This window comes from Peromyscus leucopus, chromosome 2, assembly GCF_004664715.2.
Source record: "Peromyscus leucopus breed LL Stock chromosome 2, UCI_PerLeu_2.1, whole genome shotgun sequence".
Taxonomy (NCBI): Eukaryota; Metazoa; Chordata; class Mammalia; order Rodentia; family Cricetidae; genus Peromyscus; species Peromyscus leucopus.
The window spans coordinates 142,458,995-142,593,338 of NC_051064.1; the positions used below are offsets into that span (position 1 = coordinate 142,458,995).

A 134,344-nucleotide genomic window follows, 5' to 3' on the forward strand; every position below is an offset into this window, starting at 1 on the left:
GAAACTGACCAGATTCACTCTGCCCCGCCCTGACTTGAAAGCTGGGTGTTGGCTGGGGCAGTGGTGGTGCAGGCTTTCACTTGAGAGGCACTTGAGAGGCAGAGGCAGAGGAGGGCAGATCTCTCTGAGGATGGCCTGGTCTACAAAGTGAGTTCCAGGACAGCCAGAGCTGAGTGTCTCGGATCTCAGGAAGCTGAGCTGCAAAGAAGGCTCTGAGACCAGCTAAGCTGCCTGGAAAGGGACACTCCAACCTGCTGAGCTGCCTGCAGGCTGTGCCGTGTGTTCCCCGTTCCCAGGTTTGTGGCCTGTCACCCATGCTGGGTGGGCTTTGGTAATACAGCCATTGTTCAGTTATTTCTGTTCCTCTAAGTTACACCTCACCTGTATTTCTGTAAATAATCCCAGTAAAAGTCATTGGTTCACCAGGTTAGGCTTTGGTGGTATCCGTACTTTGGTCTAGCAGGGGTCCCCTATCTGGGCTGAGTAGATATGTGTTGCAAACTAAGTTTTTGAGGTTTGTTTTTTGTTTGTTTTTTTTTTTTTTTTGGTAACAATTTATTTATTTTTACTCTATTTGCATTGATGTTTTGTCTGCATGTAGGTCTGTGTGAGGGTGTCAGATCCTCTGGAACAGGAGTTACGGATAGCTGTGAGCTGTCATGCCGGTGCTGGGAATTGAGCCCAGGTCCTCTGGAAGAGCAGCTAGTGCTCTTAACTGCTGAGCCATCTCACCAGCCCTGTGAGGTTTTTTTTTTTTTTTTTTTTTTTTTTTTTTTTCTTTTCTTTTTGAGACAGAATTTCTCTGTAACTTTGGAGCCTGTCCTGGATCTCACTCTGTAGACCAGGCTGGTCTCAAACTCATAGAGATCTGCCTGGCTCTGCCTCCCGAGTGCTGTGATTAAAGAGGCAGGAGCCACCACCACCCAGCAGACAGGAAGTTTTGGCACACAACAACACCAGAACACTGGGTCTTCAAAAAGGGCTTTCCTGGGAGCCCTGCCCATCCTCCCATTAGGGCTAGAGATGCAGAGAGGCTGTCCTTCCTGAGACTCCCCAGGTAGAGGAGGAGGACATGACCATCCCCAGAGACAGCTCCCGCCTCCTCAGTCATCTTGTTGACACACCTGAACTGCCACCTAAGCCCCCCAGGACCCTCCGGCCTGACTCACCCTGACCCAGCAAGGGCAGAAATGTCTATGAAACTCCAGGTCCCAAGAAGAGTCTGACCCAGGCCAGGGCCCCAGCAGACCCTGACTCTTTTTCTTCTCCCTGCCCACTTCCTGATGTAGAACTCCACTTAGATTCCAACCCCTGCCCCCCAGAGCCTCAGTTTAACCATCTGCACAGTGGTCCTCAGGAGAACCCTCCTCCTTAGCTTGACTCTGAGCTTGGGGGTGGGGGTGGGGTGGGCTCTCACTCTGTGGGTACAGAGTCCTGTGTTTTTTCCTTCAGTGCTGGAGATGAAATCGAGGTCCCTTGTACACACTTGGTGCCACTTGGGCTTCTAGCCACAGCCCAGCTGCCACCAGAGCATTTGTTTATTTGTTTACCTATTTATTTATTGAGCTGGGGTCTCACTATGAAGCTCTGGCTGGTCTAGAACTCTCTATGTGGAGCAGACTGGCCTTGAATTTGCAGTAATCCTGCCTCTGAAGTGCTGGGATTACAGATATATGCCAGCATACCCAGCAAGAATTGCAATTAAGAAATTTGTATTCATTTGTTTTATGTGTATGGATGTTTTGCTAGCATTGCACCATGTGTGTGCCTGCTGCCCGAGGAGGCCAGCAGACGATGTAAGATCCTCTGGGCCTGAGTGACAGATGGTTGTGAGCTGCCACATGGGGGCTAGGAACTAAACTCAGGATCGTTGCTAGAACAAGTCAGTGTTCCTAACCACTGATCCATCTCTCCAGGCCCCAGGATTTTGATTTTTAATCGTGTTCTCTTACCAGCTCTCCGCGTGTCTGTCTTGCGCTGCTCTCCTGCACTTCCAGCTTCCTTACTTCCATTGTTGGACCTTGTAAGTGCCTCCAACCTCAGACAGAGCCTCCCACCCACCTAATCCCTCCCCAAACCAGCTTCTGTCCTTCCCTGGGGTCTCAAGCTCAACTGAGGGACCTTGTAGGTCACCCCCTAGGTCACTGTCCCAGAGGACTATGCCCTTCACTAGACATAGGGAAATTTCTGGAATCTGCTTCTTTACCCTGATTCCCAGTGAATGATTACTGAGGGCCATTGTCTCACCTCCCAGGACGAGCCATTTCCTGGGGTCCCCATAAGGCCCACCCTGACCTCCAGGCTACCCACTTCCACACCTGGGCTGGGAAAACACTTTCCCAGAGTTCTGGCTCCCCTCCTTCCTTTCCCTAGCCAGGGCTGGAAAGGCAAGAGTAGGCAGGGCTGGGCAGAGCTGGGCAGGGGGGGCTCTGTTTGTTTTGGGGTTTTTCCTCATAAAACTGGTCTTCTACATAAAAGGCCTGGTGGCTGCAGGGACAGAGCCAGCTCTAGGCCTCTTTGAGTTGAGGGGACTCACCAGAGATGCTAGGGGCCATTTGGAGCCTTTGGAGATCCAGGCCATCTTGTCGAGTCTTCGAAGCCCTGTAACCCAAGGGGCTACCTCTCCATTTCACAGACAAGGAAACTGAGGCTCAGAGGGGGGTCTCTGAGAGTTGGGTGTGTGGGGGAAGAGGGCTGGTCGGGTAGGACTGGCTGGTTCCTCTCTTTCTTCAAATCCCATCTCCAACCAGCTCGGGCATCCTTTCTCGGAACCTCAGCCTCTGCCTCCGTCTACTGTGTCTTCAGCACAGTACCGTTTCAGCCGAGCACGGGGAGGGAAAGGGTACCAGTGCATGATCCCCCCAGTGCATGATCCCCCCAGTGCATGATCCTGATGCCCACTGTCTCACCCCCTGGGAAGAACCATCAACTCTCACACATGTCCCAGGGGCCCTCAATGCCCACCCTGACCTCCTTGCTCACCCCTTCCCACACCTGTGCTGGGAAAACACTTCCCTGGGGTTCTGGCTGTATCCAGGCTGGAAAGGCAAGAGTGGGTAGGGCCCACTACCAGCATTTAGACCATCAACCAGCCCATGTTGGCACAATGGGGTTTGCAGAGTCCAACCTGTTTCTAAGAGCCATCACTCAGCATTTGGTCACTCAATCCATAGGAGCTCCGGGAGGGGAGGCCATGAGGCTTTTGATGTTGTTTTTTCTTTTTCTAGACAGAGTTTTTCTGTGTAGCCCTGGCTGTACTGGAACTCATTCTGTAGACCAGGCTGGCCTTGAACTCACGGAGACCCTCCTGTCTCTGCCTCTCATTGCTGGGATCAAAGGCGTGCGCCACTGCCGCCCAGCAACACTTCTCCTTTTATGGGGAAGGACTAGACACCTTGAGAAGGAAGGAAGTTGCCCCAGGTGGTACAGCCTGATCCTGGAACCGGAAGGTGTCGCTTCCTGGTGCTCTTGGAGGCTCTGGAGCCCAGACCTCTGACTTAAGACTTCAGCCTGGACATCTCTCCTCACCTTTCCTTGCGCTCCCCAGCAGGAGAATCATTCTGCCCGTCTAGCGCCCATCCTAACCCCCACCTCACTAGGTTAAGGCTAATTTGCTTCATGTTCTTACCCTGCCCAGCACCCACCACTATACTGAAGCACCGTGGGTCCCCTACATTTCACAGCCTTGCCTCCATGCCCCCACTGCAGGCTAGGTATCCAGGCTGATCTCCCAAGCACCAATTGGATTCCAGTTCAAGACCCACCCAGCTTCCCCATAGTGCCCTCTACTGGCCAAACTAAACTTTCCTTTGGCCTCTGGGTGCGGGCCCATGCTTGCTCCCAAATCAGCAACATAATAACCCCCTTGGTTTATAGAATTCTTTTCTTCCACTGAGCTCAAAGCTCTTTCCCATCTGTGATCTTCCTGGACCAGCTGCAAGAGTGTGGGAGGGCCAGCATTCATCTCCCCATTTTACAGAGACAAACTGAGACCTGAACAGCGAAGAGGCGAGCCCTAGCGTGTGCAGCTGGCGGATCTTCCAGGTACATTTACCCAGCCCTCTTGGTTCCTGACAACCACACTGAGGCCCAGCGGGGACAGACTTGCCCGAATAAGTCTTGGGCTAGAACCCATTGTCCTAAATACCATCGGGGGCTTTCCCACGACAATCAGAGCTTTGCCTGCAGACATGGACCAAAGGCTTGGCCAGTTCATCAAACACCACAGACCTCTGTTAGTCTGTCTATAAAAGAGGTGTATGTCCTGCTCCTGGACCACTGGGGGATGTCCGTGAGTGGTTGGAAGGCACTTGAGGAGGACAGGGAGGACAGGCCCCATTTGATCTGACTTATGACCTAGGCTTCGGCTTGGGCAGCTCTCCACAATTTTCTGTAAGCTCCAGAAAACAGTCACCACCGTGTCTATCTAGCCTGCAGTCAACTCCCAATGGGCAGATGCCAACAGGACCTTCCCCTAGCCCGGCATGAACAGCAGCTGGGGGAGAAAATCCAGACCCAGCCTGACCTTCACGAGGCCAAGCCATGTGTTCTGCCCACCTTCTGCTCAGGCTGACCTGCTCTGGCACCTGGGGGTTAGGATTGAGGGGTAGGATGAGAAATGTCTCAGCCTCAGTCTCACTTCCCAGCCCCCTGTTCTGCCCCTCCTGGGGCACTTCTCATGAGCTGTCAACTTATTTGCCCGGCGATTTGTTATATATCCCCTCAGCCAGAGTCTTGACCAGATCCTGGCAAATGTTTCCATTTTCAGCTTTGAGGGTCATGCTGTGTCTAACGAACCTCCACTGTTACGTAGCGTAACAGCTAAAGAAAATAGGCGAATGAATAGGCATGGATGTGTTTAAATAAAACTTTATTTACAGAAACAGGCTGTGTGCCATAGGTTGTTAACACCAGCGTCAGTCTCCAGTCTCGGCCTGTGTGCTCTTTGCATCCTGTTGTGGGGGGTGAGTATCTTGCAGGAAGTTTGAAGAGTAAAGATGAGGGTGAGGAAGCAGGATGGACAGGACTCAAAGGGCAGGCATGTATGGTGCGGCCTGGTGCAGGGGGATGTATGGCTTGTTCAAATATCCAGAGGCAGGAATGGCGAGGGCAAGACAGGTCCCCGAGGCCCCAGGAGTTTCCAGGTTTGGAATCACCTTAGAGGTCATGACAAAGCGGGACTGGGCTGAGTGTAGCTTAGTGGTGGGTGTTTCTTTTCTTTTTTCTTTTGATTTTTCGAGACAGGGTTTCTCTGTGTAGCCCTGGCTGTCCTGGAACTTGCTCTGTAGACCAGGCTGGCCTTGCACTCACAGAGATTGGCCTGCCTCTGCCTCCCGAGTGCTGGGATTAAAGGCGTGCACTCATCGAGTGGCGGGACTGTCTAAGCTGTCCCATATGACCATGGTGTGGACTCACTGCTTGGGCTATTGAAGGGTTAAATTCATGCCAGGCAATGCACCATGCTGTTAGTAACCTGAGCACCCGAATTACCCCCAAGCCCCACCAAGGCCCCATCTGGCTCAGCAGGGCACCTCTGTGGGAAGGGCCATCCTCACGACTAGGTGTCCCTACACCTGTGAGCTTCTAGGCTGGGTAACCTCATGCCAGTGTCCACAGTGCTCAGGACAGGGTCTCAGCACAGTCAGCTGCGTCTCTTCCATCAGATGTGGGGCTCCCTGAGGGTTCTACCACCCCCTCTCCTGTCAGACTGGGAAAAGCTTTGCGCCTTTCCTGGAACTCACTTGGAAGTCCAGGCTGGCCTCGAACTCACAGAGATCCGCCTGGCTCTGCCTCCCAAGTGCTGGGATTAAAGGCGTGCGCCGCCGCCGCCGCCGCCGCCGCCGCCGCCGCCGCCGCCGCCGCCACCACCTCCCGGCAAGACTGGAAAATCTTGTTACACGTAGCCTACCTGGGTGTCTGAGGAAGATTCTAACTGACATCTGATTCTGACTAGAAGTCCCCTGCTCCAGTCTTTAGCTGAGTATGACTTTCTTAGGTCACACTTTCCCAGCCTCCTGGGACTGTCAGGCCAGGAATATCTCCAAAAGTTAGCACTTAGCTACCCTCCACCCCATGAGTACACTTAATCAGAGGGGCCCATGGCTGTGGGTTCAAGTCCCAGTTCTTCTACCTAGCCTTGGTCTTTCTACTGGCTCTCAGTCTCCACATCTGTACAGTGGGCTCAGGACCATGCAGATCTCAGACTGAGGGACTGTGTTCTATATAGAGTTGTCCTCTGAGAACAAAGCCCCCTTCTGGGTGGATGCAACCTTGTAGTCGTGTGGATGCAACCTTGTAGTCGTGTGGATGCAACCTTGTAGCTGTGGTAGTCATGTGGATGCAACCTTGTAGTTGTGTGGATGCAACATTGTAGTCGTGGCTCAGGAGAAGGGACTCATACCTGAGACAGACACAGCTCCGTGGTGAATCTCAGGGTCCAGTGGCCAGAACGGGGGGAAATGTTTTAGTCCCTCCCCGTCACCAGCCGCCAAGTTCAGGTCGCAGTGTGCACAACCTTGAGCCCTGGCTGGGTCAGAGTTGCCAGCGTGGTACTGTCTGTGTCAATTGGCCAAAGGTGGGAAAGGAACGTGAAAACTGTTTAGAATGATGCCGTCTCAGGCTGCCCCCTGGTGGTCACTTGCTGTGTGACAGGCACAACTCAACGTTACCGTCATCAAGGCCTTGTTGGTTCTGGCAGGGGGATTTCTCTGCTTGCAGAAACCATCGGAACCAGAGTTACATCACCAGCCCCCTGGACCCTGAGAAAAGGATCCTGTCATGAAACAGCCATCGTGGACCAGGCATTTGAGAGACAAACTTAATATACCGCATTACTCACTCCACAGTTCTCTTTGCTCCTGGAAGCTTCCCTGTCTCTCCCTGGTGTCCCAGGGTCCAGTACAGTCAGTGGTGGTCACTGTCTCCATCAGACTGAGCTCCCCCAGGCCTCTCTCCCCCATCAGACTGAGAGTACACACCCTCTCTCTCTTTCTCTCACTCTCTCCCCTCTCTAGTCCACCTGCTGTCTGAGGGGTCAGGGAGACGTCTGATCTGAGGATCCAGCTGGAAACCCCAGCCCCAAGTGAGAACGGACACATTCTGAGGTTGGCCCGTGGCCTTATTTCTAGATCTTTCTGGAAAGGCTTCAGTCTCTGACTGCTGGAACCCACCCAAGATTCTTTCCTTCTCTTCAGTCTCCTGGGTCCCTCCTCCCACGCCCAGACCACTGGCAAACTCCTCTCTATGCCCTTCTACGCCTCATACATGATTGGGCAGTGGGCTCCATCCTCAGGAGCTCCCAAGATGTGCCTTTCAAGCCCCAGACCAGACCAGGCCAAGTCTTTCTCCTTCTCAAAGGATCTACTACCTTGTGCTGGCAATGGTCCCCAGTGGACCCTGATCACTGCTGGAGAAACCCTGCCTCCTGCCTCCTCTGCTCATCCTGTAGCCTCCAGTGTGCAGGGGCCTCTGCACTGACGTATCCCTTGCCTGGCCCACCAGGGAATACCTGCTGGTGAAGCACAGGCTGACTGAGTCTTGGCCATGATCACTCTTCCAGATGTGGGACTTTGGGCAAGTCTCACTTTTTCACATTCAATCACCACCTGTTAACTGAGTACCTACTAAGGATCCTGCCATTCACGGGATGCCTACCCAGGTCTGCCAGGACCTCTGCTGTTCTTTCTGCTGTCAAGCTTTGCCTCCCTTGGAGAGACCCCTCACAAGGTCTCAATGACCAACCCAAGCACGATTCCACCACAGTTCACCCTAGGGAGACAATGACTTTACCCGGCTCACTTACAGAGTGTGGGTGAGGAGTTACTTGCAGGATCCTGGTGGGACCCCCCCCAAAGTAGCTGCATACAACAGCTAGTTCACCCAGCCTAGATGATGGCTTCCCCATAGCCATGTAGATGGAACCCCGTTCAATCAACTTTCCCTAGCCTAGAGATTCTAGCAACTTCTGAGGGCAGAATTACATTCGGGTAGCCGAGAGGAGTGTCTGGAATCCCGGCGAGGGTCCAGTGACCTTCCCATCCTCTCCTCTGAGATGGCATTAGCAGTCAGTAGCCAGTGGCCTCTTGCAAGTGGGCACATATAATCTGATGAAGATCGCTGCTGTTCTGCTCAATAGAGGGTCCTCTACATTCAGGGGGCACAGCCTCCCCTCTCCTACTGCTCCCCAGATGTCACATGTGCTCAGAGTGTCCCCAGGCATCCCTGTTTTCAAACCCCTGTGTACAGAGAGCCTGCCACCAGTTCTAGCTGCCAACACTCTACCCAACCTTCAAAATCGGTTTTCAGGGTCACTGTAGACTTGAAGCTGTCCCCATGTCCCCGTGTCCCCTGGCCCTTGGCGGGAGCTCTCCTTTTCACAGGCTCTTCTGGCTAGGGAAACGGCACCTCCCACCCTGACCCTGAGCTCATCTCACACATGGCTCTCTTCACAGCGTCCCTGCTGACCCTGGGACTGCCGGGCAAGCACTGGTCTGATTCATCACTGTAGTGGCTCCTGCAGATGAATCTTCCTCCCGTCCAGCGCTGCACCGTCCCTTCCCCATGCTTCAATGCCCACAGCAGGCCAGGCTTTCTCGGTTGCAGATGTCTATTTATTGACGGATAGCCATGGGAGGGGGGCTCTGCCTGGGTCCTCAAGATCATGCCAGGAGAAGAGAATGTGAGGGCTGAAGGGTGCATCCTGGCACTGTCATCCCAGGTCCTCCCCTCTCTGCCATGAGTGGGTGTGGCAGGAGGCGGGCAGTGGAAGGTCACAGGGCAGATGGGCTGTGGGGTGAGTGAGGAGAGGACAGACCGTCCCAGGGACGACAGCCACACATCTTGGAGCTGTCTGGACATCGTTTGCTTCAGCAGAATTCCAAGGACTGGGAAGGTGAATGTGGACATGCAAGGAAGAGGCACTTGGCTCCCCCAGGATGGCCCAGTCTCAGGATGGTACCAGTGCTGGAGTGTCTATCAGGAGACCTGTGTTCTGGTCTCTGTCCTGATAGTAGTAAGCTGTGTAACCTTAAGCAAACTCCTGCCTCTGTCTGAGCACCGGTGTGTACAGTGACAAGATTGAATCAGCAGGAAGACTGTAAACACATGGGGCGGGCAGAAGCATCCATTCCATCTCCATCTGGGGCTGAGTCAGCCAGACAGCGACCCTAGACGATGCTCTGCTCATCCCATCCACCTCTCTTTGCATCTCTTACCCTGTGAACTGACTGACCTCTCCCTCCTCTCTTCAGGGGTCCTCTTCCAAACCCCCACCCCAGTCCCCAGATTGTTACATTGCCAGCAGAAGCATTAGCAGCTGTGAACAGCTCCCGCCCTTACATCATGGTGAGTCAGAGCCCTGCCTCCGAGCCACACTGGTTCTGGAGAGCGATTAGAAGGGCAGACACATCTGCCTGCTCAGTGCCAGGCCACATGCACAGGACAGGACCAGAGCTCGAACATAGGCGGGTCTGTCTTTCCTTCTCCACACAGGGGCAGGAGCAACCCTAATGCTGAGTGAGCCACCTGGGTGTTCTTATAATAAGGAAGGATCCCTTCACAGCCGCCTCAGGAGGCTAGGCTCGGAGGGCAGAGTACCAGGCTCTGAGCAGCTGGGACAGAGCCCTGCACCCACTGGTCGGTGGACACTCCAGTGTCGTTCAACTTGCGTGTGGTCGGTGCTTCATATGAGTAGTGGTTTCAGTTCCCCCTATGGATGCAGGAGGCTGCAGTAATTTGTGTTGCTGTAGTCATGACAGCCAACCCTTGAGGTCCCCCAGGGATCGATCCATCACCAGGGGCTCCAGCCCCTTGGGAGAATGGTGCAGTATCGCCTCATAGCCCGTGCACAACCTTCCACACACTTCATTTTCTTATCTTTTCCTTTTTTAAGGCAGAGTCCTATGTAGCCCAGATTGACCTTGAACTCACTATGTATCCGAGGATGACCTTGAACTTCAGATCCTCCTGATTCTACCTCCCAAGTGTTGGCATAGAAGTGATGTCACCCCTGCTCCCAAGTACTGTAAATCCAATTGTCTCTGGATTATTTGTGATGCCCCGTGTCTGGTAAATGCTCAGATATGGGGTGCTGTGAGCCTGGCAAGGTTTGCCAAGGAGCTCTGGCCACTCAGGGATCCTGAATGAGCTCCTGTGAATGCACACAAGAGTGTATGTGTGAGATGTGGAGACCACACATGCAGAAGGGCATGTGAGTGCCAGCAATTAATGGGGCCACTGCTGTTCCGTGACAGAAGTCCCCAGGTGGAGCAGAAGACTTGTGCCTAAATTTCTTTGCCCTACAGGAGCCCTGGGAGGGAGTCTGCCTTCTTGCAGGAGACCTCTATCCAGCCAGGAGGCCACTAGTGGCGTCCTGGTCCTCTCTCGGAACTCTCACCCTGGGCCAGCATCTGTCTATGAGCAGGTGACTGTCAAAAAACCCTGACCTGGGGGCTGGGGAGATGGCTCAGCAGGTAAAGGCACTTTCCAGGAAGTATGATCACCGGAGATCCCTGGGACCCACATAGTGGAAGGAAATAGACTCTTCCAAGTGTCATTTCATCTCCATACTCGTGCTGTGGCACACACACACACACACACACACACACACACACACACACACACACAAATAAAGTCTTGATCCTTCTCAGTGTGCACAGTAGGATGGGACTCCTCTTTGCAGAATCCCCCCTCCAGCCCCCTCCCCTGACCTTGAGCTCCAGACAGCAGGTGCTACTCAGGTCTGAGGCTAGAAGTCTTCCTTACAGGGCAGAGTCCAGGTTACCCCGGGCAGCGACAACAGGTGCACGGGCTCGGAGGGGGCGGGGCGCACCCCAGCACCGCCCTCCGCGCTCCCCGGGTCCCCCGCCCGCCGCGGCGTCGCCCGGTCCTGGCAGCTGCGGGCGCGGCGCGAGGCGATCGGGACGCGGCAGCGGGGACGACGACCCAGGCGCTAGCGGAGGCCGAGCCGAGCAGCCCCGGCCCGCGGAGACATGAGCGCGCGGCCGCCCGCCGCACCCCGGGCGCAGTGGCCCGACCCCGCCGCCCCGTGATGGGCTCCTGCGTGTCGCGAGGTGAGGACCCGGCTGCCCAGGACGCGGCAAGGGGCAGGGGCACCAAAGCGCGGCCCGGGGAAGCCCAGGGTGGGTGTCCGCCCTTCACGGACCAGCCGCGCCCCAGGGGACACGGTGCCCCATTGGGACAGGGCTTGGGAGGAGAGCGGGCAGCGCGCAGAGCGGGCGGAGGTCTCTGCACCCCACGCCCACTCGGCACCCGGCAGGTGGCATGAAGCAAGGTCCCGGTGCCATGCTTTCTTCCCTGCAGCTACACGCCTCCTGCAGTGTGCCTGGGAGGGGAGAGTGGCTTCCGGTTCTTTCTGGTCCTCTTACGGGCCACTGAGCTCCAGGAAGACAAGCAGACCTCGCTTCTGCTCCCCAAGACGCAGGCCTTCCTAGCCCGGGGTCTCTTTCTTTCCCTGTACCTCTGTCTTCAGCCCTAGAAACCCCCTGGCAGGAAGGGGTCAGTGGGGATGAACAGGTTATCAAGGGTGGCTTTACCCCACCCCCATCCCTGCCCAGGGGACAGGAGAGGATAGAGGACAGCTGATGTTCCCAGTAACCCCTGGGCCTTTGTCTCTGACCTGGCACCTTGGTTATCTCCAAGGTGATTCCTGGAACTCTCTCTCATCTGGGCAGGGGTGGGGGTCTGTCTGTGAATGGGGGGCATAGGGTCTTTCACAGAGGCTGGGGGATGGGCATATTTGTCTTTGGAGTAATATTTTAGAAAAGAGGTTGGGAGTTGTCATGGCATGCCTGTAATCTCAACACTAAGGAGCTGAGAGATCAAGAGTTCAAGGCCAGCATCCACAGCATAGAGAGTTCATGGCCAACCTGGGCTATATGAGACCTTGTGTCAAAACAAAATACCCTCCCCCCAAAAAAACGGTTGGGTTATTGTCCCACTTGGGACTCTTACTCTCTGTGGGAGCATCGGGTGGGCTGGGAGTAAGAGTGTAAAGACAAGTCTCCCCACCCAAGTTCTTGGAAGACTTCACTGGTTACTCCAGTAATTTACTCAGGCAGAGAAGGATAAGCTGGCCTTAGAGTTGGGCTGGGTGGGCCCTGGTGGGGAACTTGGTCTGGGGAAAAGCACCCCACCCCCATCCTCTGGACTCTGAGGAAGTTCTGTCCCAAGTTCATGGAAGAGTATTCAGGGGAGTGACTCAGGGTGTCCCTGTAAGGTGTCAGCATTGGGGGAATGGGCGGGGGAGGGGAGAAGCAGAGTCAGTCTGTCTGAAGTTGGTTCAAGCTGGTTGATGGTAACATGGCTACCTCCTGAATGTCAGCCGGTGCGTTAGAAGCAGCATGGTCCTGTGAGACCGGAGGAACCCAGCATGCACCTGGCCTGTGAGGCAGAGCAGAGATTGAGGATGGGTCTTTCAGCCCCAGGCTCTCCGAGTCTGAGCTGTCCCCAGAAACCTTCAAGACTCTAGGGAGTCTCCCATGGAGGCAGTTCCAGGAGTTAAAGATCTGGACATTTCCTTAGTGACCAGATAGAGCTCTTCTCCATCCCGTGGCCAACCCAACCCATGCTCACAGCCATGGGAGCCCAGCCCGGAGTGTGCTGGCCTGTGAGCACAGGATCCACAAAAGACAGGACAGAGGCTGGACTACAGGGATGGCTGCCAAGGTCGGCACTGTGAGGCTGAGGCCTGGGTCCTCCATCTCCCATACTCCCTCCACGACCCCTCTGCCGGGGCAGTTGAGGTCACACTGGCTGAGACACTCTCTACTCTTCCTCCCGAATCCTGAGTGCCGCCCCCAGATCAGGCTGCATTTTCTAGCCTTCTCCCTATCCTGAGAGGACAGAGCCTGACGGTGGTCTCAACATGCACTCCAGCAACTTAGATGAGAGATTTGAGCCGGTGGTGGCGCACGCTTTCAATCCCAGCACTTGGGAGGCAGAGGCAGGTGGATCTCTGTGAGTTCGAGGCTAGCCTGGGCTACCAGGTCCTCAGCCTCCCAGGTCCTCAGCCTGAGCACCCTTGGCCTCTTGTGGATCATCTCAGGCTTCCCTGGGCTCCTGAGTCCCTTCCTCTGTAAACTTGGACCAGTTACAAGTTTACCTGCCCAGGGTTTGCCTGAGCCATGTGAAGAGCCTGAAGCGGAGGTCAGGGATCATGAACTTTGCACTGATGCTTCATGGAGCCTGGACCTGCAACCAACTGGGGCTGCCCAGTTTCCCCTACTCCAGGTCCAGGCTACACCTGAGAGACCCACCCTGCTCAGAAGTTAGCTTCTGCCACCGGGCTGGGGGATCAGGAGTCCCCAGCCTGCAGTCCCTGCTCCACTGTCCCCAAGTGTGTGAACTTATCGACTTGAGTGGGAATGGGGATAGTGTGGGAGTGTAGGGCTGGGTGGGAGAGGGTCTCAGTGTAAAGACCACCCCCACCATCAGTACCGCGTCAGCACTCAATAGCCATTTCTCCCACGGGGCTACTGGATCAACTTTCCTGCATACAGTTGCTCCAGGCCTTCTGGGTGGGGAAGGGGACCCCTCCTGCCTCCAAGGAAGTAGTAGGAGCCAGGCATTTGTGTTGGGCACAGAGGGATGGATACTGGCCACACACACTGTATCTAGGAACTATTTTGTATTCCTTATCTATTTCTAATTTTTCAACATTTATTTTGTTTGTCTGTTTGTTTGTTTATTGAGACAGGACCTTATTCTGTAGTCCTGGCTGGCATTGAACTCAAGGTCATCCTCCTGCTTCCATCTCCCAAATGCTAGAATTTTATGTTTGAGGACCTCGTTTGCCCTACTTATCTTTTTCCTCCTCTTGTTTAAATGAGATCTCCAGTAGCCCAGGCTAACCTTGAACTTGCTATGTAACTGGGGATGACCTTGAACTCCTGATCCTTTTTGCCTCTACCTCCCAGGTGCTAGGATTACAGGCACGTACCACCATGCCTCACGTATGTGGGGCTAAAGGATCGAACCCAGGACTTTGTGCATGCTAGGCCAACACTCCACCAGCTGAGCTACAACCAGAGTCCGGTTCATCTATTTTTAAGCTGCCACTCCTCGGATGCTTATCCTGAGCCAGGCTGAGCCAGGTCTTGGCTCTCCTGACCCAGTTAGCTGTCCTTGAACCTGGGAGGGAAGTGGGTTCCGAGTGGAGCAGAACCTCACCCGGCTCACCCACCTGGCAGTACAGAGAGGCAGACTCAGGTCCGTGGGCCCCAGTGCTGAGCAAGAGCCCCTGCCCTTTGCTTTTCCAAAGACTCCCTGCTCTCCCCCAAAGCACTTGGTACATGGCCAACAGTCCAGAACCAATTTCTGGGATAGCTCAGAGGCCTCACAGCTGGTTGGGTTTTCCTGGCGCTGTCAGTGGAGGACAGCGTGGGACACACAGGAAGTCAGTATCTACCCCCTCCATCTTGGGGTCTCTCTGTGCCCACCTATGCTTCCTGGCTCCACGGCTTCTCTATCCACCCCTGCCACCACAGTCCTCTCCCCCAGTCAGCCTCCTGGTCCCCCAGTCAGCCTCCTGGCCTATCTTGGGGGTCTCTAGTGTCCAGAGCATCGGTTCTTATGAGAGTAGACATTGGCCATCGAGGACCATCTACGAGAATAGATGGACATTTCCTGTAGTTTAATCTGAGGGGAGGGACACGGTTTTATGTTCGAAGTCTAGTGGGGGGAAGCAGTGCCCACACACACACATACACACACACACACACACACACACACACACACACACACACACACACACATAGAAAAAAATGACTGGTCCCTTTCTGGAGATCAGCACTATCTGTTTGGTAGTTGGACTTTCATCCTGCCCTCTAGGTCTGAACCTCATCCATGCCACCCACTACCTGGTGCCTTGGATAAGTCACTCAGACTCTCCGAGGCTTCATTTTCTCATCTGTCAAATGGGCATGCTGTTACCTACTTTGAAGGGTTCAAAGTGAAATCATAGGTGAGAAATCAACATGGTGTCTGACCCAGAGCACATGCTTAATAAACAAGCAGCGTATCCTCGCAGGCCAGGCTTCTCCCTCAAGGGAGTTACCTAGTCAGCTTAGGCCAACCTGGCAGGCTGCCTGGAGTTGGTGTGACTGGAGTAGGCTGGGGCCCAGGAGGGGAGAGGGAATGAGGAGGAGCTGGGGTGAGTGGAAGCCCTTGGTTGGGGATGGGAAGGGATCCCCATGAACATCGCTGAGCTCAGCCAACCAGAGAACTACAGGACCATCATGGCCCTGTGGTCTGGGAAGACGTTGGAGAATGGGTCTCTGCCAAGTTTGGGGGCCTGCTGTCCTGGCAGGGACTCACCAGGCAGAGAGGCCAATGCCTCATACTCTGGTCTCCCTCTGTAGGGTTCAGAGGGTCCCAGGGCAAACTCCATGCCAGGAACAGGACACAGGAGTCCCGCTGTCCAGAAAGACAGACTACAGGACAGAGAGAGCAGTTCCTCTGAGGGAGCCCTGGCCACAGTGGTGGCCTTCTGCTGTAGCCCTCAGCACACATGGATGGGGGGGGGGCATATGAGGAGCACATGACTGTGGTCCAGAAGACTAAGCCCAAAGCTACATCTGTACAGAGCCAAGGGTGGCTGACATATCCCAGTGGGCGGGGCCCCCTGGTGCATCCATTTGCCACAGGTGCCGAGCCTCTTTGGGGAGGCTGGCTTCCAGGGAGGCAGCGCCAGGGGCCGTGCGCCCAGGCTGCTGCTCACTTGTGTCTCGATTTCCCTGTGCTGCTGGGAGAGAGCCCCCTTCACTCCATCTGCTCTGTCTCCTCCCAAGTGGCTGCGGGCTAATTCTCTTGCTCCCGAGAAACGCTCTGGGGGCAGGTGGCAACCACGGTGACTAATGGGCTGGGACCCAGAGCCCTGATGAATAGCTGTGAGCACTGGGTAGCTCTGAAACAAGTGAGAGGAGTCTGGGGGGCTGGTCTTCAGATTCACCCAGGGACCAGGCAGATGAAGGCTGGTATGGGGGCTCTGCAGCATGAAGAGTGTGAGTTAGAGATTATGGAGAACTGTCTGGGTGGTTAAGCTGACAGTCTGGGGAGCTTTGGTAGAAAGGCAGGAAACATCCTTGATAAGCGGAGGGATGGAGGGGACCTCTAGATGACACCCGTTTCCTGGAAGAATCGGAATGGTCTTCGGGTTGCCATGGTAACAAGAGGGCTGTCACTCCTGTAGCCTGAGGGAGAGGGAGCAGGTCCAAGAGAGGGCCTCAGACATTGAGTGGAAGGAGTAGGGGTACGCTGTGAAAGAAAGGGAGTGTCCGCACACGGCTCCCTCGGGAGAGGCATCCAAAAAAGCAAGCATCGGCAGTCCCCTGGGCTGTCCCCTGCCCCACCCCACATGGCAGTGTGTTTTTCCAGTCACCAAGGCCGTGATGCAGCCAGGTCCCTGCTGGGCTAAGAGCAGCCTGTGATTTCACCCTGGGCTGGTTCATTACCTGACGTCTCCATGGCAACCAGCCCATGACATCATGGGGGAGAAGGAGACTTTGGTAGAGGTGCCTGGGTCCCAGATGGGATGGGTGTCAGGCAGGCAGGGGAGGACCTGGAGCCAGGGCCATCAGCCCCCCCCCTCGGCAAATGTCTGGTGTCACTGCTGTCCTGGCTCCCCTTCCCATCCTTCTCACTCCCTGCTCCGCAGCTGGAGAGCTCACTGCTTCCAGGGGTGCCCAGGGAGTCCAGAAGCACCCCAGCACCCATCCAGGTCCCCAGCACCACCCTGTAGCCAGTCAGATGCTGGCTTTGCGCAACATGCAGGATTCCAGAACATTCAGTGTTTCTTAAGTTTTTGTTTTTTGGTGTGTGCGTGTGTGATGGTAGTGTGTGTGTGTGTGTGTGTGTGTGTGTGTGTGTGTGTGTGTGTAGTATGTGTGTATGTGGTGTGTGTGGTGTATGTGTGGTTTGTGTGTATGGTGTGTGTATGTCTATAGTGTGTATGCATGTGTGATGTGTCTGTGTGTGTGGTGTGTCTCTGTGTGTGTCTCTCTGCATCTCTCTGTGTGTAGCGTATGTGTGGATGGTGTATGTGTGTGGTGTGTGTGTGTGTGTGGTATGTGTGTGTGTGTGGTGTGTGGAATATGTGTATGGCGTCTATAGTATGTGTGTGTGTGGTATGTCTATGTGTGTGTGTATGTATGGTGTGTGTGGTATGTCTGTGTGTGTGGTGTGTGGTATGTGTGTATGGTGTCTATAGTGTATGTGTGTGTGTGTGTGTGGTATGTCTGTGTGTGTGTGGTGTGTGGTATGTCTCTGTGTGGTGTGTGTGTGTGTGTGTATGTGTGTGTGTATGGTGTGTATGGTGTGTGTGTGTGTGGTGTGTGGTATGTGTGCATGGTGTGTATGGTGTGTGTGTGTGTGGTATGTCTCTGTGTGTGGTGTGTGTGTGTGTGGTGTGTGGTATGTGTGTATGGTGTGTATGGTGTGTGTGTATGGTGTGTGTGTATGGTGTGTGTGTGTGTGGTGTGTGTGTGTGTGGTATGTGTGTATGGTGTCTATAGTGTGTGGTGTGTGGTATGTGTGTATGGTGTGTATGGTGTGTGTGTGTGTGTGTGTGTGTGTGTGTGTGTGTGTGGTGTTGCTGTGTATTCTAGCCTGACTTGGAACACACCATGTATTCTGACTGGCTTCAGACTCCCGATCCTTCTGCCTCAGTCCCCAGTGCTGGGTCCAAGCATGAATCATGAACTCTAGTCACAGCTTTCAAACTTCAAAAAAAAAAAATTAAATAATTTGAAAAGGCTGACAGTGGTGGCGCATGCCTTTAATCCCAGTACTCAGGAGGCAGAGCCAGGAGGATCTCTGTGAGTTCGAGGCCAGCCTGGTCTACAGAGCGAGATCCAGGACAGGCACCAAAACTACACAGAGAAACCCTGTCTCAAAAAACCAAAAAAAAAAAAAAAAAAAAAGGAAGAAAAAAGAAAAAAAATTTATATGTGTGTTTTGCCTGCATGTATGCCTGTACATCATGTCTGTCTCTAGTGCCCATAGAGGCCAGGGAAGACATTAGATACCCTGGAATTGGAGTTACAGGTGGTTGTGAGCTGCCATGTAGGTGCTGGGAATCGAACCCAGGTCCTCTGGGAGAGCAGTCAGGGCTCTTAAACACTAGGCTACCTCTCCAGCTCCTAATTTTTCTTCTTTTTTATATTTACTTGTCTGTTGTGTGGGTGTGGGTGTGTGCATGTGACATTACATGCGTGATGGTCATAGACAAACTGGGAGTCAGCTCTCGCCTGTCACCTATGGCTCCCCGGGTTGGAACCCAGATCAGCGGGCTTGGCAGCAGGCACCTTTAATCCACTGAGACATCTTGCTGGTTGAGTTTTCAAACTGTTATTTTTGAACCTTGTCGTGAATGAGAATGCCCCTGTAGAATGCCCTCATATATTTGAATACTTGGTCTCTAGTTAGTGGAACTGTTTGGGAAGGATTAGGAGGTGTGGCCTTGCTGGAGGAGGCGTGTCACTGGGGACAGGCTTGGAGGTTTCAAAAGCTCATGCTGTTCCCAATTCTCTCTCTCTCTCTCTCTCTCTCTCTCTCTCTCTCTTTTTTTCTCTCTCTCTCTCTCTTGGCTTTATGCTTGTGGATCAGGATGTGAGCTCTTAGCCACCGTGGCAGTGCCATACCTGCCTGTTGCCATGCTCTCCACCATGATGGCCATAGACTCACCCTCTGAAACCATGATCTCCCACTTAACTGTTTCTTCTATAAGTTGCCTTAATCATGGTATCTTAGTACCACAGTAGAAAAGTAACTAAGACAGACCTGTAGGAACAAATATATTATGCATTTTGACCCAGTGTTGTGCACACCTAGAAAATTCTCACCTGTGTGAATTCACACACACACACACACACACACACACACACACGCACACACACACGCACACGAGCACTTGCGTGAGTATATGCCTGTGTACGTGTGACACACAGAAGCTTCATGACACAGGACAGAATGAATCTTAGGCTTCCTCTGGCTCTGATGATGAAAAACAAACCCGATGAACGGCTTGCATGACCACTGAAGGACGTGGCCCCTGCCCCGCCACTGAGTCCTTCCTTTGTAGAGTTGGGAGGTACTGGAGCCCAGACAAGAGCAACATTAACTCGGGGTCGTATAGCCAGGATTGGCATGCAGCAAGCTGTGCTGGGGATAGCAGAGGACGAGCACATGGTTCAGCCCTTACTCTCAGAACCCATGCGGTCCTCTATGTCCTGCCCTCCTCATGTCTGGGTCACTTTGGGGCAGGAGAGGACACTGACGCTCACCTTGCCCTCCTCTCCTATAGCGTCCCAGACAGCCTGGCTCCAGCCTCTCAGCCTTGGCCCATGCATTCCAGCCTTGGGGCAGGTCCCAGATCCTCTAGCCTCTTTCAGGATGTAATTGGGCTGAAAACTCTCACCTTGAATGCAAGCCTGTCCTCATCTCCCTTCCTCCAGCCAAGCTGGCTGTGCCTGAGCTGTGAGCTCTGCAGCTCTTCCTCTGTGGGGACCCCTTTCTCCCCTGACTTGTTGGGATCTGAAGTGGGGTGTGACTGGAGACAGAACCCAGCTCTTCTGACTTGTCTGGGGAACTCCAGCCACACTCCACTCCAGCTCCTCAAATACATTTTTTTTTTATTAAAAAAAATTATACCAATGTGGTGGCACACACCTTTAATCCCAGCACTTGGGAGACAGAGTCAGGTAGATCTCTGTGAGTTCAAGTCTAGCCTGGTCTACCTAGAAAGTTCCAGACTGGCCAGGGCTACATAGTGAGACCCTGTCTCAAAGAAAATTATAAAGTAAAAATAATCACAATAGTGGGCACTGGGCACAGACTTACAGTGCCAGCTGCTTAGCAGGCTGGGGCAGGAAGTTCAAAGATAGCCTGGGCTACATAGAAAACCTCTGTCTCAACGATGGAGGAAGAAGAGGAGAAAGAATCAGAAGCTTTTCATTTATTTGTTGATTTTATTTATTAATTTAGAGATAAAGTCTTCCTTTTTCAAGACAGGGTCTCTGTGTAGCACTGGCTACAAGTTCTGGAACTCACTCTGTAGACAGGCTGGTCTTGAACTCACAGAGATCCACCTGCCTCTGCCTTCCAAGTGTTGGGATTAAAGGTGTGAGTCACCACTGCCCAGCTTTTCTTTTCTGTCTTTCTTTCTTCCTTTCTTTTTTTTCTTTTTTTTTTTAAGAGATAAAGTCTTATGTAGCTGAGGCTAGCCTCAAAGTTGCTACATATCCAGGGATGACCTTGAACTTATGATCCTCCTGTCTTTACCTCCAGAGTGCTGGGATTACAAATGTGTGCTGAACATTGAACCCAGGACTTCATACGTGTTAGGCAAATACCCCACCCACTGAGCTATGTCTCCAACATCATCCTTTTCCTTCTTTTTTTCTTTTCTTTTCTTTTTTTAAAGTATACAATCAATAAGATCCTTTGTATCTGAGGCTGGTCTCCAACTCCTGGGATTCAATGATTCTCCTACTTTGCCCTCATAGCTGGGACCTTGGGTGTGAACTATAACCCACACTTGACTATACTACTTTTTTTTGTATGTTAATTTTGTATACTGCATCTTTACTGATTAGTTTTAAAGAGGCTTAACATCAGTACAGCCATGACAGGCTATAGACTAACAATATCGGGACTAGGCCTCACCATTACGATAACCAGAAAAAGCCACAAACTACCCTGCAGGGGACCAATCAGAATCGAGTCAAACAAGTACTAGATGCTCCAGAACATTAGGGATAGCTTACATCACTTGTATACAGGTTGCCAATTTCCTTGCAGCAATGCCAGTACCAATCCCTGTTTGGCCAGACTTCGGTGCCCCACTTCTGCCCAGTCAGTTCAACCCCCATCTGAATCCGGAATTCCCCTACCTCCCCCACCCCATCCCTTACTCCTTAAAAACCCTGCCATAACTGATCTCAGGGCTCTCCCTGATCCAATGCTGTGTCAGAACAGGTGGAGAGTCCAAGCTCGAGCTTGCAATAAAGGCTCTTCACTTTTGCATATGAACTCAGATTCCTGGTGATCTCTGGTGGGGGGCTCATGATTCGGGCATAACAAGTTTATCAGTTCAACTTTTTTTTTTTTTTTTGGCAGAATCTTTAGTTTTTCTTTTTTCTTTCTTTCCTCTTTGGTTTTTCGAGATAGGGTTTCTCTGTGTGACAGTTCTGTCTGTCCTGGAACTTGCTCTGTAGACCAGGCTGGCTTCAAACTCACAGAGATCCACCTGCCTCTGCCTCCCAAATGCTGGGATTAAAGGTGTGGGCCACCACTGCTCAGCTGTCTTTAGTTTTTCTACATGTAAAACAGGGATAGCTTGACTTCCTCCTTTTCAGTTCAGATGCCCCTATTTCCTCTTCCTGCCTTATTGCTATGGGTCAGTTGGGGTTTTTTGTTTTTGTTTTAATTCCTCCTGTCGTTTTATTTCCAGATCTGTTCACAAGTGCCCACAAAGACTGTCCCAGGCCTCAGGGCACAGACCTCCTGAATCGGGATCTGCCCTCCAGCCATCCACCTGCCACTGTTCCAGACCATGTTGCTGGCAAGGTAACTGGCCACTCCTCACCCTCCTCCTGCCTGCCCTGGCTCCAGCTGCTCTTTTATCTCCCTAAGGCAAGCAGAGACCATTCTCAGTCCTTTCCTCCTTGCCAACTCCAGTTTCTCCATAGGCACTAGGGGCACCCAAGGGCTTGGAGTTCAGCTGGATGAGGGTCTGCACTGGGCTGGGTATCAGGGACTGAGCCGGACTTACCTAGAAAACACAATACCATCCCAAAGGTCTTCCTGTCCACATGAACTCAGCCTTGTAGATGGCAGGTTCTGCTACCAGCCCAGAACTGCTTAGCAACTGGCAACAGCTTCTTGAGAGTAAAAGCAGGGGGCTTCTCCACATAGATCAGGAAGGTGTATGTAGCAAGGGGTTCTGGTGTAGTGAAGAGTCCTGGTGTGTCAAGGGATCCCAGTACATAATTTCCATATTTGTCCAGGGATGTGGCTTGAACCTGCCAGTTGATTTTTTAAGATGTATTTATTTTTAATTTATGTGTATGAGTGGTTTAAGTCTCTAGTCTCAAGCTTGAAAGATAGATAGTTCAGTGATTAAGAGAATGTATTGCGGGTTGGGGATTTAGCTCAGTGGTAGAGCGCTTGCCTAGCAAGCACAAGGCCCTGGGTTCGATACTCAGCTCAAAAGAGAGACAGAGAGAGAGAGAGAGAGAGAGAGAGAGAGAGAGAGAGAGAGAGAGAGAGAGAGAATATCTTACAGAGGACCTGAGTTCGGTTCCCAGCACCCACACTGGGTGGATCACAACCACCTATAACTCCATCTCCAGCTTTTCTGGCCTCTTCGGGCACCTGCACTCATGTGCACAGACACACACAGAGACACACGCAGACACACACACAGAGGCAGGCACCTACACACACACACAGACACACACTCACTCACTCACTCACTCACTCACTCACTCACTCACACGCAATTTAAAAAGTCCCTAGTCCCCAGGCAACAGGAAATAGTGAAAGCATACTCCAGCCTAGGTCAGACCTATTACCTGCACCAATCCCTCTCCTCCCAAGGCCACTGTATCCCACTTCATTTTCTGGGTGCTAGGGGACAGCCGGGCATGGGTAGACCTTGATCTTTCTCTCAGAGCACCACAAGGTGGAGCCACCCTACCCTGCAGGACTTGGCCATGATGCCCCAGCCCTGACTGCTCCCTCTCTCCTCTTGCTTCAGGACAAGCAGATGGATTTCTGTTGGGATCCGTGGCAGGTCAGTGTGCTTGCTCTCCCGCAGTCCTGCCAGCCCAACTGACGCCACTGTCCCTCCTTCCTCTGCTGTGCCCACCCCAGGCCCGCAGTCCTGCCAGCCCAGGGAAGGAAGTCTGGTGGGAATGGATAGGACCTCCCTACCTGGTCCCTGGCCACCACCTAAGGATGAGTGGGTGGTAACAATGGTCTGCGGGGGCGCACGGGGGTGGGGTGCAATGTCCTCTGGCTGGCTGTCCTTCCCAACTATCCCTTTCTTTTCTACAGAGGTGCTTCCAGACCACCAATGGCTACATATCCGACTCCAGAGCCTGTGCCAGCAACTATAGCGTGGCTGCCCTGGCCACCTCATCCCTTGTGGGTAGGTCCCCACAGCCCCCCTCCAGCCCTTAGAGGTTGTGGGCTCCTCCCCAGACATGCGCTGAGGGGAGGCAAAGGGTCACAGTCACGTTGTGTGTCACGTTTTCTAATTGCCAGACTTCAGGCTGGGTTCCTCTCTCCGGAGCTGACTTGCTGGGTTTTCAGGCCCTGGGGATGCCTCAGAGGGAGGTGTGCGTGCAGTTTCTGGGTGTCTGGCTGCGTGGTCTCCCACGTCACCTTGGGTCTTGTTCCCTAGAAGCAGAGCCTGAGGTGGGGACAGTGTCCCCCGGGGGGATTGCTCTTAGGTGGGTCCCTGGGGAGTGAAGGAAGCAGGGGAGGCTGAGTGAAGACTTGGTTACAGTTGAGTTCCCTCCCCGTCTCAACCCACCTGGAGCTCTGCAGCAGGGTAGCCTGAAGGAAGACCGTGTGTCTGGACTTCAGTGTTCAGTTGTCTATGAGGAAGACTATGCCACTTTGAGGGCATGAGGCGGCACCTGAAGCTGTGATAGTTCTCTGAAGCGGGTGTGGGAGGGAGCCGGGAGAGGCTCACCCAGGTAGCTAGAAGGGCACACAAGCGGGCAGGGGACCCACGCTGCTGCTCTTGGCCGTAGACGGCCCTCAGCCCAGCCTACCAGGCCACTGGGCCCTCCAGTGCCCTCTTACAGCTTCTCCCCACACCACCCCAGATCCTTTCAGGTTCCCATAGGACTTGGCTGCCTCCCTCCACCCCTGTCTCTGCAGCTTCCCCTGCCTGAAATACCTGCCACCCACCTCCCCCCCTCTCTGTCCTCAAGCGCCTGAGAAACACCACCTCTCCCAAAGGACTCTGCAGTCCAGGACCCCACTTGGGGGAGCAGGTCTCCCCTTCTTTCTCGTCTCCATCACTCCCAAGTCCCTGGTCCCTCGTGCCTGTGGATGTCTCACTTGCCCTCGGAACCCGCATTCCCCAGGGCCTCATGTCTGCGTGGCTTTCAGGACCCTGGGGATGCCCAGATCTGTCTCCGCCTCCATAGTGAAGCTGTTCCTGACACCTCTCCATCACCTTCCACACCCAGCCAGTCAAGTCAAATGCTCCCCCGGCCCTTCTCCTCCTGTTTAGACCTGGCCTGCCTTTTGCTGGGTCCCTTGCAATGGCCCGGAATTGTCCCGTCTCCCATCTCCACCCTTGAACTTCCATCTTCCAATTGGAATGCTGTTTCCAAGGAACAGATCTAATCTCTGTGTCTGTGTCTGGCTATCACTGTCCATTGCTGTGCGGAAGGACAACAGACTGTCACCTTGGCTCTCCAGCCCCAGTCTGGCCCCTGCAGGGCTCCCAGTCGCTTGTCGCTGTGTCACCCTTGATTGTACCGGTGTTATGCCAGCTTTGCTGTGCCTTTAATCTCATCTCACCTATGAAACAGCCTGGCTCCCATCTCTACCATCTGAAGTTGGCCTTCAGAGCCCAACTCCAGGCCACTTCCTCCGGGTAGCACTCCCTGAGTGCTCCACACCAGAGTCTCGCTCCGCAGATCTGGGGGCACAGGGCAACTCCCTTGGGACTGTCCAGTCATGAGTGGAGGGTGCAGAGTCCGAGAGGAACTGAAGATCACAGCCAGTGTGGGAAAGGAGAGACTGGGTTGGAAACCTGGTCCAGAGTCACTAAGACATTGGGGAGGAAGGCGGGGCATACAAATGGGTGAGACACGTAAGTGAAGTAGGGCCATGATCCTGGGGAGGGCACAGGGCAGGATGTGGGTTGTGGGAGGCAAAGCTCCCCCTGGCCATGGTTCCAGGAACCCGAGGGGTGCAGGCCTATAGATCAGGGGCGGTTGAGATACAGAGCATGGGGTGTCTGAGGTTTGGGGTGCCCTGAACTGGGGTGGTCACCCGACAGCCATCCATGACCTCACAGGGGTGGTACAGAGCATCAAGGACCACATCACAAAGCCCACAGCCATGGCTCGTGGCCGAGTGGCCCACCTCATCGAGTGGAAAGGCTGGAGTGCCCAGCAGTCAGGCTGGGGGCTGTCCTCAGCAGAGGATGAACACTATTGCTGTCTCCCTGACGAGCTACGAGAGGCCCGCTTTGCTGCAGGTGAGTGGGGGTGCAAGGAGGGAGGCCATAGGCGGGGTCGACAGGGGTGAAGCTGGGTCTGAGCACAAGGTGGTGGGTGGGGTGCTAGGTGGCTTTCTTCATTGCCTGGGGAGAAAGGGACAGTCCAGGGAGGCCTGTGGAGGCAGAGAGTGCCCCCTTCCCACCCACAGGCTCCATCACGGAGCCTGATCTTGCTGTGCCCTCAGGTGTCGCGGAGCAGTTTGCTATCACGGAGGCCACTCTGAGTGCCTGGTCCTCCCTGGATGACGAAGAACTGCAGCCAGAGGACAGTACCCAGGGTGCCTTCCAGCTCCAAGGTACAGCCGGGGATACCGAGGCAGGGTGGGCAGAGGAGCGCCGAGGGTGGTGCCTAGGTCTCTCCCCACCCCGCTTCTCCATGGCTTAGCTTCTTCCTCAGTAACCTGGGACTGGCAGTCCTGGCCTGCACATTTCCAGGGAGTGCCCTGAGCAAAAAGGAAAGTCTGGCTGTGGTGTGGCTTGAGCTGGCACTAGGTGCATTGTGGGTACTGCTTCCCCAAACCTGGGTCCTGGTGAAGCTTACATTGACATACCTCACTTGATTCTCCCTATTTCCGGGAGGGGAGGGGACAGAGAACCAGAAGGAGGACCCCTTGTCCCAATACTCACTTCCTTGGCTCTTGGCTACTCTGCTCCCTGGCATGGGGAGACAACTGAGCTCAGAGAGGTTTGGAGACCTGCCTGGGGTCACACAAGCTTAGCAGTGAGTGACCTACAGGGCTCCTGACCCTTGCCTGGCCTCCCATATCCAGGGAGGTAGGACACAGGATGCAGGATTCCATCTCTCCTCTGTATCCCCTTTTTGGTATTCTAGACCTGGAGAGCATCTACCTTCAGGACAGCCTCCTGAGTGGCCCTTCACAGGACGACAGTCTCCTAGCCTGCTCCCCTGGCCTCACCCTTGATGATGCCTGGCCCTCACCGGAGGAGCCCCCTAGCCCCACCCAGCGGCATCGGCAGCGGCTGCCAGGGGCTCAGGGGCCTGACAGCGGAGCCCACTTCCACGACTCCCTGCCCTCCGTGGACAGTGGCTCTCTCTCGGAAGAGGAGGATGAAGTGTTCTACAACTGAGGCAAGCTGGCCCGTCCAGGGTCTGCACACCTTGCTGGGAGGCCAACGCTAGCCCCGCACTGGGCATCTCTTGACTCCTTGGGACAAACACAGGGTGGAATGTGGCGGGGATGGTAGCCATCATTCCTGTAGACCACTCAGTGCCTCCGTGGACCTGCCCTCAACAGTGGGAGCCCCCTGCTTTGTGTGCTTGGCCTCTCCAGGGCCTCTGCCCTCGGCCTGCTCCTGGACTCTAAGCAGACACCAGGGCAACCGGCCCCAGGAGAGCTGACAGTCAGGCCCCCAGGAGGACACCATGGAAAGACTGGGAGGGTCATTTGGAGGGGCCCGGGGAGCCAGCCTTGACTTGGGCTCAGCCCCTCCCCACGTCCTCCGTGCATCTGTCCCACGGAAGGTGGGACTGATTCTTCTGGTCAAGCCATTCCTCGACTCTCTAACATCTCTGGAGGGTCTGTCTGTCGCTCCCCTCTTACCTGGCTCCTCTGTGACCCCATGGTCCCCAGCCAAGAGAACCCGTTCCCCCTCCCCCTGCCCTTCACCTCCCACAGGGTTCTCTGGTGACATTAAAGTAGTCTGCTTATCCTGGATGAAGTTGACCTGGTCTCCCGGGGAAGGCAATATTGCTGAGCCCTGGATGAGGGTCTGAGGGGTTGGGGGGGACTCATCTCCAACACAAACTCCTGAGAGACCTCGAAGAAGGAGGCCCAGGGTATCTTCTTGTCCCCCCAAAGCCACACCCAGAGACCCCACTTTACCAGTGGAACCACAGCCAGGGAAACTGAGTCTGGAAGGCAGAACCTCACCCCTAAGTTCCTGTTATACATGAGGCCAAGTGTCATAAGACCTAGTAGGGACCTTCTCTTCCCTCCACCTCCCTGCTAAGGTGTGGAGGCTGAAGAGCCCCGGACCCAGCCTGCGATGCCCTTGTGGGCACCAGATGCCCCAAGAGCTTAACCTAGGCCAACACTAGAACCCAAGGGGCCAAATGCACTCTTGAGGGAGGGATAACAGGGGTGAACAGTGGCCCTGGGCCTCAGCTTTATTTTTCTCAGGAGTTACTGCTGGGAATAGATCATCTCAGAAGGCACATCCACCAGGGTGAGATTTTTTTCTTTCCTTTGTCCCCTCAGGGTGGGCCATAATGAATGGGGAGCCCTGTTCAGGCTGGTAGAGCTGCCCGCTGCACTGAGGGCCTGAGCTGGGCTGGAGGGGCGGGGTAGGGAGGGAAGAGGGGTGGGGCTTTGTGCAGCAGCCTCAGGAAGCAGGCAGCCGGGTCCTTTTCCCAAGCCCCAGGTTGGCTCACTTGGGGGCTGGTGGGTTGATCAAGGTGGAAATGGCTTTCTTCAGCTACAGCAGAGAAAAGGGAATCGAGGGGGAGGAGGGCGGGTTAGGAAGGACGGAGACAGCTCTGGCCTCCATCACCGAGAGCACCCCCAATGTCCAGCCTGTAGATTCAGAGCTGTCCCATGACATAAGGGACACCGAATCCAGAGAGTGGCAGGTTCAGTGGCCACTGTAACCCAAGGAGCGGTGTACATCAGAGTTCTGCGTAGCTCCCAATCTTTGAAGGGGGCATGTTGGTGCCCCCCACCCCCACCTCTGCTTTGCCCACCCTCAAGACCCTAGTACCTCTACCCAGGACACAGAGCCCACAGCTCTGCCCCGTGATGTCACGAACAGCGTCTGAAGGGTCAGCAGCTCAAAGAGGCTGTGTGTCTGGAGGGGAAGTTGACAGGAAATGGTGGAGTCAGGGAACAGCCCTGTCCCCACCCTTCTCCGTTCCAGGTGAGTGGAAGAAGAGTCCAGCCTGCAATGTCTAGTCTGACCACTAGGTGGTAGCCAGACTCCATGCAAGAAGCAAGGCTTCAGGTAGAAGGAATCCTTTGGTCCGTTACTGAGCCTCTAGGGCATCATGCCCAGGCAGAAAACTTGGGGGCATAGCCAGGTCCCTAGGCTGCTTCATTCCCCACCCCCACACAAGTGCCTGCTCTGAGAAGCTAGGTAATCTACCAACTGCCACACAGGATGAAGGGGAAGGTCCTCAAATTAGGATCCCTGTGTGATGCTTAAATTAAAAAAAAAAAAAAAATGTTTTGTTGTGTTTTCAGAAAGGGTCTCTCTCTATAGTCCTGGCAGTCTCAAACCTGCTGTGTAGACCAGGCTGGCCTCAAACTCACAGAGATCCTCCTGCCTCTGCCTCCTAAGTGCTGGGATTAAAGGCATGCGCCACCATGCCCAGCTTTTTTTTTTCTTCTTCTTCTTTTTTTTAAAAATAATTTTATGTGTATGGGTATTTGCCTGCATGTATGCCTGCGTACCACGTGAGTGCAGTGCCCCTAGGGGCCAGAAGAGGGCGTTGAATCCAGTAGGATTGGAGTTATAGACAGCTGTGTGCCGCCATGTGGTTGTTGGGAATTGAACCTGTGTCCTCTGAAGAGCAGCCGGTGTTCCTAAAGCTGGGCCATCTCTCCAGCTCCATGGGATGCTTCTTACTAACACTGTTTCTACCCAGAAGCATGTGTTTCCCAAGCTCTCTCGCTTCCCTGTCTCCTCTGCATTGCCTCAGCAACCCTGGTGGTGAGAACTCACAGGCTGGGGCTGCTGTGCACGTCTGCAGGTGAGAAGTATGCACGTGTGCCTGCACGTTCGTGAGTGGTGTGTGTGTGTGTGTGTGTATGTGTGTGTGTGTGTGTGTGTGTGTGTGTGTGTGTGTGTGTAAAACACTGCACAGCGGGAGGAGGTGGAGCCCGAATTCCCCCGTCAGGCCCTCCCTCTCCACCCACATTTTCTAACTCTCCCTTACCTGATACAGGGAGGTCTCTGGGGACAATTGCAGAGTCACTGGCTGTGTGGGGCAGCCACTAGCCAAGATGTCCTGGAGAAGGCGCTGGGAATGGGAGGAAGATAATGGAGACCTGAGCCAGCCTACAGTTCCCAGGCTCCTGCTCTCTAAACTCCTATCTTCCTTCATAGCCCTGCTCACACCCCCACCCTGTCCCCGCACCTGGCAGGGGGACCCACCTGTTGGCCTGGAGCCCAGGAAGCTGGCTCAGTCTGGAGGGCTTGCACCAAGTCGGTCCTTTTTACAATGCCCACCAGGGTCTGAGACTCTAGGAAATGCAGAGGGAGGGACATGTTATGAATGCAGAATTCACATTATCTTAGCACCTACTATGTGCCAAGAATATGCTGGGTGCTTGTTTTAAAGACTTATTTTATGTGCATGAGTATATATATATATATATCTACTGTGTATACTGTGTGCCTGGTCCCCACAGAGGCCAGAAGAGGGTGCCAGTGTTCCCAGAACTAGAGTTAAGCACAAATGTAAGTTGCCACGAGAGTTCTGGGAACCAAGGTCAGGTCCTTCATGAACAGCGATGCTCTTAACCAAGGTGCTTTCTCTTCAACCTCATGCTGGGTGTTCTTATGTCTCAGAGGAAATTTACAGAATTTCCTGCCTCTTAGGACACTTATCACCCATTTACAGATGAAGCACAGGCTGAGAGGCACAGAGGGGTTTCCATCCTGTCTACAGAAATTCAATTTTAGACATGGCTATTTGGCAGCTGTGAATGGCTGCATTATCTTTGACTAGAATCCCGGGAGCCGTTCCTAGGCTGCTTTACCAGCTCCTTCTCATCTCTAAACATGACACAAACCTAGAAGGTAGCCTGGTTATTATGTCCATTTCATCCACGAATAAACCAAAGCACAAGAGAAGCTAAGTGACTTTTCCCAGGTCACACGGCAGAGCCTAGATTCAGAGGCAGATCCAATTCCCTGCTTACCCTCGCTGCCCTTAACACTCAGAGGGAATCCCCACCCATCCTCCCAGGCACCCTCCCCCATCCCAGCTGAGTACCTCTGGTCTCCACCAAGGGGTACTGAGCCACATCTGTGGAGGTCACAGCCTTGACTACCTCCTCCAGGGGCATGTCCTTGGCCAGTGTGGTGAGGCTACAGTTCATAAAGTGTTCCACAGTCACAGGGTAGGAGCTGTGGGCAGAGGAAGGCAAGCATCAGACCCTGCCTGGCAGTACTAGTCCTCAGGAAGAGGCAGGGAACCTTGCTGGGAAGGATCCAAGTGTGATAATATTTATTTTCAACCTAACAAGATCTAGAATCATGAGGCCTCAGCAAAAGAGTTTCTAGACCATGTCAGCTGAGGTAGGAAGATCTACCCTAAACGTGGGCAGAACTATCCCGTGAGCAATGGTCCTGAACTTAATACAAAGGAAAAAGTGAGCCAAGCACCAGCAACTGTCTCTCTCTGTTTCCCCGATGTGGATGACATATGACCAGCTGTCTCACATTCCTGCCGCCATGCCTTCCCCCGCCATGATGAACTGCACTCTTGAACTGTGAGCCAGAATAAAGCCTTCCCTCATGAAGTTAATTTTCTCAGGTATTTCATTGTACCAAGGAGAAAAGCAACAAATCCTTTTGGTTTCTGCATGCAAAATGTCAGGGACTGAAGGGCTCCTAGAGTGAGTGTCATGTAGGACCCTGCACTGGGAAGAAACACGGAGACCAACTTCCTGGTGGGTACATTCTGTACCCTCAGCTTCACTGGGGGCTGCATCACCCAGCAGAATTCTGCCCTAGAGAATTTCTTTTGGTTTTGTTGGCTTTTCACACCTGAGAGAATTTTAGTCTTCGAGAACACGAGAAAAGTCCCACCCACGTGACAGCCGAGGTACCGGGTTTGGAGCTAGATGGCAGCTTGCATGAGCTTAGAGCTCGACCCAGGACACAAAGGACCTTGAGCCTGCTGCTTTGGGACCCTGGCTGCAGTCTGGTGGCGGGAGGGTCTCAGACCCCATCTGCAACCCAGCTCCTGACCACCCAGCTTGGAGAGCAGAGCAAGAGAGGCAAGAGAGAAGCCTCACTTAGCAGCGTTCAAGCTCCATGTGAGCTGAAGCAAGACAGACACTTGTCTGAACCCCGGCTTCCTCTCCAAGCACATGAGGCTCTGAGGAGATTGGTGGCCAGAGAGTGGCCTGAGAACAACTGAAGTGATTTTTGGGGGGAGGTCCCTTAACTCCCAGACCATCCTGGACACCCCATAAGCCAACCCGAGGCTCACCCAATCTTGCGGCCACGAATCCACGGCAGGTATGGCAGTTTCTTGGCCATGATGGTGCCATCATAGAAAGAGGGCTGACAGTTCTGGGAGACAGCATTGGCCGCCAGCACTGCCATCAGCACGGGCAGAGCATGAACAATCTGGCCAGTCAGCTCAAAGGCCAACAGCGCCGTGGAGATGGTGTGGGTCACCGCCCCCGAGAAGGCAGCCGCACCTGCAGGATAGAACCATGGTGGGTGACTCAGGCCAGGAGCCAGGTGGTAAGGTGGGCACAGCGTGACCATGGCTAGTGTCAGCAATATCCAGAGGGCACATACTGGAAACTGCTAGAAATGCCAGGTATGGCAAGAAAAGGGGGTACAGAGGGTGTAGGGAATGGGGGGAAAGACAGAGCTAAGAGAGAGCTGGGAGGTTCAGAGAACCATGGGGCCCGGGGAGTGGGAGGCACATTGTATAGTTCACTCCATGCTGTAGACAAACATCAGCCCCTTCAGTCATATTCGAGCCCATGGGGTCTTCCTACTTGCCGAGCCCAGGTCCACTCACCTGCCAGAGCATAGCCTCCAGGCATGATGGGGTTGACCTCACCTCCAGCCACGATGCCCTCTGGGAAGGCGACAGACAGGGCCTCTCCTAAGAGGCGCCCGATGGCAGCTCCTGCCACAGACTCAGAGTGAAGGGGCAGTCAGGCTGACCAGACCCCCAAGACCCTCGAACCCTGACCCATATTCAGTACCATCCTGGGAGAAAGATGGCGTGCGGGAACCACGGTTATGCCCCATGCCCCTGAATCTCCCTGGAATTCTGGAATTCAGACTCACCAATGATGAATATGGGCATGAAGTACCCAGCAGGCATGGGTATCGTGGTGGCCAGAATCAGCATCCAGAACTGTGCCAGGGATGGGAGAAGGGACCAGAGGGCAGGAGTTACAGGCAATAGGGTCAGGAGTGAACAAGGGAGGAACTAGATGGACGTGGAAAGTTCCCAGAGGAAACGATGCCTGAAGCACTGTCTGGAGTTACAGACAACAGCGAACAGGCCAAGTCCAAGCCCTAGTAAAGTGCCCACTGTGTGCTTGGCACATGCAAAGTCATTCACTTTCTCACCCTTAGCCTGCCCTTTGGCTAAGAAAGAGTAACTACCCCATCGCTTCTTTTTTTAAAAACGTGTGTGCAAATTTGTATGTGTGTATATACGTGGAGGTCAGAGGACAAGCTCAGATGTCATGCTCAGAAAGCTGCTCATCTCCCTTGAGATAGAGTCTCTCACTGGCCGGGAGCTTATCCATCAGGCTAGGCAGATAAGCAACAAGCCCTAAGGATCCCCCAGAGCCCACCTCTCCAGTGCTGGGATTAGAGGTGTGCCACCACATCCACCTTTTCATGTGGGCGCCAAGAGTGGACCTCAGGGCCTCTCGCTTTTGAGGCCAACACTCTATTAACAGAGACATCTCCTCAGCCCTACTTCATGGCAAAGATAAAGAAACTGAGTTAAAAATAAAAGAGGAATCCGAGGCTGGGAAAGCCGATGTGACTTGTGTAGGAGCAAAACTACACTCCTTGTGTAGGAGTCAGGCTCAGATCAGGGACCTGGTTGGAAGTGGACAGAGCTCCAGGGTCCAGCTGTGGAATCAGCCCCATCCTATGCCAGATCTGCAGACAGAAGGGACCCACCTTCATGACCAGGAAGAAAGCCAGAGTCCCAAAGATGGTGAACCTTGGGTGGTACCATTCCAGCCACAGGTTCTGGGGGTCTGGCTCCACTGGCCAGGGTGGGGACGAGTTCCGGGTCATCAAAGCCCACGAGTTGTTGTCAAAGAGAGAGTGCAGATGCTCCGCCATGGACAGCTGGGACAGAGACAGTGGCAGGTCAGCATGTTCCCGTCTGTCCCCTCACCCACCTGAGCCTCAACTACTCTACCCCTTCCCAGCTGGGGACCCTGAGGACGGCTCTGCATTGCTGAGCTACAACCTCGTCCTCTGAAAAATGACCCATAGCAATCTTCCTTGGAGAGTTGTGGGGGATGAATGAGATGATGTACACAGAGGAGATGCCAAACGGGGCTCACCACCCACCCCCTAGCTCAGTGCCCCTTACCCGGGAAGCCATGAAGCGGCCCACACCAGGCGGATAGGTGACGGAGGCCAGGATCAGGGAGGCCAGAGCTGCGTACAAGGGCTTGCTGGGAGAGAAAGGGAGTTCCAGTTTGCCTCCCCTCCCCACCCCCCCAATGTGGGGGAGCATCGCAGCTCCTTATCAGAGGCAAGCCCACAATACCAGGGTTACAATGGGGAAAGAACTATGGGGGAGGACAGGGGCAGAGATACTGACAGACCCCTCCAGAAATGAGTGGAGGAGCCCCGAGAAGGAGTGTGGCAAGGGGGAGGGCAGAGTGAGGATTTGGGACAGAGGGGGACAGACTAGCCAGGCCAGGGCGGGGATTGACCTTGTGAGGTCAGGAGGGGGGGGAAAGGAACCCCAAGATGGGAGACAGGAGGTTCAGGGAGGAGAGGAGACCATGACTGATGGGAGGGTTCCATGATGGGACTGGTTTCCCAAGTGGGGTAAGAGATGTGAGACTTGGCAGGGTGGGTACTGGTGAGGATACGGGACACTGTGAGTGAGGTGTTCCGTAGGGACGTACGGGTAAGATACTAACTCTGGTGGGGTGGGGGGGCTTTCTACGGAGGGTTGGGAGTGGGCGCCCCCTGCAGGCCTTCACCCACCTGGTAGCCAGCAGTTTGGAGGTGTAGGGATTTGTCTTGATGAAGCGGAGAAAAGTCCGCTGACAGAACAGGTAAGCGCAGCTCAGGACGCCGCAGATGGCCCTGGAGGTGGCAGTGAGGGTGAATCCAGAGCTGCCCCAGTTCATGCCTGGGGGAGCCCAGCTGGGCTGTCAGGGCCTGAGACTCCACTTACCCCAGGGCCACAAAGAAGAAGATTTCAGGCAGGTCAAAGGGTACATCCACTCGGAAACGGGTCTTGTAGATGGAGGTGATGGTCTCTGGGGGAGGGTGGGAGTGGGGGGGTCTGAGGTCACACTCCTCCCCACCCAACATGTCTCCCAGAATTCCTCATATGAGGGAGGTAGCACAACGCCCCGAGATCAAATGTCTCCGGCTTTGAGAACCTGACAACCTGAGCTTACCATTCAGCCAGCCATAGCTTCCCCCGCTTAGAGCCTTTCTCCAAGCCCACACTGCCGGTCCCCTTCTGTCCAGCAAGGAGGGAGGTCTAGTAACTAAGATTCCCCAAGAAGGGCTGGGTGGTGGTGACACACGTTTTTAATCTCAGTTAGGTCTCTCTGACTTCAAGGTCAGCCTGGTCTACAGAGCAAATTCCAGGACAGGTTCCAAAGCTACACAGAGAAACTCTGTCTTGAAAAACCAGAAAGGAAGGAAGGAAGGAAGGAAGGAAGGAAGGAAGGAAGGAAGGAAGGAAGAAAAAAGAAAGAAAGAAAGAAAGAAAGAAAGAAAGAAAGAAAGAAAGAAAGAAAGAAGAAGAAGAAAGAAGAAGGAAGAAGAAGAAAAGAAAGAAAGAAAAGAAAAAATCCCCAAGAAAACTCAGCATCTGACAGGGAGACTCGGTAGTGGGAATTCTTGACACATCAGAACGATTCTCTACATATGCATGTGTCCTCAGGCCTGTCTCAGCTTCTCCCTGAGTTGTGGCCCTTCTGTAGTTTTGACCAAAAATATAAGTCAACTCATTTTTCCATTTCTGTATCTATCATGTTATTTTCTCTTGAGGTGGGGGAGTGTTTGGGCACAGAGCATACGTTATGTGTATGCCCTGGTAACAATTCGGTGACCAAGAATGGACCAGGTCCATCTAGCAGGATTCATCCACTGCGCTCAGGAGAAACAGTTTTGGGACAGGATAGCTAAAACATCAAGGTCAAAGGAGCCCCTTGTAGTGTCCCCTCAAAGACCTCGTGGAGAATCGAGAGGTCTCCGGTTCTGTCACACTTCCTTCTGCCAAGAGGAACTGTTCGGTATCTTCCAACTTTGACTGTTGTGTGTATTCTGCTCAGAGAACATCCCTTCAGTGTTACCCAAAACCACAACAAGCAAATTGATTCACAAACATATGGGTGTGCACATGCACACAAGTTTCTCTCTCTCTCTCTCTCTCTCTCTCTCTCTCTCTCTCTCTCTCTCTCTCTCTCTCCACTCTCAAGTTTTCTTAGTACAGGTAAGCATTCAAACCCAGGGCTAGACTTTATGGCCAGATGCTCCAGAAACCAAGGTGGTGGAGAAGGAGGAAAAAGGAGAAGGAAGGGTGGGTGGAGAGGGGAAGGAGAAGACGATGGGGTGTGGAGTCACAGAAGAGGAAGGGTGGAGACGAGGTCCCCATTCGGGGCTCACCCTGCTCACTGTTGAAGACCGCCAGGAGGCGGAACATGAAGGCCCCGCAGGTGGCAGCGAAGAAGCCCCTCCAGTAATTCCAGACGGAGAAGTGAGAGGACATGACCTCAATGCTGAACAGGACACCTAGGGGACACACAGCTCAGAAGGCCTCCTATCCCCTGGCTGCAGGATGTGGGGGTCACATTCTCCCTGACCCTCCCAGACCTGCTGTCTGGCTGCCTGGACAGCCAAAGGCTCTATTGCCTTTGTCCTTGGCTCAAGCCAAGAAGGCCCACATGTCCCCACCCCACCTATCTGGTGGGACTGTGAGGATTTCTATCCTCCCAGCCCTAGAACCAGGCTCAGAGTAGTGACCTCACTGGCCAGGGCCACAGGGTAGGGGCTAGGCTTCAAACCCACATGAGTTCAAAGGGGGTCTACAGACCTGGATACCCCCCACCGGGGTGGGTGTACACATGGCTGTGCACATGCCAAGATCAGGAGCCAGCTTGTAGCGGGGTTGGGGTGGGGTGGGATGGGGGGATGGGGGGGGTGGGGGGAGGGGTGTGGCACCCGGGCCCACTAGGGAGTTCAGGGCCAGAGGGAGCTACAAGGTAGAGGGGGCGCGGGAGCTCTCACCACTGAAGGGGGCTGCGAAGACTGTGGCCACGCCCACCGCGGCTGCAGCCGCCAGCATTTCAATTTCCTTGGCCTTGTTCTGGGGAACACAGAACTCTGCGTTCAGAACCAGCTCCGTCCCCCTTCTAGTCTCAAAGGGGCTCTTTCTTGCACACCTCACCTCAGAGTCCCCGATGGTCTTGGTGCGCACACGGCCCAGGTAAGCAGCAATCATCACACTCAGGTGCACGAAGGGGCCCTGCAGGGGGCGGGAGAGAAAGCATCACCAATGCCGAGGGTCCACGTCCTGGGGAAGCTGAGCCCCCCCCCCTCATTGTTCCTCTTCCTCCTTAAGGCCCCAGGGAATGGGAGCCACAAGCCTGGCGTAAAGACAAAGTGTCATCCTCATTCACACCCATGTTCTAGGTGAACCCCAAAGCCCAGGGCCATGCTGAGATGCATTTTGTCACACTTGGGGACTGAGCTGTGCTTCAGAGGCATGGAGGAAAAGATGGAAGGCAGATGGCTCTCCTTGTTCTTACCACTTTGCCTAGGAATATGGTACTGCCTGTTGCCAGGGTGCAGGAGAGGCCCACCACCTTGGCCCCAAAGTTCTTGATGTCTAGGTAATCCTCCAAGACCACACCGGACAGCATGGTCTTAAGCTCTGGGAGTCCAGACCCTGGGGCAAAGTAAAGACAAGGTTCTCTCTCTCTCTCTCTCTCTCTCTCTCTCTCTCTCTCTCTCTCTCTCTCTCTCTTTCTCTCTCTCTCCTCATCCAAGTACTAACCTATCCCAAACATACTTAGCAAGATCAGGTGCATTGGGGGTGGTATACCTGCCTCTCTCTCTCTCAACAAGGTCTCACTGTGCACCCCAGGATAGCCTGGAACTGGCAGGCATTCTCCTGCTTCTGCTTCCCATACCCAGCACAGACTAAACTTAGTGCCACAATGCACAGAGCACTCTCTGGCACTGTCCTCAGGACCTCACACACCCTGTGAGCGGGATGTGTAACTTCAGCTGTCAGGAGAGACAGTCGAGGGTCTGAGTGGGACCTTGAAGGCTACAGTAGCAGGGACGGGAGCCAGGGATTGTCCGGGCATCACCAGCGACACTTGGGGGATCCTCCTGCTCCATCAGCCCAGCCTCAACATCACGGGCTGTGTTCCTGCAGGTGACCAACCACCACCACTTTTTTCTACCCTAGAGGAGCCTACAGAGGTCAAGCCAAGCCAGTGATGTTCCTGGTCCCCTGTTGTCCCTCTCCTGAGTAACTTTGGGTAGGTGGCCTGGCTCTTCCAAGCCTGCGTCCTCAGCACTAACATGGGGTCACTGTTCCCTGTCCTCCCTCCTCAGAAGCCTCACAGGATGTGAAAACATTTGGCCCCATGGGGACTGCAGGACAAGGCAGGCTGGCCAGAGGCCAGGTGACCATGACTCACCTCCAGAGAAGGGCGTGATGCTCTGTGAGAAGCCGGAGGAGAAGGACAGGAGGGCCACAGGGTACACAGTCCAGGAGAGATAGCGGAGCAGGTGGCCGTCCCCAACTTCCCTGTACAGCCACTTGTGTGCTGGGGATGCCCAGCTGTCAGGGAGCCACCCAGAGCCTCTCCGGGCCTGGGGACAGACACTACAGTGCCCACTGACAGACCAGGGAAGGGCCCAGAAGGCCACCCAGTCAGGGGAGGGCAACCTGGTCCCTAGGTCCATATCTCATTTTTCCAGCTTCCTACTTGTGGGACTTTAGCTAAGTAACTTGACTGAGCCTCAGTTTCCCCTCTGTCCAGAATCCAGTCATTGCGCCCTCCCCAACCCTGGGTCCCTGAAAGACCAAAGGAGGCCTAGTGGGGACTTGGATAAGACAGTGTGACACCTTACCAGGGCAGCCCAGAAGTGAGTACCCCACTGAGCAGGCAGCATGGGGGGAGAGGAGAAAGATGGGGACAGCAGGCAGAAGTTAAGGCTCCTAGAAGTGTCAGGCTCTCTTCCCTATTGTGCACGTGAGGAATGGCTGAGGCCCAGAGAGGGGAAGGAACCTTGCCAGGGTCACACAGCCAGTGAGATACGAAGCCAGCACCAGCTCAAGGCCTGGCTACCCACAGCCCTGCCCTACCCCGCTGCCCCTGGCTGTCCAGCTGGCATCCCAAGCCTAATAATGCAGGATTCCTATTGCCCTGAGGGGGTGTGCATACCGGGGAGGCCTCACCTCTGACCACACGCCCGATAGCGAAGTTCATGGCATAGCTGATGAGAGCCATGAGCACCCCGAGGGCCATCAGGAAGTACCAGTCCTCACCCATGCGGAACAGGCGCTTTTTCAGCCACTCCAGGCCCCCTGGGCAGGACACTGGGGTCACAGCCCCTTCCCTGGGGGCTGCCCAGGCTCTGGGCAGGAAGGGCCAGCTAGGGGCCTGGAGTGGAGTCTGGGGTGAAGAGGAGGGCTCTGCCGCGTGGAAGGGGCTGAGCAGGATACGTAGAAAGTAAAGTGATATCGTGGGTGTCTTTGGTCTGTCCCTCCACTTCCGGGGCCTTACAGAAGGTTGGTCAAGGTGGCAGAGGAGAATAAAGGGACCTGGCACTACACCTCTTACTGATGTCCCATCAGGGTCTACGCAACCGTGAAGGGCAGGGCAGCAAGGACCTAGTGAGGCCCCCAGGGCTTGGGGGCCCACCTGCACTTCAGGTCCCCAGGCATGCCCTTGGCCACGCTGGAAGCCAGAACACTGGCCCTCTCTGGCTGTGGGCATCAGCACCTGGGCCGGAACTCTGCCACTTTCTGGGGTCCCTGATTTCTCTGCCCCTAACAATAAGGATGGTCAGGTTCTCAGCACAGTCAAAAGTGAAGAGAGTGATGTCGGATCTAGGGTCAGGGCCACCCCAAGGGGACTTCATGGGGAAGGGGACGGGGTGGGAAGAGGTGACGGAGCTCTCACCTCTGATGCCTCGGCGGATGCGTGGACATGGACCCCACAGCTCTTGCAGGGCCACCGGCTTCCCGGAGGACCCTTCGCGCAGCCCCACCAGTTCCTCCATCGGTTCTGTGGTAACAGGTGGACAACTGTTTGGTGACAGGCACCGCGTGCCTCTGTCCCACATCTAGGTTCGCCCAGTCCTCCGCCCAGTCCTCCGCCTTCTGAGCCGAAGGCAGAGCCGGTTGCTCTTGGGTGGGAGGGGGGCTGCTGGTGAGTGAGGAGTTATCAGGAGGGTTCCAGGGTGTCCATGTGCTTTCTCCACAAAGCCTCCGGTACCTGGGTGGTGCCTATATGCCGCATGTGTGGACTGGAACTTCTCAATTCCATCCATGCCCAGAAGTAGTTGGAATGGGGGTAGGATCCTAATCCCTTTCAGAAACTCTCCCTTGCTGGGGATCCCTGCTGCCACCTTCCTGGGACTCTAGGCTGCTCCGAGCAGTCATTTTGCTCAGGGGCGACCCTGTCACTTGGTCCCCATGGGCAGTTCTAATGCCCCATACCCACCCCTCAGTGCCTTGTGTTCCTCAGCTCAGCTCCACAGGAAGCAGGAAGCCCCCAGACCCAGAAAGAGACCCTTAAGGGGTGATGAGCTTCTGTCGCTGCTCCTGTCTGCACCCTCCCTGCCCGTCCCCATCCGGGCAGGTCCCACCCAAGTCCAGGTCCTGCCTTCCTCAGCACCCTCCGCTCCTCACCTCTTCGTCCACCCTGCAGAGGTCCTGCCTGGAGTTCCTCTAACACAGCCTCTTTGTTTGCCGCGCCTGGGCACCTGGACAGGTGTGCCTTCCACCAATCAACACCCTCCCTCCCCCGTCCCAGGCTCGAGTTTACCGTGACCACTAAGAATGTTCCAGACAAACCAACCAGAACTACTACCCCAGGCAACAGAGCACGAAGGACGTGGCTTCTGGGAGGTGAGGAAGGGTACAGGGGTGTCTCACGGGAGGGCTGGGCAGAGGGGCACTCATCTGTGTTGCTGGACCCTGGGGGGGGGATTCTTGGGGTCTGGGTCTGGCAGTGGAGCTGATGAACAGGCAGGGCAGTGAGGGAGAGACCCCTTGTAGCTGAGCCTCAGGGTCTGGTCTCTTAGCTGGGGATGACAAAGAGAGGCAAAGCAGAGTGGACGGGAGGCAGCAGGTGAAGTGCAGGAGCACAGGGGAGGGGAGGGGCACGGGGGAGGGGGAGGGCACAGGAGAGGGGCACAGGGAGGGAGATGGGCACAGGGGAGGGGACACAGGGGAGGGAGATGGACACAGGGAGGGAGGGGCATGGAGAGGGGGAAGGGGCACAGGAGAGGGCACAGGGAGGGGAGGGGCATGGGGGAGGGGACACAGGGGAGGGGCACAGGGGAGGGGATGGGCACAGGGAGGGGATGGCATGGGGGAGGGGGTACAGGGGAGGGACACAGGGGAGGGGGATGGGCACAGGGGAGAGAATGGGCATGCGGGAGGGGGAGGGGGAACAGGAGAGGGCACAGGGGAGGGCATGGGCACAGGGGAGGGGATGGGCATGGGGGAGGGGATGGGCATGGGGAGGGAGGGCACAGGAGAGGGGCACAGGGGAGGGGATGGGCATGGGGAGGGGAGGGAGGTCTCCATTGATGTTCCCTTCCTGGGAGCTGGGACCTTCCCAAAACAACTCGGAGTTTCTAAAACCCAGGGAGACGGCCAGTTACCCCGTTTGAAAGAAGTGGCATGCAGAACTATGGGGCCTCCTGTCCAAGTTCACAGACGCCATCTGGACGTTGACATATACCTGAAATGCCAACTACTTGGGAGGCTGAGGCAGGAGCATTTCTTTAAGGCCAGAGTTGCAGATCAATTTGAACAATATAACAAGAGGCCATCTTTAAAAAAAAAAAAGGTTGGAGTAAGGTAAGAAGTTTTGACTGATTTTATTTTTATTAAGGGGCTGGTGAGAGAACGTGAGGCCTCATGCGTCCTAGGTCAGTACTCTCTGAGACAGGGTCTCACTATGTAGCTCAGTCTGGCCTCAAACTCCAAATTCTCCTGCTTTTGCTTCCTAAGCATCAGGTTACAGGCATACTCACTAAGAGAGAGAATTTTTAAAATAAATTCCTGTGGGTGGTAGTGGTGTGGAGAAATGGTTAAGAGCGTTGGTTGCTCTTGCAGAGAACCCAGATTCGGTTCCTACAGCTGCCTGTAACTCCAGCTCCAGGGGATCTGACACCTCCTCCTCCTCCTCTCTGTCTCTGTCTCTGTCTCTCTGTCTGCCTCTGTCTCTCTCTCACTCACACACACACACACTATAAATTTTAAAAATTAATAAAAGTAATTGATTAGGTCAGCAAAATGACTCAGCAGGTAAGGAAAGAATTCTCCTGCAGGTTGGCCTCTAACATCCACGTGTGCCCTGGTACACACACACACACACACACACACACACACACACACACATACACACACACATCGATATCATTTAAAAGAAATAAATCCCTTGTAGGCTGAGTGCACCATGTGGGTGAGGCCCACCATGCTGTGCAGTCACCCCCGAGTCACTCACACTGCTATTGAGGTAAAAGGAATGAGCACCCATGCAGGCGACTCCTGAGGACAGTCCCAGGAGCTTTGCTGACCACGATGGGAGTGTGGAAGGCGCCTGTGGAAAGTGGAGGCGCAAACGGAGGCTCCATGAGGTCTAAAAGGTGCCAGGCACAACTTCTGGGGCCAATAAGCAAAAAGTGGGAGGAAGAGAGGCACCTGTCACCGAGGAGCCGCGCAGGCGCAGACCGGGCTGGATACGAACCTAGTGCGAGTGGAGGCTTTTGCCTCTCCCTCTCCCTCTCCCTCTCTTTCTTTATTGTTTCTGCTACCCAAGCTGGATTCAAACTCCTGCGCTGAAATAATCTTCTCATCTCAGCCTCCTTAGCAGCTGGGGTGTTGCTGTGATGAACCCACTCAAAAGCAGTTTGGAGAAGAAAGGGTGTGTTTATCTTACACAGCCCAACCACAGCCCATTGTGAACAGAAGCCAGGGCAGGAACCTGGAGGCAGGAACTGAAGAAGAACCCAAAGGAAGGCTGCTTACTGGCTTGCTCTTCATGGCTTGTTCAGCTCACTTTATAGAACTCTATATAGGGTCACCTGCCAGGGGGACGACAATGCCTGTGATGTGCAGGACATCCCACATCAACCATTAACCAAGAAAATGCCATAAAGACTTGCCTATTGGCCTGCATGATTGGGGTTTTCTCAATTGAATTTCCCTCTCCCCAGATAACCCCAGTTTGTATCAAGATGACTTGAACTAACCCTGCAGCTGACCGCTTGTCCATTAACACACAGCACAGCGCTACCAAACCACAAACTTCCCTCTCTTGTTTATTCCTAGGATCCCATGCTGATGTTACAAAACAAGACATGGTGTAACTAAGAATCCTATAATAGAATTAAAATGCTTGTTAGGTGGTGGTGGCGCATGCCTTTAATCCCAGCACTGGGGAGGTGGAACCAGGCGGATCTCTGTGAGTTCAAGGCTAGCCTGGTCTCCAAAGTGAGTTCCAGGACAGCCAGGACTGTTACACAGAGAAACCCTGTTTTGAAAAACAAAAATTTAAACACTTTAAAAGTTTGATCTTGCCAGGCGGTGGTGGCGCACGCCTTTAATCCCAGCACTGGGGAGGCGGAACCAGGTGGATCTCTGTGAGTTCAAGGACAGCCTGGTCTACAGAGCGAGATCCAGGACAGGCACCAAAACTACACAGAGAAACCCTGTCTCAAAAAAAAAAATAAATAAAAGTTTGATCTCTATAAAATAGTCATGGGCTCCTATAAAATCATAAATAAGTTACATACTTTTTACTACAAGAGGGAAGGACCAGAGCATAGTCAATCAAATCACTGCTCTGTGTCTGATGTCTCATAGACTCCTGATCTTCTGGACTCCAAGGGCCTCGGGCCCCTCCTCTCCAGCTCCGCCACCCTCAGCACATACAGTTTGTCCTGTAGGCTCAAGCCACCGTCCTTGACAGATGTCCCATTGTCCTGGAGTTGGCTTCTCTTCAAGGTCTCTGATCCTGCCACATGGTGCTAACCCTCAGCTTCTCTCCATGAACCTTTCAACTCTGAGGTCTCAATTGCAAGTGAAGACACCATTTATTGGCAATACCCTTCTTCAGGGTATCTTGTCATTACCTTTGTCAGAAATCACTTGGCTATGAGTACACGAATTCACTTCTGGATTCTCTATTTGGCCCACTGGTCCATACGATTGTTTTTATTCTAGAATCATGCTGCTTCGGGGTCCATAGTTTTGAATCATCATGTATTATAATCCTCTTAGCTTTTCATTTTTTTCCCCTAAGACTTTTTATTTATTATGTATACAGTGTTCTGCCTGCATGTATGTCTGCGGGCCAGAAGAGGGCACCAGATCTCACTATAGATGGTTGTGAACCACCATGTGGTTTCTGGGTATTGAACTCAGGTCCTCTGGAAGAGCAGCCAGTGCTCTTAACTGTGGTGATATTTTATTTGTGATGAAATGTGGTGATATTTTATTTGTATGTTAATAAATAAAGTTTGCCTGGAGATCAGAGGAAATAGCAAGCCATTAAGTAAACACAAAAGTCAGGCAGTGGTAGCACACACCCTTAATCCCTGATCACTTGGCAGGCAAAGTCTCTGTGTTCAAGGTCACACTGGGAACAGAGCCAAGTGTGTGACACATGCCTTTAATCTCAGTACCAACCATAGAGACCTGGAGGTCTGTACAGACAGGTAGTGACAAGGAAGTGAGGTAGCTGGGCTAAGAGCCAATGAGAGGGCAGAAAAGCAAGGCAAAAAAGGCACAGGTTAGACAGGAAGTAGCTCACTTTTTGGAAGCTGCAGAGCTGGAGAGGTAGGGTTGGTGGCTTTCCCTATTTCCCCGATCTCTAAGGTTTTCACCCCTATATTTGGCTCTGTGTTTTTTATTTAATAAGACAGTTTAGAAATTCATCTACATTTAACCTCTGAGCCATCTCCAGCTCTCAGCTTTTCATTTTCTGCTCGGATTCCTTTGACTTTAGGGGTCCATTCAAATTTGAGAGTGTTCCCCCCTTCCTTTCTGTAAAAAAAACAAAAACAAAAACAAAACCCTTATGCTAGGCAGTGTTGGTGCACGCCTTTAGTCCCAGCACTCAGCAGGCAGAGGCAGGCGAATCTTTGAGTTTGAGGCCAGCCTGGTGTACAGAGGGGAGTTCTAGGACAGCCACGACTATGCAGAGGACTCCTGTCTCAAAACAACAAAAACAAAAGTAAAACCAAGCAAACAGAATTACTTTATTTTTATCTGTGTGTATGTGTGTGTGAGTACGTACACTTGTGAGTGCAAGTTCACCTGGAGGCCAAAAGATGTCATCAGATCCCTTAGAGCTGGAGGTCCAGGCAGTGGGACACCGGATGTGGACAGTGGGAACCAAACTCAGATCCCCTTCCAGAACAGTAAGGACTCTTAACTCCTGAGCCATCTCTTCATCCCTGAGCATCCTTTTCTGTTCTATAAAGAAATGTCTATAAAGGGCTGGAGAAATGGCTTCGCAGTTAGGAGCACTGACTGCTCATCCAGAAGACCCAGGTTCATTTCCCAGCACCTACATGGCAGCTCACAAGTGTCTGTAACTCCACTTTCAGGGGACCTGACACCCTCACACAGACACACATGCAGTCAAAACACCAATGCACATAAAAATTCAATTAATTAATTTAAATGTTATTGGTATTTTGTTAGATAATTAATTTGAATTTGTATAACTTTGGTAATATGGATATTTTGACAAATTAATTCTTCCATTCCACAGACATAGGAAATATTCCACTTTGGGGGTTTCTCTTTGACATCTTTCATTGATATTTTCTAACTTTCATCATAGAAATTGTTCAGTTCTCTCTGTGTAGCCATGGCTGTCCTGGAACTTGTTCTGTAGAGTAGGCTAACCTTGAACTCAGATCTACTTGTCCCTGACTCTAGAGTGCTGGGATTAAAGGCATGTGTCAACATGTCTGCTTCATTTATTATTATTATTTTGCTAGATTTTCTCTAATTATTATTTGTAGGTTTGTGAATGTGATTGGTTTCCTTCTGAATACATTTAAGTATTTAAAAAACCTCCTTTGTTTTTCTTTTTTTGGTACAGGGGATTGAATCTAGGTTCTTTTTCTTTTTCTTTTTTTCTTTTAATGTACAGTGTTCTGCTTGCACACACCAGAAAAGGGCACCCTATCTCATTATAGATGGTTGTGAGCCACCATGTGGTTGCTGGGCATTGAACTCAGGACCTCTGGAGGAACAGCCAGCACTCTTAACCTCTGAGCCAACTCTCCAGCCCATGAATCTAGGATCTTGTTTATTTTTTGTTTGTTTGTTTGGGGTTTTATTGGTTATTTTTGTTTTGTTTTGGGTTTTTTTCGAGACAGAGTTTCTCTGTGTAGCCCTGGCTGTCCTGAAACTCACTCTGTAGACTTCGAACTCAGAGATCTGCCTGACTTTGCCTCCACTGCCTGACTGAATCCAGGTTCTTACACATGCTAGACAAGCATTCTACTACTGAACTGATACTGCAGCCTTCTTTTACTTTTCATGTCTTCATGTGTGTGCATGTACGTGTGTCAATGTGCACGTGTGTGTCAGTGTGCATGTATGTGTCAATGTGTATGTGTGTGTTGGCATGCATGTACGTGTATCAATGTGCATGCAGCATGTTCGGGAAGAGGTTGGCGTCAGGTATCTTCCTCTTAATTAATTTATTTTTATTTTATGTGTATTGGCATTTTGCCTGCATGTATATCTGTGTGAGGGTGTCAGATCTTGGCGTTACAGGAAGCTGTGAGCTGGAAGAGTATCGGGGACTATGGGGGTCCAGCCCCTCGATAGTCCCCTCCCAGGGTCCGAGAAGAATCTACAACCAGCTGATAATTAATCTTTTATATAAAGAAATGAATCTATGTACACGAAACTCCTTAGTTCATATACTTTATTATTCTGTGTCAGTTACAAGCTTATATTCTGCTCTCATATTTAGCTCATTTCTTGCCTGATTTCTCTCTACACTTATCTGTGGTCCCCTCTAGGTTCTATCTTAATTCCTTCATCTAGTTCTGCCCCTTCTAGGTTCTCATCCATCTTGTTCTTTCCCATATCATCTCCTCTCCCATCTCCTTCTCTCTCCTCATCTCGTTCTTCCTCATCTTGTTCTTCCCCATCTGGCTCTTCCTTATCTTCCATCTTGTTCCTCTAGTACTCTCTTCTAGCCCTTCAATCTAGTTCTTCCCCAGCTCAGTTTGTTCCTCTCAAGTTCTTACCCATCTAGTTCTTCCATTCTCTTTTCTCTTCTCCATCCCCCAGTGCCCTGGGAGTCCTGGTATATATACATTTAGAAGCAGTATTCCCTTAGCAGTGCAAAGCCAGGCTTCCAAGGTCAAACGGAGGGGTGATAAGAATCACATAGGGAGGCAATAACTGTTAATTATCAATTGCAATCCCAAAGGGGAGTGACCAATGGGGAAATGAATTAACTAAAGGCTAAATTCAGGTAATATCTAAGAAGAGGGATCTTATGTGCTCAACTATAGTCTTAAACGTGATTAGTAGAAAATGTTAAGAATCTATAAGTTGCTAGGTCAATGGGAGAAAATAAAACTGTCTTCTTTTTTCCTGTGGCTCCTATCTGTCCAAGCTATCTGCCATTTTTTTCTGCAGGGTGGGGGAAAGTGTGCTCAGTCGCTAGGCAACCTGTGTACAGCTAGATGCCTCTGGTGATAGTTAAAGGGAGATCTGGAACTAGAGGTAAGGTTTGGGAAAGGAGGAAGTAAGGCTTAATTGGCACATCGCCAGGCCTTCTCAAACAGGTAGCCTGGATGCTTAAGTCTGTTCTTAGAGAGTACAGAGGTATCTCTGATAAGGTACTTTCCTCCATCTGGTGATGGACCTGGCCAGATGCTGCCAATGATGATAATTACAGGGAGGCTTGAACTGGGATTCTGGCTGAGCACAGCTGTCAGCACAGAAGGTTATCTAAATATTCCTAGAAGTGGTTAGGTAAGGAGTTAAAGGTCTATAAAGTTAGTAAGGCTGTAAGAAAGGAGGTCCAAGCTAAATTGTGTAAAACTATTACTTAACGTCCACCTGACCTAGGCAGTGTCTCCTTGTGGAATTTATCTTAAATCAGGAGACTTGCATGTGGACTGTTATTACTGCTAGTTCTTAAAAGTGGCTAAGGGAGATATCTGATTCCAGAGAAAGTCTTTCCTGAGGCTGTTCTCCAAGTACCTGGAATGTGTATGTCCAGAGAGTGATCAGTCCACACTGTTAGTCCTTCTTAGGGAAAATCAATGGGAAAACTATGAAGGCACACATGATTTTCATAACAGAAGACAGCTGATATTTAACAAGCCAAGTAACACCAAAAACTCCTTGGGATTTATTTGGCTTCCTCTTGAGGAATTCCCTGATCCCTCCAGGTAGTGACTTCGCCAATACCAGCTGAGTTCTTATGATATATCCTGCAGCCCGCAGCAGAAGAGCAGTCAGTGCTCTTAACCACTGAGCCATCTCTCCAGTCCTGTTTGTGTTTTTGAGATAAGGACTCACTATGCAGCCTGGCTTACCTGGAACTCACTATGTAGACCAGGCTGCCTCAGTTTCCCAAGATTAAAGGCATGAGCCTCGGCTGCCTTTCCTTCCTTCCTCCCTCCCTCCCTCCTCCTCCCTCCCTCCCTTCCTTCCTTTCTTTTCTGTACTCTTTTTTTTTAACCCCCCTTTAGAACGGTTGATTCACAGACTGGGGGTGGGGGTGGGAACTAGGTCATGAAGGAAATGACAGATGTGGCTTTTCTGAGGACAAAATCCCCATGGACAGGAATGTCCCTTGGGAATAGGACATGGTGGAGGGGGTGAAAGTAGGTATGGAATCTAAGTGAAGTGGGGCTATAAAACTTGGGGAGCACAAAGGGTATGGTATGGGTATGGCAGGCAAGGTATCCATTGGTCATGGACTGTGTGTGGCATTTGGGGTGCAGGGCATTCAGTACTCAGGGTTGTGAATAGATATGTGGACTGGGGTACAGACCATGGAGTGGTTTGAGGTATTGGGGTATCCTGCACTTATGTTGAGGCAGTCATCTGATTGAGTGGAAGGGCTGGAGTGCCCAGTGGTCAGGCTGGAGCTGTCCCTTGAAGAGGATGAGCTGTGGGAGGCTGGCTTTGCTGTACCTGAGGTGGGGGTTGGGGGTGGGGAGGACACAGACCAAGTAGGTAGCATGAAGCTTGGTCCTCAGGGGACACCCTGTGACTGTTGTCTGGACAGACCAAATAATTGCAGGGATAGAGTACTCAAGGGAGCTCCTTGATCACCATGGTGTGGAAGGCACTAAAAGAGGCCTGTTTGAGCCCAGACACCCTCCTTCTCACCCTTAAAGGAGAAGAGGGATGGACAGTAGATCTAGACATCAGTTTTATTTTTCTCAGAAGCTCTTGTTTGGCAACAGACAACCCCAGAAGGCACAAGAGTCCCCTTGGTGACACATTGACGCCTTCATTTACTCTCAGCTCCTTCCGGACGGGGAGAAGTGAATGTGGGGCTCTCTTCTTGGCTGAGTGGAGGTGCCCTGTTGTGCCAAGAAACTGAGCTGGGCCGCAGCTGAGAGGCTGGGTGCCAGGCTGCTGGCCCGAGGCTGCCATCCCTGTACCCACCCACCACCTACCCCACCCCCACCCCTGCTGCCACCCCCTCCAGGCTGCAGACCCCAAGGCTGCCTCCTCCCTCCCGCTGGGGCTACCACTCCCCAGGCCACCCCCCACTGCCACCCCTAGGCTGCACACACACACACACTGACTCACTTTGGGGTGGGCGGATTGGTCAGGGTTGAAATTGCTTTCTTCAACTAACAGAGAAATAGAAGGTAGGGAGGAGGAATGGTTAGAGGAGGTGAAAACCTGTCCCCTCGGGGGCTTAGGCTTGGTGGCTCCCCTTAAGGAAGATTCAGAGTGGGGGGTCCTGTCCCATGCATAGATAGAATCAAAGAACCCAGAGAGTGGCAGCCAATGTTTGGGGTCCCAGACCCAGTGGCCACCCTCATCCGTTAAGTGGGTTACATCAGAGTCCTTAAGCTTTTGGCAGGAAGGAATTTGGTAATCCCACATCCTCAGCTTTGCCCGCCCTCAAGATCCTAGTACCTCCACCCAGGTCACGGAGCCCACAGCTCTGCCCTGTGACGTCACGAACAGCAACTGAAGGTTCAGCAGCTCAAAGAGGTTGTGTGTCTGGAGGGGATTGAGAGGGAGGGCTGACATCCCTCTGCCCACAGACCCTTCTCTACGCCTGGTGAGCAGACTGCGATGTGCAATCTGACCACTAAGGGGAGCCAGCGTCCACGCGAGGCGCTGGGCGAAGCCTCCGATGGAAGGAACCTGGTGGTCCACCATTAACCAGCCTTCCCCAACAGGCCTCCACCCCCACTCTCTAGTTTTACCTCATGCAGGGAGGTCTCTGGTGACAGCTTCAGTGTCACTGGTTGTGTGGGGCAGCCACTTGCCAAGATATCCTGGAGACAGGGCTGGGAACAGGGGGCCTGGGCTCAGCCACCTTCTTCTAGATCCTCATCTCCGAACGCCTCTCTCTAAAAGGTTAGCCATCTCCTCCTCTCACGGCCTGGCTCACCAGCCCCACCCTGTCCCTACACCTGGCAAGGGACCCACCTGTTGGCCTGGAGCCCAGGAAGCTGGCTCAATCTGGAGGGCTTGCACCAAGTCGGTCCTTTTTACAATGCCCACCAGCGTCTGAGACTCTAGGAAATGCAGAGGGACAGATACATTATGGACACAGAAGTCGCATTTGCTGAGTACCTACTATGTGCTGAGAACTTGCAGGGTGCTCTCATGTCTGAGGAAACTTACATAAGCATGTGTGTGGCCTTTAGAATGCTTATCACCCAATTTACGGAAGAGGAAACTGAGGCTTTGGTGGCTTAATTGTTGCCCTAAACCATTCAGCTTCCACAGGAACATGGCAGCTGAGGGCAGCTAGGCAAGGCTGCCAGCAGGCCGGCGGACATTCTGATACCCTCACCACCCATTTTAGGAGGGAGAAACTGAGGACATTAGCTCTCGGCATTTGGGTGTCACAGCTGGGCTTTCTTCTGGTTTCTGTCCAGTTAAAAATCTGAGTCACTTCAGTGGAAGAGTGAACCCTGAGGCTCACTATAATCTGAGATTCTACTGAGTTCTGGGGCTGAGCCAGCCTGACTGGCCTGGACACACGGTGGGAGTTTACAGGCATCCAGCGAGTTCTTCACTGAGGATCTGACTAGATATTTTCTCTTCTCTCCAGTAAATAGAAACCCTGGGACTAGACACAGCTGCTGTAGCTCAGTAGCAGGGAGCTTGCTTAGCATTCACCGGCCCTGGATTCAGTCTCCAGCACCACAAACGCACTTGGCAACTAGATAACACAGTAGAAATGCCTCTCCCTCATTTTATATATAAACTAGCTACTTCCTGGGTGGGCTGTGGATATCCAGAGGTCTGTTTCATTGGGAGTTCTATGACCCAAACCAATTCTAGGAGGTGAAGCCTCTAGCAGGGCTATCCTTCTTCTCCTCCTCATCTCTATTTTATTATTTATTTTTATTTATTTATTATGTATGCAGTGTTCTGTCTGCACATATGCCTGCCCACCAGAAGAGGGCACCAGATCTCATTACAGATGGTTGTGAGCCACCATGTGGTTGTTGGGAATTGAACTCAGGAAGGGCAGTCAGTGCTGTTAACCTCTGAGCCACCTCTCCAGCCCAGCTTTATTCCTCCTGGTGAGGGCATATAGATGGCAGTGGTTGTGCCTGCTGCTCACTGCTCAAGTGACCTGCGGAAGGGCAAATGGGCACCAGACTCCAACAGTGCCACCCCTGCCAAGTGTGCAGAGAGGGGACATTTTTGGATGGATAGGTGCCCTAGTGAGGTTCAGGTAGCTCCTCCCCCACCTGGGTTATCTTCTCCACTTAGGTACTGTGCTTTGTAAACTAGAGAGGGTACTTGGGTTAGATCCCTCCCTAAGACTTAACACCATTTCATCTGTCTTTAAAAGGATGAGCTTGCTGGGCAGTGGTGCGCACGCCTTTAATCCAAGCACTCAGGAGGCAGAGTCAGGCGGATCTCTGTGAGTTCGAGGCCAGCCTGGTCTACAGAGCAATATCCAGAACAGGCACCAAAACTATACAGAGAAACCCTGAAACCCTATCTTGAAACTCCCTCCCCCCCAAACAAAAAAAAGAATACGCTCATCTTGGCAATCGGAATCAGGTGGTGGTGGGGCACTTAGGGATGAAGGGAGGAAGCTTCTGGAAGACCCTAGCAGTAGCCCTGTTGTCAATATTAGCACACAAGGCTTGGTTGGTTCCCAGAATCCAAAGAACCAGTCCCAGGCTGCCTTACAAGCACCCCTTATCTTTAGTTTAAATACATCACCCCTTCTTTCTTCAGGAGAAGTAGTTTTTAGGTCTATTTTCTCCACGAAGAAATGAAACTCAGAGAAATTAAGGGACTAGCCCCAGGTCACACAGCCACCCAATTGCCCAATTGCAGAGCCTGGGTTAAGGAGCAGATCTGATGCCATGCTTACCCTTGTTGCCTTAGAGGAAAGTGAAGGGAAGCCCAATCTCTCCTCCCAGGCAGCCACATTCTCCTCACAGCTGCTACATACCTGTAGTCTCCACCAGGGGGTACTGGGGCACATCTGTGGAGATCACAACCTTGACCACCTCCTCCAGGGGCATGTCTTTGGCCAGTGTGGTGAGGGTACAGTTCATGAAGTGATTCACAGTCACCAGGTGGGAGCTGTAGGCAGAGGCAGGCACCTGTCAGGCCCTGGAATGGGGAGATACCGGCCCCCGGGACAAGGCAGGGTTATCCCAAGGCTCCCTGCTGGGAGAAGACCCATGTTTCTCAAGGATGGGTTTGGAAGAGCCCGTAAGTTCTAGACCAGTGGTTCTCAACTGTCCTAATGCTGCTACCCTCTAATACAGTTCCTCAGGGTGTGGTGACCCCATAAAACTGTTTTTGTTGCTACTTCATAACTCTAATTTTGCTACTGTTATGAATTGTAGGTCTCCCTGTTTCCCCCATGGTCTTAGGTGACCCCTGTAAAAGGGTCATTTGACCCAAAGGGGTTGTGACCCACAGGTTGAGAACCACTGCTCTGGAAGCTATGAGAACCACACATATCTTTTTTTTGTGTTTTGTTTTAGAAACAGGGTTCCTCTGTGTAACAGCTCTGGCTGCCCTGGGACTCTCTTTGTAGACCAGGCTGGCCTCAAACTCACAGAGATCTACCTGCCTCTGCCTCCCGAGTGCTGGGATTAAAGGCCACCACCGCCCAGTTAGTACCACATATATCTCCCCCCCCCACCGGAACTGAGGACTGAACCCAGGGCCTTGTGCTTGCTAGGCAAGCATTCTACCACTGATCTAAATCCCCAACCCCCAAACCACATGTATCTTAAAGGCCGGGAAATTGAGACTTGTTTAGAGCTGGACCTTGGATTCAGTGACTCTTGAAGTCTTTGAGATATGCCACTTTGGGGACCGAAGATGCTAGGGTACAGTCTGGTCAAGGAAGGACCTCGGAGCCCATTTGCATGCCAATCACCCAGAAAGGCCATCAGAGCAGGGGAGGGAAAGAGAAGGGCCTTCCCCATCTGGTGCTCATTCCCTATCAGCCTTGCCTGCTACAGACCCAGGTTCTCACCCAGCACATCGGGTCCTGGGGATGTCGAGGACCAGAGGGCAGTTATGTATCAGTTCTACACCCCTATAGTTCAAAGTCAGCTGTGCTGGTGTTTTCCAGGGGTCCCTCCACCCCCAGACCAGCCAGCATCATCACTTCATCAGCCAGCCTGAGGCCCACCCAATTTTGCGGCCACGAATCCATGGCAGATATGGCAGTTTCTTGACAATGATGGTGCCGTCGTAAAAAGAGGGCTGGTAGCTCTGAGTGATGGCGTTGGCCACCAGCACTGCCATCAACACAGGCAGAGCATGAACAATCTGGCCAGTCAGCTCAAAGGCCAACAGTGCCGTGGAGATGGTGTGGGTCACCGCCCCCGAGAAGGCAGCCGCACCTGCAGGAATGGAACCACGGTGGGTGACTCATGCCAGGAGCCAGGCTCACCCAGAGGGCAAGGTGGGCACAGCATGACCGTGGTCAGGCTCAGCAGTGCGTAAAGAGCACGTCCTGGCAACTGTTGGGAGTACCTGGTCATGGCAGGATACTGGGAAAGGGATTCAGAGCAGGTGGAGGATGGGGAAAAAAAAGAGAAAGTTGGAAGGCCTGGGGGATGGGACGGCCCAGGGAGTGGACAGGCCTGCTGAGGAGCGTGGGCACACTGGATGGTTCAGTGACATGCACGTCTCCTGTGGCAGTCCAACCCATGAAGTCTGCCCACCTGCTGGTCCCAAGTCCACTCACCTGCCAGAGCATAGGCCCCAGGCATGATGGGATTGACCTCACCTCCAGCCACGATGCCCTCTGGGAAGGCGACAGACAGGGCCTCTCCCAAGAGGCGCCCGATGGCAGCTCCTGCCACAGACTCAGGGTGAAGGAAACAACCACGCTGACCTGACGCCCCGAGGCTCCCAAACCCTCCCTCATCCCCAGTACCACCTTGGGAGAGAGATGGTGTGGGGAAGCCATGGCCCTAATGGCCCTGATCCCTCTCAGACCTTTGGAACTCCAATCTTACCGTAGATAAATATGGGCAAGAAGTACCCAGCGGGGATGGGAATGGTGGTCGCCAGAATCAGCATCCAGAACTGCAGGGAGGTTGTACACACATGGCAGGAGTTAGAAGTAAACAGTCGGGCATGGACGAGGGAGGGATGGGAGGTTCCTAGAGAAAAGGTGCCCAGGATCTGGCACTAGAGATGACACCAACCAGGGGAAGGAACCAATCCTCAGTAAAGCACCCACTGTGTGCAAACCACATGCCAGGGCTGTTCCTCTCTTCTCTCTCAGGCTGTCCTTTATGAAAGAGCAGCTATTCCATCTCAAAGAATAATGGGGATCAAGGGTCTGTGTGTCAGGCTCTTGCTGCAGAGCCTGACCACTTCAGTCTGGTCCCTGGAATCCACATGGTTGCTGGGGAATAATCCTCCTGTACACCGTGTATATTATGCTGTGATTGGTTTAATGAAGAAGCTGACTGGCCAATAGCTGGACAGGAAAAGGTTAGGTGGGAAAACCAGACTGAAGACACTGGGAAGAAGGATGGAGTCAGAGGAGTCGCCAGCCAGACACAGAGAGGAAACAGGAGTGTTGAGATGAGAGGTAACACCACGTGGCAGAATGTTGATGAATAGAAATGGGTTAATTTAAGTTGTAAGAGCTAGTTAATAAGCCTGAGCTATCGGCCAAGCCTTTATTAAGTCTCCATGTTGGTTATTTGGGAACTGGTGGGCAGGAAAGGAAAGTCCACCTACACATGGTGGAAGGAAAAAACTGACTTCTGTAAGTTGTCCTGTGATCTCCACATTACACTATGACATGCTGGCACGCACTCAAATGCCCACACTCATGCACATGCACACACATACATTCTTGTAAAGAAAAAGAGAACTAATTGCTGTGGGTCATGGCTGTCACCCAGTACCGGGGAGGCTGAGGAAGGAGGAACATAAGTTACAAGCCTGGGCTACACAGTGAGACTGTACCCCTCAAATGAAGGAAGAGGAGGAAGAGAAGAGGGGAGGGATTGCGGCTGGGAGGGTTTCTGAGGCACACAGTGGGTCAGGGTCAGGTCAGGGGGCTGGTAGGAGGCAGGGCTCTAGGCTTCAGCTCAGGGAGCAGGCCCCCTCACCCAGGACTGGCCATGGCTCTGCCCATACAAGGGACCCACCTTCATGACCAGGAAGAAGACTAGTGTCCCAAAGACAGTGAACTGCGGGTGGCACCATTCCAGCCACAGGTTCTGGGGGTCTGGCTCCGCTGGCCAGGGTGGGGACGAGTTCCGGGTCATCAACGCCCATGAGTTGTTGTCAAACAGTGTCTCCAAATGCTCTCCCATGGACAGCTGGGACAGAGACAGTGGCAGGTCAGCATGTCCCCGTCTGTCCCCTCACCCACCTGAGCCTCAACTACTCTACCCCTTCCCAGCTAGGGACCCTGAGGACGGCTCTGCCATTGCTGAGCTACAACCTTGTCCTCTGAAAAATGACCTGTAGACATTTTCCTTAGTGGGGTTTGAGGGGACGGAGTGAAAAATACAGCTGGAAGAGACCACAAACGGGGCTCACCACCCACCACCCAGCTCAGCGCCCCTTACCCGGGAAGCCATGAAGCGGCCCACACCAGGCGGATAGGTGATGGAGGCCAGGATCAGGGCGGCCAGAGCTGAGTACAAGGGCTTGCTGTAGGGGGACAAGAGTTTCATTTCGTCTCCTCTCCTTCCCCACAGCCTTGGGGTTCACACTGAAGAAAGGACTACAGAGGAGAAAAGATAGAAACTTCCAGATTCACGCTCCTCCCGCCCCCCGCCCCCGCAAGAAGAAAGAGGTGGACCGAGACCAGGATCCCTGGTGTGAGATGGGGGAGAGGCTGGAGGAGAGTTTGGGACAGAAAGGGACTGGGATGCAGGAGTAGCAGGCCAGGACGAGGACTGGCCTTGCTGGCCCAGGGCATGAGGAATGCTAAAGGGAGGTGTGCATGCTTGAGGTTGAGAGAGGAGAGACAGGGATCAGGGAGGGGGTGTGAACTCGGGGATCAGAGACTCGGCGGGGGGCTTCATTTTCACATAAGCGGGGCAATGGCTATAGGACTTGACAGGGGGCCACAAGTGAGGTGTGAGCGAGGAGGAGCTTTGGAAAGAAGGGTTCAGTGAAAGGGCTGGGTCTTTATGGGAGGTTGGAAGTGGGCCACTCCCTGAGGGGCCCAGCCTACCTGGTGGCTAGCAGTTTGGAGGTGAAGCCATTGGCCTTGAGGAAGAATAAGAAAGTTCGCTGGCAGAAGTTGTACCCGCAGCTCAGAATGCCACAGATGGCCCTGGAAGTGGAGGTGAGGGTGAACTACCTTAGCTTGAGTATGGCTTTTAGGATTTGGGACCCCACTCACCCCAGGACCACAAAAAAGAAGATCTCCGGTAAATCAAAAGGTATGTCCACCGGAAAGCTGGTCTTGTAGATGGAGGTGATGGTCTCTGGAGAAGGAAGAACGTGGGGTTCAGATGCCAGTCTTCCCCACCCAAAGGCTCAGAATAAATCACACAAGGGTGGACATGGCATCAGACCTAACCCCGGAATTTCCCTGCAATGCTAGGCACCTGGCTAGTCTCCCAGTGGGACTCAACTCTTCCTGCCCTTAGGACTCTCCACCCGGTCATCCATGCTTAACATAGGTCAGACCCTGTGTTCTCTTTGAAGGACAGGGAAGAGGAAGGAGGAGTAGAAGGAGGAAGAGGGGGCAGAAGAGGAAGGGTGGAGACGAGGTCCCCATTCGGGGCTCACCCTGCTCACTGTTGAAGACCGCCAGGAGGCGGAACATGAAGGCCCCGCAGGTGGCAGCGAAGAAGCCCCTCCAGTAATCCCAGACGGAGAAGTGAGAGGACATGACCTCAATGCTGAACAGGACACCTAGGGGACACACAGCTCAGAAGGACCCCTATCCCCTGGCTGCAGGACACAGACTCAGGGGGGGGGCGCGGGAGCTCTCACCGCTGAAGGGGGCTGCGAAGACTGTGGCCACGCCCACTGCCGCTCCTGCGGCCAGCATTTCCATTTCCTTGGTCTTATTCTAGGAGGAAGAGTATCCTGGGCTCTGCTCTCCACACCCCTCCCCAAGGAGGCCCAACTCCGTGCTTCTCACCTCAGATTCCCTGATGACTTTGGTGCGCAGACGGCCCAGGTAAGCAGCAATCATCACACTCAGGTGCACAAAGGGGCCCTGCAGGGTGAGGCAGTGCGGTCCTGTTGCTGGGGAAGCTGGACTCGACCTCCCCACCCTTCCTATTCCCCCTCCCCTTCCACTCTCCTCTTTTTCCCTCTCCCCCCACCCTTCTTTCCCCCTCCACCACTTCCTTCTCTTTCTTCTTCCTTCTTAGGGCTTAGGAAAGAGAGCACAAGATTACCCAGCAATGGACTACCACCACATCCTTGTCTTTTTTTTTTTTTTTTTTTTTTTATTTATTTTTTTTTGGTGATATTTGTGGACCTGGATGTGCTCCCCCAGGACTGGGCTCCCCAAAGCGAGCCTGGCTGTAGTGTGGAATACAGAAGTCAGGGCAGGACAATAGGGTGGCAGATGGGCCCTCCGTGTCTGTACCAGTTTTCCCAGGAAGGAGGTACTGCCTGTTGCCAAGGTGCAGGAGAGGCCCGTCACCTTGGCCCCAAAGTTCTTGATGTCTAGGTAATCCTCCAAGATCACACCAGACAAGATGGTCTTCACCTCTGGGATTCCAGACCCTGGTTCAGGTAGGTAGAGGACAGAGGAGAAAAGGGTCTGCATTAATTCTTTTAGCACCCTGTGAACACAGCACTCTTGGGGTACTTTCCTACGGAGCCTCTCTTGTGGAGCTTTTTCTTCTGAACTGAAACATTCCTACCTAGAGCAGGAAGGGAGGCTGGTTAAGATTCAAGAAATAAGCTGGCTATGGTGGCTCATGCCTTTAATCCAGCAGTCAAGAAGCAGAGGTAGACAGATCACCATGAGTTCGAGGTCAGCCTGGTGTATGTATCAAGTTGCAGGCCATCTAGAAGTATATAATAAGACCCTGACTTTATTTATTTTTTTCTTTTTTAAGAAATAAACTTGCCGGGCGGTGGTGGCGCACGCCTTTAATCCCAGCACTCGGGAGGCAGAGCCAGGGATCTCTGTGAGTTCGAGGCCAGCCTGGCTACCAATGATTTCCAGGAAAGGCGCAAAGCTACACAGAGAAACCCTGTCTCGAAAAAAAAAAAAAAAAAAAGAAAGAAATAAACTCACGGGCCTAGAGAGATGGCTCTGAGGTTAAGAGCACCAACTGTACTTTCAAAGGACCCGGGTTCAATTCCCAGCACCCATATGGCAGCTCACAACTGTCTGTGACTCCAGTTCCAGGAGACCTGAGACCCTCACACACAGCAAACACTAATGTTCATAAAATAAAAATAAAGCTGGGCGGTGGTGGCGCACACCTTTAATCCCAGCACTCCGGAGGCAGAGGCAGGCAGATCTCTGTGAATTCTAGGCCAGCCTGGTCTATAAAGCAAGATCCAGGAGAGGCACCAAAGCTACACAGAGAAACCCTGTCTTGACAAAAAACAATAAATAAATAAGCAAGCAAACAAATATTAAAAAAAAAAAGAAACTCACAAGGCACAGGAAACTCCTGAAATTTACAGGATTCAAAAAGCCTCTCCCCCAAGGTTGTATCAGCAGTAACAAATACAGGGGAGAGGCAATGTTCTGATAGTTGGTAGAACTGCCTACAATTCTCACTTTTCATTAGTTGTCCACCCATGCTGGGATGGGATTTTTTGGTGATGCAGAGGCCTTTGAATCCTCTAAGCTCCTGTAGCTCACCCCTCACCCATATTCTGTAAGCCCAGTAAACTCATGGCTTCCGTAATGTGAAGTTATTGCTTTGGTCTGTTGTTGGTTCTCTATATGGGATGAGCACACATTTGTGTCTCCTCAGAAAAAGTCACAAAACAACCTCATACTCCCTATGAGTAGGATTCATAACAGTTGCCAGAAGAAGAAACTGGAGGTCAGATGTACCTTCAAGATCCCCCTCACCTCGCATCCCCCACAGAGACTGTAGCTGGAGGTAGCTCCAGAGACCTAGGGGATCTGGTCATTGGCTGTAGTCCTAAATGGGAACCAATCCTCCTTTTCGGCCCAGAGGAGCCCAGGGAAGTCAGACAGAACTGGTGGTGTTCCTGGTCCCCTGCTGTCCCTCTCCTGTGTGACTTTGGGTAGGTGGCCTGGCTCTTCCAAGCCTGCGTCCTCAGCACTAACATGGATGTCACTGTTCCCTGTCCTCCCTCCTCAGAAGCCTCACAGGATGTGAAAACATTTGGCCCCATGGGGACTGCAGGACAAGGCAGGCTGGCCAGAGACCAGGTGACCATGACTCACCTCCAGAGGATGGCGTGATGCTCTGTGAGAAGCCGGAGGAGAAGGACAGGAGGGCCACAGGGTACACAGTCCAGGAGAGATAGCGGAGCAGGTGGCCGTCCCCAACTTCCCTGTACAGCCACTTGTGTGCTGGGGATGCCCAGCTGTCAGGGAGCCACCCAGAGCCTCTCCAGGCCTGGGGACAGACACTACAGTGCCCACTGACAGACCAGGGAAGGGCCCACAGCCACCCAATGAGAAGCAGGGGAGAAAACTCTGCCTGGGGTCAAGGGCCATTGAACGGATAACAAGGTGGGAGAGAAGGAACAGGGGTGGCCAAGCTCAGATGAGGGAGACTCCACCCTCTCTGTGTAGATGAGATGGCAGAGGCCCAGCAGGGTACAGAGCCTGCCCAGAGACACACAGCAAGTCAAGAGCCAAGTAAAGTTCAATTCCAGGCCTGGCCACTCACGGTCCTGCCCCACCCCGCTGCCCCTGGCTGTCCAGCTGGCATCCCAAGCCTAAGCAGGATTCCTATTGCCCGGAGGGGGTGTGCATGCCATGCCGGCGAAGCCTCACCTCTGACCACACTCCTGACAGCGAAGTTCATGGCGTAGCTGATGAGAGCCATGAGCACCCCAAGGGCCATCAGGAAGTACCAGTCCTCACCCACGCGGAACAGGCGCTTTTTCAGCCACTCCAGGCCCCCTGGGCAGGACACTGGGGTCACAGCTCCTTCCCTGGGGGCTGCCCAGGCTCTGGGCAGGGAGGGCCAGGCAAAACAGGGTAGGAACCCTGGGGCCAAGGTCCAAATGATGAAGAGGGACTCCGCCTCACAGGAGGATCAAGCATGATTTGTGACAAGTGTGTGCGGTGACACTGTGAGCACCATGCCTGGACCCCTGCAGAAGACCTTTGACCTTCCCCTCCAGCTCCGCCCACATGGGGAACTGGAGGAGCAGTTAAAGGGGCCGTGGGGACGGGAAAAGCCTGGCATGGCAGCTCTGGTCAGTATTTGTGTAGGGTCTACATCCTAGAGAGCACTGAGGAGGGGTGACCAGCTACATCCCTAGTCACCAGCTTCCGGCCCCACCTCGAAGCTCGCCCTCTCTGGTGTAGCCACCAGTGCCTGGGCCTGTGCTCTGCCTCTTTCTGGGGTCCCCGCTCTCTCTGGCCTCTGGCTGCAAAGATTCAAGGGGAACGTACAGACCCTTCCTCTTGCCACCCAAGAGACTCTGGAAGCAGACAGAAGCGGGGAGATCTTGGGCCTAGGGCGGGTGCTGTTCTGTGCGGACTCTGAGATAAAGAGGACCCAGTTCTTACCCTGGATGCTTCTGCGGATGCGTGGACACGGACTCCACAGTTCTCGCAGAGTCACCGGCTTCCCTGAGGAGCCCTCTCGAAGTCCCACTAATTCCTCCATTGTTTTCTAACAAGTGGACAGTTGTTCAGTGAGCTGGCCGCAGCGCACCTGTGCCCCATTTCCAGCAAAGTCCAATGCACTCTGCTTCTTAAATAAGAGGGAAAGCTGTGTGTATTGTGCGTGCGCGTGTGCCACGTGACCCATTGGGATTTTGTGTGTGTCTTATCTGGAAGGTTCCATCTTATATGCAAGGAGGTCACTGTATAGTGTCCTTCCATGTTCAGAACCAATTCCCTGTTTTAACTCTCACTACTACCCCAGAGACACTCTAGGCTATTTCTACTACTCGGAGTGGTCATTTTGCCCAGGGATAGCCTGTCCCTGTGGGGTCCCAATGGGCAGCTGTGATGTCCTATAGCCAGAAGACCCCCCCCAAGTCCTGAAGGAGATCCTTGAGGACAAACACCTCAAGGTCCCACATCCCCCCCCCCCACATGTTTGCACTGACCCTGGCAGATGCTGTCCAAGTCCGTGCCCCACTCAGCACCCAGCTGTCCCTCACCTGCCAGTGCGTCCTGCTGAAGCCCGGACACAGCCTCTTTGTTTGTCGTACTGGTGCACCTGGACAGGTGTGCCCTCCACCAATCAACACCCTCCCCTTCCCTCCCCTCCCGGGGTTAAGCCATTACGAATGTCCTTGAGAAACTGGTCAGAACTCACCAGACTGACTGACCAGGAAGCTTCTGAGGAGTTGGGAGGGGCGGACTGTCTCAGCTAGAGAGCTAGGCAGAAGGAGCTTGCGCTAATGCTGTAGGACCCTGGGGACTCCTGGGGTCTGAGCCTGGGAACAGAGCCGCTGAACGTGCAGGATAGGGAGGGTCCTCTATCGTAGCTGAGCCTCGGGGTCTGGGCTCTCAGCTGGACACAGAAAAGGGTTTCAAAGTAGAAGAGGAGGGGAGAGGAGAGGGGTGCAGCTGAAGACACATGGGTACAGAGCAATGGGGTCACCATGGCTGGCCCCACAATGCTCAGAACTGTCCCAAATGACTGAGTTCTCCCCAGATCCAGGGAGCCGGCCCATAACAGCATGACAGAACTATAAGGTTTCTTGTCCGAGATCACAGAGGCCAGCTGGGGTGGTGGCATGTACCCACTACCAACACCTCAAAGACCCCAGAGGCTGAGGGTCAGAAGCAGGACTCCCACCATGGTTCGCCTACCCCTAAGCATGCGCACTGTTCTGTGGGCTCGCTCTGACAACCCCATCTCATTCAGGGAAGGACCACAGACAAGTAAATGAACAAGCTTTTCATCTAGTTCCTAAATCTCAGAAAACTGCCCCTCAATGCCCAGCTCCCTTGAGCTGTGGCTCTGGCTGGGCCCTCTGAGAAAATGTCATGAGGAGGTGGCAAAAAAAGTGTGTGTGTGTGTGTGTGTGTGTGTGTGTGTGTGTGTGTGAATATGTGTGTGCATGTGCATATGTGTACACATGTATGTGTGTATGTGCATGTGTATATGTGTGTGCATGCATCATCTGTGGGTGTGTGCACATGTACCTATGAGTGTGTGTGTGTGTGTGTGTGTGTGAGTGTGTGTGTGTGTGTGTGTGTGTGTGTGTGTGTTGGAAGCACTGCTCTGCTATTCAGTGCAGCCTCCACCCTTGTGAACTGGAGTAACGACACCACTTTGCGGATGCTTGATGAAAGAGAAATACAGTCTCTTAAGGATGGCCACATGGCAGAGCCTGAGCTCGGCCCGGACAGTCTGTCCCATCTCCAAGCTCCCAAAGCTTTAGTAGGAAATGGATACTGGTATAAAGAGTTTGTGCCTGGGGCTACTTTTAGAAGATTTTGGAGCTCTCGATGCAGCTCAGTTAGTAACTGAGTGCCTGCCCAGCATGCATGAAGCTTGCCCAGCATGCATGAAGCCTGCCCAGCATGCATGAAGCCTACCCAGCATGCATGAAGCCTACCCAGCATGCATGAAGCCTGCCCAGCATGCCTGAAGACTGCCCAGCATGCACGAAGCCCTGAGTTCGGTCCCTAGCACCACATAAACCCAGTGTGGTGGCACATGTGTGCAGTCCCAGTTCTTGGGAGGTTAGAGGCAGGAGGATGGAAAGTTTATAGTCATCTTCCTCTTCACAGCACATTGGAGTGCAACCTGGGTTACATGTGTCAAGAAGGAGGAGGAGGAGGAAGAGGAAAGAGGAGGAAGAGGAGGAGGAAAGAAAAATCTAGGCAAGGGGTAATTTGTCCATCTCCCCTTGCCGCCACCCTGGTCAAAGCCACCAGTCTGAAAACATGTTCCTCCAGTGACCGATTGAAATCCGAGACTCTTAACAGCGTCTAACCCTAGCTACTTCAAAACAGGAGCGGGTATGTTTTCTGTGATGTAGGGGGAGGGGCCTACTGTTCTACACAGCCAGGGCCACCCTCGCCTACCCAACTGTCAACAGATGGTTAGCTGTTCTGTGGACAACCCAAACATGTCCCTGGTCTTGGCAGCTAGCTGACACTAGTGTCACAGCTGGCCTCACATGTCCACCCCCCACTGTGAGCACCAGGAAACTGAGGCAGGAGCATCAGGGGTTCCTGTGGTCAGGGTAAGTCCCTCCCAAATGCACTAACCCTGCCTGCCAGTCTCCCCGCCCCAAGGTCTTCCTATGTCTTAGGAGCCTGAGCAGCAGAGGCAGCCCTCCTGTTAGACCAGGTCTGAAGCCGGAGCAGACCTGTCGCCACCCAACTCCTTCCTTGATCGGGGCCCCAGCCACTTCTGGCCTGTGAGCCTGGCAGCATGGACCTGCCTGCCTTCCATTCATCCAAGTCTCCCAGGCCTAAACATCGCCCAGGAGGTGTTCTGTGAGTGGATTCTGGCCTTCAGGCTGGCTGTGTAAAGAGCTGAGGGAAAGAATTCCTGGTCCTCAGCACCCCATATCAAAATCATTTTATTTGTTTATTGATTATGTTATTAAATCATCAGGTTTATTTTGTGCCAAAGAGATGGTTCAGTGGTTAAGAGCACTTGTTTTTACAGAGGACCCCGGTTCAAGTCCCAACCCCCACATGGATAATTCACAATCCATCTGTAACTCCAGTTCCAGGGAATCCAACACCCTCTTCTGGTCTCCATGAGCACAGAGCATTCACATGGTACACATGAATACATGCAGACAAAACACACATAAGATTAAAAAATGAATGCACTTGGGAGGCAGAGGCAGGCGGATCTCTGTGAGTTCGAGGCCAACCTGGGCTACCAAGTGAGTTCCAGGAAAGGCGCAAAGCTACACAGAGAAACCCTGTCTCGAGAAACAAACAAACAAAACAAAAAAAAAAAAATGAATCTAATAAAAATTTTTAAGTTTTATTTTCTTTTTAATTATGTGTTTTTACATGTAGGTGCATAAGTGTAGTGCCCACAGAGGTCAGAGGCAGGGGCTGCATCTCTGGAGCTGAACTTACAGGTGGTTATGAGCCGTTGACTGTGCGTGCTTGGAACAAGTCCTCTGCCAACGCAGTACGCTGAGCCATCTCTCCAGCTCCCCAGACCAGAATCCTGGGGAGCCCCTGTGTTTCTGAAAATGCTCCCAGGGAGGAAGACGCCCCAAATTTAAGAGACTGGACCATCATCTTTTTTGGAGTCTTGGCTTTTGGAGTTCTTGGCTTTTTTAAAAAAATATACTTTTTTATTCTGTGAGTATTAGTGTTTGCCCACCTACATAACTCTGCACCACATGCATGCCTGATGCTCCTCGTGGAAACCAGAAGAGGGGCTCAGATCCCCTGGACCTGGAGTTACATGTGGCTGTAGCCCCCACGTGGCTGGGAATGGAGCCTTGGTCCTCTGGAAGAGCAGCCAGTGCTCTTAACTGCTGTGCCAACTCTCCAGCCCCTGGGTTCTTGTGTTTTGACAGTCTCATGCTGCGTACTGTGCACTCGATCACCCTGACCCCACCCTGTGACCCCCTCTCACCCCATTCCCACTCCATCACTTCCTTCCTCCTAACTCACCCCACCCTCATCTGAATGTCCCTCTTTCCCCAGACCCCGTGCAGACAGCCCGGCTGCTGTGCACTCTCATTTGCAAGGTCATGCCATACGCAGGTGACAGTGCCCCACCACGTGCCTCCCTCCCCATCCTTCCATTGCCACTGTCCTTCCGTCCCCTCTCCCGCCATGTCCCCTGGGCTTTTTGTTTTTGTTTTTCAAACAGGGTCTCAGGAATAATCACCTCCAGCTTCTTATGAAGCTGAGACTGGCCTTGAACTCCTCCTGAACCTCCTGGGATGACAGGCATGTGCCACCCCACCCAACTATAGACTGGGTCATCTTGGAAGCTCCTCCTGCCTCTGTGATCTGTCAGACGCATGTCTGGTGTCAGAGAATGACCTTGATGACCTTTTGAGGTCCTGCCTGGCCACTGAAGCCAGAGGACTCAAATATTTATGTGGATGACTCCTCAGGGATGTGGGGGAAAGGAGGGGGGATGGTGGGCGGGTGTGGGGGAGTAAAGAGAGCTGACACCCAGCAGCCGTGACTCAGGCCCTCAGCACCGTCACGGTGACAGTGTGTCTGCTTTTAGCTGTTGGCTCTTGTTTCCATGGAAGGCTGCTCTGGGGGGCCCCCACCTGACCCCCACCTCTTTCCATCTCTTCTCAGTACAGGTGACTCCCTGAAGCCCTGCCAGCCAGGATAGGCAACACAGACTAGGTACCAGCAGGAGTCTGGGGGTGACATGTCCCTTTAGTGCCAACCATCGTTCAGACCCCCAGCTCTGCCCTGCCCTGTCCCAACTTCCCATGCCACCAGGAATGTAGCTCTGGGCTTGGCTCTGTGGACCCAGAGACAAGAGGCACAGACCTCACATTCAGGAACTCCTAGGTGATCCTGCCCCAGGAGCAGGGATGAGGGGTACCGAGAGGTGTCAGAACTCACGAAGACTATGTCACATTGCCAGGTGCTGGGGACTCTGGACAGAAGGCCAGGGCAACTAGAGGCTTCCCTGGGAGAGAGAAATGAAGTGGTTATATGGGAAGAAAGGGCAGGTCTGTGTTCCCAAACTGCCTGATGGACTGATGGACCACCTGCCTCCTGAAAGGGCCTCGCCTGGCTTCTGCCCAGAGTCACAGAGTCTGGGGTTCTACTCCGTGAAAAGAAAGAGGCTTCTTGGGCACAAGGGCAGGCACATCTGGAATGGAATCCCAGCCATTCCAATTCACGCAGGCCCAGCCCTTCCCTTCCTGGGAGGCTTTATTTCCTGGTCTCGAAACTGGCCTAAAAACTCCTCTTTTTGAGCCATGGGAGATCAAAAAGGACTTTACCAGGAAAGGACAGCAGTGCCCAGAGATACCCTGGGAGTCTCCAAGAGTCTCCTTTACCTGGACGTGAAATCCTGTGACTAAGATCCTGGGTGGAGTGAACTGTTGCCAGAAACTTAGCCTCCTAGACCTTTACGGACAATTATCAAATTATCTGCCCCTTCCTGAAGCTGGGTCCAACCCCCGCCCCCACCCCACCTCCAGCTTTCTTCTGTTCTGTCATTCAAGGTTCTGGAGAGTTGGGATGTGGGGGGCGGAGTGAGGTGGGGTGTAGGAGCGGAGTTCCTATGGGAGTTGACAAGGGTCCCCTAGGCATTCTCATCTCCTCCCTGGGCTGTCTCAGCCTTTCTGAAGAGACCACTGAACCTGGAGGTCCTGGCATCTCACAAACAGCCCAGCAGGGCTCTCATGCACGCCCTCTCCTCAGGAGTCAGACAAGGGAGGCACAGGTCCTGAGAACCAGTTTGAGAGGAGGGTCGGGTCCCTGGCTAGTGAGGGAAACAGCAAACCACAAAGTCCTGGAGCAGGCCCAGGGCAGGACCCACCCCCGGCCCTGGCCGCTACAGAGGCCCTTGGGGCTGGAGCTCTGGGCTTGGAGTGCCAGGCGATGAGCTCAGCCCTCCAACCCAGCCCGTGTGTCAGGCTGTCAGCAGGGTCCTTTCTCCCAAGAAGATTTCCAGGCCCCTCTGGGCCCTGAAGAGGCCTAAATTTAGCCAGCACACAAGAGGCTGGCTTGGAGCCCAGGGACATCGGGCCTTATAAAGCGCTGGCAGTCGGGGCCCTGCACGCTTCCCTGGAGGCCTGCACCCACACGTTTCTCCAGTCCAGCCCCTGCCTGGACAGGGGCTCTGCTGCCTGTGGATGAGCCACCGGACCTCCTCCGCCTTCAGAGCGGAGAGAAGCTTCCATTCTTCCTCCTCCTCCTCCTCCTCCTCTTCCTCTTCGGCCTCCCGTGCCCTCCCGACCCAGGACCCACCCATGGAGAAGGCTTTGAGCATGTTTTCCGAGGACTTCGGCAGCTTCATGAGACCCCACCTTGAGTCCCTGGCCTTCCCAGGCAAGTGCTGAGGCTCTGAGGGGAGGGGACAGACTGAGGTGGGGACATCACTGAGCAGGCTGCGGCCACCCACCTGCCAGGACTGGGTGCTGCACGGGTTACAGCCACAGGTGGCTGCCCAGACAGACCTGGTCACCAGGACAGATATGGTTAGGACACAGGTGGGCCTCCTGGGGACAGTGGTGGCCCTAGGGGTGAGATGTGAATCCAGTAGTCCCACATGGAGGGCTGACTGGGATTGAGGGGTGGCTGGCCTCCCGGAGCTTCCAGGCCTGGATAGAATTGCTAAAGGAGGGATTTGCATGCATAGATTACAGACTGAATAGAGTGGGGCCTGCCCCCCCCTCCTCCCCGGCTCCCCACTCCCCACAAGGTAAGTTGCAAGGGTGAGGAGTGGGTCTGTTGTCTGGGAGAGGCACTCATTCCCCAAAGGAAGAGTGGAAACCCATGGGTTCGGTTCAGGGCTTGCTGGGTGCCCAGCTTATAGCAGTTCTGCCCACAGCCCGTCCCGGGGGACAAGGCAACATCAAAACCCTCGGGGATGCCTATGAGTTTACAGTGGACATGAGAGACTTTTCCCCTGAAGATATTATTGTCACCACCTCCAACAACCACATCGAGGTGCGGGCTGAGAAGGTGAGTCTGGACCCTGCCCCACCCCGGGGGTCCCACCCCAGGGGCCCCACCTTCCCCTGGATTCTGCCTAGTTTAGCTGGTTTCTCTACTTGCACCTGACTTTGGAGACCTCATACCCTGACGGATGGATGTTCCTTCCCTGTCTCTACTCCCCAGGGCAAACTGTAGCCATTCCCCCGGTGGGCTCACAGTCCAGGGACCGCCTCACGTCCCCCTCCAACCTAACGTTCACAGAACTTGTCTTTGGGCACCTGGGGATCCTCCAGGGATGAGAGAGGCATCTTGGGATGTGGGCAGAAGGGAACCTGGGTGGTTGAGACATGAGTGACCATGGCGGAATGAGGACAGCTCCTTGGCAGAAGGTAGAGGAAGATGGCCGTGCCTGGTCCAAGCTGGGCAGTGCAGTCCACTCATCCCATACCTCCACCCCTCTTTCATCCCAGAGCCAGAAGCGTGCATCCTGTTATAGTGCCTCCACACTGGGCCTGAGGCTGAGCAGAAGTCATGAAGCTCAGAGTCACACCCACCCTGAACCCCATGCACTTTACCCAGAGTCTCAGGATAGCTAGATCATCAGAGAAGGCATGGCCAGCAGACAGTGGCTGCCCCGGTCCTTAGGGCCATGCTATTCTTAGAGGATATTTGCCAATCCTTCCTGAACACCCCCCAAGCCTGGCTAGCTCCCCTAATTCAGGCTGGACACTAAGAAGCCCTGCCAGGGGTTCGAGGACTGTGGGCCACTGACTGCACGTGCCAGCCCCACGTCCCAAGGGTGACTCAGCCAGCCGACTCCGCTGGACACTATGTGCTAGCTGGACTGCGGGGGAGGGTGGTGGCCCTAGTGGTGGACACTCAGGGTGTCTGGGGATCCAGAGGGCACAGCTGTGTCATCTCCCCTCTATGGCTCAAGAGTCCCAGACTTTTACCTACTTCTAATGGAAGCTCAACCCTAACTGAGCCCCACCTAACCCCATTCTACACCCAGCTCCCCTAGGGACCGCTGGAGCCCCTCTGCAGAGCCCCTGGCTCCTGGCTAGCCCACACCTCTGCGGCTCTCCCACACCTGATAGCAGTTGGGTAGCTGGGGACACAAAGAAGAGACTCTGTCTTGATTTGGGCACGACCAGGACCCAGGACGGAGCGAGGGCTAGGGCAGCCACTTCTGACCTGTCATCCCTTCCCCAGCTGGCTGCTGATGGCACAGTCATGAACACCTTTGCCCACAAGTGCCAACTACCAGAGGATGTGGACCCTACATCGGTGACCTCGGCCCTTCGAGAGGATGGTAGCCTCACCATCCGGGCACGGCGTCACCCACACACGGAACATGTCCAGCAGACCTTCCGGACGGAGATAAAAATCTGAGGGTCTCCCTATCCTTGCCCTCCCCCCATCTCCTCCTCAACTGGCCTGCTGGTGAGGTCGTCCTGACTCCTGACAATGGCCTCCAGAACATCTCAGTGTAGGTCCCAGTGTAGGTCCCAGTCACTCCACACACTCTTAGGCCCCAGGTGGGTCACACACACACACCCCAAATTAGGGCCCTCCTTCCCACCCAAGGCAGTCCCAAGACCCTCTTGCTCTCACCCAGAAAAGACCTCCCTATCTTAGTTCACAGTAGAGAGGTTGAGGTATCAACTTGGGGAGAAGGATGGGGACTGAGCCTCTGAGCAAAAGACATCAACGGCGTCTCTGCAGGGCAGGGGACCAGGGACCCTCCTGGCAAGTGGAATATAAAGAGCTGCTGGCCTCAGTGGACTGCCTCAGGCAAGCTAGAGAGATAGCCATGACTGTCACCTCCCTGGGACTGCAACTCTCCAAGCCTCAAACCCAGGGCTACCTGTCTGTCACTCTGGGCCCCCATCAGCTACCTGTGCCAGGCAAGGACGCCGGTACCCCTGCGTTTATTAAAAAGGCACGAGGCTCCTATCTCCAGCGGCTGGTGCCTTAGGTCGGATTGAGTCCTCCCTTTCACAAGAGCCCTAGGCTCCTGGGTGGCTCCCCCTGCAGAGAGGGTCCCCTCCGGAAGTGGGAGCAAGAGCAGTCACGGGACTTACTAATCCACGAAGACACACACACACACACACACACACACACACACACACACACACACACACGCCATTGTCCTAGCCCTTAAATACCCGTTCCCAGTGGTTGAAGCCTAATTCAAAACACTCTAGAACTAGACTTAGCTCTGTTTCATCTATGGGGATGTTGCATCTCTGAGCAAGTCGGATGCTAGGTTTTGTCGCTGAAGGTTGGCTCTGTCAGCTGCTCACCTCTGTGCACTGGGGAGATCTCCCTGACTCCAACTCTCTAGAGCCACACGCCCCGCCTCCCATGTCTCACGGCACAGGGTGGCCACAGGAAGAGCCCCAGCCCAGATCCCTTCTGCCCTCCACGTCCAGGGCAAAGACCCTTGTCAGCCCTAACCCTGGAGGACCAGGGCTCTGACTCCGGCTGTGACTCCGTCTCCCACAGTTGAGGCAGGCGTGAGAGGGGGAAGCTGGGGGTCCCTGGGGCCCCTGACTCCTGCTGTCTCGGGACCTTGGGGACAGGGAGGGTGGGGGTTCGTGGGAGTCTGGTCTCTACAACCTATACACAATAAAAGGACAGTATGACAGATTTGTGGAGACCCCACCTGGAGTTCTACCTGGGAGGAGGGGCTGAGTGGGTGGGGAGGACATCTGGACTGAGGAGAGAAGCTCAAGGCCTGAAATGTGTGGAACCTTCGACCTCCCGTCTCCTCAGACCTGCCTGCAGAAATCCCGCGTTGCCATACAGAAATGCTTATAGCACCCTGTCTCCCTCCTGCCTGCCCTTCCCTTTGTATTCTTCGGTTCAGGAGGAGTGGCTGAGCTGGGCTCTGCACCAGCACTGTGTTCTACGCTGTCCCCAGCCAAGGGCCACAACGTCCCTTCTTGAAGTCCTTCCCCTCCCCCCCCCCCGTGCCACCCCTCCCCCGCAATGGGGCCTTTGAGGCCCAGAGAAGCTAAGTGATTGGCCTAAGGTCACACAGCTCCGAAGACACAGCCAATTGGGTGCGGTGCTGAATGTAAGCCTGGAGTGTTCTGGGGCGCGCGCGGGGAGGGAGGGAGGGGGGTCCTCGCTCCTCACACCCCCAGGAACTACTGAAATCAGAGTAGCAGGCTGCTCCCCAGAGCAGCTCCGCTGGCGACTGCGGTCGGAGCAGGGAGGGGAGGTGGGGGTGCCGTATTTCCAGCCTTGTGAGTCACGGATTCCGCTGGGCTATTTGCAGCCCCAACACTCATCGGCGCGGGGCTGGGGCGTTGGGCGGAGCCGACAACCTTCCGCATTTGCCCCCCACCCGAGGTCAGCTTCACCTTGGCGAGAAGACCAGCCGGAGAGCCAGCGCTGGAAGGGGGGGGCTGCCCCCAGTAGGGGGTCGGGTGGGGTGGGGTGGGGGGTGTCTCCATCACAGGTCGCAGCCCCTGTACAGGCAGCTTCCTGCCGCTGGAAACCAGGTTCTTCTGGTCTAAGGGAGCCCTGGGCTGTCACTCGAGCCAAGGTGACCCCGCTGACCGGGAGGGCGGGGGATGCGGGGGCGGCCGTGCAGGAGTCTCTCTCCTCAGCTCCGCCTGCTAGGGCACCAGACTGGCCCACCCTTTCTAGACTAAATATAGGCCTGGCTGAAGGCCCTGCCCCCCACCCCCACTGGTGGAGCTTAATGCTGGGAGCCCCGTTCATTGAGTGCCCCGTGTGTGCCAAGCACCCCAACAATCCTGAGAGCAGGATGATACTGTCTTCTCACACAGACGGATGTGCAGGTTCAGAGGGGTCAAGCAAGTGATCCAAGGTTGTCCAGCTTGGAGGTGCCATCGCTGGGATTTGAAACTTTGCCTGGGGCTCAGGAAAACTCTCGGCTGGGTCAGCCTAGAGCCACCTACTCCCTCTCCCCAGACATGGAAGCCCCTACTTCTGCAGAGGCGGTGAGGAGAGCAGGGGTTGTAGCCCATCTGGGTTTCCTGGTGACTTTATCCAGCAGGTCTGCATAAAGAGGGGGATTGGACCACGGGTCTGAGTATCAGGTGTTTGGAAGGGTCTTCATTGGCTGTATTGAGCAAGGGGGAGGTCTTTTGCTCCACCCCTTGGCATTGTCGTAAAAAGCCCTTTGGAATAGAGTTCAGGGCCAGTGGATTAGGATCCAGGCCCTCCCGAGCTATCCTATGTTTTTGAACTGTCTCTATACTTACTTCTGTCTACAAATTTCTCACTTCTCCCTACTCAAGAGTACAGTAACAGTGGCGGCTGGTCTGTCTCAAGGAGGATTTCTACCTCTTGTAACTTTGGAGAAAGACCTATATCACCCGAGAGCAGTTGAAAAGATGTAGCCCTCAGAGGCCAGAGGCCTTCCAAGAAGCCAAGCCAGGTGCTGCTCAAGAATCAGGGGATGAGCCGGGCGGTGGTGGGCACGCCTTTAATCCCAGCACTCGGGAGGCAGAGCCAGGCGGATCTTTGTGAGTTCGAGGCCAGCCTGGGCTACCAAGTGAGCTCCAGGAAAGGCACAAAGCTACGCAGGGAAACCCTGTCTCAAAAAACCAAAAAGAAAAAAGAATCAGGGGATGAGAATACCACAGGCTTCCTGCATCCAAAGGCCAAAGGCTCCCTCCTTCCACAGCCACACAGACCCAAGAGTTTATTCTCTCTCTTTTTTTAATGTGCATTTGTGTTTTGTTTTGTTTTTGCCATGGATATAGGGGTCCTCTGAAACTGGAGTTACAGACAGGTGTGAGCTGCCATGTGGTGCTGGGAATTGAACTCAGGTCCTCTGGAAGAAGAGTCAGTGCTCTCAACCCCTGAGCCATCTCTCCAGCCCCAAGAGTTTATTCTCAAAAGCAGAGTCTTGGCTGAGTGTGGCTTGACAGAGTGCCTGCCTAGCAAATTCTGGAGTCTGGGGGTGCATGTCTGAAATCCCAACACTCTGGGACCCATTACAGGTGGATCAGAAGTTCAAGGTTTGAGACTAGCCTTGGGCTACATTAGAGCCTGTCTAAAACAAACACACAAACAAACACACAGACAAACAAAGGAACAAACAAAAAAGCAGAATCTCAAGCCTGAGACGTGTGCACCCCTTCACGACTGTCTTCAGCAAGCCTGAGGTGTGCACCCCTTCAAGACTGTCTTCAGCAAGCCTGAGACGTGTGCACCCCTTCAAGACTGTCTTCAGCAAACCTGAGGTGTGCACCCCTTCAAGACTGTCTTCAGTGGTGTTTCAACCACGCAAATAGCATGTGCCTGATGCTGGGAAGCTGACCCATCCATTTGCTTGGCCAGGCTATGTCTCAGGGATTCAGTCCAAACTTCCTATGATGGTAAGGTCCAGGCTCAGAGAGGGCTGGGGCCTCACCCAGAGTCACACAGTAAGAGCATTCACGTGGTTCAGTAATAAATGTGGGATCCCTGAACTCCCACTCTTGTCCGGTTCTCCTCTCCCAGACCAGCGCCCCACCCTTGGGTGCTCTCTACCTGCTTCTCAGTCTGTCCCTCTTGCTCCCAGACCCTGCACAGAAAAGATCAGAGGAACCTCAGTAAAGAAGGAGGGTCCCTCATGGGCTCTGGAGGCAGATCGCCTAGAGCCAAGGGCCGCTAGGGTCAAATCTTGGCTCCATTGTCTCTGAGCAGCGTGTCATTATGCAAGTAGCTTAACCTCTCTGTACACACTGTCCCTGGCACAGCAGGACTTGTACATGGGCTGGTCCTTTGCTCCTGGGAAAAACAACGGAGGACAGAGTTTAACCCCTGAGCTGCACCTCTGCAGCCCCCCTGAGAAGATGTATTCTGAGCCCTAGGGTGGAGGCAGGAAGTGTCTAGAAGCCTTAGTTCCCTGGGTTTTGAACTGAAAACAGGTCCTTACCTGTTGGGGCCGTTGGTGAGCTTGAAACCATCTGAATGTGCAAGAACAGGTCTGTTTCCTCCAACAGTTAAAGAATTGAAAGGCAGGAAAAGTTTGAAAGTCAAGCAAAGCCAGAGTTTATGCACGGAGGACAATTGTATTAGTGTTTAAAAGAAAAAGCCCAGGACAGGCAGCTGTCAGTCTCAGTCGGTGGGTAATGGGGGGGGGGCAGGAACAAACACCCCGCCCCCCATGCCTGGAGGTCAGCCACCTGAGCACCGTGGAGAGGAAGCTCTAAAGCAGTGGTTCTCAGCCTTCCGAATGCTGTGATCCTTTAATACAGTTCCTCATGTTGTGGTGACCCCAACCATAACATTAGTATCTGTTGCTACTTCATAATTGTAATTTTGCTACTGTTATGAATCATAACGTAATTTTCGGTGTTTTCTGATGGCCTTAGTGACCCCTGTGAAAGAGTCATTCATCCCCAAGGGTCATGACCCACGGGTTGAGAACCTCCTGACAGCGATGGACTTAGGAAGGCCTGTGTACCCAGAGAAACTGCACTTATGCTCTGTGCAGCATCTGAAGGGGAGAGACAGAAAAACACCAGAAGCTAAAGCTGGGCCTTTCTGAGTCAGGACTCAGCCAAACCTCAGGACGGATCACAGGGGCTGCCCTGGGGTCCAGAACGCTAAGAGAAAGGATATCATCTCATTGAAGGGATAATTATTCCGCCTACCTCTTTAGCATGGCTTAACATGAGACCAGTTTCCTAGGTGTGCTGGCTAATTTTGTCAACTTGACAGAAGCTAGAATCATTTTGGAAAAAGGAACTACGTTGGCCTATACACAAGTCTGTGGTGCATTTTCTCAATTGGTTATTGATATGGGAAGGCCCAGCTAACTGTGGGCAGGGCCACCCTTGGGCTGGTGGTCCTGGGTGCTGTAAGAAATCAGGCTGAGAAAGCCATGGGGAACAAGGCTGTAAGCAGCTCCCCCGCAAGCCTCCTGCCTTGACTTCCCTGGATGATGGACTATAAGCTGCAAGGTGAATAAAGCCTTTCTCTCTGTGATAATTTGAAAGAAAATGGCCCCCAAAGGGAGTGGCACTGTTAGGAGGTGTGGCCTTGTTGGAGGAAATGCGTCACTGTGGGGGCTTTGAGGTCTCTTTTTCTCAAGCTTGTCTCATTGTGACAGTCAGTCGACTTCCTGTTGCCAGCACCACATCTGCCTGCACGCTGCCCATGTTCCCCACCATGATGATAATGGACTGGACCTCTTGTAGCTAGAGTTTTCCTGCCTTGCCCACAGTCAGGACAAATCTCTGTCCCCCGCCAGTCCCACAGCCGCTCAGACCCAACCAAGTAAACACAGAGACTTATATTGCTTCAAACTGTATGACGTGGCAGGCTTCTTGCTAACTGTTCTTATTTTATTATCTTTCACAAATCTATACCTGCACGCTCGTGCTTACCGTACTTTTACATCTTCTTGTCCTCGGCTCCAGCAGTGACTCCTTCTGCTTCCTGTTCTTTTTTTTTTTATGCTACACTTCCTGTCTAGCCACGGCCATCAGTTTTATTATTGACCAATCGAGCAACTTGACATATAGACCATCCCAGCACAAGTGCAGACCATCTCAGACACCTGCACTCAGCCTGTGTCCTAATCATCCTCCATGTGGACCTGTTGGGTAAAGCCACGAGGAACCCGAGAATGGGCTCCCACAGGACATACAGAACATCCCAAAGCAACCTCTGAAACTGTAAGCCAGGCCCCCGAATTAAATGTTTTCTTTATAAGATCTGCCGCGGTCATGGTGTCTCTTCACAGCTGTAGGATCCCTAACTAAGACGCTCTCCAAGTTACTTTGTAAATCCCAACTAAGACAAAAACTGGTGCCACATGTGCTGTGGTAAACTGATAGCGTATTTTTGGGGAGGACCGGTAGCACCTGAAGTTTGACCTGGAAGAGCCACTGAGGGCTCAGCACTCTGTGGACTGTTCTGTGGGAGCTTCCAAGATGTTGAGAGTGATGCAGACGATGGAGGCCTGGCTTGTGGAGCTTCCAGAGGGCAGTTTTGAGAGTCCCTCAAAGACTCTATCAGGGCTGTTGGATATTTTGAATTAAGAACCACTAAAATGCTGGGTGTGGTGGCGCACACCTTAAATTCCAGCACTTGAGGAATACTGGCCAGCTGGAGCTGAAGAGTCAGCTGTGATTTAGAAGAGAACAACTTTGTTGAGGTGACATCTTCTGGGGTCAGCACACATCTTGTATAATATTAGAGGAACCAGCCTTAATATTATACATCCCAGGGGCTCAGGAGAGAGAACTACTAACGGCGAGGACTATTGTCGGGAAAAATGAATCTCAGCACACTAAGCTCTTAATCCATTCACTTTAATTCTCCTCCTCGTCTCTTGCTTCACAGTTATACATCCCCCCAAAACCACAATCCTCCCCTCCACCCAGGACACCCAGCTTGAATTTCCTCAGGCAGTGATTGTCCGCTATCAGGGTCAAATGGAGGGGTGATAAGAATCCCAAAGAGGAGCAATAGTTGTTAAATACCATTTGCGACCCAAAGGGGAAGTGACTAATGAATTAACTAAAGGCTAAATTTGGGTAATATCTAAGAGGAGGGATCTTATGTGCACAACTACAATCTTAAATGTGTTTGGTAAAAGAAGTTAAAAATCTATAAGTTGCTAGGTCAATGGGAGAAAATAAAACTGTCTTCTTTTTTCCTGTGGCTCCTACCTGTCCAAGCTGTCTGCCGTTTTTTTTTCTGCAGGGTGGGGGAAAGTGTGCTCAGTTGTTAGGCAACCTGTGTACAGCTAGATGCCTCTGGTGATAGTTAAAGGGAGATCTGGAACTGGAGGCAAGATTTGGGAAAGGAGGAAGTAAAGCTTAATTGGTACATCCACCAGGCCTTCTCAAACAGGTAGCCCGGATGCTTAAGTCTGTTCTTAGAGGGTACAGAGGTATCTCTGATAAGGTACTTTCCTCCATCTGAGGATGGACCTGGCCGGATGCTGCCAATGATGATAATTACAGGGAGGCTTGAACTGGGGTTCTGGCTGAGCATAGCTGTCAGCACAGAAAGTTATCTAAATATTCCTAGAAGTGGTTAGTTAAGGAGTTAGAGGTCTAAAGTTAGTAAGGCTGTAAGAAAGGAGGGTCTGAGCTAAATTGTGTAAAGCTATTACTTAACGTCCACCTGACCTAGGCAGTGTCTCCTTGTGGAATTTACCTTAGGTCAGGAGACTTGTATGTGGGCTGTTATCACTGTTAGTCTTCCAGAAGTTGGGCAACCACCTGGGCAGTGTTTCCTGTAGTCCTTGAAAGTGGCTAAGGGAGATATCTGATTCTAGAGAAAGCCTTTCCTAAGGCTGTTCTCCAAATACCTGGAATGTGTATGTCCAGAGAGTGATCAGTCCACACTGTTAGCCCTTCTTAGGGAAAAGTCAATTGGGAAAACTATGAAAGCACACATGATTTTTATAACAGAAGACAGCTGATATATAACAAGCCAAGTAACACCAAAAACTCCTTGGAATTTGGCTTCCTCTGGAGGAATTCCCTGATCCCTCTAGGTAGTGACTTTGCCATAACCAGATGAGTTCTTAGATATATTCCTGTGGCCCACAGCACACACACAGCTGTGGTCCAGAGGGACCAAGGCTCTCCCTGTTGCTGGCAGCCACACCATGATATGTAAGAATATCCCACGTGGTACTGGTTTTGAAGGCATGGCGGGGTCATGGAGAGCAGCTGAGGCTTGGCACTGTGTCACAGAGCTGGAGTTCCTGGAGAGAGGGTCAGAAAGGCCACCAAAGAAGGTGCAGCCTCAGTTGCAGTAGAAGGCCCGGGATGGAAGGGATCGTGGAGAGAAGGAGAGAAGTTGAGACTTGGCACCATATGGCAGAGTTGGAGTTCCCAAAGAGGGCCCAGGAGACGCTAATGGTGAAGGTACCACCAAACTCCAGCAGAGACGCCCAGCATTCTGGAGATGCCAATGTCACGGGATGACACCGGGGAAGGACAGCAGCAGCGTGGAGTGGAGACACCAGAGCCGAGGAGACAGACTCTGTGTACTGTGGGGGGCAGAGCCAGATAAGAGCCCTTTGGAGCCCGGAAGACCGTTGAGTGGACCCCAGACACTGAACATTGAGTCGTTTACACTGATGGAGATTGATTTGCTTTGTTCAGGCTGTGACTGTGTCTTCTCCCCTCTTGGAGCAAGCCAGTAAGCAGCACCCCTTCATGGCCTCTGCTTCAGTTCCTACCTTGAGTTCCTGCCCTGACTGTCCTCAGTGGTGGAGCATGACCTGAGAGCTGTAAGGGGAAATAAACACTTCCCTGCTTTGGGTCATGGTGTTTTTTCACAGTGACAGAATCTCTAACTAAGACAGCAGGGGTAAGTGGTTGACTGGCCCAATTTTATTAATTTCTTTATGTTTTGGGTAGCTTGGAATATTAGGTCTCCATCCAAGCCAGAGATTTCATCCACCTCAACCAGAAGGAATTTGTTTTTTACTTAATGGGCCTTAACTGCTGCTGTGCCATGCTCGGTGAGAATTTCTGGGTTGCCCTTCTGAATGGGGATCTGGTCCCACTTACTCAGGTGTTGTGAAGTAATCTTTTTGTACGCTGTGAAGATATGTCACTTGGATTGGTGTAATAAAATGCTGAACAGCCAATCATAGTATTTGGGGGGCAGAGGGGAAATTGGGAAGAAGTAGAAGGAGAAGAAGAGGAAGAGGAAGAAGAAGAAGAAGAAGAAGAAGAAGAAGAAGAAGAAGAAGAAGAAGAAGAAGAAGAAGAAGAAGAAGAAGAAGAAGGTGGAGTTGCCAGTCAGACTCAGAGGAAGCCGGTCACATAAGAGATGAGGTAATAAGTCACAAGCCACGCGGCAGCACATAAATTAACAGAAATGGTTTAAGTTGTAAGAGCTAGTTAGAAACAAGCCTAATCTATCGGAGAGTTATTAATATTTCATGATTAATAAGTCTCCGTGTGGTTATTTGGGAGATGGCTGGCTGGACAGAAAATTCTGCCTGTGCTCAGGATCTATCCTGAGACCAAAGATGTCTTAGGAGCTCGGTGGGCTGTGTTTGCTGGACTGAAGCCCAAGGACAAGGCCTCTGTCCCTGAGGATGGTGGGCACAGTCCAAGAAGGCTCCTGAGCAACCTGGCTGCCACAGGCACAGGTGGGAACTAGAAACAGTCTTTGTGGGAATTCGGGAGCTATGGAAAGGGTTAGGGTCTCCTGGGATGCCTCCGTGAAGAACCCCAGCACACTCCCAGCCCCCCCCCCCGGAGCCAGCACACTCCCTCCCAGTCCCAGCCCCCCCCCCAGCCAGCACACTCCAGCCAGCACACTCCCAGCCCCCACCCCCAGCAGCCAGCACACTCCCAGCCCCCCCCCCCGGAGCCAGCACACTCCCACCCCGAGCCAGCACCACTCCCCCCCCCCAGAGCCAGAGGGAGAGAGGGAGGGCTACAAACTGACTTGCTTTCCCCTTTCCCCCTCCCTTTCTGCTCCTTCACACTGCCCTTTCTCTGTCCTGCCTCTTCTCTCTCCTTCCTCCTCCGCTCTTTTCTTCCCCTCCCTTCCCTCCTCCTTCTGTTCCTCTATCCTTCTTAATAACTAGTGACCATGGGCAGAGAGTTTCACCTCTCTGGCCAGCATTCCTCATTTGTAAAATGGCAGTAAAAATCATGTCTGCACAGACTGGACTGGCGTGATGTGATGTGGCATGGGCCACCGTACAACCTTTTGCCAGTAGCTACAGGGACAGCTGCCTGTACCGAGTGCAAGAACAGTGCCCAAGCCCCGAACCTCCACCAAGCAGCTAAATTCAGAAAAGTCACCATGCTTGGCATAAGCACTCATTATCCCGCACTGAAGTGGGGTGTGTAGCATGTAGCTTTACTTTTGGAAAACACAGTCCAGCCGGTGATAGGGTGACACCTGCTGGTGGGCAGGAGCTGTGCAGCCACAGGCCTCTCTGGAGGCAACCTCTCTAATCAAATTCTTTTGCACTAACTTGGGGATGTATGCGTAGCAGGAAGAGGGCAGAGTGTAATCCACTTTCCTAGTGGACACGAGTCTTTTATATTACACTGTCCCACCCTGCCTAGTTCAAACCGTCTCTCTTCCTGGTCTGAGCTAAGGTCCGGCCCCTAGGCTTCCTGCCCGCCTGCCTGCCCATGTTCTATAGACAGGAGGGCCAGGATTCTGTAGTCCTTTTATTTCTTTTCTTTTCTTTTTTTGTCTTGTTTTGTTTTCAAGACAGGATTTCTCTGCGTAGTCCTGGCTGTCCTGGAACTCATTCTGTAGATCAGGCTGGCCTCAAACTCAGAGATCTGCCTGCCTCTGCCTTCTGAGTACTAGGATTAAAGGTGTGTGTTCCCACTGTTTATCCTTTTCTTTCTTTCTTTTTAAAGATTTTATTTTTGTTTATGTGCATGTGTATTAATATATTTAATATATGTGTGCCCATGGGAAGCCGGGAGAGCTGAAGTCCAAACTCAGGTCCTCTCCAAGAGTAGTCTATGTTCTTAACTACTGAACTGTCTATCTCTCTAACCGACCTTCATCCTTTTTGGAGAAAGGGTTTCCATTCATCGAGGCTGGCCTCAAAACAATTACTTTGAATTCCCTTCCCAAGCTTCAGGAAAACCATGATGTCAGCAGCAGCAGCACCCTGTAAGGACAGGTAGAAGATGCTTGGTTGGTACCATGCCTGGCCTCTGCTGAGAGCCTGACAGAGAGAGGGTGGGGAGGAGGACAGAGACGTGACTGGCTCTTCTGTCCTTCAGTGCATCCAGGATGCCTTCCTGGCTTCCGACGTCAAAGACTCCTGCATTCAGGCTCTCCCTGAACAGATCCTACCAAGCTACTCAACCTGCCCACGGATACAGGAAGAGAGAGCCCGGACAGAGCACCCAACTGTCTCCCAAGTTGAATGCTTTTCAGTAGCTCCAGCCTTCAAGGGTCTCCTCTCAGCTTTAGGATCATCCTGAGGACAAGGTGGGCTAGCGGGGAGGAAAGCTGGAACCACAAGTCCTCTAGGGTGGCAAGGCATCCTTGGCCCCGGCAAGAGGTCTACAACTGAGCGAAAAGTCCTGAGTCCCATGCATTGTGGTTTTTTCCACAGACCACAACAAACGTCTTCATGGGCGGAGTGACATGTCCCTGGCTGGGTCTTGATACTTGGGGTGTCACTGGGGGTGCTGCCAGGGAGACTTGTTTTCCAGTGGCACGGTCAATAACACAAGTGATGTGAGCTGTGGGGACAGTCTTTGTGGGGGCAGGGCCGGCTACAAACCTAAAAGGAAGAGAAGGGTCAGAAGTTTGGGTTAGCGCAGCCAACTAAGTGTGTTTAGTTATTTATTTTGTGTGTGGGCACACGTGTGCCATGTTCTGCATGTGGAGACCAGAGAATGTGGTGATATATTGTGTATCAAATAAAGCTTGCCTGAGGATTAGAGGACAGAGCCAGCCACTAGATTAAACATAGATGCCAGGCAGTGGTGGCACACACCTTTAATCCTAGCACTCTGGAGACAGAGGCAGAGATCTGTCTGGATCTCTGTGAGTTCAAAGCCACCCTCGACTACATGAGATTGATTGAGTCTAGGAGAGAAACAGAGCCAGGCAGTGGTGGCACACACCTTTAACCCCAGCACTTAAGATCTCACGCCTTTGCTGCCAGCATTTGAGAAGCACACGCGCCATTAATCCCAGCACGAGGAAGGAAGTGATATGGCTGGGCAGAGAAAGGCATGTAAGGCTTGAGGAGACAGGAACTGGAGTTTTTTCAGCTGAGGACTCAGAGGCTTCCAGTCAGAGGATTCGTGGAAACAGGATTGGCTGAGGAGTAGGTGAGGTGAGAAGTGGCTGTGGCTTGTTTCCTCTGATCTTTCAGCATTCACCCCAATATCTGGCTCTGGGTTTTTATTAAGACCAATCAGGATTCGTGCAATAGGAGGACAACATGTGGAGTCTATTCTTCCTTCTACCATGTGGATCTGGGGAATGAACTCGGATCATCAGACTTGGCAACAAGTGCCTTCACCCACTCAGTAATCTCACAGGCCCAAGACCTAAGTTTAAACTGTGTATGCCCCCTTTCTTACCTGTTCCCAGGAACCTCAAGCCTGGGCTCTGGGTGTGTCTCAACTTTATCTTGCTCACAAACACCCAGGGAGTATCTTTACATTACAGTTGCAGGGATGGGTGTAGTGAGATCCTAATTAGTCTGAATAATAAAAACCTGGAGTCAGATATCAGGGTAAAAACTGAAAGATCAGAGAAGCAAAGGAGCAGCCACAATCACCTCTTATCTCCCCGACCCCTCAAACTGAAAAGGAGCCAAGATCCTGTCTATGCTCCACCTATCACTTCCTCTCTCTGCCCACTTCCTGTCTCCTGTCTGTACAGACCTCCAGACCTCTATGGTTAACTAGTGACTAGCTCCACTCGCTGATCTTCAGGCAAGCTTTATTTGTCAGAACACAAACAAAATATCACAACATTTCTTTTTTTTTTTTTGTCTAAAATAAAAAGAGAAGGTTTGTATCATCAATTCTAATTAGTCTTAATAATAAAAACCCAGAGTCAGATATCAGGGTAAAAGCTGCAAAATCAGAGAAGTAAAGAAGCAGCCACAATCACCTCTTACCTCTCCGAATCCTCCTATGAAAAGGGGCCGAGCTCCTGTCTCCTCCTGCCTTATATTACTGTCTCTACTTCCCTAGTGCTGGGCTTAAAGGCGTGAGCCTCTACCACCTGCTCTGTTTCTCTTTTAGACTGGATAAATCTTGTATAGCCCGGGGTGGCCTCAACTCCTGATGATCCTGCTTCCTCCTCCCATGTGCTGGGATTAAAGGTGTGTGCCACCACTGCCTGGCCTCTATGGTTAATAAGTGGCTAGCTCCACACTCTGATCTCCAGGCAAGCTTTATTTGTTAGATCACAAATAAAATATCACCACAAAGGTACTAACATAGAAAAACTATGTGAATAAGTACAATAACTGTATACATATATATGCAATAATTACATCAACAAAGTCTAGTCTATTAACATTTGACAAATTCAGAGGAAATACCCCATTATCTATCCTGTCTTGTTGAGTCCAAAGGGTTGTACCTAATTCACCGTCTATCCTATTTTGCATTACCAACCTCAAACTATCTTTTGATGTCTCTCAATCCTACACACTTTACACCTCTTTAGTGAGTTTCTTATTTGAATTTGTTAACAAGGAAAACTATAACTATTTAGTTTTCAACATCAGAGACCTGAGAAGGAAATAATATTACCTGAGTAAGCAGGAAGTGCAAGCAAGAGACCTCCAAAAAATGTGAGAAATGACAGAAACAGCTGGCTGCCTGGACAGTCACCTAAGGTTCCTCTGTAACGTTGGGGTATCCACCTTCGGCATACAGGCCTAGAATATCTGATAGACTTTTCTGTGAAGCAGGATATTTTGAAGAGCTGTCCTACCTTGTCTTGGCAAAGTTTGGCAGTCACTTTCTTTTGTGTCCTGCTTGTCCAATTTGGACAGCATATTGTCAGCAGTTGAGGCAAGGGCACTTTCTTGTCCAGTGGCTAACTTTTGCCACAAAGAAAGCAAACTCCATATGGAGTTTCTCTGATGCCCATCATCTTCTCTGAAGTAGATTAGTGCTGCCAGGAGCAGACAAGTCTCATAGTCATACAAAAAGAAGAATCTATGTTATTAAAACATCTTAAATGCCATATTCTATAGATTTCTGAAGTGTTTAAAGACCACCTGTCTACCAAAAATATATCTATTTGGCCTAGAAAACATGCATAATACGACTACAAGTTTGATTGTAATAGGTAACTAACTACTAACCTGCATTTCTTTATTATCCTAAACAGTTTGTAATAATATACTTCAAGGACTAGAAATTTGCATTACATTGTTAAATGAGCTGTATAGATACAATTCCTTGAACAAGAGTAGAAATGTATGTACCGTATGTTCTAGCAAAAATAATCTCAAATTTGTATCAGTATAAAAAAATCCAAGCCAATGTAAAATATTTAAAACTAGTAGTTGCACCAGGCGGTGGTGGCACACACCTTTAATCCCGGCACCTGGGAGGCAGAGCCAGGCAGATCTCTGTGAGTTCAAGGCCAGCCTGATCTATAGAAAAAGATCCAGGACAGCCAAGGCTACAATGAGAAACCCTGTCTCAAAAACCTAAATAAATAAATAGGTAGATAAATAGAGACATGCTGGCTCCTGGCAGCACCCCTGTCTCCTCCAAGAAAATGGATGGGCACAGAAGAACTTCCACATGGAGCTTGCTTTAAATGTGGCAAAGCTGGCCACAGGACAGAAAAAAATTCCTTCCACTTCAACTGCTGCCAAGACCCTGTCCAGACTGTGGACAAGCAGGACACTGGGGAACTGATTGCCCTGCTTTGCCAAGACAAGGTAGGCCGGTCTCCCCAAATTCCTACTCCACAGGAAAGTCTGTCAGATCTTCTGGGTCTGGCAGCTGAAGACAAATGCTGCCCTGGGACCCCTGTCTCCAATGACTATGGAGGAACCTGGGGTCGCTGTCTGGGTAGCCGTTAAGTCTCTGTCATTTTAATAGCTTTGGAAGGTGCTTCACCTCGGCTTACTCAGGTGAAATTTATCCTTCCAGTTCTGATGGCGTTTGATGACTAGGGTACTGATAGCTTGGCCTGTTTAACAGCTCCCCCTGACCCTCCAAGGCTACAACCACTTTGGTAGTTCATTAGATACATTTCTTATTAAAAATACAGACAGGGGGCTGGAGAGATGGCTCAGAGGTTAAGAGCACTGACTGCTCTTCCAGAGGTCCTGAGTTCAATTCCCAGCAACCACATGGTGGCTCACAACCATCTGTAATGAGATCTGGCACCCTCTTCTGTATACATAATAAATAAATAAATCTTTAAAAAGAAAAAGAAAAAAAAATACAGACAGGCTTGCCTTGTTCACAGGCTTCATAGTAAAGGATAAACAGCCTTCAAATTTCCTCTGGCTGTTTTCCAAGTGTAGACTTAAAGGTGGGTTTCATCAGGCTAAAACCAAGCTCTCTAGACAGGAAAAATGCCCATGCCTTTTAACCCAAAGCCATGCATGACCTTTGCTAAGGCACCAAGGTGTGAATCTGTTCCAGCTGCTTGACAGTTACCTGCATGTTCCTGAGGAAAGAGCGCTGCTACTGTATCAAGGAGTCTGGCCTGGTGGGAACTAATACCGAGTCACTCCACAAATTGTCTGAAGAACTTTGCCAATACAACCAGGGCACATCTCTGTTCCATTCCTCCCGGCAGTCTTTACTCTTCCCCTGGCTAGCCCTGTTCGTGGGACTAGTGGTAATAATCGATTTTTTTTCTCCTAGCAACTTGTCTTCTCCGCTTCCTCCAGGAACAGATTCCTGAGGTCTCCAGGATGGCAGTTAACTGAGTGCTTCTTCACCCACGCCTCGGACTGAGTGTGAGTCCACTGACTCCCGACTCCCCTTCCCCAGGAAGCAGTCAGATTTGGACCAGAACCCATATAACCAAGAAGGTGGGTGTGTTCAGCTGGAACTTCCAGCTGAGAAAGCCCCAATTCCTGTCTCTCCAAACCCTGCCCTCTTGGAAAAACTGCCAAGTGGTGGCTTCTCCCCTAATGCTGCATGATCCTTGCCTAAAGCCTTATAACTGGGCACAAACTCAGCTTGTGGAGAACACGTCATCACCTCCATACCTACAGGGTATTTAAGGTCCCTCCTTTAGACTGGCCATGTGATTTCTCTCCTGCCCCTTCTCCCTTCTCAATCACTGGGGGCCGGAGGGTCACCCAGGAATGCTTTGCCCAAATAAACATGGTCTTTTACTTCTTAATTTGGCTTGATCTGGCTTACTGCGTCGGTGGAGAAACCTATTATTGGGGTACAGAAAACCTATCACAAACAAACAAAAAAAGTTAAATAGAAAATGATTGAGTTAGATGCTATGCCAGCCTACACATGCACACACACACACACACACACACACACACACACACACACACAATCAGTCTAGGCTGGGACCTGAGGTTATGTCATACAGGCTTATGGGCTACACTGTAAAGGGGGTCTAGAAACATGAGGGGAGTCGGGGTAGCTTAGAAAGAGGAGGGAAAGGGGGCTCAGCCAGCATGGGTGCTGGTGGCCTTTAGGGAGGTCCACAGCATCCTCATCCCACAGCTTACAATAATTACACTGACATCCCGAGGTACTTTGCCTGGGGATCCCTGCTGTAACTGCTCTATCATGCTGCCCCTATCTCCGAGCTCAGCACACCATAGAACCATAGAAGAGAGAATGAATGAAGTAAGCAATGGATTCATTCAGGAAAAAACACCCAGAGAGGCACTGTCTAAATCCAAAGCCTTTGCTATTTATTTATTTATTTATTTATTTATTTATTTATTTATTTATTTATTTATTTATTTACTTATCTATCTATTTATGTGTTTGTTTGCTTATTTATTTATTTATTTATTTATTTATTGACTGACTGACTGACTGACTGACTGACTGACTGCATAGACAGGGTCTCCTGTGTAGTCTGGCTGTCTTTGAGCATATCCATAGACCAGACTGGCTTTGAACTTCTGGCGACCCTCTTGCCTCTTCCTTTCCAGCTCTGGGATTACAAATGTATAGCATCATGCTTGGCCAAAGCCTCATGGTGCTTTAGGTGTGTCAGGTGTGGTACCTCAGGCCTGTAATCCCAGCACTTGGGAAGCTGAGTCAGGAGGATTGCTCTTTTGAGACCAACATAGACTAGAATGAGATTCTGTTTGGAAAAAAAAAAAGAAGCTGGGTATGGTGTCCACTTTGTCCACCTCCCCCGCTTGTTCACCCCTTTACACACACACACACACACACACACACACACACACACACACACACACACACACACGGTTTCTCTGTGTAGTGCTGGCTGTCCTGAAACTCAACCTATAGACCAGGCTGGCCTCAAACTCTCAGAGATCTGTCTGTCTCTGCCTCCTGGGTGCTGGGACTAAAGGCATGTGTCATCATGGTGCACAAAACCACTGCCCTCACAGCACATACACACAACTAAGTCAGTGGGATGGTTTAGAGGGCAAGATCACTTGCTGCGACCTGACAACCTGAGTGTGATCTCAGTATATAACAATAGAATAAGACCAACTTTGAAGTTGTTCCTTGACACTATGCATGTGCATGTGCACAGTAAGTTAATTTAACAAAAAGTAACCTCTCCAATTAAGGAAATAATACCCCAGCTCTCTTCCATAGCTGGTGTAATCTTTGCCGGGGCCAGAGGACGCTCGTGCTCTGGTTTGTCGGTTGATACAGGGACTGTGTGAAGTCACACCACTGGTAGCAGCCATACACCCCCACCCTGAGCCCCCTGCCTGCCCACTCCTCCATACTTGGCCTTTTTCCTAGTGCTGAGGAGCCCGGTGCCACATCTTACCAGAGTTCGTCTCCAGGCTAGAATTCTTGAGGCTGGCTCTCCAGTCCTGGGAGTCCTTTCAGGAAGCCAGGCTGCCACAGGGCCTGTCTGAGAATGTCCTTGGACACATCTTCCAGATGGTTAATAGCTGCTCCACCATGGGGCCAAACCTTTCATAGTCACAAGGGAGCCCCAGGAACTGGACCTAGGGGACTTCTTTGATCTGAAAGTTTATATCAACAAATTCTTGGGTGTGGGGAGACAGGCTTCCTACCAAGCAAACTCTATCTTTCCCCAATCTAGCTGCTTCCTGACCTGGGATAGCTTTCTGGAAGCTTCCTAGTCAGGCCTCATTCCCCTAATTCCAGTCATTAACCGGCTGCTTTGGCTTCTTATTTATTTATTTATTTATTTATTTATTTATTTATTTATTTATTTATTTTTAAAGATTTATTTATTTATTATGTATACAATGTTCTGCCTGCGTGTATGCCTGCAGGCCAGAAGAGGACACCAGATCTCATTATTGATGGTTGTGAACCACCATATGGTTGCTGGGAATTGAACTCAGGACCTCTGGAAGAGTAGTCAGTGCTCTTAACCTCTGAGCCATCTCTCCAGCCCTTCTTATTTATTTTTATTTGGAGGAGGGGGCAGGGTTTCAATCTGCAGCTAGCTGTTCTTGAACTTCTGATCCTCTTGCCCCAGGCCCCTAGTGATGGATGATGGACACAGGACCACCATGGCTGGCTGTGTATAGTATGTCGACACAAAAACTACAGCTCTCATCTTTAAGGGAATGAAAGAGTTTATTCTGGAGCTATTTTGAGTGACCAATGTTCTGGGAACACAGATCTAGGTTATCCCAAATTCCATGTTCCAATGTAGAAGCAGCTTCATGAGCTTTACAGAACAGAGAAATTCATAAATCGAGGCAAGTTTAAAACACATTGGTGGGCACATCATCAGAGAGACGGTTTGGAGAGATGGGGGAAGCTTCTCCATAGATTCAAGACGCTATCTGATGACAGCTTAGCCTTCGGATTGGTGGAAGCTGGTGGTCTGCTAAGTTAATACTTTTTGTCTATTGTCACAAGATGTTAGTTCTACCACAGGAGGAAGGCAAGGGATGGCTGTTCCAGAGGGCCAGAACTTAGCCCAGTGATAGGTAATTAGCCTCAGGGCCTACACGTTCCAACCTCTCTACAGTATTGAAATCCACCAGGCTCTGCATACAGATTTTTTTTTTAAGATTTATTTATTACGCTGGGTGGTGGTGGCAGCGGCGGCGGTGGCACACGCCTTTAATCCCAGCACTTGGGAGGCAGAGGCAGGTGGATCTCTCTGAGTTCAAGGCCAGCCTGGTCTCCAAAGCGAGTTCCAGGAAAGGCCCAAAGCTACACAGAGAAACCCTGTCTCGAAAAACCAAAAAAAAAAAAAAAAAAAAAAGATTTATTTATTACATATACAGTGTTCTGTCTGCATGTATGCCTGCATGGCAGAAGAGGGCACCAGATCTCATTAGAGATGGTTGTGAGCCACGGTGTGGGTGCTGGGAATTGAACTCGGGACCCCTGGACCTCTGGAAGAGCAGCCAGTGCTCTTGACCTCAGAGCCATCCCTCCGGATCACATACAGAGTCGTTTCAGGAGTTTCCATTCACAGCTCCTCTTGTTGGCCCAACCATCACATTTTGTGCTTCCAGAAGCCACATATTCTGTGAAATGTTATAAGCTCCCTCAGAGGTAGGAAGCATATCCCTAGGATCTGAGGTAGAGGAGGCTGAGTAGTGGGCAGGACAAGCAGTCTTCAGGAGAGAGGAACAGCTGCTAAAGGCCGTTAAGAAAGAAACTCCTGCCGGGCGGCGGCGGTGCACACCTTTAATCTCAGCACTTGGGAGGCAGAGGCAGGCAGGGATCTCAGTAAGTTCCAGGCCAGTCTGGTCCAGGATAAGTATCCAGTTCCAGGATAAGAAAGTAAGTAAGTAAGTAAATAAATAAATAAGCAAGCTTCTGTATCATTGTTTTTTAGACCTTCTGTAGCTTACATAATGTGACATAGATTGCTATATTGAAAATTAAGTAACCAAAAACACAGTTTGGCTTAATGGAGTGAAGATTAAAGAAACAAATGTCTAAAAGGCCTAAAATAGGGGGGGAAGGGGAGGGGGGCAGGAGGGGGGAGAACAAGGGAATCCATGGCTGATATGTAGAACTGAATGGTATTGTAAAATAAAATAAAAGGAAAAAAAAAAGAGTCTGTAATTAAAAAAAAGGCCTAAAATAACCAAAATTTACAAGACTGGCTATATAGTACCTCCTGTATTCATAGTTATTTGCATTCGATGAACAGTCTTAATAGTTTTTACCTTTTTTTTTTTTTCAAGACAGGGTTTCTTTGTGTAACCCTGGCTGTCCTGGAACTCACTCTGTAGACCAGGCTGGCCTAGAATTCAAAGATCCACCTGTCTCTGCCTCCTTGGCTTATGTTATTTCTTTATCTAACAGACCAAAGTTTATAAGTAGATTTAAATATTTGTCCTCCGAATCATGTTTACAACCACTATGTAGTTTAGTAGGAATATTTTATGTAGGCATCATTCTCTAAATGGATTTTATATACTTAAGGCAAAGATTATTTGAAAAGCAAAGGCTTTGTCTAGTAAGAAAATATACTTTATTTATTTATTTATTTATTTATTTATTGCCAAATGCTGTTTATTGAAGGAGGGAAGAGGTCTTAAATACAGGCTTACAGGACAATGGGAGAATCCCAGAGGGCAGAAGTTTGATACCGATGTTTTACAATCTTGCATCTAAGCTGTTAACACCCATTATGCAGGATACACAGACAAGGAACTTCCCTTAAGCATTCAAGAGGGTGAAATCCGGCAGGGAATTAGCATAGGGAGGATATCAAGGTCAAGGTCAGCAAGCAAGGCAACAGTTACCCAAAACGGGGGCCAGGACCCTACAGGTCCCCCTTTTACTAAAAAATGAGCTTCTGACTTAGGTTGCGTGGGACATCAGCAGGTCACCTTACCCCTCATGGAGATGCCTGCCCAGACCACACTGGCGTTCTGTCTTAGGTTGGTGAGCGCCCCCAGGCATTACCTGTCTCTGAATACTCATTATCATACAGGCTCAATCGTGTGTGAGCTGCAGAGTTAACTGCTGCCAAAGATCTCAAAGTGGCACTGGGCTTGCAATCTGTGCGTTTGACACAGAAAAGACCAACAGAGGTCCTATCTCACCCATAGCCAGTAGGCTAAAGGCAACTGAGCCATTCCCTTCCTTAATGAGCCTTACTGCATATTGGAGTCCTTGTAAGAAAATATAATTAATCATATTTTTTAAAAATATTTATTTATTGTGTATACAGTGTTCTGCCTGCATGAATGCCTGCAGGCCAGAAGAGGGCACCAGATCTCATTATGGATGGTTTTGAGCCACCCTGTGGGTGCTGGGAATTGAACTCAGTACCTCTGGAAGAGCAGCCAGTGCTCTTAACTGCTGAGCCATCTCTCCAGCCCTAATCATAGGTTTTAAAATGTCTATTTAGTACAAGGATACTAGGGAAAAAATATCAATACTTAAGGAATTACTGTGATAGAAATTTAAACAATTTTATCTCAGGATACTGAATTAATTTAAAAAATGTTCTTTATATTTTAGTTACAACTACATTTCTTTTTAAATACCATTCACAACATATTTTAATCTTAACATTATTGATGTTGTTATAAAATTTAGCAATCAATTTCAATGAGGTAATTTTAAACAAAAGCCCAGGAGGTTGTGAAATGATCCACATGAAATAGTTACTGACATCTGTTTGGCTGGAATCTCTAGCTCACCCCTGCTTGCTCCTATGAAAGCGCTATTTTTCTCTCTCTCCTTAAAGAAAGAGTAAAATAATATTAAAAACTTAAGGTTGAGAAATAATCAGGGCACTTGGATCTGGTATGGTGCTTTGTTGACTTTGAACTTTTGGAATGCTGATGAGCAAACAGCAGCTGCTGAGAGACATGGGATTGTGGAAGGAATTACTGAATTAAACCAGCCTAGATACTTTAGGATGTCTTGGCTTCAGAATGGGAGTCAGGAAATGCATTGCCTTGGGGGAAAGGCTATGCTTTTGTTTCCACAGGAAACAAAAAGCTATAGATTGCTTCAAAATTAATGAAGATCAGATTTGACTAGGGGAGACCTCTTGAGGATCTTGGCTGCGGATGTGAGGGAGGAAGCCAAGAACGACCACAGGATAGGTGATGTATAAGCTGATCCTTCTACATGGGAACAGCTCTGAGACTGGATGAGATATGATAAATTTTGTTGGCTACAGAATCCTCCTAACAGTTTGGTTATACTGTCCAAACAGACATAAAATTGACAGATGTCTTTTACCTGCTCAAGCATAAAACAAATCATCTCTAGCTGACTTGTGCACACTGCACGTTCTATACTTGTGATAATACAGATACGTATGTTACCTTTAAAAGTTTGCCTGTTTTCAGATCAAAAGGACAGGAGATCAATAAAGACAAGTATCTCGGGTGATCCAGCCTCTCAGAATGCTTCAGTTTACAGTTTCCTCAAAAGTCTACATCCAGAACAACTTCAAAGCTGCTAGCTGAGATGGTCCAGCCTTACAGACTACTCCAACCAAGACTTCAGATAAGCTCTACACTTTCCCATTACACAGAGACTAAACAAAAAAATAGCACAGCACCTCTGCCCCCAACACCACGGAGACCACAGGAGCCAGAGATGGCTATCTAGGTAATGGACTAGTCACTGTCATTTTAACTGATACATAGGCCATTTGGATTATACTTAATGCTATAATGTATCCTTCTCAGATCTCTAATAGTACTGCTGGCTAGACTAACTATAGCTTTGTCAGCTTAGCAGCAGCAGACAACCAGGTTCTTACCCCAGGCTGCAGCCAGCTTGTTAGCTCATTCCATATGTAAAAATCAACCCTTGCTTTTTCTAGAGCAACTAGGTATCCTATTGAGAAAAGGTAGAGAGGTTTGCCTTGCTAATAGGCTTCATATTAAAAGGTAAACAGGTTTCAGGTCTGATGAGCTGGTAGAGCACTGGCTAGTTACTGTTCAGTCATAAGCTCAAGATTTTATATTTCTTTTGGTTATCTTCTAAATATAGACTTAAATGTACTTCTCATTGGGCTAAAGACATTTCTGTCCAATCTATTTCTGGCTCTCTAGACAGAGAAAAAATGTTCATGCTTTTTAACCCAAATCTATAGCTTTTGCTAAGACTCAAAGGTGTGAGCCTATATCCAGCTGTTTTACAGACACCTGTTACCTGCTTTTTCTACAGTGTGGATTTCAGTACAGATTGGTAATGCTAATATATCTGAAACTTTTATGTCTTTTTGTAAACTAAAAAATTCATGTTGACTTCAGAGAATCGAGGAAGTCTTAAGACTTGGATCCATCTCTCACAGTCAAAAGGACTCCAGATAAGTACAGCGTAAGTTTCCCCACCTGTTTATTCCTGAGGATGGTATTTCTCTCTCTCTCCTGGTCTTGGGACTCCTCTATTTCCCCAATTACTAGGACTATTGGCCCGAAAGTTCCAAATATAAGATTTTCCTTTAGGTTCCTAAATTTTAACTTCCATCAGTAGTCTATATCTGTCTGAGCAGTTTTCCACTTGGCTGACAGACACGTACAAGCATCAGCTGCTGTCTACAACATGCTCTAAATGACTGAAAGCCCTGGACTTGCTGAAGGCTGATATGGACCAGTCCAGCCTATGTGAATGCTCCCTGCCTCTTCAGCTGGTTCAGCAAACCAGAGACTTCCGATGAATGCCCCATTGCCTGAATCCCCTCCTTGCCTTTGACTAGCATTCCAGACTTCCTGGGCCCTGACAACAACATCCTAGTTTCAGCAAGAAGTACAGAAGAGGGTATGCTTCCCTTGTTCCCCAACAGCCTGGAATATTAGATCAAAAGGAAACTTCCTGTTATATGGGACAAAATAGTTTCCTATAGTGCCTATTGGCTTACCAAGAAAGGCAACTGTTAAAACCAAATGGACCCAGATCTATCGTAGGTAGATTCATTAGTTAAAATAGTTCTATGGTATGATGGGGCACTCAACCTGCTCTATTTAAAACAGAGAGGTTATTATATAGCTGTAAAAGAAAAATGTTCCTATATAAACCACACAGGAATCATTATAAATAACTTGGCTGTACTAAAAAAAAATGTCATTGCAAAAAAGGGGACCTGAGATGAAGTAAATAACTCGTCTCCATTCTCATTTCCAGGTTCCTTCTAGATGATAATTCTGATGTCAGCCATTACAAGGCCTTTGGCCATTCTACTTCTGCCAATTGCTGTTGGCTCTTTATCATTGATGCTTTAATTAAATGATGATTCCTGTCTGGATACCTTAAGCTGATGGCTATTAGATCCTAATATAAACAGGTGCCCATCACAGAGTCAAGGATTTGACTCAGGATACAACTGGGGGGGGGGAATGCTAGAGCCATAGTTACATTTTAAGTTTTAATTACCATGTTATAGAAATCCATGAAACAAAAATGTCTCTGATCTGCAAACCTCTTGCCAAGGACAGATAGTTCCTAAAATGCTGGAGGCTATTGTTTATGAGAGATAACAAACCACGTGTTTTTCATTCTCCTAAATAAGTTTGTTTGACCCATCTGTACCAGATGTGCTTGATCATGTGTGGGAGTGAGGTAAGTAGACAGGAAATATGTCAGGATGTATGCTTGCCCCTGATTGGATTTGATGGGAAATGCAATAAATTCTGGGTTTTCCTTTTTTTTTTTTTTTTTTTGGTTTTTCGAGACAGGGTTTCTCTGTGTAGCTTTGTGCCTTTACTGGAACTCACTTGGTAGCCCAGGCTGGCCTTGAACTCACAGAGATCCGCCTGGCTCTACCTCCTGAGTGCTGGGATTAAAGGCGTGCGCCACCACCGCCCGGCTGGGTTTTCCTTCTTAAGCCCTTCCCATACTTGATACTGGGCCATTTCCCAGGAACCTGGGTATGGACTTGGCCATTTCCCATCCACGTGGCCAGTTTTTAATTAAAGCTTGCTCAAACTTGGCTTTAAACTGTAGTGGTGTTCTTATTCTTGATGGGTGGGATTAATATTATGCTTAGATTATTATTATTTACTTGAGATTTACTTATTTTATGTGTATTTTGTCTACATGTATGTATGTGCACCATGTACATGCCTATTTCTTGCAGATACCAGAAGAAGGTATCAGGTCCCTTGAAATTGGAGTCAAGGTGTGGGTGCTGGGAACTAAAGCCAAGTCTTCTGCAAGAGCAAAAGTGCTCTTAACCTCTGAGCCATCTCTCCTGTCCCCGGTTTTAAATGTGGGTGTTCAAGACTGAGCTTGGGTTGTCCTGCCTGCATAACAAGCACCTTGCCCAATGAGCCATCTAACAAGTTCAAGTTGCTGCTGTTCCTCAGTACTGCAAAATATTACCAAAACCATAATGGGAGCCACAACTAGGTTCACATCTCTGCTCCATCACAAAGATGTGCGAGTATATGCAATTTCCTTAACCCTTTTTGCAACTAAGTTTACAGTCTTTCAAAAAAAAAAAAAAAAAGAGGAGAAATAACACCGTTTTATGACGTGAGGAACAAGTGAGACGATGAACATGGCGTCTGGCAAACAGTCAGTGCCACTGCGGATCTATCTGGAGCGGAAAGCCAAGCTGGGGAGTTAAAATGGGAACAAGTCCAAAAGTTAACTAACGAAGAACTTTTGGCTAGGCGCATGCGCCTGTTGGCGGTCGCGCACGTTGAGCCGCGCTGGGCAAGCGACGGAAGTTACTGCCGGGAAGCCAGCGAGGTCGGTTCCGCCCGGCTCTAACATGGCGGCGCCCTTTGTCTGCTGTGAAGCGCTGCCCCCGGCCTTCTCGCGGCCGTGATGCACCTCCCCCTGTGGTAGAGTTCGGGACATGGCAGGTGAGGCTGGGCCAGCGCGGGCGGCCGGGGAGTCCCGGGAGGCGGGACGGAAGCCGCAGGGGCCCGGAGACTTGAGATGCCGGGACAGTTGTGTGGGGGAGGGGAGGCCCGGGCGGAGGGCGCCGCGGGCCGGGGAGCGGCCCGGAGGGGTGGACGTGCACCCACGCTGCCGGAGGGGCGCGAGTCGCCTCCGGGACCGGGTGACACCCCGGCTGGTGGCATCTCCGCCCCCGCCGCCGGGCTGTCACCGCCCCTTGACCTCGCGCGCCGGCCGCGGCGGGTGGGCGTGCTGCGGCCGCGTGGGGGCGAAGTGCGGGGCGGCCTGGACGTGGTGCGGAGTAGGGGCGGACACTGCCCCCACCGTAGACCATCCATTCATTCACTCGTCCCTCCATCCGTCCACCCTGTTTCCCTCCTCTCCGCCCCTGACAGATCTGAGAACAGAGCAGGAGATGCCCGCGGTCTAGGTCCGCAAGTGGGACCGGGGTACCCGGCTCCAAGCGGAGACTCCACCTCAGTTTCCTCAGCCTTAAAGCAGGGCTCATAATAAAACCTGTCTTCCCAGACTGTGTGATAGGTTACATGAGGTAATAGGCGTACTGAGCCTAGCATGCTTACCGTTAAGAGAGTGAATGTCCGGAAAGTCCCATGCTCTTATGTGTGTCATCGCCTTTCAGAGAGCAAAGACTCACATGGGAGAGAGGAACAGGCCTTTCAGAAATCACTGTGCTGCAGGAGGGAGCCTTGCTCCAAGACCCCTTACTCAGTCTAGGTGAATCCAGGGAGTCCCATTCTCCCAGGAAGCCGAGCCTAAAGGGTACTCAGGGGAGTGAGGCAGGAGAAGGGTGGTATGTCCTTCGTTGAAGGTGTTGTCTGTGAGAATGCTCAAACTCCGCTTTCCCTAGCAGAGATGGGCGGTAAGGCCATTGAAGCTCTGCCTAAGTCTCTGGGACGTTCCAAAGTTCAGCACTTTTAGCTTTTAGGTTAATGAGAAGGCATTTAAGTATCAGGTTTGTGGACAAGAAAGATCACTGGGCAAGTTGAAGAGGAATAAAGGAGTGAGCCTGAAGTCAAGAGATTGCCAGACTAATTTAAGTGAGGCGTAAGGGTGGCCTTGAGTAAGTTTAGGTGCATGAGAATGAGTGGGGAGAGATCATTTTGGAGGTAGAATTGATAAAACTTGGTGATAACTCCAGTGAGAAAGCACTGAGTCGTCAGGATTGTCCCATTTCTTCTTAAAAGTGCGTGTATGTGTGTGTCAGAGGACAGTTTGTCAAGTTGATTGGGTTCTTATCTTCTGCCTTGTTGAGTCAGGGTCTCTTGTTTCTCCTGTATAGTGTATTACAGGCTCGATACCCCAAGCATTCTGATTCTCCCGTCTGTCTGTCATCTCTCCCCAGGAGAGCTGAAATTACAGTTGTGCCCCACTGCATTGTGGCTCTAGGGAATCAAACTCGGGTTGTCAGGCCTGCACAGCCAAACTGGCACTTTACCTGCTAAGCCAAGTCCCCAGTGCTGTCCCCTGTCCTTGCTGGTGGATGTTGGCATTGCTCACTGTGGTAGGAAGCAGGACAAGGAACACATTTAACAAGAGGAAAGATTTAGTTTTAACTGAGCGGGAAATAATGTGCCTGAGAAATAGGTAAGTCTGGGATGGTGGTTCATGCCCAGAACCCCAGTACTGGGGAGGACAAGACAGAAATGTGGATAGTTCAACTCACTATATAGCCTGAGCTATATTGCAAGTTCTGGGCCAGCCTGAGCTATAGAGTGAGACCCTGTCTAAAAACAACAACAACAAAAAAGAACCCTAAAATCCTGTCTAAAACATTGAGGTGAAGCTATCTGGTGGTGATCTACCACTGTCATGAGGGTGTGGATGGGATGAGAATCAGTGTTGTGGACATCTCAGGAAAGTCTGTGCTACCCTAAACTGAGCAGAGCATCACCACTGGCTGGGCCTTTTCTCAGGAAGGAGTTCCTGAGTGTGGAGCTTAGAATCCTGATTGTTCATCTTGTTTCCCAGGCCCAGCACACAGTCTTCTACAGCAGGCCAATAGTAATTCATTTTACCATTCACTGAGGGCTTACCTTTTGTCATGCTCTGTCCTAAGCTCTGCACTTGTCTCATTGATGGAAGAGAGGAGGAGCTGGGCCTGGAGAGCAAGCAGGTGCCCTCACGTTCTCACTGGAACTTCCACTTGGGTATCTTTGATTTAGGTGATGAGCTGGAGGAGGGGAGCCGAGCTGGAGTTCCTACAGGCACACTGTCTGAGAAGAGAGCCCCCCACTTTTTGGAGATCTGAGGTATGTCTATAATACTGAAGGACAAAAGCTGTCTGTAGGAGACAGGGGTTTTTTGTTTGTTTGTTTGTTTGTTTGTTTTTTGAGGCAGGGTTTCTCTGTAGTCCTGGCTGGCCTCAAACTCACAGAGATCTGCCTGCCTCCTGAGTGTGGTGTTTCAGTTTCTGGCCCTGAAAGGTCTGGCCTATATGCTGCATCTACGCTCAGCCACTCTCCTGTCCCTGATGGAAGTCTCTGCCACAGGTTCCCCGCTCCACCTAGCTCAGAAGCCAGAGCTTAGAGAGGGAAGCATGCCTCTGTCCCAGCCAGGGCCAGGCCCTCACAGGGACTCTCCCAGTGTTCTGAGTAGGTCAGCTGCCCTTCATGCTGCAGACATTGTCTTAGTGTTTTTGGAGCTGGGCACTGGAGATGGAATCAAGGGCTTGGTGTGTGCTAGGCAAGCACTCTACTACTGAGCAGTCTCTAGCCTTCAAAGCCATGTCTAGAGCCAGGCTTCTACCTCTTCCCACTGTGAGTCCTTTCAGCCCGAGACATGGTTATGTGATCCTGCGTGTTTAGGCATATAAACTAGGTGCATGAACCAAACATTTTCTAATAATTAATCATGAACAATTTTATGCTTGAACCAGCACTTGGGAGTCTGAGGCAGGAGGATCACTGGGTTTGAGGCCAGCTATCTATATGAGATCCTGTTTCAAAGAACATCAACAAAAAGTCATTAAATCTGAACCATCAGAATAAATGAATCATGCCCCCACCTTTCCTCACCCACAATCTACAGAAAAAACTGTCACTGTGATCTTTAGGGTCCTCTGTGTGCCACCTCTGGTTATCCTCCTTCTTGAGATCATCATCTTCTTCCCTTTGTGTGTGTATGTGTGAAGGCCTGAGGTCCATGTTGGGTGTCTTTATCTCTGCCTTGGTGTTTGAGAGTCTCACACTGAACCTGAACCTTTGCGTTTAATGTAGATGGGCTGGCCAGTGAGCCCTGGGAATCCGCCTGTCCTTACTCCCAGGTTCCAGGGTTCTAGATGCTACTGCTGGCTTTCACGTGGCTGCTGGGGATTGTTAGGCTTATGCAGCAGGCACTGTATCCACTGAGCTCTTCCTAGTCCCAGCTTGCCTTGCTTTGTAGTAGCTTTACCACGTGGTCGTATTACTAACCAGTGTGCCAGTTAACTTTGTACTTGTGCTTGTTTTTTTGAGGCGGGTACCCAGTTTGGCCTCAAACTCTGTATGTAGCTGAGGATGGTCTTGTGTTCCTGATCTTCCTGCCCTAGCCTCCTGGAATTACAGGCAGGTGTTACCATACTGGTTAATTTTGTACATTTTAAAACTCCATATAATACTGTTTTCTTCAACTCTTTTTTTTTTGTTTTGTTTTGTTTTGTTTTGTTTTTTGAGACATGGTTTCTCTGTCTCTGTGTCGCCCTGTCTGTTCTGGAACTCTCTCCGTAGAACAGGCTGGCCTGTTGTTCTCTCTCTCTCTCTCTCTCTTTCTTGCACGCACGCATGCACGCACGCATGCAGAATACAAACTCAATAGAGTTTCAAATTGTTGAGATCTTTTTCTTAGAATTGCTTTGAGCTCGCTCTCTACCCATGTAGATACACTGGCTGAGATGGGTTTTGAATTCACTGGCTTCCATTGTATTTCTTGCCTCTCTGCCTCACAAATGCAGGGGTTAGAGGTGTGTGCCACCATCCTTGGCTGGTTTTGTTTTTAAATTGTTTTTTATTTTTATTTTATGTATTTGGGTGTTTTCTCTGCATGTATGTGTGCACCAGGTATTCAGTGCCTATAGAGGCCAAAGGGCATTGGATTCCCTAGGACTGGAATTATAGATGGTTATAAGTTGCCATGTGGGTGCTGGGAATTGAACCGGGTCCTCCATAAGAGGAGCAAGTGCTCTTAACCGCTGAGCCTCTCTCCAGCTCCTGGTTTTGTTGTTTTTTGTTTGTTTGTTTGTTTTGGTTTTTTGAGATGGTTTCTCTGTGTAGCCCTGGCTGTCCTGGAACTTGTTTTGTAGTCCAGGCTGGTCTTGAACTCACAGAGATCCTCCTGCCTCTGCCTCCTGAGTGCTAGGATTGAAGGTGTGCGCCACTACATCCGGCTTATTTTGATTTTTTGAGACAGGGTTCCTCTGAGTAGCCCTGGCTGTTTTGTTTTGTAGACTAGGCTGACCTTGAACTCAGGGATCCGATTGCCTCTATATAGTGCGGGGATGAAAGGTGTGCACTACCACTGCCCGGCTCCTGGCAGTTTTGTTTTTGAGACAGTATTTTGCTGCAGAGACCAGACTGTCCTTGAATTTGGTCCTCCTGCCTCAGCACCCTACCCACTGGGATTACACATGTACATCACCATGGCCTGGGACTGTTGGAAATCCTAAGACAATGCTGTAGTGAAGATTAAAGATTAAAAAGGCAGCCTGCTAAGTGCTAGCAGACTGCCTCATCTTGTCGTCACTCCGTGACACATTGATTAAATCTTCATCTAGAAGGGACCTTATTACTGAGTCCTAATGGGGGAAAAACCCAGGAAAGGTCAGCATGTGAAGAACAGTGTCATACTGAGGTCCACTAAGTCCTTCTCCATTCTTTTTCTTTTGAGACAGGGTTGCATGGAGCTGAATTGGCTTTGAACTCCTCATCTCCTGCCTTCACCCTCGTGCTGAGAGTAGAGGTGTGCCCCATATGCTCAGCAGAAACTTCCTTTGAATAATTTCAATGTTTTTTTTTAATCAATGTTAATTATAGATAATAATGATTTCATTACTGCACTTCATACATGTACATATTGTATTTGATCATGTTCCCCCCCCATCACATTCTCGACACTCCCAATCTGTTCTCCCCCTTCTTCCCAGCTAGTCCTTCCTCTCTCTATTTTCACACCTCCCCCCTCTCTCTCTCACTTAACTGGTGAGTTTAATTAGGGTTGCTTACAGGAGCACAGGTGAGATTTGTTTTTTTTTTTTTTTTTTTTTTTTTGGTTTTTCGAGACAGGGTTTCTCTGTGTAGCTTTGCGCCTTTCATAGAACTCACTTGGTAGCCCAGGCTGGCCTCGAACTCACAGAGATCCGCCTGGCTCTGCCTCCCGAGTGCTGGGATTAAAGGCGTGCACCACCAACGCCCGGCCTGGTTTTTTTTTGTTTTTTTTTTTTTTCAGGAACATGGGTATTTTTTTCCTTCCCCTAGGAGCCATTAGCTCCTTGTAGATCCTCAGAGAGGGGTGACACCTCCTGAGCCCCTGGGCTCCATCTCGGATGTTGATGGGTCCAGTTTTGTGTAGGTCATCACAGCTGTTGTGAGTGTTGGGGTTCTGCAGCATTCACCCTCCTGCAGGTGCTCACAGCCTTGCTGCTCCTCCTGCCAGATGACCCCGATGCTTAGAGGGGTGCTATGGATGTCCCGGTTTATCACTGACTGACTGACAGACCAATTCCGAGTCTCTGTGGTTGCTCTGCCCACTCCCAAAAGAAACTTCTCTGGTCAGTGCTGGCGGCAGCATTGATCTGTGAGCATTAACATCATTATTTAGAAGGCAATTTGATGGGCATGTCATATCCCCTTAGTCAAACAACAAATGTAGCATCCCTGTTACAGTACATACACACACACACACACACACACACACACACACACACACACACACACACACACACACACACACACGAGAGGGATTTAGTAGAGGGACTGGCTTCCTTGATCATACAGGTTGAGAAGGAGAGCCTACCATAGACTTCTGCAAGCTGAGACCAGAGGCTGGTAGCATGGCTCAGCTCAGATCTGCAGGCCTCAGTACTGGGTGAGTGGCCCAGTGTAAGTCTGCATGTGCTGGTGTGAAGTGAGTTGAAGGTCAGAAGACCTGGAGGAGTGAGGGCCAGAGAAGGACATCCCAGGCTTAGGGGTGATAACAAGAGTCCTCACCTCCCCTATTCCATGATGTTCTACCTGAATCATTGGCCAGTGAAGGTGCCCACCCAAATAAGAGTAGGACTTCCTCTCACTCCAGAAGCTTCCTGAATGACTTGAGTGGTGCTCCACAGAAGGGGACTTTTGGTTACCCCATAACTGGCTCGCCACTGTTATCCAGTGGGCACTTCCTGCCTGGTCAGTGAGTCGTGTTCTCCCTAGGGACAGGGTGAGTAGGCCTGCTGCTGACAGTTCCCCCAGCATCTCCATAGCACCCTCTGGGCCGTGAGGGCTAGGCAGCGGGGAGAAAGAAAGCTTTGACCTCGATCCCAGCTGGATCTCTCCCGTCCGTAGCCAGAGCCTGTGCTATCTCCAGCAATCGGGTCTTCCTGGGCAGTGACGGCAGGAATTGGGTGTGGTGGAATGCCACTGGGCTCTAAAGGACACTGAAGTCACAGACCACAGACAGCCAGTCTCTTTTCTCTGTAGGGTGGTCCTACTGTGTCCTTTCCCAGTGAAGCCCCTTGGTCATGCAGGTCATGTGTTCTGTAGACAGGAGTTGGCGCTGCTGTTGGGTCTCAAGCACTGTGAGGCCTTGTGTTGCATCTGCTTGAGGAAAGTGAACCCCTGGTAGTGGACCCTTGTCTCCTGGCTGTCGCTGTTGTGGGGTAGTGGCCCCTGTCTCCTGGCTGTCGCTGTTGTGGGGTAGTGGCCCCCTGTCTCCTGGCTGTCGCTGTTGTGGGGTAGTGGACCCCTGTCTCCTGGCTGTCGCTGTTGTGGGGTAGTGGCCCCCTGTCTCCTGGCTGTCGCTGTTGTGGGGTAGTGGACCCCCATCTCCTGGCTGTCGCTGTTGTGGGGTAGTGGCCCCCTGTCTCCTGGCTGTCGCTGTTGTGGGGTAGTGGACCCCTGTCTGGCTTGTGTATGGTGTGTTGTGGGGTAGTGGCCCCCTGTCTCCTGGCTCCGTTCCTGCTGTCGCTGTTGTGGTAGTGTCTCCTGGCTCGCTGTGTGGGGTAGTGGACCCCCATCTCCTGGCTGTCGCTGTTGTGGGGTAGTGGACCCCCATCTCCTGGCTGTCGCTGTTGTGGGGTAGTGGACCCCCATCTCCTGGCTGTCGCCTCTGGCCTGGCTGTCGCTAGTGGACCCCCATCTTGTCGCTGTTGTGAGGTAGTGGCCCCTGTCTCCTGGTGTCGCTGTCGTGGTAGTGACCCCCAGTCGCTGTGGGTGTGGACCCCCATCTGTCGCTGTTGTGGTAGTGGCCCCCTGTCTCCTGGCTGTCTGGTAGTGACCCCCATCTCCTGCTGTCGCTGTTGTGGTAGTGGCCCCCTGTCTCCTGGCTGTCGCTGTCGTGGGGTAGTGGACCCCCATCTCCTGGCTGTCCTGGCTGTCGCTGTTGTGGGGTAGTGGACCCCCATCTCCTGGCTGTCGCTGTTGTGGGGTAGTGGACCCCCATCTCCTGGCTGTCGCTGTTGTGGGGTAGTGGCCCCCTGTCTCCTGGCTGTCGCTGTTGTGGGGTAGTGGCCTGGCTGTCGCTGTTGTGAGGTAGTGGCCCCTGTCTCCTGGCTGTCGCTGTTATGGGGTAGTGGACCCCCATCTCCTGGCTGTCGCTGTTGTGGGGTAGTGGACCCCCATCTCCTGGCTGTCGCTGTTGTGGGGTAGTGGCCCCCTGTCTCCTGGCTGTCGCTGTTGTGGGGTAGTGGCCCCTGGCTGTCGCTGTTGTGAGGTAGTGGCCCCCTGTCTCCTGGCTGTCGCTGTTATGGGGTAGTGGCCCCCCTGTCTCCTGGCTGTCACTGTTGTGGGGTAGTGGACCCCCATCTCCTGGCTGTCACTGTTCCAGCATTTTTACGTATCATAATGATGGTGCCCAACAGCCTCAACTGTTACCCCAGGTTTACAGAAAGGAAGTGGGGGTTCCTGCTGCCCAAGGACCAGCTCTGCCTGATTCCGAGCCCTAGGCTGTCGCTAGGCCTAGGGCTGTGCTCTCGGCAGCGGCCGGCAGCTCTTCACCTGTGCCTGACGCTGAGGGTGCACCGCTCCAGTGGGCACCTTCGGGGATTGCTATTCCCAGGATCTTCCCGACTGACGCATTCTTTGTGAAAAAATTAGTAATTTTTCCATTCCCCTTATGAAATATTGTTTTCTTGAGAAGTTTTTAGTCACTAGGTCTTGTAGAAAGTAGAAAATGTCATTTGTTGTTGTTATTTTGAGTTTCATAAGATAGCTCAGGCTAAGTGGTGGTGGTGCACGCCTTTAATCCCAGCACTCGGGAGGCAGAGCCAGGCGGATCTCTGTGAGTTCGAGGCCAGCCTGGACTACCAAGTGAGCTCCAGGAAAGGCGCAAAGCTACACAGAGAAACCCTGTCTCGAAAAACCAAAAAAAAAAAAAAAAAAAAAAGATAGCTCAGGCTGGCCTTGAACTAGCAGCAATCCTCTGGCCTCTGCCTCCTGATCACAGGTTCATTACACCACAGCCAGCTGGAGATGCCTTAAAGGTTTGATGCTGGAAAAGAAGGCCTCTGACCCTGAGTAAATATCCTCCCTCCCAACTCGACTTCCTCCCTCCCTCTGTTTCAATTTTTAATGGGTGTATTTATAAGAGGGAAAACAGGAAGGTTGCAGGTAACAACTGTCCCCATGTGCCCTTTTGAGAGGAGCCCCTTGACTGTTTTTTTCACATGCCCTGCAGGATGTGGGTGTCTTTCCGAAGCATGAGTCAGCCGCATTGTGACTCAGCATCGCAGTGCTCAGGACTGTGCTGAATGTCACTGGGGCCTTGAGCCCCTCAAGGGAGAAGTCCTTCACGGTTCTGTGGTATTTTGTGGGAGGCCCAAAGACTAAACCCTTCTGGTGCTGTAGGGGGACAGTAACATTTTTCAGGTTCCAACAGTCCATTTGAGAACGTCTTAATTTTGTCACCTTTATTTATTTATGAGGCAGCTCATGTCACCCGGGCTTGCCTCAAGCTCTGTATAGCTGAGGATTTTGGGGTGGGCCAACACTTGGTTTGTACATTGCTGGGGATTGAACCCAGAGCTTTGTATATGCTCAGCAAGCACGCTGCCTGCCGACTGAGGTGTCTCCACCCAGCAGTTTGCCAGCTTCTCCTCTCTGCTGGCTGCTCTTCAGGCTGTGGAGGCTGAGCTGCCCCTGGTGTGGCTGTCACAGCCCTCGCCTGTCCCTGCAGGTTCACCTCCTCCCAATCTTCTCTCACTCTTTCTTTCTTTAAAAACAATTACATTTATGTATTTATTTTGTGTTTATGTGTGCATGTGCCATGATGTGCATGTGGAGGTCGGAGGTAACCAGCATGAGTTGGTGCTCTCCTACCTTGTGAGTTGCAGGGATAGAACTCAGGTCATCAGGCTTGGCAGCAAGTGGCCCTTAGCCACTGAACCATCACGCTGACCCTTTCTTTTTGTACCCAGTATCTTCTCTCTTTATTACTGCCGTCTTGTCTCTAGTTGGTGGGAACAGAGTTTTTGATTTTCCGTGGACTCGTTTTTTCCTCTTCTCAGGGAATGGTACCACCATGCCAGCTTCTGACAGAACTTTCATATCATCCTCTGCTTCCCCTCACAGCCCACATCTACTTCAACAGCTAATTATGTCTGCCCCAATGGATGCGCGCTTTCTCTTTTTACTTATTTATTTTTTCAAGACAGGGTTTCTCTTTATAGCTCTGGCTGTCCTGGAACTTACTTTGCAGACTAGACTGGCCTCAAATTTAGAGCTCAGCCTGCCTCTGCCTCCCCAGTGCTGGGATTAAAGGTGGGGTGTGCCACCATGCCCAGCCAGCACATGCACTTAATCAGAGTACTGTTGCCAGCTTGTGAGCCTCCCCCCACCAGTCTGTGGTCCTCCCCAAGGCCCTGTAGCCCTCTGCAGAGGCTGCCTGGCCTTCTTGCTCACTCTAGGCTTCCTTTCAGTCTCTTAACCGCTAAGTGGGCCTTCCAGAGTACTGGCGTTCTGTTTCCAGTTCTCACACGGCTTTTTAAAAAGTGTGTGTAGCTTAATGGCTAACGTGCTTGCCCACCATTTGTGAAGCCCTGGGGTCGTTCCATTGCCACATAACCCTTGTGTGTGGCACACCAGCATTTGCAGGGTGGAGGCAGCAGGTTCATCCACAGGTACATAACAGATTTGAGCCCAGACAAGATTCATGGGACCTGGGGAACGGAGAGAGAGAGGAGAGGAGAGGGAGGGTGGGAGAGAGAGGGACAGAGAGCACTTTGATTCTAAAGTCCAGCTTCCCCTGAGACCCTGGGTGACTCAGCCTCTCCCGCTGCCCAGCCACCTTTCACACAGGTCTCTTTCAAAGAAAGGCACTTGCTCTTGGCCCCCAGGTTAATGGCTCCTGGGTTACCAGGCACAGCTCTCTCTTGCACTTCTTTTGGGTCTTTGCTTAAATTCTGACTCCTCAGAGAGGTCCTCCTCATTCCCTTTCTCGGCTCTCATAGTTCTACCTGCCTCTCCTCAGCACCTGATACCTGTGTTACCTGTGCTATCTATCTATCAGTGGTTTGTTAGCGTTCTTCCTCACGAGGCCCAAAGCTGTAGCACTTTACCTCCCGTGAGTACAGAGAGGGGCTGTGCCTAGTCAGATTTATGAGCTGTGGAGTCACCAGGTGTCTTTCTTAGTGTGCTCTGTGTTGTTGCTATAACAGGCGGGGCAAGTTCCAACCAAGTGTGTTTCTCATAGTTCTAGAGGCTGGGCCATACCATATCAGATGCTGGCTTCTCTGCCTGGGAGGTGGGAAGACCAGGAGTTCAAGGTCATCCTTGGCTACATCACAAGTTCAAAGCCAGCCTGAACACATAGGACTGTGTCCCAAAACCAAAACGGAACAAAAGGTGTCAGCATGTGGTCCAGGCATGTGTTGTACCCTGGCATGATGGGTATCAGAGGACAAGTGAGAAGGCAAAATAGCAAGCCTGCCCTGGGGCTGCATCCCTGCATGCCAGCACTTGGGAGGTGGGGAGAAGGATAGTCAAGGGCAGCCTGTGCTACACAGTGAGTCTGAGGCCAGGCTGTTGCTGGCTCAAGAAAAAAAGGAAAGGCCAATCAATCAATCAATCAAGCCGGGCAGTAGTGTCACACGCCTTTAATTCCAGCACTTGTGAGACACAAGCAGGTGGATCTCTGAGTTCAAGGTCAACCTGGTCTACATACAGAGTGAGTTCCAGAACGGTCAGGGCTACATAGAGAAACCCTGTCCCGGAAAAACAAAAACAAACAAGGATCTGGCTTTTTATAATACACACTACAGAAAACAGTATAGATTCAGGACTGGTAGACATGGCCTCAGTCAGAGTAGCTCTGTCAGCAGAGGATGAAGTGTCCAAGTCTGGAGTGGTTCCAAGCAGATCTGGAGGTTTCTATAAAGATCTGGAGGTTTAAAAGAGGGAGAGCTGAGAACACAGCTCAGAAACACAGCAGTTGGTTACCAGGTTTGTGCAAGGGTTTGATCCCTAGCACTGTCCTCTCATCCACTGAAAGATTATCTTTCTAGATAGATTCTGTGCACGCACACGTCTTTATATATCAAGAGAAATGACTCAGAAATGGAAGGAACGTAGTCTCGATACAAGGCCAGCACTTGCCGGGCGAGGAGCACTGTGCTAGCAGGACAGGTGTGCTGATGATTGTCTCTTTTCTCTGCCAGCTTGTATCTGAAGGGACAGCTCGGGAGTGGGACTGGGTGCATAGCTTTCAGCCTCCCAGAGTGTCTGTGTCTGTCTGTGTGTCTTTGAGCCACTTGTATTTCTGGATGATCAGGAAAGGTGACTCCGTGGTGACCTCTTTGTGTGGAAGCCGGAGCAGGCCGGTCCATTCTGGGAGCCAGCCAAGCTCAGTGTGTCTGCTTAAGGGAGCATTTGTTTTCTGGCCTAAGATGTGGCCCCACCCCTCATGCTAGTCAGTGCCTGCCAGTAACTTGGATGGTGTTTCAGTGTGTGACAGGAGCCTGTTTGGCTTTGGGAGAGAGCTGTGCAGTTCAGGCATCCTGGTGCTTCCTACACGAGCCCCTCAGGGTTTGCCAGTGCAGTACTTGGTGTAAGCCCCTCAGCAGAGACAGTTCACCCCAGTGGCTGGCTCCTTACATGCCCTCTCTTTGTTGTGTGCCGTGCCCTTCCCCCATGTGTTACAGGAACTTTCCAGATTACATTTAGAAAGGGATGATGGGTTATGATTGGTGGGTTTAGTCACATCCAGAGGGCCCAGGAAAAAGGATGTCGAGACCATGTGATGAGGGTTTCGAGCCTGAAAGAGTAACTTAGACTATGTCTGTCTGCTTCCTGTTCACAGACAGCTGCTGGGTGCTGAAGGCGTGTGCCTCTGGCCTAGCTGCGTTACTGTGACTAACCCTGTAACGAGTGTGTGAGCCCCTTCCCCGCTGGAGACGCTCTGGCCCCCTGGCAGCCAGTGGCAGACCCAGGACTCAAGTCTGGGGAGTTCCTCCCTAGTCCTTGCCTCTCTGAGGCAGCAAAAAGAAAGGTGGTGCCAGGGTGGCTGTGTGCTTGGTTTGCAGGTGACCAGGGTGTGGTGCCCGGCTCTGTGACACTGTCAGGCTGAAACAACTCTAAGTGTGTTGCTTCACTGCTGGAGGAGCTGCACCAGTCCTCCTGGGTCCCATCTATATATGCCTTTATGTATGTCTGTATAGTCAGGCCATCACCACCACTGAGGCCCACCGTCCTGCCACTCCCCGGGGCCTTAGGATACATGCAGAGTGACAAGCCTTTGCCCTAGGCTGTGTGTGACTGCTCTTAATGCTTTGCTTTTTGTTTGTTTTATTAGAAACTTTGAACTGGCTAGGCGTGGTGGCTGGGCGTGATGGGTACACCTTTGATCTAGCCTTGAGAGGCAAAGGCAGGTGATCTCTGAGTTCTAAGCCAATTAGGGCTACACAGTGAGACCCTTTTCCAAAAAAAAAAAATATTTACAAAAACCAGCCAGGTGGTGGGGCACGCCTTTAATCCCAGCACTCAGGAGGCAGAGACAGGTGAGTCTCTTGAGTTTGAGGCCAGCCTGGGTCTACAGAGTGAGTTCCAAGACAGCCAGGGCAGTTACAGACAGAAACCCTGTCTCAAAAAACAACAGCAAAAACTCCAGTTGCTCACTGATGGAGTCACATGGAGTGACTGTAGTCGGAAGTTTCTCTGGGCCCGCCTGGCCCCACAGTTGGGATGAATCCTTCCCACCTGCGGTCCTGTAGCTGCTTATAAAATAGTTACTCAGAGGCTTAATATTAATTACCAACTGTTTGGTCTATGGCTCAGGTTTCTTGCTGGCTAGCTCGTATAACTTAACTCAACCCATTCCTATTAATCTGTTATGCCACGTGGCCTGTGGTATTACCGGTCTGACATCTTGTTGCTCTTTGGGGCGGTGGGCTCATGTCTCTCTTATCGCCTTTCTCTTTCCCGTCTCTCTGCTTGGATTTCCCGCCTGCCATTAAGCTGCCTTGCCAAGGCCAAAGCAGCTTATTTATTAAGCAATGGGACCAACATATATTCACAGCATGCAGAAAGACATCCCACAGCAGAGGCCTGACACAACACTCTGGGGAGGAGACAACCACAGACAGACAGACAGACAGCCCACAAAGCTCTAAGAAGTAGATGCCTCTGAGGGCTCCGCTCACTGAGTTGGAGTGGCTTGCTGTAAAGCGAGGGATGTAGAACACAGTGCAACAGTGATGAAGGGGTGAACGATGGACCAGGAATGGATGACCATCCCAGATGAAGGAAGGACACCAGGGCTCCCCCAGGTGGACACTGGTCATCCTAACCTAGCAAGCACATACGGAATGTGGGCTCCCTTTCTGCACTCGGGGTGGTTCGCTGGCTGTGGAGAAGGTGACGAGGACTCTTGTCTGCCCACAGCTTTCTCCTCAGAAGACAGCTCAGTGTGGCGTGGGCGGTCACACCGCCTGCTTTTGTGCCTCCTCCGTGTGTGTGCTTCTCAGCTCCTGGGCACCTTAGAAAGGGCACCTCGCCCCAGGCCTGGACATGGCTTCCTCTCAGTGTCTTATGCCTTGAACAGCAACACCAAAACTCTCCCTCTCATCCCTTCAGGTCACCAGTGGGAGTTGGCTCTTTCTGGGGTTTGAGGACTTAGAGCAGCAGTTCTCAACCTGTGGGTCCCGACCCTTCCACAGGGGTTGCCTAAGGCCATTGGGAAACACAGATCTTCACATTACGATTCATTCGAGTTATGAAGTACAATGAAAAGAATGTATGGTCAGGTCAGCACACGAACTGTTAAAGGGTCCAGCATTAGGAAGGCTGAGAACCACTGACTTAGAGGAAGTGTTTTACAGGGTGTCCCGGTTTGCGGTGGCGTTACTGTGGGTGTCCTGCGCCTAACTCTTGCTGTAGGCGCCTTCTAGTTGTAGATGTTGGCACTGCCAGGCCCAGAAGCAGTGCCCCTGCTTGGGCCTGGGGGAACAGGGCTCGGTCTCCAGCTTGAACTTGCACCTGGCCTGATACCACTGCCACGTTGCCCATTAGATACTTCACCTTAGCTCAGCAAGTACATACTCTGATATTTTCTTGTTCTTTGAGACAGTGACTCATGTGACTCTGGCTGGCTTGGAACTTGTCATCCTCCTGCCTCAGCTTCTATGTGCTGAGATTGCAGGCAGATACTCAGAAGTTTCCAGAAACCATGATGTGGCAAATGTGTCTGTGCTGGCGTGAAGGGGCGTGGCTTCTGGGCTCTCCTCAGATGCCCAATACCACGTGGTCATTGCAGCCCTAGGCTGTAGGCCAGCAACAGCCCAGGGTCAGGAGCAGCCAGTGCTGCTGCATTGGGGCAGAGTTCCCCAAAGTGGCTCTCCTGCCCAGGGCAGTCTGGTTCTAGAGCAGCTGGCTGTTCCTGGGGTTTGGATCCAGCAATGCAGCCAGCTCTATGTACTGTGGCCTCACACAGTGGGTGCCGGGTTTAATTTTGAAATGTTCCTAAACACCTTCTTTCTCTATAAAGAAAAGTTCATTGTTTCCCTAGAAGATCGCCATCTCGAGAAGGTTTTGCAGTGGCGCTGGGCAGGCAGGGGCTACTTGGATGTCATCTCAGCTCCATCTGTGTGGTTCATAATTGGGCACCAGGCCAGGACCTTTTCCACACACGCTCCCTTGGGACAGCTGTGGGATTTCCAGGCATTAAGTGAAGCCCTTAATAGAGAAGCCGCCCAGGCAGCTCTTGGATTAGTATTGGAGCACTTATCTCTCTTGGGAGAGCCACCACTCAGAGGTTTCTGGAGGCAGCGGACTTAACTGCTGTATGTAGATCCTTGAGCCTGAGAGAGGGAGGGACTAAGCAAGGGCAGGGTAGGAAAGCCAGGGAAGGAGAGAGCCGGGGTAAAATCCCCACCCCAAAGAACCCAGCCTTGTGTGGACAAGGAACAGAACTTGCCTGTGGGAGCTGGAGGAGAGAGAGTTCTGTAGCTGATGATGGAAGAGCCACCTGGACTTAGAACCCCAAAGCTGACGTTTGTAGTTTATTCTAATAGTGTGTGTGTGTGTGTGTGTGTGTGTGTGTGTGTGTGTGTGTGTGCGCGCGCGCGCGCGCGCATGCGCGCGCTTTTTGTAAAACATGTTAAGCTGTTTTATGAGATAGCATTTTGACTCCTTAGCTCATTACTTCCTGTGTATTCTGCTTTGGGGGCAAGCTATCTTGGTACTCTTTAGTTTGGGAAACCTGCCCTGTTGGGTAAGCTTTGGGAGCCACTGGGCCGCCTTGGCTTGCAGCAAGTGTCTGGAATCATCTGCCCTTCTGTGGTAGAAAGCCTCTCCCTTGTTTAATGCTCCTCGGTGAGTCTCACCTGGGGCTTGACAGTTGGCGGCAGGTTGGGCTGGCGTCCTTTCTCGGTGCTGACAGAAGGCTCTGGCTTTCTGCAGCCATGGATTTCCCCCAGCACAGCCAGCGTGTCTTGGAGCAGCTGAACCAGCAGCGGCAACTGGGCCTTCTCTGTGACTGCACCTTTGTGGTGGATGGTGTTGACTTCAAGGCTCACAAGGCGGTGCTGGCAGCTTGCAGTGAATACTTCAAGATGCTCTTTGTGGACCAGAAGGATGTGGTACATCTGGACATCAGTAATGCAGCAGGTACCTTGTTGGAGCCGGAGCCTCATATCATGCAGGGCCCTTTTAGGGCAGTGCCAGCAGGCCATGTCCCACCTGAGTTTGAGCTCTGACCCTATGGGTACCAAGTTTATCCCATCTCTTCTGACTAGGCATGGAGTGACCAAGGACACAGGTTCACAGTGTGATGAGGGCAGAGACAGTAGGGCCAGCCTTGTTAGCAGGGATACAGTAAGGCTGGCCCTAGACCCTCCTCATCCCCTTCCTGTGACCAGATCAGTCCTGGGGCCGACAGCCAGGCTGTGTCAAGAATGATGAGGGGTGGCTGGGCGGTGGTGATGCACACCTTTAATCCCAGACTCGGGAGGCAGAGCTAGGCGGATCTCTCTGAGTTCAAGGCCAGCCTGGTCTACAGAGCAAGATCCAAGACAGGCACCAAAACTACACAGAGAAACCCTGTCTCAGAAAAAAAAAAAAAAAAAAAAAAAAAAAAAAAACCCTGAGGGGCTAGCTGGGCCTGGGATTGAGGAAGGATAGACCAGTCTTAGGTCTGTACTCCTACCCAGAGCCCTCTGACCTGTTTTTGAGATGGTCAGGACAAAGTAGTCTCTTCTTTTATAGATGTGAAAACAGACACACAAGTGTCAGGTGGCTGGAGGTTAGGTAGAGCAGGTGACGGCGTCTTGAAGACCACGCTGTCAGGAGGAATGGGGTGGCCTATCCTCAGGTGTCCCTAGCCCAGCAGACAGGAAGTGGAGGCTTACCACTCAACTTTCCAAAATTTGATTCCACTGTTGGGTGGAGAAACATTGGTAGGCCCTGAAGTTGGTCTGTGATGGTGTCCTGTCTTTGACAGGCCTGGGGCAGGTGCTGGAGTTCATGTACACTGCTAAGCTGAACCTTAGCCCTGAGAACGTGGATGATGTGCTGGCTGTGGCCAGCTTCCTCCAGATGCACGACATTATCACAGCCTGCCATGCACTCAAGTCACTTGCTGAGCCGACCAGTAGCACCGGGGAAAATACGGAAGCCTCAGCTGTGGAAGGTAAGGTCACTGGAGCCTGTCCTAAAAAGTGGTCAAGGAACTTGGCTTCTTTTGGAGGCCCTGTCTCTGATCTGGGTCACCTCCCTGGGTGTCAGATTCTTCATCTACTTGCTGTCACTGCGGGGTGCTGGTAAGGGTTGGCCAGGCACTCCTGGAAAGGTCCCCACACCTGCCCTTTCCACACCTGGCCCACTAGGTGCCGGGGAGCAGAGCTGCTGCCTGCCCTCCAGGAGCCGCCCTCCCTGAGCTCCCTGGCTCTCAGGGTGTCCTCAGAAGCCCCCAGACTCCCATTATGGGCAGGGTTCTTTGCTGTGTGCAGTCAGAGGATCCTGTCCCCTCCTGTGAGCACTGACACACCAGTGTCCACTGCCCGTGCCTGCTGGGGACTTGGTTGTGCTGTCACAGCTTCAGTGGTCGTGAAGAACAAACCAGTGAAGCACCTGCTAGTCCCCAGGGGGCTCGCCTCACCCCTCTGGCAGTGGACACCTGGTGGAAAATGACAAGTCTGTCCTGTCCTGTCTCCAGGAGGAGACAAGAGAGCCAAAGAGGAGAAGGCTGCCGCCACCATGCTGAGCAGGCTGGACCAAGCAAGAAGCAGTCCACAGCCAGGCCCAGGCAGAGAGCTCAAAGAGGAGCGGGGTGGCCAGGCAGAAAGTACAGCCAGTGGTGAGTTGTGATTTGGTCTCCTGGGCTGGCTACCTAGAAGAAGGTAATGGCCAGTAGGAAGTTGGTGCTGCCCATCACCTGCCAGCAGCCTGGGCCCCAGAGTAGGAGAGGCCTTGTGGCTGGGAGGTCGTGGCGTGTGCTCTTGTACTTTTCTGGCTCACGTCTAGCTCGGGTAGTTTGTTCTGCAGGTCTGCTCCAGCCATGGAAGAGACCTATTTGACCCCCGACAGAGTCCCAATCCAGCCTCCCATCCCTCCTCAGGTGCAGAGCAGACGGAGAAGGCTGATGCCCCCCGGGAGCCTCCACCCGTGGAGCTCAAGCCGGACCCCACGAGTGGCATGGCAGCTGCCGAAGCTGAGCCTTGTCAGAGAGCTCAGAGCAAGGTGCCCCCCTTCCCCAGCCAGGGCCGGCCCTGCCACACGCACCCCACCGCCCTCTTGGGTCACCTCTTCCTTCTCTAGCCTGTCCTGTTGGGACACTATCCGCTTGAACTTTTTTCTTTCTTGAGTTGTAAGCCGTCTTAGTTGTACATCCCCTCCATGTTTCCATTAGCCTGGACGCATCCTGACATCGCCCTGGAGCTCCTGCTCGGCCCTGGGCATTACCCAAGTGGGCCGTGCTTCCCACAGCCTCCATCACAAGTACTTGTTGACTGAACGTGCTACACATCTGCCTGAGGCCTTGCGCCTGTCACCTAAAGAAAGGCATTTGTGAAGTGGGGAGAGTTGGACCAGACCCAGAAGGGACTCTGAGCCCAGGCCAGTCCCTCAGTACCTGCTCTCTTCCGTGCAGAAATGGAAGTGGAACCAGCCAGCAAAGGAGAAGAGGAACAAGAGGAAGAGGACACAGGACCTGCCACCGTCAAGGAAGAGGGGATGCATCTGGAGAACGGGGAGACCCCTGAGGAGAATGAAGAGTCTGCGGGCACAGACTCTGGGCAGGAGCTTGGCATGGAGGGCCGGAACCTGCGCTCAGGCACCTACGGGGATCGCACTGAGTCCAAGGCTTATGGCTCCATCATCCACAAGTGCGAGGTGCGGGGCCGTGGGCGGTGCCAGCCCTGTGCCTCCGGGGTCTCTACAGTCCCTCACGCACCCCTTCCTGCTGCGTCTGCAGGACTGCGGGAAGGAGTTCACGCACACGGGAAACTTCAAACGCCACATCCGCATCCACACGGGTGAGAAACCGTTCTCATGCCGGGAGTGCAGCAAGGCCTTCTCAGACCCCGCAGCGTGCAAGGCCCACGAGAAGACACACAGGTACCCACCTTGCCTCCCCCAGACTGGGGGCCTCCCTGGACCCTGCAGGACCCCTTCCTGTCACCCAGCACCTTCTGCTCCACAGCCCGTTGAAACCGTACGGGTGTGAGGAGTGCGGCAAGAGCTACAGGCTCATCAGCCTGCTGAACCTGCACAAGAAGAGGCACTCGGGGGAGGCGCGCTACCGCTGCGGGGACTGTGGCAAGCTCTTCACTACTTCCGGCAACCTCAAGCGCCACCAGCTGGTGCACAGTGGCCAGAAGCCCTACCAGTGCGACTACTGTGGCCGCTCCTTCTCGGACCCCACCTCCAAGATGCGCCACCTGGAGACTCACGACACCAACAAGGAGCACAAGTGCCCGCACTGTGACAAGAAGTTCAACCAGGTGTGCACCCCTCCCTGAGCCAGCACGGTGGGTCCTGCTGGTGGCTCCCCAGGGTTGGCACAGGACAGCCACTAGGTCTGTGGATGGTAGGGACTCTCCTAGGATGGCACCCTGAAGGGCAAGCTTAGGACAGGCTGTGCTGCGTTGTCCTTCCACTGCTGGGACCCTGAGCCTCGATCAGGGACGGGGCTCTGCCCCTTTGAGAGACCGGCAAGTCCGTCCGTTATTCCCTGGCTAAAGGGCTTGGGGAGAAGCCAGGTCCCTAGGGGCCCCTCTGAGCCCCTGTCTGGGTGCAGGTGGGGAACCTGAAGGCTCACTTGAAGATCCACATTGCCGACGGCCCTCTCAAGTGCCGCGAGTGCGGGAAGCAATTCACCACCTCAGGTAGGCCCCGAGCACCCTGGCTCCCCCCCCACCCCTCGGCCCTCACAGTGCAGCACACCAGTCCTGCCCTTGGTTTCCAAAGGGAACCTCAAGCGGCACCTGCGGATACACAGCGGGGAGAAGCCCTACGTGTGCACCCACTGCCAGCGGCAGTTTGCTGACCCGGGCGCGCTGCAGCGGCACGTACGGATCCACACGGGTGGGTGAGGAGGCCCTGTGTGGGCTGTGGAGGGGCCGCAGGGCGCCGAGTGGGTGCTAGTGCCTTGTGCCTCTGCCCCAGGTGAGAAGCCGTGCCAGTGTGTGATGTGTGGCAAAGCCTTCACTCAAGCCAGCTCCCTCATCGCCCATGTGCGCCAACACACGGGGGAGAAGCCCTACGTCTGTGAGCGCTGTGGCAAGAGGTAGTGGCCTGCCCCCACTCCAGGGAGCATGAGGCCAAGTCCCAGGCTGTGTCCCAGAGTGGTGGGTACCCCCTAAGCCCACCCCCCCACACACACACCATAGCTCCTGTGGGTCAACATGAGCCCCGTTATTTGTGGCCCTATAGATTCGTCCAGTCCAGCCAGTTGGCCAATCACATTCGCCACCATGACAACATCCGACCACACAAGTGCAGCGTGTGTAGCAAGGCCTTTGTGAATGTGGGGGACCTGTCCAAGCACATAATCATCCATACTGGTGAGCATGTGCTGTCTGCCTGTGTCCATCCCTTCCCAGCCCGTTTTGCAGGAGAAGGGTAGGGGGGTAGAGGCAGGGAACCCTGTGCCACACTTGTTTACAGGTAGCCTTGAAGTTCAGTTCAAATGGGGATGGACTCCACCTGCCTTGGAGCTTTCGAGGAGGAGGGTGCTCTTGAGGCACCTGTCAGCACTGGCGGCCGCCAGAGAACTTGCCAGAAAAGATGGGGCTGCTGGGTACTGGGAGGCCTGGAGGTGGCAGGGTGGTAACTTGCCTCACCACCAGGAGAGAAGCCTTACCTGTGTGACAAGTGTGGTCGTGGTTTCAACCGGGTAGACAACCTGCGTTCTCACGTAAAGACCGTGCATCAGGGCAAGGCGGGCATCAAGATCCTGGAGCCAGAAGAGGGTGGTGAGGTCAGCGTGGTCACTGTGGACGACATGGTCACACTGGCCACTGAGGCACTGGCAGCAACAGCGGTCACTCAGCTCACAGGTGTGGACTGCAGGCAGCAGAGGGTGGCCACAGGCGGCTTGCCTTGCTGGCAGCAAAGGGGTGGGTAGGTCCCTGTGGCTTCTGCCTCAGGCCCTGCTGCCTCTGCCCACAGTGGTACCAGTGGGGGCTGCAGTGACAGCTGATGAGACCGAAGTACTGAAAGCCGAGATCAGCAAGGCTGTCAAGCAGGTGCAGGAAGAAGGTGAGAGGGGCAGTCTGGGGTATGGATGCCGGCGGACCTAAGGTCCTTCCCATCCTGACCACAGCCCACACCTCCACAGACCCCAACACCCACATCCTCTACGCTTGTGATTCCTGCGGGGACAAGTTCCTGGATGCCAACAGCCTGGCCCAGCATGTTCGGATCCACACAGCCCAGGCACTGGTCATGTTCCAGACGGATGCGGACTTCTACCAGCAGTATGGGCCGGGCAGCACGTGGCCAGCCGGGCAGATGCTGCAGGCCGGAGAGCTGGTCTTCCGTCCTAGGGATGGGCCTGAGGGCCAGCCCACACTGGCAGAGACCCCACCCACAGCTCCTGATGGCCCGCCGCCTGCAGAGTGAGCAGGTGGCCCTCTGACTGTTTATTTAAGGATGGATGGCACCCTGGGACTCAAGGTGCTCCTGCCCCAATCCCTAGAGAGAATAAATTTGATTATTTTCTAATGTTGCTTATGGTCCCTGTGTCCCCAGTGGGTGGGTGGGGAACTGTCACCTACCTAGCTGATACTGCAGAATGGTTAACACTAACTCAGGGACGAGGAGTCCTGGGACATCCCGATGTCCGTCATGGAAAGTAGAGCTCCATACTGTGTAAGTTATTTAGGGTGTGGGCAGCACCCTGTGGCTGAGATGCAGCCGCACTCGCCAGGCCTGTACCAGGAGACCCAGGCAGCCTAGTGCCTTTAGCCAGAGCAGCAGTGCAAGAGCAGTGTACAGAACACGGGCTTGCTTCTCAGGAAACGAGGGCCTAGTCCTGCTTTACCAAGGCCACAGTGATGCCGGCCTGTGGCAACACTAACTTGTGGCACGCTACCACTAGGCTGGCAGGGGAAGAAGGGAAGGGAGCAGCTGGAAGCTTTTGGTGATGGGATCCCAGCAGGCAGGGCTGTGCTCTGTCCCATGGAGGAGGCCCACTGAACTGGACGGCCTGCTCTGTAGCCCCCAGATCTGTCGACAGCCCAGATTCTCGTGCCACAGCTTTTCTTGTCTTGAAGCGGGCATGGGAATTAACAGAATTAACAGCCCCAGGACGATCGGGCTCCTTGCTCCTACAGTGAACAACAGTACCTCAGGGAGGGGAGAAGGGAAGACGTCGGGCATGAGCCTGCTGGAGCAGGAGTTTGCAAGTGGGTAGGGAAAGGAGGGATTTCATTATTTATCAAAATCTGAAGTGCCTTCCCAGTGGCCTAGGAAACAGGATGGAGGCCCAGCATTTCTGATTCAGATCTCAAGCACAAGCTGAAAAGCTCTGGGGAGGATCAGGGAGCAGAAAAGGTCCTTGTTCACAGACTTGGGGTAGGAGCTACTGTTCCAGCAAGCCAAGAACCCCGTGGTTCCCACTTGAGCGACAACCACATTCACACTTGAGGTGTTTTGTATTTTTTAATAAAGTTTGTAATCCAATGGACACACAACAAAACTGCGCTGAGAAAAACAGTTTCATAAATTAATAAGTGTTAGGAAGTCAGGGAGAGGTCCGAGTCACAGGAAGGAGGAGTTGGCCAGGTCTTCTTGTCCGGTGCTGTGTGACACTCCATGTTGCGGGGGCAGGCCCGTGCTGTAACGAAGCGCACTTATACAAATGAGTGACGGTACAAAGTCTGAGTATGAAAATAAGATTTTCTTTGAAAACACATTTTTGGCACAGATTAAAAAAAATGTATGTCAGGGAAATTTGATTTAAGTCAGTATTATATATATATATTTATATATATTATATATTTATATATACACATCCCAAGTTCTGCACATCCGACCAAGGAAGAAAATCCTTCTGTTGGCTTTTACTCAGCTGTAAACTGTACATCCGATGAGTCGAAGGTGGTGCCGGCGGTGGCGGCAGGAGAATTAAGAAAGATGACATGTCCGATGAGCAGAGGAAGGAAGGAGGAGATGGGGCAAAAATACCCAATGAAATGTTCCTTGACACCAAGGCTTCAGCACAAGTCCCAAGTCCTGCATGAGAGTCTGTGGTGTGCTCACGTACACATGTCCAGATCCTCACAGCCTGTGTTCACTGTGCAAGTCACTAATTTAGTGCAAAGGCCGTTCTGTTCAACAAAAACAGACTCCCGCTGCCCTGTTCCTTTTCTCCAAAGGAGGAAAGCCAGCCCCTAAGGTTTCTGTGAGTCCATGGGTCGGTGGTCTGTCCTGGGCAAGGATTTCATGTAAACATACAAGCAGCACCACCCCCAGAGGAGGTCTATCCAAGAGCTGGGTGGGCGGGAGAGCGAGCGAGGGCAGCTGGTGGCGCCTGGCAGTCGGCCCCTCGGCAGCTTGCCCTCTGCCTGGCTGGGCTGTCCACGGTTCTGTCCTGTTCATCACTGCAGCAGAGCCTCACACAGAGGCAATGACGATCATGAGGTGGGGAGAGATGTTGGAGATGCTGGCAAGGAGGTCAGGGGCCAGGCGGGAGAGGTGACTCTCGGAGAACTCACAGGGTGGGAAGATCTGCAGCACATAGGCGGGCTGGGGGAGTGAGAGAAAAGTGGGACCCACTGTCTGCCATGACCCGCCCCCCCCCCCTACTCGTCAGGCTGTATGTCAGGGCACGGTGTCATCAACTTCTACAGTTCAAGGTCAACACTCCCCCTCTCAGCTGTTCCCTACCTCTTCCCAGGATGGGCAGTTGGTGGCCATTACCCATGTTGCCATGTGCCCATCTCCTCTGGGAACTCCTGGGGTACTCTGGTCGCTACCAGAAATATCCATGACACCAGGCCAGAGCAGCCCTGCTGCCCTGACCTAAACTGGCCCTAGCTGTGTGAACAGATGTGGGGTAGGGACGGACAGTGGACCAACCTGATTGGAGCCAGGGTTGGGGACGTTGATGATCCCTGCTGCCTGCTTGGCCTGCAGGTAAGTGATGAAGGCAGCCTTGAGGGACTCCGTCTGGCTCACCACATCCTCCTGGTCACGACCACAGGGCAGAGCCAGCAGCAGACAGTAATCCGTTTCCACCTGCAGCAGAGGTGAATGGTTAGGGATCCAAACAGCACCTGTCCAAGCAGCTAGGCACCTCTAAGACGGCTGTGTCACACCACACTGACGGAACGTGTGTGCATACGCTCACTTCTAGGTCTTTCTCTACGCAAGTAGAGTTTACCCTTCACTGCCCGCTTCAGTAGTTATCAACACCAGCAGTTAACCACTGAGGCTACCTGTTCTCCCCCCCCCCATGAGTGGCATGCACATTTACCACGGCCCCCCAAGTCTTACTGTCATCCTCCGGGCGACCCCTTCCAACTGCGAGGCCTCTAGCCGCATCCTCTGGGCGATCCTCAGCGGGGGACCACCTTCCGAGAGAGGCAGGGACCGATGGGCCAGGACGTTGTTGCCGGAGACGAAGTGGAGCTGCACCGCAGCTGTGTCGTTTTTGAGGGCGAGCAGGCCCTGCCACACGATGGGGTACTTCTGCTCACCAGGAAACAGGAGAAACGGGGTCAGGGCATGACCGGCATGACCCTGGAAGCAGCTCACTCAGGACAGGACAAAGGGTGTCTTACCTTCAGAAGCTGGACCATGTCCACAGGCCTCTGTGGAGTCAGGTGTGGAGAAGAATCTTGTTTGGGGGCTGGCTGGGCTTCAGTGTGAGGCAGAGCCAGTCCAGGTGGGGTGCTTGTGCCCGAGGCCGTCGAGACAAACAGTGGCTGCTTTGGGGCAGCCTGAGAGGGAAGAGGATTTGGGAGGTCCGGCTTCATGGAGACTGACACGGGGGACGGGTGGGTCGGCTGGCCTGTTTCCACCGGCGCCTTCTGAACCTGAACATGGGGCTCAGGTGGCCTACTTGCAGGGACAGCTGAGAGACGAGGCTGCTCTACCCCTCCTGTCTGGGTCCCCTTTGCTTCTTGGGAGACCTGGGGCATCTTGCTACTCAGTGGCTGGGCAGGCTGGCCGAGTTGGGAGGGCTGGCAGGGTGGGGCAGGTGGTGCGGGCTGCGTGGACTGCGTAGACGGGGCAGACTGTGCAGGCTGCGTGGACTGCAAGGGCTCGCCTTCAGGAGGGCCCTAGAGTTGGGAAGGAAGAGAAAGGGACAGTCAGGATGGGCGGCACAAAAGCCCTGGCTTCCAAACACGAACTCAGTGGACCGGAGGGAGGCATCCTTGTCTCAGTCAGGCCACAGAGGAAATGTGAGCCGGGGAGCTGTCTCAGGGAAAAGGCCACCTAACACGGCCCTTCTGACCCTGCAGGCAGGAGCACTCACACAGTGTCTCCCCATATCCAAGAGCTGTGGTATGACCTGGGCCACTCCTCACCGCGACTTTAGGAAGAGCGTCTTAGTGCCACCTCCAAGGCCTGTCTAGCTTGTCTGTACCTTGCTCATGAGCCTTGCTGAAGGTTGGTTTTTACATTTATTACTGTGTGTATGTGTGAGTGCATGATGGGACACGCACACAAGTATGCTACTATGTGTGTCCATGTGGAGGTCAGAGACAACTCTGGAGTTAGTTCTTACCTTCTACTTTTAGGACAGTTCTGGGAGCCAAACTTGGGTTGCCAGGCTCACACTTAAGCAAATGCCTTCACCCACTGAACCAGCTCGACGGCCTGCCTATCTTTCTAAACCACAAAGTCCCCAAGAGCAAGCCCAAAAGATAGGGAGGAAACGTGGCTTCCTCACCTGTGCAGAAGTCTTGGTCCTGGAGGGTAGGCTGACGGAGGAGGCAACAGGAAACTGGGTGTGTGTGAGCTGAGCTGGGGTATGGTAGGTACGGATGTCTCCATACCTATATTCTTGGAATAGTTCACCACTGGAGTGCACAATCTGCACCCCGTGGGTTACAACCACAGGTGGGGTCAGAGGCAGCCCCTGAAGCTGGTTGCTGGGGGTGACTGTGAGGATGCGGGCTTCACCATGAGGGGTAGGGGCAGGGGTAGGCACAGGGCCAGGGCCAGGGGCCGGGGCAGGGACTGGGATTGCTTTGGCATCTGAAGTCTTAACGGTTTCTTTCACCAGCTGCTGGGGTGCCTTGTTGGCTGGAGGCACCTTCACAACCCCCTCGGTGGCCCTGGGCTGTTCACTGACAGCAGTCACGTGTGGGTGCACCATGATCCGCACATCTCGGGGCACAGTATACGGGTGCAGTCGGTACTCAGACTGCATGACCAGCACTTCTGACTGCACAGGGGCTGCAGCTCTGGCCACAGGGAGGTGATAGTGAACTTCTTCCTCAGGAGGGTGCTGGGTGGCCAGGGCAGGTACCCCAGCTGCCGCAGGCTGGGGTGTGCCCACATGCTGTGGGGCCCTTGCCTCTATCTGCTGGGGCTGCAGAGGGGCCCGAGGAGAGTGCAGAGTCTCTGGCCGGATGCTGTAGGTGATGCTGGGCAAGGTGGGTGTGCTCATTCTCACCTCACCTTGTGAAAGGTGACCAAGGGACACGGTCTGAGTGATGCTGTGGGGCGGCATGATGACAGACTGCTCTGGGTGTATACTGGAGATGAACTGGGGGACTGGAATGCCGGCAGCTAGCATGACGGTGGCATTGGTGGAAAGTGCTGTGGATGTGGTGCTGCTGGGATGGCATGCCCTTGGGAACGGGCCTGGTGTAGGCCCAGTAGGTCGAGGAGTATGTGTATCTGGTTTGGGGGCCGCCAAGTGGGAGATGGTTCGATCTACTGGGGTGCTGGGTCCCGAAGGAACATGGTTCACTTCTGTAGGCAGTTTGCTGGGCAGGGCAGGAGGGTGGTGGGGAGTGAGGGTGGGCCCCAAGTTAGCTGGCTGAAGGACCTTGGTCTCTATTTTCAGAGTGACAGGGTCAGCAAGTTTCTTGTTAGTGGTGACTATGCTTGGGGTGAGAACAAGCTGGTTATGAACCAGCACTGGGGGTGTGTTGATGCCCTGGGTGAGAACCTTCACTGTGCCACCTTGGGTGACAGGCGTGGACACTGAGAGGTGAATGGGCTCAGGCTTTTCCAAGGATGGGCGGTCCGTCTTCACAGAGGAGATCACCGGAGAGGCATTGTATGTCTGGGCAGTCAGTACCAGAGTGGAATGGGTGGCCACATTTGCAAAAGCTGAAGGGGTCTGAGGGCCTTTGGGTGCGGACTGGGATGGGGTGACGGAATCTGCTTTCACCTGGGACTTTGATACTGACTGCTGAAACTCAATGTCCATCGCACTGGCTGGGGGGATCTGGCTGATCTTGGCACTGATCCGCTGTGGACCTTCCGTCTTCTGTCCCGAGTAGCTCAGAAGCACCACTCCTTCCGAAGTATTCACACGCAGCCCCGCACCCGAGCCTGTCTCTGTGGGGCGGTCGTCAATCACTGACATGGACCCAGGGTGGAAGCGACTGTTCTCATTGCTGCTCGACCTCTGCTTGCCCTTTGCTGATGGCCCCGTCACCGCACCGGTCACGGCTGCTGCACCTGTTGTGGCGGTCACACCACAAGCAGCGGTCACTGCACCTGCAGCAGCCGCATTCACTGTGCCCGGGGCAGCGCTCACTGTGCCCACGGTGGCACTCACTGGAGTGGTCAGGACATTCACAGGTCCAGTGAGGACATTCACAGGCCCCTTGAGGAGATTCACAGGCCCAGCGGGGGTGCTCACTAAACCTTTCAGTGTGGCCACTGAGCCCTTCACAGGACCCTTTAAGGCATTCACTGGGACTAGAGAGACATTCACCAGGCCAGTCAGGGCACTCACCAGGCCAGTCAGGGTCTGAGGAGCTGGTTTTGCCAACGTTATCTTCTGCGAATTCTCCAGGTCAATGCTGACAGGCATCCGGCTAATAACGGACGTGATTTTAGGGGCAATGACTGGGGCCACCTTCTCTTTGTCAGCAGCTACTGAGACTTCTGAGGGTTGTGGGTCAGAAGCACTGGATACTGGAGTGGCTGACTTTTCTTCTACGGGAAGATGTCTGGGTTCACCTGGAGGGACCGGGGCCTCGTGCAGACAAGGAGCAGCACTCACGGGCTCTGCGATGGCTGTGGTGACGCTTGTGGAAGGAACGCCGGTGGCAGATACATATTTGGGGTCCATGAGGATCTTCCTCAGTGTACTGGAGCTGGTGTCCACATCAGAGGCCTTCGTGTCTGGGGGAAGAGCTGGAGCTGGGGTAGACTGAGCCTGAGGCTCTTCCTGTCTCGTGATCCACTCTGTCACCTTAGTAGGGGGACTCTGATGTGGGACTCCCCCAGGAATGACAGGGGGTGGGAGCTTTGCTATTGTCACTAAAGGAATTGTGGGTGGAGGTATACTTGAGTCACTGGGTGGGGTCACTGGATCACTTTCAATGATTGAATGCACCTTGAATCTGGCCTGGGGCTCATCATCTACTAGGGATGACTGGGAAAGAGGTGGGAGGTCAGGGGGTGCGGGCGCTTTGCATGGAGTCTTTTCTTCAATACTGCTTTCCTGACACAGACTCTCGGCAGGGGGCGTCTTGCTTGGGTCAGAAGTGCATTCTTCAGGAGGAGTGGGTAGAGGTTCTTCGCTCTGCTTTTCTTCCTGGGGAGCCTCTGGGGGTGCTGCTGTTCCCTCATTGGCAGCAGGGCTCTTGCTTTGAGCCTGCTCAGCCTCAGAGACCCGAGTCTCTGTGGCGGCGACCACTTTCTTGTTTGCGTTCCTTTTCCGGCGTGATCGTGTCTTCTGGCGCCCTTTGTCTTTCCGGGGAGGAGTGACTTCCACTTTAGAGCCCTTGGCTTCCCGTACAGAGTCACTGCCGTTCCCTCTGGTGTCCTTGGGGTCTGCAGAACCTGCTGAGGGCTCCGAGGCACCGAGTTGTGAGCTAGGAGACTCTGTAGCAGCATCTGCCTCAGAGATTCCAGATGGGGCCTCAGGGGCCCCCCGCTCTGCTTCTTCTTGCAGATGCGACTGAGATCCTGGGGGTAAGGAAGGAGATGTGGACAGGTTTTCGGGTTCTCCAGAACTGTCACTGATGATGGAGCCAATGGCCGCAGCCAGTTCAGTCTCGTTTGCCTGGTGTGCAGGCTTGTGGCCGTCCTCCGTGGCGTGGCCTGCAGATGTTCCTGGGGCTGCTCCCTTGTCAGCTGCACTGCTGGAGGGCTCAGTGAGCTTTGCGATGTTCTCCACAGCCTGCTCCAGCTCCGTCTGCTTGGCTAGCTGTGTGGCTTCTGGGGACACCGTAGAGGTAGACACATCTGCCTTCTCAACATCAACTGGGTCATTTCTCAGCTGAGATGAGGAGCCACTTTCCTTTGGGGGGCTCTCATTTTTCTCAGGAGAGACTGCCACAAGGCCAGCTTCCTTGTCCACAGTCTGCGCTGCAGCCCTGGTGGCCATGTCCAGGGTTCTGAGATGTGCAGCTCTGTCCATTGCTGACCTGGTGTTCCGAGCACGTCCTCGCTTTGACTTGGTGGTTTTCTCAGGTGGTTTTTTCTCCACTATCTCAGCTGGGAAGGTGTCAGGTCCATTTTTATCTGCGCTGGTGTCCTTCCTGTCACGCTTAGGCTCACTTGCCACGTCTTTATCACCCCTGGACTTAGTGTTACTTTCCCTCATGTTCACCAGGGCACTGCCCTCAGCAGCAGCCTCCGCTTTGGGCTCGTTTCTCCCCCTTTTCCCGTAGGGCCCACCAGCGGCTGCTGACTTCTGAGACCTTGGAGACCTCCACCCTTCTGCTGGCTTGGATGTCTCTGCTGGCTCTTTCGCCTCATGTTCTTCGCCCTCCTCAGCACGCCGACGCGTTTTAGGAGGCCTTCCCCTCCGAGGGGTGGTGGGAGGCGCCACAGCCTCCTGCAGCTCCCGCTCCAGTCTCTTCCTGGTCACTCTAGGCTGCTCAGCAGGCTCTTTAGCTGGAGATCGGCGGCTTTCGTGGTCACCCATGGTGGCGTAAACGCTCCTGACATTCCGGCGCCTGGTTCGGCTGAGAGGCAGGCTTGGCTCAGGGAGCTCGGGGTCCCCCCCGGAGTTTTTAGATGCAGTCCTTGTAATCTTCTCAGCCTCCATCTTCAGTTCTAACAGCTTCTGTGCTTCTCCACGAGGAGAGCCGGAGCGCTTCAGCTTTTCCCGGTCTATCCTCCCACTCTTTCTGGTGACGGGCTTCTCCACGATGCTTGCGGCAGCTGCCTGGACTGGTGTCTTGGAACGCTTGTTTTTGTACGTCTTCCTTTCTTTTGCAGCGACTGGAGGATTGGCCTCTACCTCTTCAGACGCTGGGGGCTGAACTTCAGGCTTGACTTCAGCTTTCTGAGTGGCACTGGGCTCAATGCTTGGAGCTGTTTCTGGCTTCTCCACTTTTGGCTCTTCAGTTTCCTCAGACTTCTGAGCTAGTTTTGAAAGTGGCTGGGGACTGCTGGGTTTTGGATCTACATTGCTTTCTACCTTGGAAACTGCAGTCCCGGGAGTCAGAGGCTCGGCCCCTGAACATGGGATGCCGTCGGTAGTTGAGCTTTCTTGAGTAGCCGAAGGCGCCACAGCAGTACTCTCACTGGCGCCCCCTCCTGGGGGTAAGTCTACCTGTTTGGGCTTTTCCACAGGGACAGGAACTGACTCAGACACCAACTTTGCCTCTTCCAAGACAGGGGCTGGCTCCACAGGCTTCTCTCCTGCCAGTGAAGGAGCCTCTGCTGTTTTCTCAGCCTTCTCTGGTGCTGATGCTGCTGGTTCTGGTGTCACGGGGGTGACTGCAGGAAGCCCAACTGAAACAGGGGCTTTCGGCTCCGGCTCTTTAGTTTCAGTGGCAGGTTCCGGGGTCTTGGGAATACTCTCCGGGTCCTCCTGTTTCTCAGTCTCCTTGGGCTTCTGGTCCTTCTCCTTCTCCTTCTGTTGCATCCGTGTGAGCTCCATGAATCTGCTGTGGAACAGGACCACTGGCTCCTGGACCGAGTCACTGGTGCTGCTGGCACCGTCAGATGCTTGTCTGCTGTACAGCCTCCCGGGAGGGAAGTCAGACTCCTCCCCCTTCCTCTCAAGATGCTGCAGCCGCTTAGAATCTTGTTCAAAGATGGAGCTATGCAAAAACCGGGAGGCAAACAGCTCCTGCCTCTCCTGCTCCTCTTCCCTGTGGTCATCCTTCTTATCATCCATTTTCCCCTCTGAGTCAGTCCTGATTTTCTTCTTTTTCATGTACCAGGAGGGAATCGGTCTTGGGGCAGAGTCAACCTTTTCTTTATCTTTGTTGTTTCGAAAATTAGCAAACCGGGAGTCCCAGTCAAGAAAAGACCAGTTTTCTTCACGGGATGAAGAGAGAGACTTAGCTCTTTCAAGCAAAGCTTTAGTGTCTGGTGTGATTGTCTTATCCAGAGCAAAAGAATAAAATTTATTTCTTTCTAAAGAACCAGAGAGTCTTTCATCTCGCTCACGTACTTTGTCATCTCTATCCCTCAATAAAAAAGACAGCCGAGGGCTGTCATATAAAGTGGAGGCCCTGGGTGACTGAGATTTGTGCTCAGCGTCCTCATCAGAGTCAGAGGGCACCTCACCAGGTTCCAGATCACGTACAGACCTCTTTCGTAAACTGTCTCTCTTAATTATGCTGTTTGGAAAACTCACATCAAACCTGCTGGGGTCCTGTTTCATCTGAGGGTCCCAACGATTTGGTTCATCTTCAGAATTCAAGACAGACAGCTTTATTTTGGCCATGTCTGCCACCTGCTCTCTCTTACTAGAATCATAAGGATTACATTTTAAGGGGTCTTCTCTCACTGCTACATTAGAATAAGGGAGACCTTTTTCATCCACTTTAGGAGACCCTTTTACTGACATTAGCCTAGGGGAACCCAGGGTGTCGTCGTCTTCATGGAAGGCACCATGGCGGACACTGGGAGAGCAGCTGGTCCTTTCAGAGTCCTCACTGATTTGGCGGGAACTTCTGTAATTTCTCTCTCTTTTGGTACTGATATCAAAATCAACATGATCCATCCTTTTCTTTTTGCTGGGGGGTGAGTCGTCAGTAACATCCTGAGGGGGCTTGCCTACCTCATGAACAAGGCTACGTCTTTCATATTCATCTACATCTTTTTTAGGACTGCCAAACTTCTCAGACTTGGCTATTTCCATCTCCATCTGCTGTTTTCTGCGACTCTGTTCCATCTGTTTGCGGTAACTCTGTGTGTGATCAATGTCAATGCCAAGTTTTTCTTCAGCATTTACTGCGTGTGGCTTCTCCTGGCCTGCTTTATGCTCTCCTGGTTCATCACGAACACGGCAGTAGTTTTTCCTGACTTCCTCTTTCTCGGGCCCTTGATTATCTGGGACCTGCAGCTGTTTGGGCTGAGGTTTTGAGGGGATGGCTTTTTTGGGCTGGGCTTCTTGATTTTCCACCGATCCGTGTATTGGATCTCCCAGGCCTATGTGTACATCTGAGCTGGGCCTCGAGCCAGACCCTGAGGAGACAGCAGCAGGCTCCTGGCAGTCTTTGGGGCTGGGAGCCGAATTCAGTCTGTCCAGCTTAGTTTTTTTTGATTCCCTTTTAAGGATTTCTTTTCTCACAGGCTTTCTTTCAGGCTCTCCTTCCCTCGGCAGAACAGCATCTCTCGACACATCAGGCTGCTTCTTGAGAAGCACTCGAGTGTCCTCTGTCTCAGGGCTGCTTTTCTTGACTTCTGGTTTCTGCTTTTCTGCTTTCAAGCTGGAATCTGCAAAGCGCCTTTTCCTCGCTTCCAGCTTCTCCAGGTCCAGAGCACTCAGGCCCTCAGACGTCTGCTCCGGTTTGAGGTGCTTCCTGAGTTTAGGTCTGCCTTCTTTATCCCCGACTTCTGCGTGGCTAGAAAGGGCCTTTTCCCTCGGGGCTTTCCCTCTAGCAGACTCCACTGTAGAGTCTGACTTGGTAGGCTCCATCTGAGAAGCCTGGGACTTCTGACCCAGGGCTGAAGGCTTAACAGTGTCGTGATCAAACCTGGCCTTGAGCTTTTCTGACGGAGGGTGGTCAATAACCTTCCCCTCCTTTTCTTTCACTCGAGTCAAAACGACACAAGGCATGAGCTCCAGGCGGTTCTTGGCTGGCCCGTCCTTGTCCGCTTTCTCTCTGCTCAGTTTGGTATTACTCCGTGTTTTCTCAGGGCTCTGCTCACGATCGTTTTCTTGCTCTGTTTCGGAAGACTGAGAACTAGGGGAATGACCTTTTCCTTTCCGTCTCTGCCTGTCAGGTTTGTCCTTTTCTACTTTTTCCTTCCGAATTACTCGTCTCTCCCTCTCCACTCTCTCTGGATCAAAAGTCCGCTCTTTCTCTGTCTTTTCATTTTTTGTATAGCGCTCCAACCGAACCTTCTCCAGTTTATCGTACCGTGGAGAGGACACTGAGCTGCAGCTCCCACTTCGCTCTGAGGACCGGCGGTACAGCCTCCTCTCAGAGTCACTTGGCAGTCTCTCGGAATGTGCAGGAGACACCCCAGGACTCTGTGGACGACGCAAGTGCACGGGACTCTGACTTCGCTCAATGGGCCTCCTCTCGTGGTCCCGGTCCCGGTCCGACTCAAACCTCTCCCTTTCTCGCTCCCGTTCTCTCTGCCTGTAGCTGTATTCCCGAATATCTTGTTCGTAAGGATCACTCCTATATTCTCTGTATTCTCGAGGGTCATCATAGTATCGGGACTCATAATACTCTCCTTGGTATGTTTCCCACTCAGAATAAAAGTCTCTCCCTCGAGCTGGATAGTCCCTCCTGGAGTCCTCAGGGTAGGTGCCCGGAGTCCGGACACTGTCATAGTATGTCCGATCTTGGCTGTAGTCATAGGATCCTCTTCGTTCCTCTCTGCCAAACATTAGAAAGACTGTGTTAGTGCTTCTGTCTTCTAAACGCTTTCAGTCCCAACTCCATAATCCCAGCACTCAAAGGGCAGAGGCAGGAGGACAGCTCATGAGACCTGGCTTCAACTGCACAAGTTCAAGGCCAGTCTGGGGTACACAGTGAAACCACTTTACACACATCTCTGGACTCCTCTAGCATTCCTGGGGTAAACAGTAAATCCACCTTACACAGATCTCTGGGCTCCTCTAGCATTCCTGGGGTACACAGTGAATCCACCTTACACAGATCTCTGGGCTCCTCTAGCATTCCTGGGGTACACAGTGAATCACCTTACACAGATCTCTGGGCTCCTCTAGCATTCCTGGGGTACACAGTGAATCACCTTACACAGATCTCTGGGCTCCTCTAGCATTCCTGGGGTACACAGTGAATCACCTTACACAGATCTCTGGGCTCCTCTAGCATTCCTGGGTACACAGTGAATCACCTTACACAGATCTCTGGGCTCCTCTAGCATTCCTGGGGTACACAGTGAATCCACCTTACACAGATCTCTGGGCTCCTCTAGCATTCCTGGGGTACACAGTGAATCACCTTACACAGATCTCTGGGCTCCTCTAGCATTCCTGGGTACACAGTGAATCACCTTACACAGATCTCTGGGCTCCTCTAGCATTCCTGGGGTACACAGTGAATCACCTTACACAGATCTCTGGGCTCCTCTAGCATTCCTGGGGTACACAGTGAATCACCTTACACAGATCTCTGGGCTCCTCTAGCATTCCTGGGGTACACAGTGAATCACCTTACACAGATCTCTGGGCTCCTCTAGCATTCCTGGGGTACACAGTGAATCACCTTACACAGATCTCTGGGCTCCTCTAGCATTCCTGGGGTACACAGTGAATCACCTTACACAGATCTCTGGGCTCCTCTAGCATTTCTTAGTCACTTGTTCAAAAGCAGGTCTTTGGCAGCAGCTCCTAAGCCAGAAACAGCTCTGAGGACTAAAAGCTGGCGGCCTAAATAAAATTCAAATGTAAAACACCAGGTGTTTACCTGGAGCCCTGGCCTGGAATCACTCTGTAGACCAGGGTGGCTTCCAACTCACAGTGACCTCCTGCTTCTGCCTCTGGAGTGCTGGGATTAACGTGTGTACAACCATGTAATCTCAAATAAATGACTAATATTTAAGGAGACCCACTGCTACGTACCGATTCCACTGTGCTGTACTGTAGGCATGTATTGGTTAGACTGTTACATTGTACCCAGTAAACATATGTAATTATATCCATTTCTTAAAAAGAATTTTTCAAATGTTTAAATCTCAGGGCTGGAGAGATGACTTAGAAGTTAAGCTCACTTATTATTCTTGCAAAGGACCCATGTTTAACTCCCAAAACCCACATGATGGCTCACAGCCTTCCATAACTCCAGTTCCAGGGGAACAGATGCCCTCTTCTGACCTCCTTGGGTACCAGACACACATAGCGCTCATACACACATGCAGGCAAAACATACACACATAAACTAAGTAAATATTTTAAAATGTATTATATCTGGGAATGATGGCACATGCCTTTAATCCTGGCACTTGGGAGGCAGAGGCAGGGAGATCTCCAGGTGTTAAGGGCTAGCCTGCTCTACAGAGAAAGCTCCAGGTCAACTGAGATTATAGTGAGATTCTGTCTCAAAAAAACCAAAAAGAAAATGAATGAATGAATGAATGAATGAATGTTTTTTAAGAGTTTGAGTACTGGGGGCAGTGATGGTGCACACCTTTAATCCTAGCACTTGGGAGGCAGAAGCAGATGGATCTCTGTGAGTTCAAGGCCAGCTTGATCTACAGAAGGGGTTCTAGACCAGCCCAGGCCACACAAAGAAAATACTACCCTAAGTACTACCGACAACCATCCAATAATCAATCAATCAATCAATCAATCAATCAATCAATCAATCAATCGTGTTCTAGATAAAGGCCAGTCTTGGTAGGCTGTTCTGCCTCGGGTGGGTGAGGTATACTCATTCTAACAAGTACTGTCACCAACTGCACATGCTTGGTTCTGAGGCCCAGTCTCTGCAGCTCTTACATCACTTTTTGGCCAGGTGTGGTAGTGCACATCTCTGATCCTACCTAGCTCAAGAGGCAGAGGAAGGCAGGTCCCTGACTCTGAAGCCAACCTTGTTCTACACAGGAAGTTCCAGACTAGTGATGATTACAAATAAAACACCCAAAAAAAAAAAAAAAAATCACTAGGCACAGAACTAGAGTAATTTTAATATACAAGGCAAGGAAGTATTTCCCTCTGTGAAGGTAAACCCATTATATACTATCCAATAGAAAGAAAACAAGACACCCACCTAAATAGCTTACTACTTTGCTGAGCTTATTAACAGTAGGCTTGAGTCACATCTTTGTTTTGTTTTTTTATTTGTTTGTTTTTGTTTTTAGTTCCTGCTTTTCACAGTTGTAGATAGAACCTAGGGTCTTGCACATTATTAAAAATTCATTCTGCTGAGTGGTGGAGGTGCACATCTTTAATTCCAGAACTCAAGAGGCAGAGGCAGGCAGATCTCTGTGAGTTTGAGGCCAGCCTGGTCTACAGAGTGAGTTCCAGGACAGTCAAGAATACACAGAGAAACCCTGTCTCGAAAAACAAAACAAACAAACAAACAAACAAGAAGAATTTAAGGCAGCTTGCCCTGCCCATAGATGGAGGGAAGTCAGCCCACTGAAAAGATAATGCCTTGCATGTCAAACAAGAACTGTCAGCAGTCAGGTTTGGAGAAAATTCTGCTCAAGCTACCAAACACAGATAGAAAACCTATTTGCTGGTTTTCCCCCAGCAAAGGCAATGCTGTAGCATCAGTTACCTGACTGAGGGTTGGAGATTGATCTCAGTAGGAGTGTGCTTGACCAGTAACAGAAGATCTTGTGTTCAGTGCCCAGCAGCAGGGAAACAATAAGTCACCAGAAGTTGCCCAACCTTCAGCCATGAAAATGGAGACCTTCTCCACCCTCCCACCCAAGTGGAGGACTTGAAGACCAAGTGCCATAGAGCTTTGTACATGGCCAAGTCTATAGAAATCAGGGTGTTTATACTCTTGAGCTAAATCAATGGAGTCAAGCAGCTTTCCCAGCAGACATCACCTAATCAGGGGATTACTTCCCTCACTTTATAGCAAAGGAAACATCCTTGAATTTGATGTTGAGGAATGCATTACACACACAGTAACATGTGAGACCTCTTCCCCTTGCCTCCTACATGAGGATATAAATACCATTAGATGGGGATAAATAACCATGGAAATGAACTAAAGATCAAAGCCAGAAACAGGTCATCACTAAAATCAGTGAATCTTAAGTAGTAATACACAAAAATCAACTCCTACACTACATCATCCAACCCTCACAAGACTCTGCCTTTTAAAAAATATTTAATGTACACCCAGAGAAGACAGTAACAGAAATTGTTAATACCTCAAATGCAATGAATGAAGCCTCCAACACACACCTTCCCTCCCTCGCACACAGAATTTTTTTTGGTTTTTCTAGACAAGGTTTCTCTGTGTAGTTTTGCTTCCTGTCCTGGATCTCGCTCTGTAGCCCAGGCTGGCCTCGAACTCATGAGATCCACCCGCCTCTGCCCCCCGAGTGCTGGGATTAAAGGCGTGCGCCGCCTACGTAGAATGTTTTAAAGAACTAATGTATTGACAGCAACCCCAGGAGGGAGCTCGGTTGGCACAGGGCTTGCCTGGCAAGGGTCAGGCTCATCTAGGCCCCAGCGCCACCTAAGTCAGGTGTAGTGGCATATACATGTAATGCCAACACTCAGGAGGTAGAGACAGAAAGACCATCAAGTTCAAGGTCATGCTCAGCTATAGTAAAACAAGCCTGAAGCCAGCCAGGGCTACATGAGTCCTTCTCTCCCAAAAAACAGTAAAACTACAACCAATAACTTCAAACTGCTACTCTGGGAACTGGGATTGAGAATATTCTTTCCAAAATGACATACTTGTACACATACACAAATAATCTCATGTGTCCTCTTTTACTGACGGGTGGGGGTGGGTCTATGACAGAACAGCCCCTCACACTGGCTCACTATCTGAAGAATTGTACATTTTCAGTGTTTTGTAATTTGAGTTCTGAGCTATTCATGAGAAACTGTCAAAGCCTTAGCTTTTAGAATTGACAGTGGGGGTCAGTTTTCATTTCAAAGGTCAAGAGTTCAGTGACTTAGTAGGAAATTGAGCTAGGAAATGCCTTGAAAAGATGCTGTGATTTCAACACAACAAAACTGGGACCAGGGGCAGTGAAGGAAGATATGGACGGGCTCTGGCAGGCCTCCTGGGTTCTGATGGCTTCTGACTTTAACTGCCTGGAGCCCTTTGAGATGGATGGGGTAGAACAGGTGTTCACACTTCAGGAGACCACCACAGAGCAATGCCTGGCAAAAAGCTTGCTTCAGTATAGACAACTGTCTCCACTTTCAAACACAGTCAGCTATGTGAGAAGTCTGGTGATTATGTGAGGTATTTGAATAGGTTATCTAGTCAACAGAAGAAAAAAAATCAAATACCGCATTACTGTGACTACAAAACGGCTTACCTTCTGCACTGCCAAGGTCATGTATGTTTCTATCTATGTGATCTGACTCACTCTTTCTCAAAGAGTCAAACAAACACTTCACAATTCTTTCTGAGAGCACTCAGTGAGGACTGAGACGGGGTATCCCCACCCTACCTTCAAAGACATAAAAACTAGGTTTGCGAAAATAAACCTGTGCTTTCTATATGGCAGGATAAAAAATGTATTTGTGGAGAAGTGAGTAGAAGTTAAAAAGAGAAAATAAAATTTAAGTCCATAAAAGTCAGAACTCAAGCTATACGGGCAGGTCTGCTGCTGCACACGCCTCAGGCTGGGGGCGGTTCAGAAGCAGAATGCTGACCATGCACACCGTCCTGGGGTCCCAAATTGATGGTCCAACACAAAGTGAAATGAAACACCTACCTTCTTTCAGTTAACATTTCATAGAAGTCTCTGATATCTTGGCCAGAC

At 52.0% G+C, this 134,344-nt stretch overlaps 7 protein-coding genes across 10 annotated transcripts in view; 3 read left to right on the forward strand and 4 right to left on the reverse strand.

Moving 5' to 3' along the window:
* The first annotated feature begins 10,907 nt into the window (after positions 1-10,907).
* On the forward strand, positions 10,908-26,940 carry Fam131c (family with sequence similarity 131 member C). The gene is made up of 7 exons (XM_028880693.2): positions 10,908-11,069; positions 21,467-21,582; positions 22,775-22,810; positions 23,074-23,167; positions 25,061-25,243; positions 25,450-25,560; positions 26,097-26,940. Exons 1-7 carry the CDS (start codon positions 11,048-11,050, stop codon positions 26,351-26,353), a joined length of 819 nt encoding a protein of 272 aa, XP_028736526.1. The 5' UTR covers positions 10,908-11,047; the 3' UTR covers positions 26,354-26,940.
* Positions 26,941-27,358: 418 nt separating this feature from the next.
* On the reverse strand, positions 27,359-40,176 carry LOC114700872 (chloride channel protein ClC-Ka). 2 transcript variants are annotated; one of them, XM_037203162.1, is made up of 20 exons: positions 40,080-40,176; positions 39,349-39,453; positions 38,622-38,750; positions 37,858-37,986; positions 36,955-37,094; positions 36,594-36,671; positions 36,434-36,512; positions 35,813-35,938; positions 34,365-34,449; positions 34,172-34,273; positions 33,543-33,627; positions 33,119-33,292; positions 32,264-32,333; positions 31,989-32,048; positions 31,443-31,656; positions 30,219-30,352; positions 29,375-29,463; positions 29,157-29,240; positions 27,983-28,069; positions 27,359-27,700 (listed from the first exon to the last, which is right to left on the reverse strand). In XM_037203162.1, exons 2-20 carry the CDS (start codon positions 39,446-39,448, stop codon positions 27,653-27,655), a joined length of 2,013 nt encoding a protein of 670 aa, XP_037059057.1. In that variant the 5' UTR covers positions 39,449-39,453; positions 40,080-40,176; the 3' UTR covers positions 27,359-27,652. The 2 variants fall into 2 exon arrangements, with proteins under 2 accessions (XP_037059057.1, XP_028736523.1); XM_028880690.2 differs by having other exon boundaries at positions 31,989-32,099.
* An 8,641-nt stretch (positions 40,177-48,817) lies between these two features.
* LOC114700873 (chloride channel protein ClC-Kb) lies at positions 48,818-61,488 on the reverse strand. Of its 3 annotated transcripts, XM_037203160.1 has the most exons (21): positions 61,386-61,488; positions 60,784-60,889; positions 60,040-60,168; positions 59,482-59,610; positions 57,685-57,824; positions 57,229-57,306; positions 57,078-57,156; positions 56,871-56,996; positions 56,479-56,563; positions 56,308-56,409; positions 55,694-55,778; positions 55,268-55,441; positions 54,116-54,185; positions 53,842-53,952; positions 53,281-53,494; positions 52,078-52,211; positions 50,079-50,167; positions 49,853-49,936; positions 49,557-49,643; positions 49,221-49,264; positions 48,818-48,988 (listed from the first exon to the last, which is right to left on the reverse strand). In XM_037203160.1, exons 2-21 carry the CDS (start codon positions 60,881-60,883, stop codon positions 48,916-48,918), a joined length of 2,133 nt encoding a protein of 710 aa, XP_037059055.1. In that variant the 5' UTR covers positions 60,884-60,889; positions 61,386-61,488; the 3' UTR covers positions 48,818-48,915. The 3 variants fall into 3 exon arrangements, with proteins under 3 accessions (XP_037059055.1, XP_037059056.1, XP_028736524.1); XM_037203161.1 differs by lacking the exon at positions 61,386-61,488 and having other exon boundaries at positions 60,784-60,977; XM_028880691.2 differs by lacking the exon at positions 48,818-48,988 and having other exon boundaries at positions 49,217-49,264.
* A 5,421-nt stretch (positions 61,489-66,909) lies between these two features.
* On the forward strand, positions 66,910-70,023 carry Hspb7 (heat shock protein family B (small) member 7). The gene is made up of 3 exons (XM_028880689.2): positions 66,910-67,200; positions 67,703-67,836; positions 69,022-70,023. The coding sequence occupies exons 1-3, from the start codon at positions 67,005-67,007 to the stop codon at positions 69,199-69,201; spliced, it is 510 nt and encodes a 169-aa protein (XP_028736522.1). The 5' UTR covers positions 66,910-67,004; the 3' UTR covers positions 69,202-70,023.
* A 10,262-nt stretch (positions 70,024-80,285) lies between these two features.
* LOC114700899 (steroid receptor associated and regulated protein) lies at positions 80,286-95,180 on the reverse strand. Its single transcript, XM_028880739.2, is given in 4 exon segments — positions 80,286-80,780; positions 80,782-80,858; positions 80,860-81,037; positions 94,981-95,180. Coding segments are annotated over 4 exon segments (630 nt in total). The 3' UTR covers positions 80,286-80,605.
* Zbtb17 (zinc finger and BTB domain containing 17) lies at positions 95,035-117,071 on the forward strand. Its single transcript, XM_028880688.2, is given in 17 exon segments — positions 95,035-95,185; positions 97,406-97,492; positions 111,305-111,511; positions 112,344-112,532; positions 113,058-113,198; positions 113,460-113,555; positions 113,558-113,581; positions 113,991-114,232; positions 114,315-114,457; positions 114,543-114,843; positions 115,140-115,227; positions 115,310-115,426; positions 115,508-115,628; positions 115,775-115,905; positions 116,191-116,400; positions 116,513-116,602; positions 116,682-117,071. Coding segments are annotated over 15 exon segments (2,382 nt in total). The 5' UTR covers positions 95,035-95,185; positions 97,406-97,492; positions 111,305-111,306; the 3' UTR covers positions 116,966-117,071.
* Positions 117,072-117,987: 916 nt separating this feature from the next.
* Spen (spen family transcriptional repressor) overlaps positions 117,988-134,344 on the reverse strand; it is an 80,121-nt gene continuing 63,764 nt past the window's right edge. Inside the window, exons 10-15 of the mRNA XM_028880686.2 lie at positions 134,297-134,344; positions 121,245-129,285; positions 120,130-120,630; positions 119,843-120,037; positions 119,426-119,584; positions 117,988-119,092 (exon numbers count right to left, since the gene is read on the reverse strand). The exon at positions 134,297-134,344 is cut by the window's right edge and continues 53 nt beyond it. Of these exons, the coding sequence (XP_028736519.1) occupies positions 118,961-119,092; positions 119,426-119,584; positions 119,843-120,037; positions 120,130-120,630; positions 121,245-129,285; positions 134,297-134,344 (9,076 nt within the window). The 3' untranslated portion in view covers positions 117,988-118,960. The remainder of the gene's footprint in view (positions 119,093-119,425; positions 119,585-119,842; positions 120,038-120,129; positions 120,631-121,244; positions 129,286-134,296) is intronic.

Coding starts and splice junctions, on each gene's coding strand:
- Hspb7 (XM_028880689.2), top strand. CDS start 67,005: ATGAGCCACCGGACCTCCTCCGCCTTCAGAGCGGAGAGAAGCTTCCAT. Junction 67,201..67,702: donor TGAGTCCCTGGCCTTCCCAG/GCAAGTGCTGAG, acceptor TTCTGCCCACAG/CCCGTCCCGGGGGACAAGGC. Junction 67,837..69,021: donor TCGAGGTGCGGGCTGAGAAG/GTGAGTCTGGAC, acceptor TCCCTTCCCCAG/CTGGCTGCTGATGGCACAGT.
- LOC114700873 (XM_037203160.1), bottom strand. CDS start 60,883: ATGGAGGAATTAGTGGGACTTCGAGAGGGCTCCTCAGGGAAGCCGGTG. Junction 54,186..55,267: donor TCTTCTTCCTGGTCATGAAG/GTGGGTCCCTTG, acceptor ACCTCCCTGCAG/TTCTGGATGCTGATTCTGGC. Junction 49,265..49,556: donor GCTCCGTGACCTGGGTGGAG/GTACTAGGATCT, acceptor TTTCTCTGTTAG/TTGAAGAAAGCAATTTCAAC.
- LOC114700872 (XM_028880690.2), bottom strand. CDS start 39,448: ATGGAGGAACTGGTGGGGCTGCGCGAAGGGTCCTCCGGGAAGCCGGTG. Junction 32,100..32,263: donor CATGCCCATATTCATCATTG/GTGAGTCTGAAT, acceptor AGTCTGTGGCAG/GAGCTGCCATCGGGCGCCTC. Junction 29,464..30,218: donor CCCCTTGGTGGAGACCAGAG/GTACTCAGCTGG, acceptor TGCATTTCCTAG/AGTCTCAGACCCTGGTGGGC.
- Fam131c (XM_028880693.2), top strand. CDS start 11,048: ATGGGCTCCTGCGTGTCGCGAG. Junction 11,070..21,466: donor GGGCTCCTGCGTGTCGCGAG/GTGAGGACCCGG, acceptor TTTTATTTCCAG/ATCTGTTCACAAGTGCCCAC. Junction 25,244..25,449: donor AGAGGCCCGCTTTGCTGCAG/GTGAGTGGGGGT, acceptor CTGTGCCCTCAG/GTGTCGCGGAGCAGTTTGCT.